The sequence below is a fragment of the Gorilla gorilla genome, chromosome 23 (genome assembly GCF_029281585.2).
Source record: "Gorilla gorilla gorilla isolate KB3781 chromosome 23, NHGRI_mGorGor1-v2.1_pri, whole genome shotgun sequence".
NCBI lineage: Eukaryota > Metazoa > Chordata > Mammalia > Primates > Hominidae > Gorilla > Gorilla gorilla.
The window spans coordinates 27539044-27681313 of NC_086018.1; the positions used below are offsets into that span (position 1 = coordinate 27539044).

Below are 142270 nucleotides of genomic sequence, written 5' to 3' on the forward strand. Positions count from 1 at the left end.
GCCTGTAATCCCAGCTACTTGGGAGGCTGAGGCAGGAGAATTGTTTGAACCCGGGAGGCAGAGGTTGCAGTGAGCCAAGATTGCACTCCAGCCTGGACGACAAGAGTGAAACTCTGTCTCAAAAAAAAAAAAAAAAAAAAAAAAAAAGGTCTTAAAAAGACCAACAAAATTGACAAACCTTTAGCTAGACTGACTAAGATAAAAGAAGAAAAGACTCAAATTACTAAAATCAAGAATAAAAGAGAAGGCATTAATGCCAACCTTACAGAAATAAAAGGAATTATAAGGCAATACTGTGAACAACCATATGTCCACTAATTCAATAATTTAGATTAAATGCATAAATTCCTAGAAATATAAAAACTACTGAAACTGACTCAAGAAAAATGAGAAAATCTGGCCAAGTGGGGTGGCTCACACCTGTAATCCCAGAACTTTGGGAGGCCAAGGCAGGTGGATCACAAGGTCAGGAGATCAAGACCAGCCTGGCCAACATGGTGAAACCCCGTCTCTACTAAAAATACAAAAATTAGCCAGGCATGGTGGCACGTGCCTGTAATCCCAACTACTTGGGAGGCTGAGGCAGAAGAATCGCTTGAACCCAGGAGGCGGAGGTTGCAGTGAGCCAAGGTCACTCCATTACACTCCAGCCTGGACAACAAGAGCGAAACTGTCTCAAAAAAAAAAAAAAAAAAAAAAAATTCAGTCTGGGCGCAGTGGCTCATGCCTGTAATCCCAGCACTTTGGGAGGCCAAGGCGGGCGGATCACAAGGTCAAGACCATCCTGGCCAACATGGGGAAACCCCATCTCTACTAAAAATACAAAAATTAGCTGGGTGTGGTGGCACGCGCCTATAATCCCAGCTACTCGGGGGGCTGAGGCAGGAGAATCGCTTGAACCCAGGAGACGGAGGTTGCAGTGAGCCGAGTTTGTGCCACTGCAAAATCCAGCCTGGTGACAGTGGGAGACTCCATCTCAAAATAAATAAATAAATAAATAAAATAAATAAATAGCAAGCAAAAATTAGCCAGGCATGGTGGGGCGAGTACTTCTAGTCCCAGTTACTTGGGAGGCTGAAGCAGGAGAATCGCTTGAACCTGGGAGGCAGAGGTTGCAGTGAGCCAAGACTGCACCACTGCACTCCAGCTTGGGCGACAGAGTGAGACTCTGTCTCAAAAAAAAAAAAAAAAAAAAAAAAATCGGCTGGGCACAGTGGCTCACGCCTGTAATCCCAGCACTTTGGGAGGCTGAGGCAGGTGGATCATGAGGTCAGGAGATCGAGACCATCCTGGCTAACACGGTGAAACTCTGTCTCTATTGAAAATACAAAAAATTAGCCGGGCATGGTGGCGGGCGCCTGTAGTCCCAGCTACTCAGGAGGCTGAGGCAGGAGAATGGAGTGAACCCGGGAGGCAGAGCGTGCAGTGAGCTGAGATAGCGCCACTGAGTCCAGCCTGGGTGAAAGAGCGAGAATCCGTCTCAAAAAAAAAAAAGGAAAGAAAATCAATTAATGTAGTACACTACCTTGCCTTAAAGAATGAAGGGGAGCTGGGCACGATGGCTCACACCTGTATTTCCAGGTACATGGGAGGCTGAGGTGGGAGAATTGCTTGAGCCCTGGAGTTGAAGGCTGCAGTGAGCTTTGATTGCACCACTGCACTCCAGCCTGGGTGACAGAGCAAAACCCTGTATCTAAAACAAAAAACACAAAACCAATGGTGAAAAGCTGAAAGCTTTTCCCCTAAGATCAGGAACAAGACAGAGATGCCCACTTTCACAGTTGTATTCAACACAGTACTGGCAGTCCTAGCCAGAAAAATTAGGCAAGAAAAAGAAAAGGCATCCAAATTGGAAAGGAAGAAATAGAACAATCTCTATTTGCAGATGACATTATCACATATATAGAAAATCCCAAATAATCCACAGTAAACCCTTTTATTTATTTATTTATTTAGAGACCAAGGTCTCACTTTGTCCCCAAGACTGGAGTGCACCTGTGTGATCATAGCTCACTGTAGCTTCCAACTTCTGGGCTCATGTGATCCTCCTGCCTTTGCCTTCTGAGTAGCTGGGACTACAATTATGCGCCACCACACCTGGCTAATTTTTAAATCTTATTTTTGTATAGACAGGGCTTCACTATATTGCCCAGACTGTCAGAAAAGTTTTTTTTAATTACTAGAGTTAATAAATGAATTCAGTAAAGCAGCAGGGGACAAAGTCAACACACAAAGAACAATTGTATGTCTACTCACCAACAATGAACAATCAGAAAAAGAAATTAAGAAAATAATTCTATTTATAATAGTATCAAAAATAATAAAATACCTAGGGATAAATTTAACCAAGGAGGCAAAAGACTTATACACTAAGTTTCATTTAAATAGGACAGTGAATGTAAAAGTGTGATTAGCACAGGGCCTGACCCAAAATAGATGCTTAATGCCTATTCTCATCAGAGACACTGCTGAACGCCATAGAAAGGACAGAGTCAGCTACACCGACAGGGACAAAGTTCCTTTGGAAGTCTGGCAGCCCTGCTCCTTCCTAGGGATAGAGTTTTGCTTAGCTTTGCGGAGTGATCAGCAAGAACACCCTTAAGTTTATGAAAAGAGTCTGTGGAGTTATTTGCAGAGAAAATAGTAAGGGGTAAGCTAGGAAGAAAATAAGGGAGAAACTAGAAGATACCAATAAATCAGGAATGTGGATGGCAGCTTTAAAAAGGCAAGGAACAGGCCTGACATGGTGGGTTCACGCCTGTAATCCTAGCACTTTGGGAGGCCGAGGTGGGAAGATTGCTTGAGGCCAGGAGTTCAAGACTAGCCTGGGCAACATAGCGAGACCTTGTCTCTACAAAAGAAAAAAAAATGTTTTAAAAAAATTGTAAAGGGAAAAAAAAAAAAAGGCAAGGAACACAGGCTGAGTCCCAGGTACAAGAGAGTGACAGATGGGCTGCGGTCTGCGATATGCCCCAGAGTATAATCTGCCAAAAGTCCGTGGACAATTCCAGCTGAGGAGGAAGCTTCTAGGTCCTCCCAAGCCAGTCCCTTTCCCCCTAATCTGCCCACCCTTGGCATGAATGGCTAAGTAGCTCACAGGGGAGGGATTAACCTGGGCTTCTCGCTTGTTTTAAAATCCTCCTTAAAGCCAAGGGATTCTTTTGTTCAGTCTGCTTCTCTGGAAAGGGAAAATCTCTTCTGGAGGGTGACAGGCTCTGATATCCCCTGTCTAAGAAGCAAAGCCTCTTCCCAGCCCTCACAAGCCCTCTTTGAAATCTTGTCCCGGCTTCTGGAGATGAGCTTTTGTGCTGAGTCAGTTTGGCTGCCTTCCAGCCAAGAACAGAGAAGTGCAGGCTGCAATGCAGGGGCCATTAAACTATTTTTAACTATTTTTAGGCTCTATTTCAATCTTATTCAGCACAGGCGGTGAGACACAAGGCCTGAAGGTGGACAGACCAGGGGGATGCCGCCTGGGACAAAGTCCCAGGCAAGTAGGTCAGGGAAAAGACAAGGAGATCTCGCTATATGGAGAGAAAGAAATACTTAGCTAGGCGCGGTGGCTCACGCCTGTAATCCCAGCACTTTGGGAGGCCGAAGCGGGCAGATCACGAGGTCAGGAGATTGAGACCATCCTGGTTAACATGGTGAAACCCCATCTCTACTAAAAGTATAAAAAATTAGCATGGTGGTGGGTGCCTATAATCCCAGCTACTCAGAAGGCTGAGGCAGGAGAATTGTGTGAACCCGGGAGGTGGAGGTTGCAGTGAGCCGAGATCATGCCACTGCATTCCAGCCTGGACAACAGAGCGAGACTCCGTCTCAAAAAAAAAAAAAAAAAAAAAAAGCACCCAGATGCTCATGCTGCTACCCAAGTGCAGAAGACAGAAGAAAGAGAGCTGCCCAGAGAATTTGGCCCTGTAGAGTCATCGAGAAAAATGAAGAAAGGGAAGGGAAGGGAAGGGAAGAAAGTACAGTGCCTTCCATAAAGAGACCAGGGCAGCCTATACCCGGGGATCCTTGTTAAAAATACACTTCCTGGCTGGGCGTGGTGGCACGCACCTGTAATCCCAGCACTTTGGGAGGCCAAGGTGGGTGGATCACCTGAGGTCAGGAGTTTGAGACCAGCCTGGCCAACACGGTGAAACCCTGTCTCTACTAAAAATACAAAGTTAGCCGCACACTTATAATCCCAGCTCTTGGGAGGCTAAGGCAGGAGAATCACTTGAACCGAGGAGGTGGAGGTTGCAGTGAGCTGAGATAACGCCCTTGCACTCTAGCCTGGGCGACAGAGCAAGGCTCAAAAAATAAAAATAAAAAAATACACTTCCTTGGTGCATCTCAGGTCAATTGAGTCAGAATATTTGGAATGGGACTTGGGTGTCTGTGTTTCTAATCAGGTGCCAGGATGGGTGACTCCCACACAGGCTGAAGTTCGAGGACCTCTGAGCTAGAGAGTACCTGCCTTTGGAATTCAAAGGACTGATGTGGACTGAGGGTAGTGGTGGTGATTTAACAGTCACCAAAGGTACCATTCTCTTCTCCTTGCTATGCTCAGGTTTCTTTTCTTTTTCCGAATGGGGACTCACTATATTACACAGGCTGGTCTTGAACTCCTGGGCTCAAGCAATCCTCCTGCCTCAGCCTTCTGAATGGCTTGGATTATAGGCATGAGCCACCACGCCCAGCAAGGATCAGGTTTTCATCCGTAAAATGAACGGCCCTGCTAGGGGTAGGAATTTATTACTTAGCTCTTCCTCTGAAAATCCTTATCCCTGGGATACTCAGTGGTCGGCAGAGAGACCTGGAGGAATAGCTTTTATACTGGAGGTCTGCATTATCCATGGAAAATCAGTAAAGTCCACTTAGGGGGAATATGCTTATGATGGGAACCAAGCTTAACAGCATGTTGTGGGGGGATAAAGTTTCATCAGGACAATCACAAAAAATAAAATGTGTTTCCTCTTGGAGTTAGCAAACTATATCTGCAACTATGTAATAATTCTCAAATATTTTTACATTTCTACATCTTTTTTTTTTTTTCCAAGACGGAGTCTTGCTCTGTTGTCCAGGCTGGAGTGCAGTGGCACCATCTCGGCTCAGTGCAACCTCCGCCTCGGGGATTCAAGCAATTCTCCTGCCTCAGCCTCCCGAGTGGCTGGGATCACAGGCGCGCACCACCATGCCCAGCTAATTTTTGTATTTTTAGTAGAGACGGGGTTTCACCATGTTGGCCAGGCTGGTCTTGAACTCCTGATCTCAGGTGATCCACCCACCAGCCTCCCAAAGTGCTGATATTAAAGGCGTGAGCCACTGTGCCCAGCCCATCTTATTTTTTAAAATGAAGAATGGAGTACTGATGGTGGGGTCAAGATACACTTTTTGACAAAACTGTCCAAGAATAGTCTATGCCATCCTTTACTTTGACTTGCAGGAGTATTACAAAGGAGGTAATTTTATGAACATTTTAAAGGTTGCTACCTATCTTCCCAAGACTCCTCTTAATCAAATAATTATATTTTGAGGCACTTTTGTCATTACCTTAAAGACTCTACTCAGGCCGGGTGTGGTGGCTTATGCCTATAATCCTAGCACTTTGGGAGGCCGAGGTGGTAGGATCATTTGAGCCCAGGAGTTTGAGACCAGCCTGGGAAAAATAGTGGGATCCCGCCTCTACAAAAAATTTAAAAATTAGCCAGAAATAGTGGCACACGCCTGTGGTCCCAGCTACTTGGGAGGCTGAGGCAGAAGGATCACTTGAACCCAGGAGAGGTTGAGGCGGCAGTGAGCTGTGTTCGTGCCACTGCACTCCAGCCTGGACAACAGAGCAAGACCCTGTCTCAATAAAAAAAAAAAAATTCTCCTCAAATGTTACTTGGTCTCACTCTATCATTGTCTCACTGTCCTGTATCTCTGTATGTGATTGATTCTCCAACACCACTCTCGCCATCTCCATGAAATCCTGTAAGACTTAGAATTACTCTCTGTGAAGTACAGTTGATCTCTGAACAACAGTTTGGACTCTGTGGGTCTATTATATGCAGATTTCTTTTTTTAAAATTTTTTAGAGATAGGGTCTCGCATTGTTTCCCAGGCTGGAGTACAGTACAGGCACAATGAATAGCTCACTGCTACCTTGAACTCCTGGACTCCAGTCATCCGCCCACCTCAGCCTTCTGAGTAACTGGGACTATTGGTGCATACCACCACACCTGGCTGATTTTTAAATTTTTTGTAGATACAGGGTCTCTCACTACGTTGCCCAGGCTGGACCTGAACTCCTGGCCTCAAGGGATCCTCCCGCCTTAGCTTCCCAAAGTACTAGGATTACAGTCACGAGTCCCTGCACAGATTTTGTTCAATAAAAATAACAGTGGTGCCTGCCTCCCCCTCCACCTCCCCCACTTTTTCTGCCTCTGCCATCCCTGAGACACCAAGACCAACCCCTCCTCTTCCTTAGACTATTCAACCCTGAGACAGTATGTGAAGACCTTTATGGTGATCCACTTCTACTTAATAGTAGATATATATTTTCTTCCTTATGGCTTTCTTATTTATTTATTTTTGAGACGGAGTCTCACTCTCGCCCAAGCCAGAGCGCAAGAGCGTGATCTTGGCTTACTGCAACCTCTGCCTCTTGGGTTCAAGTAATTCTGCCTCAGCCTCCTGAGTAACTGGGACTACAGGCATGCGCCACCACGCTTGGCTAATTTCCATGTTTTTAGTAGAGACAGGGTTTCACCATGTCGGCCAGGCTGGTCTCAAACTCCTGACCTCAAGTGATCCACCCGTCTTGGCCTCCCAAAGTGCTGGGATTACAGATGTGAGCCACTGCACTCAGGCCCCCTTGTGACTTTCCTTATAACATTTTCTTTTCTCTAGTTTACTGTATTGTAAGAATACAGTGTATAAGATACAAAATATATACTGAAAATATGTACTGACTATGTTAGCAGTAAGTAACTACTAATAGCGTACTACTGGTCAACAGCAGGCTATTAGTTAAGTTTTTAGGGAGTCAAAAGTTATACACGGATTTTTCAACTGTGCAGGACAGGGGGTGTTGGTGCCCCTAACCCCTGAGTTGTTCAAGGATCAACTGAGTTTGTCTTCTGTTTACACTGCACTGTCAGACATTTGTAACATCCAACGATCAGAGACAACTTGTCCATCGGCAACCCTGACAGGACTAATGGGAAGAGCGGGTGGGGAGGGAAGAGTTTTGCTTTTTGTGCTCTGCTGCCTTTGGCTTCTCCTACCACCTCTTAACAGCAGGAACTTGGGATAATAAATACAAGATCATGAGGACCTCACCCCCCAAAGCACAAATAGGGTGTGCGTAGACAAGAGGTGAGCATCTCTCTGCAGAATTGGAATCTTTTTCCATTCTGCTTTTATTGGCTGCTGAGAAAAAGTCTCTCTACAAATGCTTTTTCACACTGTGTCACAGCTCCCACCTGCCCTTCCAGACTGCAAAGCCACCTCGCCAGGAACCACAGACAAAGGCCACTGGTCAGGTGACGCTTTTTAATTGGCTGGTGTCTTTGGAGAATATCAAGAGTCACATGTGGGCCAGAGCAGAAAGCAGAAGCCCAGTGCTCAGGGTGAGGCCTTGGGGGAAACAACGGTCTGCGCGGGAGGTCAGCGATGGCTGAAGAATCCCTGAGGATGGTTGTATTTAAATGGCTTCATCCTGCTGGGACCCCTAGAGAAACAGGAGAACGGAGTTGTTAATAACACACCTTCTAAGCTGATAAAATAAATTATGGTTCATTCACACAAGGGAAAAAGAAGAGGCAGAGTTACATGACACAGAATGTTGTTGAGAAAAGCATACAGCAGAACAACATATAAGGTGCGATACTATTTTTGTAAAAATGTCTTTTTGTGCTTGCAAATGAGTGAACACAAACTTGGAAAGGCCCTCACTGACAGTGGCACTTCGGGGACATAGCTTTGGGCACCCTCACTTTTTAGGATTGTTCCTTTTTTTATTTTTTGAGACGGAGTCTCTGTGTTGCCCAGGCTGGAGTGCAGTGGTGCGATCTCGGCTCACTGCAACCCCTGCTTCCCGGGTTCAAAGGATTTTTGTACCTCAGCCTCCCAAGTAGCTGGGATTACAGGCATGCACCACCACGCCCGGGTTTAGGTTGAGGTTTAGTTTAGGTTTTGCCATGTTGGCCAGGCTGGTGGAACTCCTGGCCTCAGGTCTCTTGCTGCCCATGCCAGCACTCTGCATCCTGGCCAGAGAGCCTTGCCTCTCACATCTACCGGCCATAGAGTTAACTGGATCTGAGTCACTGAAGGAGCACCTTCCCAGAATGCTGACAGAGGAGCTCAGCCTGGAGACACAACAAAGCCCTTCAAGAATGGGGTCCTTTGGCCGGGAGGTGGAGGTTGCAGTGAGCCGAGATTGTGCTACTACACTCCAGCCTGGGCGACAGAGTGAGACTCCGTCTCAAAAAAAAAAAAAAAAAAAAAGAAAAAAGAAAAAGAAATGGGTCCTTTGGGAACCACTGGAGAAGAGGAAATCAATGCTGGCCATGTGAGAGTTCCCACCCTGGCAATGTGCTAGAGTGGGCTGGGCAGGTGAGAAGAGTGGAGGTCTCACACAAGCCCTCTAGGGAGAGCAAGTCCTAGAAGGTGCCAGCATCTGGCCACCAGCTCCACCTCCCAGCAGCCACTCAGAGCTGAAACTGGTTATTATGAGGTAACATAATGAACCAGGCCAGTGGAGGTGTCAGATGAGGTGAAAGGATGCTGGGACTGCTTCTAGGGGCTGGAACTGGCTGTCTGAGAACAAGGTGAGGGAGAGGTAAGGCACTGCTTAGACTGACAGGGAACAGAGAACAAGGTGAGGGAGAGGTAAGGCACTGTGTAGACTGACAGGGAACAAGGGGGGATGTTCTGATTAGAAACAGATTATCACTCTTCTTCCTTCCCAAACACTGCTCCCCACCAACCTCATGCAGAAGGGAAGGGATGCCTGAGCAGTGAAATCTGCAGTTTTGAAACTGACTCTTAAAAGAACATGAGTTAGAGGCTGAAAGGGAAATAAAGGACCCAAAATGAAAGAGAAAGGAAAAGTAGCTGGAAGCGCCATGAGCCCAGACACTCTTGAGTACCAAGCTGTCAGGAACTGCTGGCATTTTCCGAGTCCCAGTCCTGTGCCAGGACTTTATATGAATTACTTCTGCTTCATCATGAGCTAGAAGGTATTACTTTCACCACTTCTGTCTTTAGAAAATAGGGGTCAGGCACAATGGCTCATGCCTGTAATCCCAGCACTTTGGGAGGCTGAGACAAGCTGATCACTTGAGCCTAGGAGTTTGAGACCAGCCTGGCTAATATGGTGAAACCCCATCTCTACAAAAAAATTTAAAAATTAGTTGCGTGTGGCGATGCATGTCTGTGGTCCCAGCTACTAGGGAGGCTGAGGCGGAAGGATTGTTTGAGCCCCAGAGGTCAAGACTGCAAGGCTACAGTGGGCTATGATCATGCTGCTGCACTCCAGTCTGGGCAAGAGAGTAAGACCGTGTCTCAAAGAACAGGAAACAAAAAAAAAAAGCTGGAGGAGGGCTCAGAGCTAAGCAGAACTGACTCTTCTAAGGTCAGCAGCAAAATAGAGATCTGCACTCCTATCTGTCTTACTTTGAAGCTGGTTCCTTCTGTGCCACCTGACTGCCTAAGCTGTGATTCTCACTGACAGGACAGTACCCTAGAAAGACCACAGCAGACTCCCTGGGGACAGGCGAGGATGCACACAGTTTAAAAAGCTTATTTGGACAGTAAAAAGCAAACAAACTCTATTGTTTTCCACAGAAAGTATAGAAAATAAAGTTCAGCCAAATCCTCTTGGCTCAGACCTGGCACTAACACCTTCAGGAGGTGTTAGTGAAAAACAGGTGGACCAGAGTGATAGGCATCGGCTGCAGGGGAAGTTTTGGGAAGGAAGAAGCAAGCTCTCCCCAGAAAATCTGGCTCTGATCTCTGTCCCACATCACCGTGAGAAGTCACCAGAGCCCCAACCCTCTCCTCACCTGAAGAGCCGCAGACACATCTTCTCCTGGGGAAATTCCTTGGGCCCCTCCACACTGTCGTCATGGCTCTCGGTCTCCAGGTAAACATCCAGCAGCACACACAGCCGCTGCAGCTGGTTGGTCAACAGCTGGTGGCTGGGCCAAGGGCCACACAGCTCCTTGTAGCACACATTGACTTCGCCCTCCATGGCCTGTGTGATAGGAAAGCCAGCATCTCAGCACTACCTTCCTGCATGTGGGGGACCACACTGGCCAGGCTTCCGTCCCTGGATGGGCCCAAGCGCTGATGCCTCTGTAGGGGCTAGGCCAGGGGCTAGGCCATCAGATCAAGCTAGACTGGCTTGTCCTCAGGCCCCCTCATCAAGACAATGAGGTCTTCCTGATTCTGACCCATAGCTTTCCCTGCCTCATATGCCCACAGCCAGGAAAACAGAGGTGTGCAGGGAAGCAGTCTCAAAATTAAGACCTAAGTCAGAAGATGTTGGTTAAAAATGTGTTCCATGGCATGTTTGATTTAGTAGCAGGAATGCTGATTAACAGCTGCAATGCTGATTAACAACTGCAGTGATGTCATTCCTCATGTCATTCCAGTGCTTCTGTAATGCTTCAGAGCTTATTCACATTTTTTATAGGAGCCCAAGCCAATAACCTTTCAAGGTAGGTATTTCTCCTTACTCTCTAAGTGGGGAAACCTGTGGACCCCAAGGTAGGCAAGTAGGTCTGGGCTCTTTCCTCTATTACACCACACAAGCTCCAGCAAATTCTGCAAATCCTGGCACAACCTTCTGTTTTGGGAATTAAGGCAGTGCCCAAGTCCTCAGCTGCAGTGGGTTCTGCCACGGCCACCTCCCCCGGGAGCTCTGCCTGCTCCTCCTGTCATCCCCAGCTGGGTCTTACCCGAATGTTGTCATCGTTGCTGTTGGTTTTCTCCCCTTTCCAGTTCAAACAGAGCTGGAAAATAGGTGGGATGGAGGAGTAGCCAGGGTTCAACACCACAGCGGCCTGCAGTTTGGCTGGGAAGAGAGGAGAGAGGGGAAATGCTCAGTTCTAAGACTCAGCTTGCCAGCCATGGCAGCCTCCCCACTGCACCCCTGAGGCTAGCTCAGATGTCTCCTATTAATCTGAATGCTGCAGAGTATATTCTGGTACCAACTGTTCCAGAATGTCCTAAGTGGAATTGCCAGCTTGCAGAATGTGAGGTCCTATAATTGGTCTCTCCAAGGACTTTGACATATTTACTGTGCCACAAAGCTGCGGACTCCCCAGAGTCTGGTCCACCTTGGCTCTCTCCATGAGTTCTATTTGCTACTTTGATAGAAGTGTAATTGTCATTTCTTTATTTGCCAGCAAGCTAAGGTTTTCTCCATGTGAAAGCTTACTAATTTTTCAACAATACTGTGTATCAACTGTCACATCAAATATATTTTCTCTATTTTCTTCATTTGATTTTTACATACTTTGTTACATAAAATTCTGTATACTAGCCAACATGTAGAGAGTCCTTACTGTATCCCAGGCACTGTGCTAAACCCTCTAGACACATTTTATTTCATCCTAACAATAATTCTATGAGTTAGGTACTATTATCCTCATCCTCATTTTACACATAAAGAAACAGGCTCTGACAGAAACTTCCCTACCATCAAATAGTTGGAAGGTAGCAGTGCTGAGTTTAACCAGAACTGGCTGATATCAAAGCTGTGTTCATAATCATTAAACAAAATATTTGTGTTTTTGAACATACTCATTTATTCTCTGGTGAAAGCCTTTGCCTTTTTCAACAGGAAGACGTTTATCTTCTCAAGTGGGATAGGTATGCCCTTCCTTTTTAGTTATTTTTAGGGGGGAGACTTTAACTCTCTGACCACTAGTTATTCAAATAACAGAGGAGAGGAGAGGAGAGGTTAACACAATTCTTCCCTAAAAGTCAGAACATTAATTAAAAAGTTGTGGCTGGCGCAGTGGCTCACGCCTGTAATCCCAGCACTTTGGGAGGCCGAGGTGGGCGGATCACGAGATCAGGAGATCGAGACCATCCTGGCTAACACAGTGAAACCCCGTCTCTACTAAAAATACAAAAAATTAGCTGGGCGTGGTGATGGGCGACTGTAGTCCCAGCTACCAGCTACTCAGGAGGCTGAGGCAGGAGAATCGCTTGAATCCAGGAGGTGGAGCTTGCAGTGAGCAGAGATCGTGCCACTGCACTCCAGCCTGGGTGACAGAGCAAGACTCCGTCTCAAAAAAAAAAAAAAAAAAAGTTGCTTTACCTCCCCCTGTCCCCAAAAAAGAGTGTTCTGGACTGGGCATGGGGGGTCACGTCTATAATCCCAGCACTTTGGGAGGCAGAAGTGGGTGGATCACTTGAGGTCAGGACCAGCCCAGCCAACATAGTGAAATCTCATCTCTAGTAAAAATACAAAAATTAGCTAGGCCTAGTGGGACATGCTTGTAATCCCAGCTGCTTAGGAGGCCAAGACGGGAGGGTCACTTGAACCTGGTACGGTGGAGGTTGCAGTGAGCTGAGATCATGCCACTGTACTCCAGCCTATGCAACAAAGCAAGACTCCGTCTCAAAATAAATAAAAAGTGCTTTCTGGCCAGGCGTCGTGGCTCACGCCTGTAATCCCAGCACAATGGCAGGCTGAGGCAGAAGGATGGTTTGAAGCCAGAAGTTTAAGACCAGCCTGGTCAACATAGCAAGTCCTCATCCCTATAAAGAATTAAATAAATAAAAAATAAAAATAAAATAAAAAGTATTTTCTTTCTCTGCTGCTGTATTGCTTCTGTCCTAATAATCAGCATACATTTCTGGATTTATCTCTGTTCATCAATTTTTTTTTTTTTTTGAGACAGAGTCTCACTCTTGTTACCAAGGCTGGAGTGCAATGGCCCAATCTCAGCTCACTGCAACCTCCGCCTCCCAAGTTCAAGCGATTCTCCTGCCTCAGCCTCCCAAGTAGCTGGAATTACAGGCATGCGCCACCATGCCCAGCTAATTTTTGTATTTTTAGTAGAGACGGGTTTTCACCATCTTGGCCAGGCTGGTCTTGAACTCCTGACCTCGCGATCCACCCGCCTCCACCTAAAAGTGCTGGGATTACAGGCGTGAGCCACCACGCCCAGGCTGTTCACCAATTTTTAAATTCACACTACAGAAAGTTTCCAAATGGATCTGTTGTAAAATGACTGAAGAATTTTTTTTTTTTTTTTTTTTGAGATGGAGTCTCGCACTGTCACCCAGGCTGGAGTGCAGTGGCGCCATCTCAGCTCACTGCAAGCTCCGCCTCCTGGGTTCACGCCATTCTCCTGCCTCACCCTCCCGAGTAGCTGGGACTACAGGCGCCCGCCACCAGGCCCGGCTAATTTTTTGTATTTTTAGTAGAGATGGGGTTTCACCATGTTAGCCAGAATGGTCTCCATCTCCTGACCTCGTGATCCGCCCGCCTCGGCTTCCCAAAGTGCTGGGATTACACACCTGAGCCACCGCACCCGGCCATGACTGAAGAATTATATTTGCAATTGTTGCCCACTTATTCATCTAAATTTTGCTTTTCAATTTCACAATGCACTCAAATGAAAAAATATACATATATATTTTTTGAGACAGAGTCTTGCTCTGTCGCCCAGGCTGGAGTGCAGTGGCTCGATCTTGGCTCACTGCAAGCTCGAACCTTCCGGGTTCGAGCAATTCTCCTGCCTCAGACTCCCAAGTAGCTGAGATTACAGGTGCCCACCACCAACCCTGGCTAACTTTTATATTTTTAGTAGAGACAGGGTTTGCTATGTTGGCCAGGCTGGTCTTGAACTCCTGACCTCAAGTGATCCTCCCACCTCAGCCTCCCAAAGTGCTGGGATTACAGGCATGGGCCACTGTGCCCAGCCCATAAAGTACTTTTAAATTAAGGTACATATATTGTTTTTTGTTGTTGTTTTTTTTGAGATAGAGTCTTGCTCTGTCGCCCAGGCTGGAGTGCAGTGGCATGATCTCGGCTCATTGTAACCTCCACCTCCTGGGTTCAAGCGATTCTCCTGACTCAGCCTCCGGAGTAGCTGGGACTACAGGCGCATGCCACCATGCCCAGCCAATTTTTGTATTTTTAGTAGAGACAGGGTTTCACTATGTTGGCCAGGCTGGTCTCGAACTCCTGACCTCAGGTGATCTGCCCACCTCAGCCTCCCAGAATGCTGGGATTATAGGCATGAGCCACTGCGCCCGGCTGTATATTGTTTTTTAAAAACATGATGCTATTGTACACTTAGACTATACTGCAAACATAACTTTTATACATACTGGGAAACCAAAAAATTTGTGTCACCTACTTTATTGCAAAGTCTGCTTTACTGTGGTAGTCTGCAACTGAACCTGCAATATCTCTGAGGTATGCCTGTACTTTATGTTGTTTAGGGATGAGATAAAAGGAAGACCGGGTGTGGTGGTTCATGCCTGCAATCCCAGCACTTTGGGAGGCCGAGTTGGGAGGATCACTTAAACCTAGGAGTTCGAGACTGGCCTGGGCAACAAAGCAAGACCTTATCTCTACAAAAAAAAAAAAAAAAAAAAATTAGCCAAGCATGGTGATGCACATTTGTAGCCCCAGCTACTCAAGAGGCTGAGGTAGGGGAATGACTTGAGCCCAGGCAGTTGAGGCTGCAGTGAGCCATGACTGAGCCACCGTACTCCAGTCTAGGCAACAGAGCAAGACCCTGTCTCAAAAAATAAGTTAAATTAAATTTTGAAAGGGGAGAGGCCAGGCATGATGGCTCATGCCTACAATCCCAGCACTTTGGAAGAAAGGCCAGGAGTTTGAGACCAGGCTTGGCAACATAGTAAGAACCTGCCTCTACAAAAAAACAAAAACAAAAACAAAAAATCTTAGCCGAGCATGGTAGCATACCTGTAGTCGCAGCTACTCAGGGAGCTAAGGTGGAAGAAGGATTGCTTGAGTCCAGGAGTTTAAGATTGCAGTGAGCTATGATCGTGCCACTGCACTCCAGCCTGGGCGACAAAGCAAGACCTTATCTCTACTGAAAAAAAAAAAAAAAAAAGTGTGGCGGGGAAAGGATGGAAAGCAAATGCATAAAATCCAAATAGTGGTCACTTATTAGGAGAAAGGGAATAAAGTGGGATAGGGAGGCCTCAACTGTATCTGAAATATTCAGTTTCTTCAGAATTTTTTTTTTAAAAGACATGAAGAATAGAAAGAGAAGAAAGTGGGGTAGTGAGGACAGAAACTCTGATACCAAAAAGTTCAGCCTTTCCTTACAGTTCTGGAACTGTCTTAGAACTACAGACAACTTCCTCAGCTCAGCACCAAGTCTTGGGGGTGTCAGATCCCACGGGCAGTGCCAGGCTTGCTGCGGCTTGGGTGGGACAACAGCACAACAGCCCAAACACAACATCCCAGGACTTCAGCAGGGAGCCCTGGCAGAGTCAGATGCCAGAAGAGGTGTGAAGAATCAGAGCTTTCAATGCCTCTAAAGTGAGTGCAGGGACTGCAGAAGAGGGAGGGAGGCCCTGTGGCCCTGCCCTTTACAACCTGAGGGTGACACCTCAGCCCTGTTATGAAGAGGGAGGAGGAGGAGATGTCCGGTACTAGAAAGCAGTGAAGGAAGGAGGAAAGAGCTCAGGCTCAGCACTCAGACTGGGCTTGCAACTAAGCCTGAATTTCCTCCCATGTAAAATAGAAATGAAAGCACCACCCCTAGGACTGCAGTGAGGGTTCAGTGATACACAGCGTGTGTGTGACTGTGTTGCAGAATGAGTCCTTGCTGAACAGGCTCTCACGATCATTATTGTCTGTTAAGTCCTTGCAGCAGGACTCCAGGATCTTCTGCTTTGGGCAGCCCCCGAGAGTGTTTGATTCTTGGCAGCACCCTTTGTCTAGAACCCCTGTAATCAGCAGAGCAATTACCTGTGCCCCTTTCGATGAGCGCCATGTAGTAGAGATTGGTGTCCCCAGCCAGTCCCGCATCCACAATGTCTTTGGTGAAGTGCAGCTCCTAGAAGAGGTACCACAGACAAGAAGTGAACTGCTGACTCCTCTGGTTAAATCCCCTGCCCTTCCAGTGAGGTGGCAGGAGCTGAAAGGTGACATGGTCCTGCAATCCTCGGGACAGTAAGGGTAACTTGTCACTCCTTCACCTACCATGTAATCCTCATGGGCAATTGTCACCCATTTCACCAGGCGAGAGACAACCTTGGCAGGGAAGAGGTACTGGCAATCACTGGTAACTGGCACAATGCCGTGTTCTAAAAGAGAACAAGACAGGTGACGTCACAGGTAGAAATCAGGTGCCACAGATGGGTAACTAGCATCCTCCTGGGGCTCTCTGAAGGGCTCAGATGGCCCGGCCAGCTATCCTGGTACACCTGGTACTCAGTAAGTACCCAGGTCAACACGTGCCAGGAATGCAAGCATGTCAACCTGACCTTCACCCAGTGCTATGTGCTTGTGGCCAGATCCAGTGCTAGCACTTATGGTGCTTTCTCTTTAATGCAAATGATAGCCTGCCAAAGAAAAACCCTTACAGTCAGAACTAGGGAGGGTGCCCCTGCAGCAGTGACTGTTAATTAGATCAAATAGCATAGAGGCCTGTGTTTTCATAGCTGACCTTGATGGAGGAAACAACTGAAGTGTTGTGTGTCAGGGAGAAGAGCCAGATAACTGCTCCAGGGTAAATTCCTGCTGGCATTTCAATAAGCAAATATGCCAACACAGTAAGTACTGTCCAGAATGACAAGCTCCCTACCTTGGGACAAAACAAACTCAGCAGTGCTGATAGGGAGCACGGCCCGATGGACAAACATCAGTGCTCTGGAGAGATCGGCAGCCATGTGGAGTCTAAGAACTGGTGGGGAGTGGTCTCCAGATGTGTCCTGGAAACCCAATGCCTTTCCTGACAGAGACTCTTTTTTATTTTTCACTTTTTATTTTGAGATGCCCAGGCTGGAATACAGTGATGCGATCTCAGCTCACTGCAACCTCCGCCTCTCAGGTTCAAGCAATTCTCCTGCTTCAGCCTCCTGAGTAGCTGGGAATACAGGTGCACACCACCATGCCCAGCTAATTTTTGTATTTTTAGTAGAGAAGGAGTTTCACCATGTTGGCAGGCTGGTCTTGAACTCCTGACCTCAAGTGATCTGTCTGCCTTGGCCTCCCAAAGTGCTGTGATTACAGGCAAGAGCCACTGCGCCTGTCCCAGAGACTCTTTTAGATCAGAAAAATCTTGACCCCATCCCCCTGCCACATGGTAAGCATTTGACAACCACTTACTGAGTGAATAAACTAAAAGAAGCCCCCAAATGCCACCACCTAAGTCAGTGGCTCATCATTATCACTTGGGAGCTTAGAAGAAAACATAGGCTCAGCCTCACCCTGGGGAACACGAGGTCAGTAGGCCTTGGGGAAGGGATATGCGAGTTGCTCCCTGGATAGCTATATTCAAAAAGCTGACTGTGAGCCACAGAGCCAGGGGCAGGGGTTCACTGTGCTCAGTTCTTCCCCCAGCACTATGCTCAGTGCCTGGCATGAATCAGGATCTCATTAAATATGTGTCGAATGCACATCAAAATCTGCAATGCATGACCTAGGATGAGCTGCCCCTGACCAGTCCACAAACTTGTGCCACCCAATGGCTCTGGGCCTCCTCTGTGAGGCAGGACAGCACTGATGGCTCTAAGGGGGAGCTTAGTCCTCTGCCCGGACAGGCCTGGAGCTCTCCCCAGTGGCTCTGCCAAGATGCCCACTCCGTAAAGCCAGGAATCCAGGTCTTGTATTTGTCATCAGGATTCAAGTTTTGAGTGAAAGGCTAAGTTGTTGTTGTCCGTGTGTTGTCTGAGTCACTCTTAAACCACTGCCCCATCGTCAGCTTACCTAGGGACGCAAACTGTTTGTGGAGGGCCAGGCGGGACTGCACCCTGGTCTTCAGAAGTTTCATGGTGGTCTCCATGTGGCTGGCGCTCAGCGAGTGGTCAGCAATCACTGTTTGCTGTGAGTGACAATGAGACACATACATGTGTGCTCCCCCATCCCTTCCTCCAGGCACCATCTCTCTCCTGGGACCTGCCTGTCTGCGGCACCCTGGATTATCCATGCCCCAAGATGGGTACCCTTTAGACATGGCAAGGTTTATCTGCTATGACAGGCCAGATGCTGAGTCCTGGCAGAAACAACACAATATGCTGCGTTCTTGAGAAGCTGTGTCCAACTCCTGAGGAAAGGCAGCCTTCTGTTAAGGGGCCAGGCCCCCTGGATTTCTGCTCATGCCTCATATTTGCACTTGCACACAAGAACAAGGGCAGCAGAGCCTGCAGACATGAGTCCCAGAGCAAGGACTCAAGTTGCCTGGGTCTAAAAGGCTACTAGGCTCAGGGAAAATGCAAAAGGTACGTAAACTCTTGTAAGTCTAAGACATTTTAGTGTCCTGAGTGGATAGAAGACAGGTCACAGCCCTGAGGGGACACATTCTGCCAGTTCAAAACTCCAAAGGCTACGACAGGCCTTTTTTTTTTTTTTTTGAGACGGAGTTTTGCTCTTGTTGCCCAGGCTGGAGTGCAGTGGCATGATCTCAGCTCACCGCAACTTCTGCCTCCCTGGTTCAAGTGATTCTCCTGCCTCAGCCTCCTGAATAGCTGGGATTATAGGAACGTGCCACCACACCCAGCTAATTTTTTGTATTTTTAGTAGAGATGGGGTTTCATCATGTTGGCCAGGCTGGTCTCGAACTCCCGACTTCAGGTGATCCGCCTGCCTCAGCCTCCCAAAGTACAAGGATTATAGGCATGAGCCACCGCACCTGGCCTGGCCTTTCTAGAGTCTATACAGGAAGAGAGGAGGTAAGCTCCTCAGCCAACTAGATGGAATCAGTGTACAGACCTGGGGCTGCTCTTTGGGGAAGTGGAGGCCACCCAGCTTCTGCACCCACAAATAGGGGTGACCTAGCTCAAGTACATAGTCGCTCAAAGTCAGGATGCTGCAGAAAAGAAGATAAATAAAATTGTGCTGTAAGTCATATCTGCTGCGGTCCCAGGATACAGCCTCCTCCCACCCTCCCATGCCCCACAAACCATCCAGTCCTGCAGGTCTGGCCATGTTCACAGCCAGGCTGCTGGCAAAGCCCTTCAACTTTGTCAGTTCCCTACTGTGAATTTCATCTCTCTCACATTCACTTTCCTCTTTTTCCTTTTCTTCTTGCAGCCTTCAACTTATAAGCAAATATCAAATACAAAGGCAGTGTACTAATGTCTTTATTGGTCTACCAATTTAGAAAATCTTTTAAAAATTAATCCTCGGATAATTAAAATGTCAAACATTTTTATTGTATCACGTATTATTACGCTTCCAGAGGGGTTTTTTTGTTTTTCTTTTTGTTTTTGTTTTGAGACAGGGTCTGGCTCTGTTGCCCCCAGGCTGGAGTACAGCGGCATGACCATGGCTCACTGCAGCCTCAATCTCCTGGGCTCATGCAATTCTCCCACCTCAACCTCCCCAGTAGCTGGGACTACAAATGCCCACCACCATGCCTGGCTAATTTTTGTATTTCTTGTAGAGACAGGGTTTTGCCATGTTGCCCAGGCTGGTATCGAACTCCTGAGCTCAAGGAATCCACCTGCTTTGGCCTTCCAAAGTGCTGGGATTACAGGCGTGAGCCACCACACCCAGCATGTTTCCGAGTTTTGATCCTTCCACCCTTTTTGTGATCTCCCTTTGCCTTGTAAGCAAGAAAGAACAAACATTTCCTTCTACCCTGTGGTCTTTCCTATCCTCTGGGTCACCTCTGGCCCTAACAGGTCTCCAGCATTTAGCTTGAGCCACCAGAGAAACTCAGAAGTAGAGAGCTCGGAGAGGAGGAAACTGCTGACTCACCCAACTTTATCAAACTGATACTGATTGGCTGGATTCGGAGTTTTCTTTCCATGATCCCCAGGATACAAGCAACTCAGGACTGAGTCAGGAGACAGCAAGTCACTAGAAAAGGAAAAACAGTAAGCAGTGAGAATGCAGCCAACATCTTTCTTCAACATAGGCTTGGGCATTTGGGGATGGTAATGCCACGTCTCACTGATGACCAATGCCATCATTTATTGAAGGCTTTCTGTGGGCCAAACCCTTTATATGCTTGAGGTCATTGCATCCTTACAACCCTATGAGGGAGGATTATCATTTCCATTTTATAGAGGAAAAACTCAAGGCTTTAAAAGATATGGCTTATTCAAGATCACACTGCTAGTAAGTGCTAGAGGTGGCTTTATATTGTCTGATCAAACAGACTAGTACTCTTAATCATTAATTTTTAAAAAACTCATCCCTTCAAGATTTATATGGTGCCTAAGGCCTTACCTCAGGGGAGCAAAGTCCCATGACACCAGCAGTAGAAATAATTTCAATTTTCATAAAAGCAGAACAGACTCCTTTCTGCTACAGAGAGAACAAGTGTATAGCTTTGGTGCTATGTCTATCTCACTTTGACCAAATCTTATGCTAATCACAGAAAAAGGCCCCCTGTATGTTCCCAGAAAAACATACAATCACATACACTGGAGACCCACAGCTATAAGCGGAGAGAAATAGTGACACCACTGCCACCCACCTGGAATGGTTCGGGCACAGTTTGTCATTAAATGTGACAAGCAAACAAGAGAGAATGTGGGAGGGTAATGTAGTAATTTTATCACAAAGGATGACAAGGCCCATTCTTTCCCTGAACCAAAGGGGGTTCTCCTTCATCTTTCCATGGATAACGTCAGGAGCAACTTGGGCAGCACGTGCCAATCCTGCGTTTTGGCCCCAGCATGCCTTCAGGAACTCCATGCTAGGACAGTGGAGGCTTCCAGCTCTTCCCTACTCTGTCTCACTGAGTATCCCTGTTCCCCAAGGTCTTTGCCCCCTTCACCACCTCAAATGGAGAACTGACTACCAAACAAATAAAACATTTCAGGCCAGGCACGGTGGCTCACGCCTGTAATCCCAGCACTTTGAGAGGCCGAAACGGGTGGATCATGAGGTCAGGAGATCGAGACCATCCTGGCTAACACGGTGAAACCCCGTCTCTGCTAAAAATACAAAAAAAAAAAAAAAAAATTAGCCAGGCATGGTGGCGGGCGCCTATAGTCCCAGCTACTCGGGAGGCTGAGGCAGGAGAATGGTGTGAACCCGGGAGGCGGAGCTGGCTATAAGCCAAGATTGCACCACTGCACTCTAGCCTGGGTGACAGAGCGAGACTCTGTCTCAAAAAAATAAATAAAATAAAATAAAATAAAATAAAACTTTTCAGTCTTTTAGCAAGTGTTTAGGGACTATTACTAATAGATTGATTCAATCTATTAGTAAATAAATAAAACAGAACTAAAACTGCCCATGATGAAGGTTATTAATTGACAAAACCTGATGAAGGAATCAAACCTTCTTGGCAAAATTTATATCTGCAACATATGGTTAAGACAACTGAACTTGGTAAAAATGATGAACATAAAAGGAAAGGCTATTTATAGTCATAAAAATATAACACCAAAACAAAAAAACTTCTCAACCAGTCAAATCTTTGTTATAAAATTTTGATAAAAAATGAGGGATTAAAAAAAATTAGTGGCCGGGCGTGGTGGCTCAAGCCTGTAATCCCAGCACTTTGGGAGGCCGAGGCGGGCAGATCATGAGGTCAAGAGATCGAGACCATCCTGGCCAAAATGGTGAAACCCCGTCTCTACTGAAAATACAAAAATTAGCCCAGCATGGTGGCATGCGCCTGTAGTCCCAGCTACTCGGGAGGCTGAGGCAGGAGAACTGCATGAACCCAGGAGGCGGAGGTTGCAGTGAGCTGAGATCGTACCACTGCACTCCAGCCTGGGCGACAGAGCGAGACTCCGTCTCAAGAAAAAAAAAACAAAAAACCAAACCATTAACTCTTAAGACTAGCCTGGCCAACATGGCAAAACCCCATCTCCACTAAAAATACAAAAATCAGCCAGGCGTGGTGGCGCATGCCTGTAATCCCAGCTACTCGAGAGGCTGAGGCAGGAGAATCACTTGAACCAGGGAGGTGGAGGTTGCAGTGAGTCGAGATCTCACCACTGCACTCCAGCCTGGGCGACACAGAGAGACTCCTTCTCAAAATAAATAAATAAATAAATAAAAATAAAATAAAATAAAATAAAAACATTAACTCTGTCAGGGAGGATTTTTAAAAATTCTCTAATGAATTAATGGATCTAGGCAACAGTCGTCAAGACAGTAACATCACAAAAATAAAGAGAGCCTGTGCCTCTTGATGGAAGTATTCAACAACAGCCATGATACAGTCCTGCCCTCTACCCACCCCACCACCACAAAAAAATTTCGAAAACGTAATCTGATCAAGTCTCTAAGCCAACTCCCTGTTCACAAGAACACACAGGTAGAAAGACGAACACGTTTAACGATACCACAGGGACGCAGTCCTCAAAATCCAGACTAGGTAGAACCTACAGAGCAAACGACCCATTTTCTCCAACAAATAAAAAGACGGTGGAAACCCAAGACAATGAATCTTAGGAGAAAATAAAAAAGATGGCAGGACCTTCTGATAAGACACTTGAGAGAAGCTTTGCTCATTGGCAATGTATGGGCCTTATAGTGATCCAGACTCAAAACACAAAACTATTAAAAAAAAAATTGTTTGTCTGAAAACTCTCTCCCCCAAAAAATATATGAAAAAAATCAGGGAAATTAGAATGATAGTACGAGATTCAAGAATTAGTGTGAGAATATACCCTTTATGTTTTAATAGATAAATCAATAAAACTGTATGCCAGGTTGGTGTCTTCATGTGGCCAAAGGCAGCCTGTATTTGAGCAAAGCCTTCTGGGCTGGGAGCCCAGAGTCTCGGGCTTTAGGTCCAGTGCTGTGATAATTGGTTGTATGCTCCCTGGACCTCAGTTTCTCTATTTGTAAAAGGAGGATGAGCTAGACAACACCTGAAGGCCTAAAAGACCTAATCCCGGTTTCACAGTGGCATCTCCTTTTATGTCTCCTCCCTGTTTGGGGGTCAGGGCCCACCTGGCTATGACAGCAGTGGTACACAGGTCTTGCTGACTTCGAATCATAATTCTCCGCTCTCTACCTGTGACCTTGAGGCTACCCCTTAACTGTCCAGAGCCTCAGTTAACTCACCTCGTAGAGCTACTGTGAAAGTTACAAGAGTCAGTGATTATAAATCAGCTGTCCTTTACCAAGTGCTTCCTCTATGCTAAGCACTTGACCTGACTCTTCACAAGCACCCTGGGAGGGGATATTACAATTAACAACCACACAGCGAGGAAACAGATTCTGAGGCCAGATATACAGCTTAGTGAAGAGCTGGAGTTGAGCATGCAATAAAGCCAGGCTGCAGCCCTGTTATTAGCATGTAGGGCACCTGAGAAATGAACAAGCAGAATGTTCATGATGAGCTCTACCACGATCCGGGGGCCCTGGAACTCCTCATTGAACTGAGAGCCCTGGACAGTGTAACTGGGTGCTCAGAATCAAGCCCTGGGCTCCCTCTGCTGGGGTCAGATGGGAACGGGGGCAATTTCATCCAGAGCACCCCTGGGGGTGTCCAACAACACTCTCAGGCACAGCAGCCAAAGCTGCTATGGCCTGAAGGGGATGTGGACTCTAAGGGCAGTCTAAAACCCAAGAGACATCAGCATCATGGAGAACTGGAAGGGGTGGAAAGAGCCCTGCTCCACCAGGCACCAGAGCTGTACCTCCCTAAGCCTCAGTGGTCTTTCTACAGCTGACAGTGGGACTAGGTCAGGGCAGTGCTCTTGTGAATGGAAGCTATTTCACCCTCAGCCCCGCATGACCCTTCTTCCCGCCCATGTTTGCAGAAGAAGAATGCCATGATTGGGCCGGGTACGGTGACTCATGCCTGGAATTCCAGCACTGTGAGAGGCAGAGACAGGAGGAGTGCTTGAGGCCAGGAGTTCAAGACCACCCTGGGCAACACAGCAAGACCCCGTTTCTATAAAATAAAAATAGAAAGTCAGCCAGGCATGGTGGCGTGCACCTGTAGTCCTAGTTACTCAGGAGGCTGAGGTAGGAGGATCACTACAGCCCAGAAGTTTGAGGCCACAGTGAGCTATGATCATGCCATGGTCCTCCAGTCTGCGCAACATAGTGAGACTGTGTATCAACAAAAATAGAAATTAAAAAAAGAACACTGTAGTCAGGGCCTTCCTGGGGATGCGATGATGGCAGTCATTACTGTGCCTCTGCTCACTCTTCTCAAAACTTTCACAGGGACCCACCACAGTCCTCCCACCACCCAGATAAGGACGTGGGCTTGGGCTGAGCTGGGGAGCAAAAATCCCAGCACCTTGGGATAGAAAGAGAAAAGGGAAAGAGTGGCCTGAATTTGGCAACCTAATAATGTCTGCCAAATCTCATTTTATATTCACACACTTTCCACTGGTAGCAAAAAGCTGGTGCTCTGCCCCACCTACTCAATTTGCAAATATGCTGTTGTCACTTTTATCATCTGCTGTGTAGTAAGAGGACTTCACAAATTAAAGTCAGAGAGTGCTTTCTAAATACCAGCGATGTGCCAGGACTTCTGGTCCATCTGGATACAAGACAAGTCAACACAGCTGTAGCCCTCTCCAGAGCCAGAGGGAGGAACCCAGAGCAGCCCCACAGTGAGGCTCTCATCACCTCCCCATCCCGCACGTCACTGCCCAGAGCGCCTGCTCAATACCCTGCACTGATGGGGGTGATCAGCTCCATGGCAGTTGTCACTTTGGCTTTTACTGTCATGATGTTGAGGTTCATGAGGTAGTAGAAAGTCAGGTGAAGCACACTGTCATCTGGAGGGGAGGAAGATGAGAGAATTTATGAGTCAAAACACTCAGAGCAGAGTCAACAGAGTCATAGGGGGTAGTAAGGGAGGGGGGGTCAAGTGTTGAAAAACTAACTACTAGGTATTATGCCCACTACCTGGGTGATGGGATCATTCATACCCCAAACCTCAGGACCACGCAAAATAGTGTAACAAATCGGCACATGTATCCCCAGAATCGAAAATAAAAGTTGAAATTATAACAAAAAAAGAAAAACAGAATCATAGAAAAATTCAAAGAGACTTTTACAATCATTTACTATAAAAACAAAATCGGCCAGGCGCGGTGGCTCACACCTGTAATCCCAGCACTCTGGGAGGCCGAGGTGGGCAGATCATGAGGTCAGGAGATCGAGACCATCCTGGCTAACACAGTGAAACCCTGTCTCTACTAAAAATACAACAAATCAGTCGGGCGTGGTGGCGGGCACCTGTAGTCCCAGCTACTTGGGAGGCTGAGGCAGGAGAATGGTGTGAACCCAGGAGGTGGACCTTGCAGTGAGCAGAGATCACGCCACTGCACTCCAGCCTGGGCGACAGAGCGAGACTCCGTCTCAAGAAAAAAAAAAAATCACAACAGTAATATAATGAACAAAAAGAAGCAAGGAGAGCATCTACAAATTCTTTGCTACTCTTCCCACCAAGAGGTAGGGCTTAATTTCTCTGCCCTTGAGAGTGGGCTGGACTTAGTGACTGCTTCTAACAAATACAAGACGGAAAGGGAACCAAGCGATCAAGGTCAATATCAGCAGAAATAATACAGTGGCATCAGGTACTCCTGATATGACATGATAGCGACGACCTCATCTATGCTATTCTCCCCCCCAAATCCATAATCTCAGTCTAATCAAGGTCATGAAACACAAGGAAAGACTGAGACACTCACTGCCTAGAGCAGACTAAGGAGCATGGCAACTAAATGCACTTTGAGACCCTGGCTTGGATCTTGGGACAGAAAAAGGACATTAATTGAAAAAGGAAGAAACTAAAAAAATTCTGTCATTTTGTTAAAAGTATTGGGCCAATGAAATTAAGAGTGGTGTGGATCGCTGTTAATCATACCATCTTTAATTAAGATGTAACTTTAAGGGAAGCTGAATGAAGAGTATATAGGAACTCATGTTATTTTGGCAAGTCTTCTACGAGCCTAAAATTATCTCAAAGCCAGCCATGGTGGTGCACGCTTCCAGTCCTAGCTACTTAGGAGGCTGAGGCAGGAGGATCGTTTGAGCCCAGGGGTTCAAGACCAGCCTGGGCAACATGACAAAACCCCATCTCTACAAAAAATACAGAAATTAACTGGCATGATGGCACATGCCTGTAGCCCCCGCTACTTGGGAGGCTGAGGTGGGAAGATCGATTGAGCCCAGGAGGTTGAAGTTGCAGTGAGCCGTGATCATGCCACTGTACTCCAGCCTGGATGACGAGAGTGAGACCCTATCTCTAAAAACAAACAAACAACCAGCAAAAAGAAAACCATTGTGTAGAGCCTATTTCCATTTGTGTAAAAAATAAAGTGGGAAGCAGATAAATATACATTTGTATAAAAGCTTCTAGGTGCAAAGAATCTTTCTAAAAAATACATAAGAAGTCTGTAATAATGGTTGCCCTTGGAGGTGAGACCTAGGACTGGTATATAGGAACCTGTGGTGAGAGGGAAACTTAAATTTTACTGTTAGCTCTTCTACGGCTAGAACATTCTATTATATGGTACTTTTTCATACAAACCAACTTCAAAACATATACTCTGCAGAATACAAAGTTCTACTTACATTTATTAAACATGTTGGTCTTACTAAAAACCTGTATACTTTTGCAACTTGTTCTAGATATTTGACTTGCCAGATTCAGAAAGAGGTATAGTTTTCTCAAGCTTCTGCCTTATCTGACTGGAGTTTTGTTGCTATGTTGTTACGGTTATGATTTAACAAAAAGAAACAAAGTCCATGCAAAACAATAAGGAAAGACAAAGCAATATGAAATGGGAATCCTTTGTTGGGCAAATGGGTGTTTGACTCCCGGACCCTCTGCACCTGCAGCTGGGTGAACTCTTAGGTGCTACAGATCCCTTAAACAAGCTGAGTGCAACCAGACCTTTGCATTTCAGGTCGAGCATGACAGACAGTGGGTGCCTCTTCAGCATCTCCTTGCGTTTGTCGTCCAACTGAACCCCCAGTGTGGGTCTCCGGCGTTTCTGGACAAAGGAAAGTGCCAAGCTGATGAGCATCAGTCATAGCAACCTCCCCTTCCCTCTCCCAACCAGCCAGGCCTCAGCCCTACTGCCTGGCACCTGCTGCTTCAGCTAGCTGGGTTGTCAGACTCCCCTCCCAGCAGCACCTTCTTTCAAACCTCTTCTGCTTCTAGGGAGGACGGCACCTGCAAACAAGCATGCCCCAGTGCATGCAGCTGCTTGATGCCCCCACAAGAGGAAATGGTTCTCACCGTAGTCTGCTCCTCCTCGGCATCCGAGTCACTCTCGTCATCTGCAGCCACAGAGAGAAGGCAGCTAGAGGTGAGGGGGCTCCAAATGCTCCCTAAAGCACTCCAACCCACATGGCATAAAGGGGCCCTGACTCTGTCTTTTGTAAATAAGTTTCTCTGTAATAAATAATAAATTAACTTGCTGCTTCTTATTCAGTATAGAAAACATGGTGATGAAAAAAGAAAAAAGAAGAATGACATATAACTCATTTTTTTCAAAGGGCTTTTTGATGTCATTTAGATGGAACACAAGCCCCTCCTTGTGATGGTGGTGGTGGCTGTGGTAATAATAGTAACACAAATAATAATAATAGTAGTAGAAGCATGCATAACTTGAGGGGGTACTATGTGCTGAGAATTATGCTAAAGGCCGTATGTGCATTACCTTATTTAATCCACATAACAATCCTACATGAGGTGTTACTATCTGTTTTCACAAAGGAATAAACTGAGGCTCTGAAATATTAAATACCTTCCTCGGGGTCAGTCAGCTAGTGAGTGGCAGGGCTGAAATCCACGGGCCGCACCTTGTGACTCCGGGAAGTGAGCTCTCTTTCCTGTCTACTCCAGGGTGCTAAGACATTCAAGTCAAGCTTCCTGCTACACAGAACTAGTCCAGCTAATTCTCCAAAGACCAGGACTGCCCTTGGATGGTGTGACCTGGTGTCCCTGGGGGACGAATCCCAACCACCACATTACCTTGGGAGTCCTCTGGAGGTTTGAACAGAGCCTTGGCTTCATCCACACTGCCTTCGATTGCCACAGATAACGTCTTATCTGGGGGGCAAGAAGAAGTCTGGTAGGAAAGCTGCTGAGGAAAGGTGCTAAGCAGCGTGAGTAGGCCAGCTCTGGGGCTGCATTTCTCCCACCTCTGCCCAGCTCCTTGCTGACTAAGGGTGGGAGGGCAAAAGTCCTTGCTCCAGATGAAGGGAAACAAGGTGGGACACTTAAGCTTTTTTTTCCGTCATTTACTGAGAACAGAGAACTTAAGTACAAACTCCTAAACCAGCATCACCTGAAACTAGCAGTGACTACCTCTCTTTTTTGGTGCACACCAAAGCACAGAAATTCAAACTGAGGGCCTAAAGCCACATGGAACTCCTCTGCCAATTGTCTTAGAGGTTCTCACCCAGAAATCCACACCTGTCCACATCCCAGAAACAATGACTCTCACCTAAGTGCTTATTCTCTATTCTACACTATACTAAGCACATGGCTGCCATTGTCTCACTTAACTGGGAGGCAGTAGGACAGTGAATAGGAACTTGGATCTTGCAGTCCAGTTCCAGACCTGAGTCCCTGCCTAACCAATTCTCAAACACATGACCTGGAAAGTTATGTCACTGTCTGAGCCTCAGTTTATGTATCTATGAAAAGGGGACTTGAAAGATAGTAGCTGCCGGGTGCAGTGGCTCACACCTGTAATCTCAGCACTTTGGGAGGCCGAGGCAGGTGGATCACCTGAGGTCAGGAGTTCAGAGACCAGCCTGGCCAACATGGCAGAATCCCGTCTATACTAAAAATACAAAAATTAGCTGTGTGTGGTGGCATGTGCCTGTAACCCCATCTATTTGGGAGGCTGAGACAGGAGAATTGCTTGAATCCAGGAGGTGGAGGTTACTGTGAACCAAGATCATGCTACTGCACTGCAGCTTGGGCAACAGAGTGAGACTCTGTCTCAAAAAAAAAGAAAAAAGAAAAATAGTAGCTGCCCCATTAGTGGTGGGGACTGAATGAGCTGATGCTTGTAATTTTAATTATAAAATTATTAAAGATTAATTTTTAGGCTGGGTGTGGTGGCTCATGTCTGGTTGGGAGGCCAAGGCGAGTGGATCACCTGAGGTCAGGAGTTCGAGACCAGCCTGGCCAACATGGTGAAACTCTGTCTCTACTAAATATATAAAAATTAGCCAGGCACAGTGGTGGGCGCCTGTAATCCCAGCTACTTGGGAGGCTGAGGAAGGGAGAATTGCTTGAACCTGGGAAGCAGAGGTTGCAGTGAGCCAAGATCATGCCACTGCACTCCAGCCTGGGCAACAGAGCCAGACTCCATCTCAAAAAAAAAATTTTTTTTAATCCTCACAACAACCCTACAGGAGTAATACATTATAGCCATTTATAGATGAGAAACTTAAGGCTCAGAGAAGCTAGACATCACAGCCATAAGGCTGATAAACCAGGATTCAAGACCAGGTCTGTTCAACTTAAGCTTGGCCTCTCCAGCACATGAGCTAACAGCCTGTTGCATACACCAGGTGTGACACCTCATTGAGTGATGTCTTGGCACCCCCTCTGAGGGTCTAGCATTGTGAGGTCAGACAGGCCACCACCGTCCAACTCCATTCTTAAGGGTACATATGGTCCCAAGAACCTGAAACGGTTTGCCTAGCCACACTAAGGAGGGATGGCAAACTTCCCCCAAGTGGCTGACCACTGCCTTATCTATGGCAACCCTATGTGAATCACCACCCTTCACCCCAAGCAACTAGTTGCTCCCATCAAGCACTGGCAAACAACAGACTATTTTTTTCAGCCATTTAATATTAGCATTCTACAAGGACATCAGAATGGAACAGGCCGATTTTAAACATAAAAGAAAAGAAAATTACTCACCCTGTCTAGGGGGCTGGGAGGATTTCATATGAGCTGATGATGGAAACAGGAGGGAGAACAAAGGGGAGGGGAGGACCAGAAGGACGAGGAAGACACAAGAAGAGACAGTAATGTGTTGGTGCCCAAGGTGGGAGGAGAAGCAAGCACTGGTGCAGTATATATGTCTGTCTGATGCGGTGGGGTGGGGTGGGGGAGAAAATTTAGGTGCTGGGTGAAAGCTGCATTAGGGCAAAAGGCAGAGTCTCCAAAATTTTCTCAAAACCCTAGCAGAGTCACAGGCTGCCCTCAAGCTTAATGAGGACATATCATCTAACCTGGAAATTCACAACAAAGACATGCAGCCTGATTCAAGGCATGGTGAAAGCCTGGGACAGCTGGCTGAGACCTGTATTCACCAGGCACCCCCACCCTGAAGCAGAGCAAGAGGCACTGATCTAACTGCCAAGCGTGCCTTGATGGGGTGAGCACCTGGGAGCCCAGACAGGCTGCCTGGGTTCTGCACCCAAGAGCTGTCCAGCCAGGCTCACGAATGACTCAAAGCCACCCATTGTGAAATACCCATCAGGTTAATCCAGCCTTAGGCCAGCTGGTCAGAGCAGCCATGCTGGGCAATGCAGAGGGAAGAAAACTTCTGTCACCTGAGGGCTTCGGGCAGGACTGAGAAATATCCTGAGCAGGTACTGCTTCCAACTGATTCATTCGACCACAGCTGCTGCTCCCATAGCCCCTTGTCCTCACCCAGGCCCCATACTCACCACAGGCCTGCCCATACGCAGTGGCCTGAACAAAGAGGACATAGAGGGGAGGCGGCAGGTGTCTGGCTGTCTCATACTGCTTGTGAGCCTGGTCGAATGGCATAAACAGGTACTCCTGCACCGGAAGGGAAGCCTGCACACAAGAGACAGATTTTTGTTCTTCCTTTTTTAGCCAGTCCACACAGGAAAAAGTGGCTACTTAGTGACCGTAAATCATTATTTATAAAAGTGATACATGATAAACTAATAGAACTAATAGGTGGATAAAAGCTCAACGTAAACAAAATTATATTTCTTTATACTAGCAACAAACAGTAAGGAAATAAAATTGTTTTATTTTACCTACTGTCAGGGCACCCTGGCTCATGCCCATAGTCCCAGCACTTTGGGAGGCTGAGGCAGGAGGATCACTTGAGGCCAGGAGTTCAAAAGCAGCCTGGGTAACTTAGCGAGATGCCATTTCCACAAAAAATAAAAATCAATTAAAAAAAAGAAATTATAAAACATCAAATAAGAATAAACAGGCCGGGCATAGTGGCTCACGCCTGTAATCCCAGCACTTTGGGAGGCTGAGGCAGGCGGATCACCTGAGGTTGGGAGATTGAGACCAGCCTCACAGACATAGAGAACCCTGTCTCTACTAAAAAAAATACAAAATTAGCTGGGCATGGTGGCATATGCCTGTAATCCCAGCTACTCGGGAGGCTGAGGCAGGAGCATCACTTGAACCCGGGAAGTGGAGGTTGCAGTGAGCCGAGATCATGCCATTGCACTCCAGCCTGGGCAACAAGAGCAAAACTCTGTCTCAAAAAACAAACAAACAAAAAATAATAAATAAGCAGGCTGGGTGCAGTGGCTCATGCCTGTAATCCCAGCACTTTGGGAGGCCACGGCAGGTGGATCACCTGAGGTCAGGAGTTTGAGACCAGACTGGCCAACATGGTGAAACCCAATCTCTGCTATAAATACAAAAATTGGCCAAGTGTGGGGGCATGCACCTGTAATCCCAGCTACTCCAGAGGCTGAGGCAGAAGAATTGCTTGAACCTGGGAGATGGAGGTTGCAGTGAGCCAAGACTTTACCACTGCACTCCAGCCTGGGCAACAGAGCAAGACCCTGCCTCAAAATAAAATAAAATAAAATAAAATAAAATAAAATAAAATAAACAAATGAAAGGCATATAAGCCTCTACACAAAAACCTGAGAAATGAAAAGTCTAAAATAAGTGGATACATGTGAATGTCAATGGCCTGGAAGACTCAAATATTGTCCAGGTAACAATTTATTCTAAAGTGGTCTGCAGATTCAATGCAATCCCTGTCAAAATCCCAGCAGGTAAAAACAGACAACCTGATTCTGAAAGTTGTATGTAAATGCAAAGGGCCAAGAATAACCAAGACAATCCTGAAGAAATAGGTTGGAACTGTGCATCGAGACTTCTGATAAAGCCACAGTAAATAAGGTGGTGTGATACTGTGCAAGGATGGACACAGAGATTATACACATATCAACATGTACAAAGACATTTGATTTGTGACAAAAGTGGCACTACAGAGCAGTGGAAAGAGAATGTCTTCAATAAATGGTCAGCTAAATACTTATGTGGAAAGAAAAAATGAATTTTTACCCTTAACTAACACTATATACAAAATCACTTCCAGGATGACAACAGATTTAAATAGAAAGATTTCTTAAACAAGACACAAAAAAAGTACTAACCATAAAGGAAAAGAATAATTAGTAAAATTAGGAACATGCCCTCATTAAAAGATACCATTAGCAAAGTGAAAAGGCAGGAGGTTACAGAACGGGAAAGACCTGGGAAAAAACTCATCTCCAGGCAATCCAACAGAAAACAGGCAAAAGACTTGCCTAGGCCCATCACAAGAGGTTATCCAAAAGGCAAAACGTGCTGTGTTCAACATCACTAGTCCTCAGGGAAATAAAAATTAAAACTATAATGAGATACCCTCCAGAGTAGCCAAAATTAAGGAGACTGACAGTATAAAGTGTTGACAAGGATGTAAAACAATTAGAACTTGCATATGGTGCTGGTGGGAATTTCTGTAAATCGGTACAACCAGTTTAGAAAACTGTTTCAGTGTCTACAAAAGCTAAATATATGTATAACATACTGTATGACCTAGAATTTCATTCCTGGGTATATATTCAACAGACAGATGTACACATGTATGCCAAAACACATGTATAAGAATGCTCATAGCAGCATTATTGAAATGGCCCTGAACTGGAAACAACCAATTACTAAACATCAATGAAAACAAACTCTTGTACTCACAATAGCACAGATGAATCTTAGAAACATACTGCTGAACAAAAGAAGCCAGACATAGGAGTATATACTATGATTCTCTTTGTATAGAGTTCAAAAACAGGCAAAACTAACCTATGATGTTAAGATGTCAAGATTATGGTTACTGGGGTGTGAGGGAAGATAGGGACTGGGAAGGGGAATAAAGGAGCTTCCAGGAAATTGTTAATGTTCTTTCTCTGGGATTTTGGGTGCTGGTTATACAGATGTGTTTGCTTAGTGAATATTCATTGAGCCATACACTTGCGAGTTATATGCTTTTCTGTATAAAAAACTCTGTTTTAAAGTAATATATGGTACATTGTTTTTAAAAGTTGTATTCAAGACCTTAGGCAATGAATTCAGGTTTTGTTTCAGAGATTTTGTGTGCTTTTCTTCTGTTTTTTTTTTCTTTTTTTTCTTGACTTGGGAAAGATTGAACTAGATCGCCTCGAGTTTCAAGTTTGCAGATTCTGCACAGTGCATGAGGACCAATTGTACAATATATAAAGTAAAATAAAAAGCATTTTAGGCTGGGCGTGGTGGCTCACGCCTGTAATCCCAGCACTTTGGGAGACCAAGGCGGGCAGATCACAAGGTCAGGAGATCGAGACCATCCTGGCTAACACGGTGAAACCCCGTCTCTACTAAAAATACAAAACAAAAAATTAGCTGGGCATGGTGGCAGGCGCTTGTAGTTCCAGCTACTCAGGAGGCTGAGGCAGGAGAATGGCGTGAACCCAGGAGGCAGAGCTTGCAGTGAGCCGAGATTGCGCCACTGCACTCCAGCCTGGGCGACAGAGCGAGACTCTGTCTCAGAAAAAGAAAAAAAAAAAAAAACCATTTTAGGCCGGGTGTGGGGGCTCATGCCTATAATCCCAGTACTTTGCCGAGGCAGGCAGATCACCTGAGGTTAGGAGTTCAAGACTAGCCTGGCCAACATGGTGAAACCCCATCTCTACTAAAAATACAAAAATTAGCCAGGTGTGGTGGCGGGTGCCTGTAAACCCAGCTACTCAGGAGGCAGAGCAGGAGAATCACTTGAACCTGGGACGCAGAGGTTGCAGTGAGCCGAGATGGTGCCACTCCACTACAGCCTGTGCGACAGAGCAACTCTGTCTCCAAAAAAAAAAAAAAAAAAAAAAAAGGCATTTTAAAGTCATGGGGGGCAGTGGCAAAGGTGGGTAAGGAAAAGCAAAAAAAAAAAAGTGGTATTCAAGTTTGTAAAACAAAAGCTCCCAGTTCCCAGTCCTCAAAGTAGCTGCTAATGGTCTGCTATGAATATAGACTTTTCCAAGCATATACCCAACTCCTACTTGTATATATCCCTACAGATACTTTGTAAACCAAGGTATAGAAATGAGTCCATACTATATGTTCTACAACTTGCATTTCTTATCTAATATGACAGATCTTCTTTCGTATTTCAGTTATTCTGTCAGTGGTTCAAATATCAGTGGTTTGATTCCATACTTTCATCACAGCTCTAAGGCTGTACCATACAAGAATTTATTTAACCTGTACCCTATTTCAGGACATTTAGAAAATTTCCAGGTAACAAGAGAAAATTTAACCATGCAGAGGCTTTGGTTAAGTACAACCAAAACTTTTAATTTCTGCTCTATCACCCAGGCTGGAGCGATCCTCCTGCCTCAGCCTTCCAAGTAGCTGGGACGACAGGCACATGCCACCATGCCCAGTTAATTTTTTTTTGTAGAGGCGGGGTCTCCCGATATTGCCCAGGCTGGTCTCAAACTCCTGGGCTCAAGTGATCCTCCCCCCTCAGCCACCCGAAGTGCTAGGATTACAGGCATGAAGCACCACAAGCAGTCAACAACTCTCCTTCTACGCTTAGAGTTGAAGAAAGGAAATATAGATCTTGCCAAATCCTAAGAAAAAAAGCAAATTTATCTCTAGGATCCTTTTACAAAGTTCTTTCATATTAGCCATCTACCTTGCTTCATAAAATTATAAGGATTTAGACCAAATCTGGCTTCGCAAAGCAAATAAAAAGTGGATCACCTATACAGAAAGACATTATGTTTTACAGGTGAAGTGTTGACTCTTCCTCATGAGTAAAGTTTTTTTCAGAGTGAGAAGATCTGCTGAGCAGTCTGACCCTGAAGCATGGTTGGGGGATCAAACAGACATCCACAGGAAGCAAGTTTAGATGCCTGGAGATTGTGAGGCTGGTGGGGGCCATGCAGGGGGTAAACTAAATTTACACAGTCTGAGAAAGTATGTTACCCAGAGAAGGCTCTTGATGAAAACACCCAGGTCAATGTGTGTATATATTCCTGAGGCCAGCACTTCTTCCTCCCAGACACAAGCTTATCACACCAACTGGGTAGGGATGCAGACAAGGCCATCCTTATACTATACTCTAATTTAGGGTAATAGACCTGGCAAAGCCCAAAGGGTGACATGGCTTCTGGCAGCGCCTGGTCAGTGGTGAAGGCAAAGCAAAAGGCCAGCGGGCCCCACCTGCATGATGCTGTTGAGGCGGGGCTGGAGGCTGCTCAGGTACTCCTTCTTCACCTCAATCTCCTTGAGAATCTTCTCCTTGTTAGATAGGCACTCTCGGTACTTCTCTGCCAGCCTGTTGGGGGAGGAAAGAGCATTGTCACCTGATATACCCCAGTGATACCTCAACATGCTTGTTCACTGTCAGACTCCACCTAATAGTAGCAGCCATGATTAACTGCCAATGTTTATCCAGCACTCAATGTGTGCCAGGTACTTTGGTGAGCTCTTTAAAAGCATAATTACATTTAATCCTTATAAAGACCCTGGAAGACAGGGACTTTTCTTATCCCCAAAGGAGGAAACCAAGGCTCAGGCAAGTAGATAACTTGCCCAAGGGCATCCAGCTAAGAACAAACACTGCGCTAGGCTTTGGATCCATGTCTCTTGCTCTCCAGAGGCTCTGTCTGCTGTGTAACCACTAGGGAATACACATGCCATCTTCTGCTCCATTTCTTGCTTGAGAGGTAAGACCTAAAACTTTCACAAACATGGACTTAGCAGCTATATAACCCAAAAGAGGCCCATGGACTGGCCTGGTTAGCACAGGGTGGGAACAGATTCTGGACCAGTGCCACAAGAATGCAGCACTGATGGCTGAGTCAGTGCCCAGCACAATCAGTGGACTGGACAGCGGAGTGACAGGTCAGCCCCATCTGCTAAGACACTGACGCAAATTTCCTCAGAACCAGACTCGGCCGGGAATGGTGGCTCATGCCTGTAATTCCAGCACTTTGGGAGGCCCAGGCAGGCGGATCACCTGAGGTCAAGAGTTCGAGACCAGCCTGGCCAACATGGTGAAACCCTGCTTCAACTAAAAATACAAAAATTAGCTGGGCGTGGTGGCACACGCCTGTAGTCCCAGCTACTCAGGAGGCTGAGGCAGGAGAATTGGTTGAACCAGGGAGGTGGAGGTTGCAGCAAGCCGAGATCACGCCATTGCATTCCAGCCTGGGCGACAAGAGTGAAACTCCGTGTCAAAAAAATAAATAAATAAATAGATAAATAAATAAATAAACCTCTTTATTCGTATAGAAAAGTTTATACCTAAAGTGTGACTTGAAGCATTATTTATTTATTTATTTTTTGAGACAGAGTCTCATTCTGTCGCCCAGGCTAGAGTGCAGTGGCGCAATCTCGGCTCACTGCAACCTCTGCCTCCCGGCTTCACGCCATTCTCCTGCCTCAGCCTCCTGAGTAGCTGGGACTACAGGCACCCGCCACCATGCTCGGCTAATCTTTTATATTTTTAGTAGAGACGGGGTTTCACCATGTTAGCCAGGATGGTCTTGATCTCCTGACCTTGTGATCCGCCTGCCTCGGCCTCCCAAAGTGCTGGGATTACAGACGTGAGCCACCTCGCCTGGCTGAAGCATTATTTATGACAGCAAAAAATGGAAACAACCTAAAATCCAACAGGGGAATAATTTTGTGCATTTTTCTATACACTAGAATATACACTAGAATGTTGCACAACCTCCTGAAATAGTGTTTACAAAGCTTTATGCCATAGGCATACACTTATAGATAAGGGGAAAGGCAAATACAAAATTAGATTTATGGTACAAAAGCTAAGGTCTTCGGCATTAAAATTTCAAGGAGAGACCAGGCATGGTAACTCACACCTGTAATCCCAGCACTTTGGGAGGCCAAGGTGGGAGGATCACTTGAAGCCAGGAATTCAAGACCAGCCTGGGTAACAGAGTGAGACCCCTGCTCTACAAAAATAAAAACATTAGCCAGGCATGGTGGCAGGCACCCATAGTCCTGGCTACTTGGGAGGCTGAGGCGGAAGGATCGCTTGAGCCCAGGAGGTCAAGGCTGAAGTGAGTCATGATAGTGCCACAGCACTCCATCCTGAGCAATAGAGTGAAACGCCATCTCTTTGAAAAAAAAAAAAAGGACCAGGCACAGTGGCTCACGTCTGTAATCCCAGCACTTTGGGAAGCCAAGGCAGGCAGATCACTTGAGGTCAGGAGTTTGAGATCAGCCTAGCCAACATGGTGAAACCCCATCTCTACAAAAAATACAAATAATAGATGGGCGTGGTGGTGCACACCTACCACCCAGCTACTCGGGAGGCTGAGGACTGAGAATCACTTGAACCTGGGAGGCAGAGGTTGCAGTGAACTGAGATCACACCACCGCACTCCAGCCTGGGAGACAGAGTGAGACTCCATCTCAAAAAAAAAAAACAAAAAAAACCCTTAAGCAATTATAACCCCAACCCCATCCATGATGAGGTTGGTGAAGTTTAAACTATCCAGTGTGATTTAATCATAAAATGGGATTTGGTCTTAGAAACTATTCTAAGAGCTGCACAGTGTTTTGCTGCCTTATCCTGGGTCATGACAAAGCACTGACACTTTGTGGTTAAAAGGTCAGGAAGGAGGAAATGCTACCTTTTCCGCTGCTCCAGCTCCCAGTCCAGACGTGCCAGTGTTTGCTGGTGAGGGTCTCCCATGGTGACTTCGGCCTTGCTGATATCTGGTGGAGCCTCCTTATAAAACTCCTCTAAACTGACCAGATCAATTTCTTCATGCTTTGACCTACAGACAAAAACATGACATCAAGCTGCTGTTCTCAGGAAACTAAACTGTAGTTTAAGCAGGCCCAAAGTTATCCCCAACATATGCCTGCTTAGTCCTGGTCTACAGGATCCTGGAATCCAGTCTTCTCCACAAATGCTCATTAGCAGATGTTTCAGTGTGAAGAAAGGTAGTTGGTGACATGCCATAGGATCCTTATCCATGCTGTCCAACCTTTTTACCCATGAATTAAAGACTCGGAAGGGATTCTTATCAAATTTACAAATGTCTCCAAGCTGAGTAGGAGAACTACTAGCTAAAAAGTCAAATAAAAACACTACAGCCTGGGCCTAGGCTGTAGGGTTGAAAGCAAGACATAATTTAACAGGAATAAATATAAGGGTCTGCACTTCAGTTCAAGACATTAGCCGCATAAGAATAGAATGAGGAAGATCCAGCATGCGAGAACTGGATGGAAAAAGATCTAGAGGCTTAAACCGTTGCATGCATAGTGATTTATATGTATAAAAGAAAAGAAATTCTGCCAGGCACGGTGGCTCACCCCTGTAATCCCAGCACCTTCGGAGGCCAAGGCAGGTGGATTACCTAAGGTCAGGAGTTCGAGACCAGCCTTATCAACAAGGTGAAACCCCGTCTCTACTAAAAATTAGCTGGGCGTGGTGACGCATGCCTGTAATCCCAGCTACTTGGGAGGCTGAGGCAGGAGAATCGCTTGAACCCAGGAGGCAGAGGTTGCGGTGAGCCAAGATTGCGCCGTTGCACTCCAGCCTGGGAGACAGAGCGAGACTCCATCTCAAAAAAATCCAATCCTCTTTGCTGTATTAACATAGTTGACTGCTCAGGTTATGGTCAGATGACAGTAATAATAACGGCAGCTATCATATATTAATAAGCACCCACTATATGTCATCCTCACCTCATTTAAGCCTCACAACAACTCTAAGAGGTGGGGAGTTTTAATCTCCATTTTTTGACTGAGATGGAGGCTTCTATCAGTAAGCAGCTTGCCCAAGGTCCACAGCTATGGAGTGGCCAAGCTGGGATTTGAACCCAGGCTGTGTAACTTCAAGGCCTATGCTCCTTCCATGTGGCCGTCTGCCTCCCAACAGGCGCAAGTTCCACTGTATTCTGGGTTTGTCAGTTTCCATTTGGGTGATGATTACAGACCAGTACATCACATTATTTTGTTTTTGATACCTTTTTAATTTGGAAATAGTTCAAGACTCAAAGAAGTTTCAAAAATAATACTTAGAATGTATTTCCTCCATGTACCCTTCACCCAATGATACTATCTTATCTAACCACATTATACATTGTCAAAACCAGGAACTGACACTGGTACAATATTATTAACTCAAGTACAGACCTGATGCAGATTTCACCTCTATTCATATTTAACTATTATTATGTGACGATTTTGTGGAACAGATAAAGATGCCTCTCAAAAATCAGCATCAGGGCTGGGCACAGTGGCTCATGCCTGTAATTCTAGCACTTTGGGAGGTCAACGGGTGGATCATCTGAGGTCAGGAGTTTGAGACCAGCCTGGCCAACATGGTGAAACCCCGTCTTTACTAAAAACACGAAAATTAGCTGGGTGTGGTGGCTCATGCATGCAATCGCTTGAACCAGGGAGGCAGAGGTTGCAATGAGCCAAGATCACGCCACCACACTCCAGCCTGGGCAACAGAGCGAGACTTTGTCTTTAAAAAAAAAAAGAAAAGAAAAGAAAGGAAAAAAATCAGCATCAGGCCAGGCGTGGTGGCTTACACCTTTAATCTTAGCCTTTTGGGAGGCCAAGGCAGGTGGATCATTTGCAACCAGGAGTTTGAGACTAGCCCAGCATGGCAAAACCCTATCACTACTAAAAATACAAAAAATTAGCCAGGCATGGTGGCGCATGCCAATAGTCCCAGCTACTCAGGAGGCTGAAATGGGAGGATCATCTGAGCCAAGTCAAGTCAAGGCTGCAGTGAGCCGGGATTGTGCCACTGCAGCAGCCTGGGTGACAGGAGTGAGACCCTGTCTCAAAAAAAAAAAAAAAAAAGACAAAAAACAAAACAATCAATCAGCATCATGATTATTAAAAATATTCTGGACCCACCGGGTGCGGTGGCTCATGCCTGTAATCCCAGCACTTTGGGAGGCTGAGGCGGGCGGATCATAAGATCAGGAGATCGAGACCATCCTGGCTAACACGGTGAAACCCTGTCTCTACTAAAAACACGAAATATTAGCCAGGTGTGGTGGCAAGCGCCTGTAGTCCCAGCTACTCGGGAGGCTGAGGCAGGAGAATGGCGTGAACCCGGGAGGCGGAGCTTGCAGTGAGCCGAGATCACGCCACTGCACTCCAGCCTGGGTGACAGAGCAAGACTCCATCTCAAAAAAAAAAAAAAAAAAAAAAAATATATATATATATATATATATACACACACATATCTATATATACACACACATATATATATATACACGCACATATATATATATACACACACACACACACACATATATATATATATATATATATATCCTGGACCCAATGTCTAATAGGCCCCCTGCATGTGTCAAGTTTGTTACAGATAAAAGCTGCTTTCAGTTTGCATAAACAGGTCTGATCAAGTGAGAACACTTCCCCTTCTCTTCCTGTTTACTCCTTCCTCCTTCTCATCTCTCAGCTTGGTTTTGAGGAAGGACACTGACAAACTGTAGTTTCTTCACCTGAAGGCAGCTAAGCAGCAAGAAATTCAGGTTCCAAAGAATAAAATCCATTTGCAAAAATGAACTGCTGGGACTACAGAAAGGAAAACGGCCAAAAGGTTAAAAGAATGTGACTGGAAGTGAGTTGCTCCCATACAATATGCCCAGAAATCAAACTGGTAATGTAAAGACCCATGATAGGGAGAGAAATGGCTTTTTACCAAGTGCAGAGCTCAAAACTCAAAAAGGTCAGAGAGACTTCTGAGGTTCTTTATGCAGCCTGAAACCACGGTTTGCAATTCTCCCACATTCACCCTTGCAATTTTCCCTTCTCCCAGATCCTACAGTTTTCTAAGCTCATCAGATTTCTTTTTAAAGAGAGACTTAGGCTGGGAGCGGTGGCTCACGCCTGTAATCCCAGCAGTTTGGGAGGCCGAGGCGGGAGGACCACCTGAGGTCAGGAGTTCGAGACCAGCCTGGCCAACATGGCAAAACCCCGTCTCTACTAAAAATACAAAAATTAGCTGGGTGTGGAGGTGGGCGCCTGCAATCCCAGCTACTCAGAAGGCTGAGGCAGGAGAATTGCTTGAACCCGGGAGGTGGAGGTTGCAGTGAGCTGAGATTGCGCCACTGCACTCCAGCCTGGATGATAGGGCAAGACTCCATCTCAAAAAAAAAAAGAAACAGACTTACAGTGAGCTACATGGGAAAAAGCAGTTACCGAGAGACCACATGTGCCAAAGCCCTGTCCTCCCAAACTCACTTAAACTCCAAACATTTGGTGATCTCCTTCTGTAGGTGCATCACCTCATACAACAGGTTCTGGAGCTGCAGGTGATAAGCATCTACTTTCTGCTTAGCCTGAAAGGAGAATACGATCAGAGGTGAGCAGGGCAAGTCAGGATGGAGCAGAGGAGAGGGTCAGCAAACTAAGAGAAGGTGTAAAGGGAATAAAGAAGGGGATGGGGCTGGGTGCAGTGGCTCACGCCTGTAATCCCAGCACTTTGGGAGGCCGAGGCGAGTGGATCACCTGAGCTCAGGAGTTCAAGACAAGCCTGGCCAACAAGGTGAAACCCCATCTCTACTAAAAAATACAAAAATTAGCCAGGCATGGTGGTGGGAGGTGCCTGTAATCCCAGCTACTTAGGAGGCTGAGGCAGGAGAATCGCTTGAAGCTGGGAGGCGGAGGATGTGGTGAGCTGAGATCGTGCCACTGCACTCTAGCCTGGGGGACAGAACGAGACTCTGTCTCAAAAAAAAAAAAAAAAAAAAAAAGAAGGGGATGGGATGGGGAGGAGAAAGGAGGAAGGTTAAAATTAAACCTTTTAACTACTACCTCGTGGGTCTGATCTCTTCCTTTCTTCAACCTGATGTGGGCTAATCGGTTAAGCTTCTTTAGAGTCATGAAATGCACACAGCTCTGGATCCTCCGTTCTTCTATTTCTATTGCCTGTGGGCAAAGAAAACAGTAAAGCCCACTGACGACAGGGCTAGCTCAGCTTCCTTCAGTCCCTCACCACTGACCCATCCTCATCTGGGGCCAAAAACGGCAGCGGAGGGAACTCAGAATCATGAGAAGGGTCATGAAGAAAATAAGAGGACGATTGTATAAGGAAAATGATTAAGAATCTCCGGCAAAAAAAAGTAATTTCTGCTTGGACTAGAGTAACAGGAATTGAAGATGGAATAAGGGCAGTAAAGGCACAATCTATCTCTACAGATCCTACACAGAGATCCCAGCAATAGTAACATCTTGTCATAAAATTTGACCTCTATAAATAACATTACAGGATAACTTAAATGGAAAATAACTGAATTATAGCCATAAAGCTTGGCTAAAATAGATTGAATGCAATAATTGTAATAAAACTTGTCAGCATAAGCACAAATATGTGAGATTCCTGGGGAAAAAAATGGATTTAAAAAAACTTATCTATCGAGTTTTTAGTCACATTGTTTAACTTCTCTGCCCCTAAAACCTCATTTATTCATTTACTATTAATGATAATTTCATTTTTGGTATCTACAATTTACTTGTACATATCAATCTTTGTATCAAGCAAATGTATAAGTACCATCATTTCTCAACACCTAGCAAAATGCCTGGCACTTAATAAATATTAATTGGATGAATGATCAGATTAGTAGGGAAAAAATTAATTATCCTGTACTTTCATTCCTGTAATTGGTGACTGAATGGTGATAAGAAGTTCCAATAAATTCACAGGTTTTGGGAGCCCTGAGGCTCCAATCACCTGATCATGGCTAGGACAGAAGACCAAGATCAGGAAGGGCCCTGGTAGGTGCAAAAACAGCCTCATCTATGTAAACCCACCAGGTTCACGGCCACCTGGTCCCACTCCTTACCACATCCTTGCCACCCCTGCTCTTCAGGTCTTGGATCTCAGCCATCAGCCTCTGTAGCTCCTGGCAGGTGTACTTGTATAACTCATAGTCTCTGCCAGGGTCCCGCAGATCCACCTCGGCCTCCTCACTGTAGTATTTACCTTCCTGTAGAGGTAAGGATAAAGGCTCTGTGTGCATGGGGTAAAAGTCTCCCTGTTGGGATCAGGGACACTTGGCTGACATCTCCTTTTAGATAAAAACAGTAACAATGAAGCCTCAGTCAGGTCTCTAAAAGATCTGGTCCTTAAATTAAATGCTTTTCTTCTCTTCCAAATAGAAACCTCTTTTGCTTTCTGATTGCAGAGTAATGCATGCCTGGTATCAAAGATTCAGAATATACAGAGGAGTATCAAAAAGAAAATGGAAAAATTGCCTATAATTTCGCCTCTCAGTCCGAAACTGAGTGAAGATTGTGGATAAATAAACATTTTATTTGTAAACAAAACGGGATCATACTGTCCGTGCTGTTAAGTGCAACTTCCCATCTGCATTAGTCCATTTTCACGCTGCCAATAAAGACACACCTGAAACTGGGAACAAAAAGAGGTTTAATTGGACTTACAGTCCCACATAGCTGGGGAGGCCTCAGAATCATGGCGAGAGGTGAAAGGCACTTCTTATGTGGCGGCGGCAAGAGAAAAATGAGGAGGAAGCAAAAGCAGAAACCCCTTATAAACCCATCAGATGTCGTGAGACTTATTCACTATCATGAGAATAGCACGGGAAAGACTGGCCCCCATGATTCAATTACCTCCCTCTGGGTCCCTCCCACAACATGTGGCAATTCTGGGAAATACAATTCAAGTTGAGATTTAAATCCCAAACCATCATTCCGCCCCTGGCCCCTCCGAATCTCATGTCCTCACATTTCAAAACCAATCATGCCTTCCCAACAGTCGCCCAAAGTCTTAACTCATTTCAGCATTAACCCAAAAGTCCATAGTCCAAAATCTCATCTGAGACAAGGCAAGCCCCTTCCGCCTATGAGCCTGTAAAATCAAAAGCAAGCTAGTTACTTCCTAGATACAATGGGGGTAAATATAGTCATTCCAAATGGGAGAAATTGGCCAAAACAAAGGCGTTACACGGCCCATGCAAGACCAAAATCCAGTAGGGCAGTGAAATTTTAAAGCTCCAAAATGATCTCTTTTGACTCCGGGTCTCACATCGAGGTCAAGCTGATGCAAAAGGTGGCTTCCCATGGTCTTGAGCAGCTCCACCCCTGTGGCTTTGCAGGATACAGTCTCCCTCCCTCCTGGCTGCTTTCATGGGCTGGCATTGCGTGTCTGCGGCTTTTTCAGGTGCATGGTGCAAGCCGTTCGTGGATCTACCATTCTAGGGTCTGAAGGGACGGTGGCCCTCTTCTCACAGCTCTACTAGGCAGTGCCTCAGTAGGGACTGTGTGGGGGCTCTGACCCCACATTTCCCTTCCACACTGCCCTAGCAGAGGTTCTCCATGAGCGCGCCAGCAGCAAACTTTTGCCTGGGCATCCAGGTGTTTCCGTACATCTTCTGAAATCCAGGTGGAGGTTCCCAAACCTCAATTCTTGACTTCTGTGTACCCACAGGCTTAACACCACTTGGAAGCTGCCAAAGCTTGGGGCTTTCACCCTCTGAGCCACAGGCCAAGCTCTAGATTGGCCCCTTTCAGCCATGCCTGGACTGGCTGGGACACAGGGCACCAAGTCTCTAGGCTGCATACAGCACAGGGACCCTGGGCCTGGCCCAAAAAACCACTTTTTCCTCCTGGACCTCCGGGCCTGTGAGGGAAGGGGCTGCCGAGAGGTCTCTGACATGGCCTGGAGACACTTTCCCCATGGTGTTAATCCCCCATGGGGATTAACATTAAGCTCCTTGCTACTTATGCAAATTTCTGCAACCAACTTGAATTTCTCTGCAAAAAAAGGGTTTTTCTTTTCTTTCCTTTTTTTATTTTTTATTTTTATTTTTTGAGACAGAGTCTTGGTCTTGTCGCCCAGGCTGGAGTACAGTGGCATGATCTCAGTTCACTGCAACCTCTGCCTCCCAGGTTCAGGCAATTCTCCTGCTTCAGGCTCGTGGGTAGCTGGGATTACAGGCACCTGCCACCAGGCCCGGCTAATCTCTGTATTTTTAGTAGAGATGGGGTTTCACCATGTTGCCCAGGCTGGTCTCAAACTTCTGACCTCAAGTGATCCACCCACCTCGGCCTCCCAAAGTGCTGGGATTACAAGCATGAGCCACCGTGCCCAGCCGGGTTTTTCTTTTCTACTGTGTCATCAGGCTACAAATTTTCCAAACTTTTATGCTCTGTTTTCCTTTTAAAATGGAATGCTTTTAACAGTACCCAAGTCACTTCTTTTTTTTTTTTGAGACAAGGTCTTGCTCTTGTTGCTCAGGCTGGAGTGCAATGGCACAATCTCAGCTCACTGCAACTTCTGCCTCCCGGGTTCAAGCGATTCTCCTGCCTCAGCCTCCCAAGTAGCTGGGATTACAGGGGCCCACCACCATGTCTGGCTAATTTTTATTTTATTTTTAGTAGAGATGGGGTTTCGCCATGTTGGCCAGGCTGGTCTCAAACTCCTGACCTCAAGTGGTTCGCCTGCCTCGGCCTCCCAAAGTGCTAGGATTATAGGCGTGAGCCCCTGAGCATGGCCCCGTCACCTTTTGAATGGTTTGCTACTTAGAAATTTCCTCCACCAGATACCCTAAATCCTCTCTCTCAAGTTCAAAGTTCCACAAATCTCTAAGGCAGGGGCAAATGTCTTCAGTCTCTTTGCTAAAACACAAGAGTCACCTTTGCTGCAGTTTCCAATAAGTTCCTCATCTCCATCTGAGACCACCTCAGGCTGGACCTTATTGTTCATATCATTATCAACTTTTTTTTTTTTTTCTTTGAGATGGAGTCTCACTCTGTCGTCCAGGCTGGAGTGCAGTGGCATGATCGCGGCTCACTGCAACCTCTGCCTCCTGGGTTCAAGCAATTCTCTGCCTCAGCCTCCCGAGTAGCTGGGATTACAGGCAACCGCCACCACGCCTGGCTAATTTGTTCGTATGTTTAGTAGAGACAGGGTTTCACCATCTTAGCCAGGCTGGTCTTGAACTCCTGACCTCGTGATCCACCTGCCTCAGACTCCCAAAGTGCTGGGATTACAGGCGTGAGCCACCATGTCCGGCCCATTATCAGCATTTTTGTCAAAGCCATTCAACAAGTATCTGGGAGGTTCCAAACTTTCCCACATTTTCCTGTCTTCTTCCAAGCCCTCCAAACTGTTCCAACCTCTGCCTGTTACCCAGTGCCAAAGTCGCTTCCACATTTTCAGGTATCTTTTCAGCAACCCCCCACTCTACTGGTATGAATTTACTGGATTAGTTCATTTTCACGCTGCTGATAAAGACATACCTGAAATTGGGAACAAAAAGAGGTTTAATTGGACTTAACAGTTCCACATGGCTGGTGAGGCCTCAGAAACACGGCAGGAGGTGAAAGGCACTTTTTACATGGCGGCAGCAAAAGAAAAATGAGGAGGAAGCAAAAGCAGAAACCCCTGATGAGCGCATCAGATCTCATGAGGCTTATTCACTATAATAAGAACAGCATGGGAAAGACCGGCCCCCATGATTCAATTACCTCCTCGTAGGTCCCTCCCACAACACATGGCAATTCTGGGAGATACAATTCAAGTTGAGATTTGGGTGGGGACACGGCCAAACCATATGACCATCCCAGTAAATACAGATCTCAATCAAAATGGCTGTATGATAGTCTCCTATAGAGAGGAATTCCAGCTGGGTGCGGGGTGGCTCACACCTATAATCCCAATACCTTGGGAGGCCAAGGCAGGTAGATCACTTAAGCTCAGGAGTTTGAGACCAACCTGGGTAACGTGGCAAAACCTCATATCTACAAAAAATACAAAATTAGCTGGGCATGGTGGCGTGCAGCTGTGGTCCCAGCTACTTGGGAGACTGAGGTGGGAGGATCGCTTGAGCCCAGGAAATGCAGTCTGCAGTGAGCAGAAATCGTGCCACTGTACTCCGACGTGAGCGACACAGTGACACCCTGTCTCAAAAAAATTTTTTTTTAAATAGCTAAGTCACAAATGAAGTTGACAGATTCAAGGACAGAGAAACAGACAAAAAGAAGAAAAGAACCTGACGATCACATGAGCTCTCAGGCCACAAAAGAGGTTCTGTGGGCACATGGTTCTGGTATTGTCTCAGCAGCACACCGAGGGATTCCTGAAGCTCCAGTGCCATGCTGCAGATGGACTACCTTCTTCTGACCATCAGGAAAACTGGAGACACATATCATACTGGAATACATTCTCTGGGCAGGTACTAATCATGTCTAATACAGGCTTGTTGGTTTTGGAGATGCTGCAGCTAAACCAGATGTGGACACTCAGCTTTAGTGAAGAAACAGGAATGCCAGTCACCTGGTCAAGTGGAAGCCACCAAAAAGTTGTACCTGGTAGATGAGACCCCGAGCTGCTGCAAACACACAGCCAGGTGCTTGGCCATGAGATGTAATTTCTCAGCAGCATGGCAACCCTGACTGATCTCACCTGCTCGGTGTCAGATCGATTCCGCTTTCCTTCAGCTGGGGCTCCATCGCTTCGGATCACTTTGGGCTTCCGTTTTTTGCTCGATTCTGATGACATGGTTGTTCCTTGATGTCAGGAGGAAACAGCTGAGACCTGTTAAGAGGAGAAAGTTTTTGAGATTCTTCTGGAGTCATAACACTGAAGTCGAACTAGCAGTTCTGGCCACTTACAGACTTGGTAACTCAAGGAAAGTCACTTAACCCCTCAAAGCCTCAATTTAACCCTCTGTAATACAACAGGGAAGCATCCCTCAGCCTGTCCAAAACAAACTCCACCTTCTCTTTTAAAAAGGCATCACCACCCACTCCCACTGACCTCGGAATCATCTACTTCAACCTCTCCCTTCCCTGCCTCCACCCACATCCTGCTCCACACTCTCCATAGAGGAGACCTGTATTGAAGTGTTCACCCAGCTATCCAGGCACCATGTGTGTCTCCATCTCAACACCCTAGGCCAGGCCCTCCACATTCCTCTCCAGGACTACTCTAACAGTCTTGCCCAACAATACTGTCTAAATTCTCTTTCTTAAAAAAGACCAACCTAATTAATGCCTCTCCTGTTTCAAAACCTTTGCTGGCTCTTCATAATGCACTGAATATCCATATTCCCTGACCTGTCATAAAGACCCTTGATGGTTTGTCCCCAACCCACCTTCCCAACTTCATTTCTTGCATTCCTATTCCTACTGACCTTCCCACTGTCCCCAACCTCTGCTCCTAGCTGCAACTGCACCCTGCAATCCCAGTTCCCCAAACACTCCACGTCTTTTCCCCTGCTTGCAAAGATCTTCCTTTTCCTCCCTATATCCTTCAAGACTAAGCAATGCTCATCTGCTCTAGGAAGCCTGTCAGGTCTCCCCAAAGCCCTCTTTTGGCTACTTTGGGTACACTATTAGGGAATTTATCTCTATGAATCGTTTACCTGTCTTCCCACCTAGATTGTGAGCTCTACCCTCTTCCCCCTGAGCCTGGCACAGTGCTCCATAAATTAGTATCCAAACTCCTCGGTCTGGCATTTAAACACACTCCCAATACTACTGTGATCACTGTGTGCTGGGCCTTGATCTAACTACTTTATGGGTATGTTCTCATTTGCTCCTTATAACAAACTTTTCAGCTAAGAACTACCACCATTTCACAGATGACAAAACTGAGGCTCGCAAGGGGAATTACTTGCAAGTAATTGCGAGTCACATGACTAGTACGCCAAAATCCAGATCTATCCAATCAATGCCATACTGGTGCTCTTAACTACACTTTTATGCCTCCTAGTCCTGCCAGCCTCTCATCTAGTGATGCCATTGACTCCCAGGTTGATCCTAGAATTTAAAGTATAAAACCTACATTTCATGGGGCTCTACAGTCACAAAGCATCCTCCCTTGTTGCCTCACCACAGCCTCCTGAGGTGGGCAGCAGTGTCCCCTTTACCCTAATCCCTCTTGCTCTGTCACCCAAGCTGGAGTCCAGTGGCACAATCATCACTCACTGAAGCTTCCACATCTCCGACTTGAGGGAGCCAATAGTTTGTCACAGTAAAAGTCAGAGAGCCCTGAACTGGAATCTCCATTCTACTCTTTCATGGCTACGAGTCCCCGGACGAGTCACTTCACTTTTCTCTGGGTCTGATTCCTCACAAATCAAATGAGAGTAACAGTCCCTACCACAGGGGTTGTTGTGGGCTTTAACACAGGAGGCATTCCACTGGGGAAGGTGATGAAGATGACCTGGGATTGTGGCTTCAGATGATGCATAGGTGATCTTAAATAATGCTGAACACCTAAGGAGAAAGTTAATCCCTTTTCAATTCTTATTTTGAAACTTCTGATTGCTTCAAGGAGAACATCTCAGTTCCCTAGTTTGTCTTTAACATCTATGAATGCCAATGTTCCTTTGTAACAAAAGAACTCTATCCCACAGCCTTAAACAACAAAATCTAGCCAGACTTTGTTAACAATGATCTAGTTGCATTATATTAACTATATTAATTTTTACCTTCTACGTAAAACAAGTGAAAGCAGCTTTCCATTTCTGGTGGAGAGATTTCAAGTTTTCTCTCAAAGTAAATTTGAGTTTAAAAAGTGACTTGGCTGGGCGCAGTGGCTCAGGCCTGTAATCCCAGCACTTTGGGAGGCTGAGGCGGGTGGATCACCTGAGGTCAGGAGTTTGAGACCAGCCTGGCCAACATGGTGAAACCCCGTCTGTACCACAAATACAAAAATTAGCCGGGAGTGGAGGCGGGCGCCTGTAATCTCAGCTACTCAGGAGGCTGAGGTAGGAGAATCACTTGAACCCAGGGAGCAGAGGTTGCAATGAGCCGAGATCGCGGCCACTTCACTCCAGCCTGGGCAACAGAGCGAGATTCAGTCTCAACAACAAAAAAAGTGACTGGGCCCAACACCATGGCTCACACCTGTAATCCCAACACTTTGGGAAACCAAGGCAAGCAGAGGTGAGAGAATTGCTTGAGCCCAGGCGTTCAAGACCAGAGTGGGCAACAGAGCGAGACCCCATCTTTAGAAAACATTTTAAAATTAGCCTAGTATGGTGGCGCACACCTGTGGTCCCAAGCTACTCTGGAGGCTAGGGTGGGAGGATGGCTTGAGCCCAGAAGTTCCAGGCTGCAGTGAGCTATGATCGCGCCACTGCACTCAGTCTTGACAACAGAGATCCCGTTGCAAAAAAAAAATTTGGACTGGATTAAAAATTTTTACTAAACCCCTCCCCCTCCCCCTCCCCCTCTCTCTCCATGGCCTCCCTCTGATGCCGAGCGGAAGCTGGACTGTACTGCGGCTATCTCGGCTCACTGCAACCTCCCTGCCTGATTCTCCTGCCTCAGCCTGCCGAGTGCCTGGGATTGCATGCGCGCGCCGCCACGCCTGACTGGTTTTCTTATTTTTTGGTGCAGACGGGGTTTCGCTGTGTTGGTCAGGCTGGTCTCCAGCTCCTGACCGCGAGTGATCTGCCAGCCTCGGCCTGCCGAGGTGCCGGGATTGCAGATGGAGTCTCGTTCACTCAGTGCTCAATGTTACCCAGGCTGGAGTGCAGTGGCGTGATCTCGGCTCGCAACAACCTCCACCTCCCAGCCACCTGCCTTGGCCTCCCAAAGTGCCGAGATTGCAGCCTCTGCCCGGCCGCCACCCCGTCTGGGAAGTGAAGAGCATCTCTGCCCGGCTGCCCATCGTCTGGGATGTGAGGAGCCCCTCTGCCTGGCTGCCCAGTCTGGGAAGTGAGGAGCGCCTCTTTCCGGCCACCATACCGTCTAGGAAGTGAGGAGCATCTCTGCCCGGCCGCCCATCGTCCGAGATGTGGGGAGCGCCTCTGCCCCGCCGCCCCGTCTGGGATGTGAGGAGCGCCTCTGCCCGGCCGCGACCCCGTCTGGGAGGTGAGGAGCGTCTCTGCCCGGCCGCCCCGTCTGAGAGGTGAGGAGCCCCTCCACCCGGCAGCCGCCCCATCTGGGAGGTGGGAGGCAGCCCCCGCCCGGCCAGCCGCCCCGTCCGGGAGGGAGGTGGGGGGCAGCCCCCGCCCGGCCAGCTGCCCCGTCGGGGGCGGGGGGGGTGCCTCCGCCCGGCCGCCCCTTCTGGGAGGTGAGGAGCCCCTCTGCCCGGCCGCCACCCCGTCTGGGAGGTGTACCCAACAGCTCATTGAGAACAGGCCATGATGACGATGGCGGTTTTGTCTAGTAGAGAGGGGGGAAATGTGGGGAAAAGATAGAGAAATCGGATTGTTGCTGTGTCTGTGTGGAGAGAGGTGAACATGGGAGACTCCATTTTGTTCTGTACTGAGAGAAATTTTTCTGCCTTGGGATGCTATTGGTCTATAGCCTTACCCCCAACCCCGTGCTCTCTGAAACATGTGCTGTGTCCACTCAGGGTTAAATGGATTAAGGGCGGTGCAAGATGTGCTTTGTTAAACAGATGCCTGAAGGCAGCATGCTCGTTAAGAGTCATCACCACTCCCTAATCTCAACTACCCAGGGAGACAAACACTGCGGAAGGCTGCAGGGTCCTCTGCCTAGGAAAACCAGAGATCCTTGTTCACTTGTTTATCTGCTGACCTTCCCTCCACTATTTTCCTATGACCCTGCCAAATCCCCCTCTGCGAGAAACACCCAAGAATGATCAATAAATACTAAAACAAACAAACAAACAAACAAATTTTTAGTAAACGGTAGTACAGGTGGTAAGTTGATCTGGCAAAGCCTACAAAGACCGGACCTGAAAGGCTTAAGTGTGGGAAATCCTGACTTTGGCAACAGAGTAGAGTGCCTGCCACACCGAAGAGCACAATATTTGTGAGCTGTTACCATCACCACCACCCCCACCCCCATCAGGCTACATTACCACGATCAAGAAGCTCCAACGTGAAGCCTGAGGATGCTGCAGCGAACACTTCGGATGAGGTAACAGCGCAGCGCCCAGAGGCCGGGGACCGCGGGTAGTGAGGGAGGAGAAGCCGGGTCAGACCCCAGCCCAGGGGCGCCCTTTGGGCGATCAGCACCTCAGTCCCGGAGCGCCCAGCCCCGCCCCATCTCCCAGCCCCACTGCCCTTGTCCCCTCCTCACCTCACAGCTCCAAGAACCTGGCACCGGGAGTAAGCCACTGCCGGAGGCGGAGCAAAGGTTGCCCGCGCACCATAGAGAAGCGGAAGTAAGGAAGGGGCGGCCGACCGGAAGCGAGGCGTGGAGGCCGGAAGCTCAGCGCGGAGGCCCCCGAGGGAGGTGGTGGCGTGGTGAGACTGTAAAGACAAAGACACGTTTCTCGTTCATTGTGCCCAGGGCCTAAGATAGTGTCCAGCAGCTAGTGGGCGCTCCACCGAGTAGTTGAATTAATGTTGTGTTATGTCCAAGATAACACGAAAGAACCTGGTAGCGCGGCCGGGAAGATTTCGGCGCTAGAGGATTTGCCTGCATAACCTTACTTCTTAATTATTATTTTTACCATAATATGCCACACCAGTGAAGGCAAGAAGTCAGGGAGGGCATTAACCTCATTTTACACTTGGCTTTTTGAGGAGTGCATCACCAGTTTCTCCATTTTAGGCCTGACTTGCCCAGGACAGGGTCACAACTCTAACGCAGTATTTGAAAGCTTCTAATGCAGTATTTGAAAGCTTCAGGTATTTCCTACCCCTGGCATGAACTGTACAAACAAGGCCCAGGATTTTTTCGTGTAAATCCTACTTATCTGGAGCTAGTAACACGTGTCCTGAATCCCTGGTTGTAGGGGGCCAGTTCCTTCTCCTTCCCAGGAGCAAGGAGGAAAATACTGGCTCTTTTTTATTTTTATTTTTATTTTTTTTTTGAGACAGAGTTTTGCTCTCTCACCCAGGCTGAAGCGCAGTGGCGCAATCCCCGCTCACTGCAAACTCCGACTCCAGGGTTTAAAGGATTCTCCTGCCTCAGCCTCCCAAGTAGCTGGGATTACAGGCATGCACCACCGTGCCCAGCTAATTTTTGTATTTTTAGTAGAGACAGGGTTTCACCATGTTGCCCAGGCTGGTCTTGAACTCCTGACCTCACTCAAGTGATCTGCCCACCTCGGACTTCCAAAATGCTGGGATTACAGGCGTGAGCCACCGCACCCAGCCAGTACTGACTATTGAGAATCGCTCAAGAACACAGTACCCTCCAGGAGGGTAGATCTGCCATGTGGGACTAAGCCCACCAGCTCTACTGTGCCCTGCCTCAGGCACCTGCTAAAGTTCCTTGCAGATGAAGAAAAGACACTGATTTATAGTAAATATTTAATTGGTTCCATCAGCAATTCCAGCACAAGTTTTCCTGGATGGTAGGCAGAATCAAGCTACCCAAGGGTTCATGATGAGGTATGGGGGTCACTGAGGAGACCCCCAGAGTCACTGACCCCCCCCCCCCCGCCTCCACACACCAGGTGGCCCTGCAGAATGAGGGCTGGGCTGATAGAATGTCAATTAGGGGAGACAGGATACAGGGTGAGGGAACAGGCTCTAGCTTGTATATTTGCCTGCAGGAAGGAGGGAGGGCAGGAGAGACTCTGCATAGAAGGACTGGAACTACACATTTAAGTTTTCAACCCCAATATGCAGGGGGAAACAGCCAAGCCACTCTCCATCTGTCTAGTATTAGGAACCTCTCTTCAAGTGGTCTTTTGTCATCTCTGTTCTTCTTCCCAATTCTGTATTCCAGATTCCAGATTCTACAGTTGAAACCCAAGTTCTGAATTCTAAGTTCTACCTTCCGAGTTCCTGTTATGTGTCTGTCTCCTGCCCCTAAATCTTTCCTGGCTCCCATCCCTTTCCCCAGCCCCTCTGGGCAGAATGTCTGAACCTCCTCCTGACCGTGGTGACGAGGTTTATTTTTGTTTTTGTTGTTGTTTTTGTTTTGGCAGTTCCAGGCTTTTCTCCAGCAGGAGGGACTTGGCTCAGACTGTCCAGCAAGTGGGTGGCCCAGTGGAAACCAGGGAATTCCTGAGGGCCTGGCCCGGCCTCCTCTCTTCCCACCCCACCTCTAGCCACTGGACATACTACCGTTTGTGCAACTAAGCTAAACAGAGGATTTCCAAGGGTGATAACTGGGGACTGGTGGCCTTGAGATGAGGAATTTTAGAAGATATATGAAGGCCTGAAAGATCACTATCTTTCATTCAGGGAAATCAGAAACTACTTCTAGCAAGGGGAAGGAGGCAGGCAGGGAAAGTAGAAAGGGCCTGGGCAGAGCTGTAAGCCTCAGAACTTGTCAGCCTTCAGTTCCCCCTTGTCTGAACTGAGCACTGCCCCTCAGAGTCCTCCCAGAGCCAAGACAAAACCAAGACAGCAGGACCAGGAGTGCCACTGTCTGTTGGGGTTGCCTGAGGGAGAAGGGGAAGGAGGTGGAGGTGTAGGCAGTATCACTGCAGAGGCGAGATCTTCAAGGGGATCATGATCCTAGACTCCATGTGTCGCACCAGGGGGACTGCGGAGAGAGAAGGCAGAGGTCACACAGGGGGCTCAAGCAAGCCAACAACCTCCCCTGGCCCCACCCACACATGCTGGCCTTTGAGTGGGCAGGAGGAGGCCCCAGATGCTGCGACAGGAATGTCCCATTGCCCTCGTGGAAGGGCCCATGAAGAGCACCAGATCCCTCAAATTATGGGATAAGACAGGACTTTGGTGATGATGAGAATAACATTTTCTTAAATTTTAATAGTTATCTGTTGGCCAGGCATGGTGGCTCGTGCCTATAATCCCAGCACTTAGGGAGGCCAAGACAGGCGGATCACCTGAGGTCAGGAGTTCGAGACCAGCCTGACCAACATGGAGAAACCCTCTCTCTACTAAAAATACAAAATTAGCCGGGCATAGTGGCACATGCTTGTAATCCCAGCTACTAGGGAGGCTGAGGCAGGAGAATCGCTTGAACCCGGGAGTCAGAGGTTGCCGTGAGCCGAGATCAGGCCATTGCACTCCAGCCTGGGCAACAAGAGCAAAACCCCATCTCAAAAAAAAAGAGAAGAAAAACACTGATTTAGACCAACTGCCTCGTTTTACAGATAGAGAGGGTGCAGCCTAGAGAAGGTCAGCTCAAGGTCATCCAGGAGGTTAGACTCTTTCCTCCAGCTCAGAGCTTTTCAAACTTTAATGTGCATACAAATCACTTGGCAGTTCTTGTTAATGTGCAGATTCTGATTTGGTAGGTTGCAGGAAGCCTGCGATTTGTTATTCTTGTTTGTTTGTTTCTTTGTTTGAGATGGAATTTCACTCTTGTTGCCCACGCTGGAGTGCAATGGCACTATCTCGGCTCACTGCAACCTCCGCCTTCCGGTTTCAAGCGATTCTCCTGCCTCAGCCTCCTGAGTAGCTGGGATTACAGGCATGTGCCACTATGCCTGGCTAATTTTGTATTTTTAGTAGAGACAGGGTTTCTCCATGTTGGTCAGGCTGGTCTTGAACTCCTGACCTCAGGTGATCTGCCCACCTCAGCCTCCCAAAGTGCTGGGATGACAGGCATGAGCCACTGCGCCCAGCCAAGATTTGTCATTCTTAACAAGCTCCCAGGGGATGCCAATACTGTCAGTTGGGACCACACTTGATTTTTTTTGTTTTTTGTTTTTTTTGAGACAGGGTCTCACCCTGTCTTCCAGGCTGGAGTGCAGTGGCAGGTTCTCGGCTCAGTGCAACCTCCGCCTCCTGGGTTCAAGTGATTCTTGTGCCTCAGCCTCCCGAGTAGCTGGGATTACAGGCTTGAGTTACCACGCCTGGCTAATTTTTTTTATTTTTAGTAGAGACGAGGTTTCACCATGTTGCCCAGACTGGTCTCCAACTCCTGGCCTCAATTGATCCACACACCTCAACTTCACATAGTGCTGGGATTACAGGTGTAAGCCACTGTGCTCGTCTTGTTTTTTATTATTTTTATTTTTTATTTTTGACATAGGGTCTCACTGTTCCCTAGGCTGGAGTGCAATGGCACAATCATGGCTCCCTGCAGCCTCAAACTCCTGGGATCAAGTGATCCTCCCTCCTCAGCCTTCCAAGTAGCTGGGACTACAGGTGGGAAACACCACTTCCTGCTAATTTTTAAAAAATGTTTTGTAGAGATGGGGTCTCCCTATGTTGCCCAGGCTGGTCTTAAACTACTGACCTCAAGTGATCCTCTTGCCTTGGCCTCCCAAAGTACTAGGATTTCAGTTGTGAGACACCATACCCAGCTGGGACCACACTGAATAGCAAGGCTCCTGCTAACTCCTTCAGCAGACACATTCTCCCTCATGCCACCTGGTAAGTGATCACTGTAAGCTTCTCAATGGCAAGGACAGGCTCTTGTTCATTTATGTGCCCCTCAACCACCTACCTACCACAGTTCCCGGCACACAGTGAGGGCTTAATTAACACCCACTGACTCTAGGTGGTTTCAGGTTCCTAGCAAAGTGGCAAACACCTTGAGCAAAAAACTTGTTCAAGGCTGGGCACAGTAGCTCATGCCTATGATCCCAGCACTGTGGAAGGCTGAGGTGGGAGGACTGCTTGAGCCCAGGAGTTTGAGACCCGCCTGGGTAACATAGTAAGACTGCATCTCTACAAAAACAAAAACCTTATTCAAAAACATTTCCTGCATGCTTCCTTTGTGACAGACACTGGAGAAAGCACTTTTCATAAATGAGTTTGTGGGCCGGATGTGGTGGCTTATGCCTGTAATCACAGCACTTTGGGAGGCTGAGGCAGGCGGATCACCTGAGGTCAGGAGTTCGAGACCAGCTTGGCCAACATGATAAAACCCCGTCTCTACTAAAAATACAAAATTAGCTGGACATGGTGACACACGCCTGTAATCCCAGCTACTCGGGAGGCTGAGGCAGGAGAATGGCTTGAACCTGGGAGGTGGAGGTTACAGTGAGCCAAGATCATGCCACTGCACTCCACCCTGGGTGACAGAGTGAGACTGTGTCTCAAAAATAAATAAAATAAAATAAAATATAAAATAATAAAATAGTTTGTAGAATCTTCCGTTATAGCCCTCTGACAGAAGCACTATCTTACAGACGAGGGAACAGCCTCAGCGAGGTAAAGAACCATGCCCAAGGTCACAATGGGCGTTCGCTAATCCACATCTCCTAGGCAGAGGCGTGGCCCTGGCTATGTTATCATCCCTTAGAGTACTCACCTAGGCCTGCTGGTATCCTATGGAGTGTGCCACTTGGATAGAAACCCATTAACTCATTGTCTTAAAAGTGAGTTCCCCATCACTGGAGGTAATCAAGAAAGACTAGATCTCCTTGCAGAGAGGATTCCATCCTCAGACAGGGTTCTCAGCAGAAGACCTCCAAAGGCTTCACTCACCTGTATAGTAGACATTTTCATCCCAGCCTCTCTTCCTCCAGGCAGCGTTTCGAGTCTCCTCCCGAGACTGCAGGTCTTTATAGGCTGTGAGAAAGGCACAGGCTCATTCCTCAGGCACAGAGGACTGGATCCCTTACCCAGCACAGGGCCCTCTTCCCACTGTCCCCTAAACCCTGCACTGCTGTCTCCTCCTCCCTAGATGCCTCCCTCAGACTGTTAGCAAACACTGTCTGCTTTAATAATCCATCCAATCAGTACATATGTTAATATTGCCTACATTTATATTTCTAGTCGCAAACACTCCCAAGGGCTCCAGACTCCTCTATCCATCTACTGCCTACTTGACATCTCTACTTTGGTGTGTCAGCATTTTTAGTGTAACACTTCCGGCTGGGTGCGGTGGCTCATGCCTATAATCCCAGCACTCTGGGAGGCCGAGGCTGGTGGACTGCTTGAGGCCAGGAGTTCGAGGCCAGTCTGGCCAACATAGCGAAACTCTGTCTGTACTAAAAATACAAAAATTAGTTGGGCATGGTACTGCATGCCTGTAATCCCAGCTACTCAGGAGCGTGAGGCACGAGAATCACTTGAACTCAGGAGGCGGAGGTTGCAGCACTCTTAACAAAGCAGACAGCAGCCAGAGAAATCATACTAGAACAAAAATCAGGTCATGTCACTGCTGTTTGAAACAAATAGTCTCTCATTGCATTTACAATAAATCCCAACTCATTCCCCCTCTCCTGTTCCATCTCCCCACATTCTTCCCTACTCACTCCACACTGGCCTCCTTGCCACACCTCAAAACCCCGAAGGCTTTTCCCCACCACGGGGCCTTTGCATGTGCTGCTCTGTCTACTTGGAATGCTTTTGCCTAGCAATTCACAGCTGGCTCCTTCTCATCCTTTAGCTCTCAGCTTACATTTTACCCCTGAGCTTACATTTTACTCCCTCAGAGAGGCATTATTTGTCTGCCTAGACCAATGTAGATCCCCTATGTTTTTCACCATCATCTCTCCCTGCCTTTTTTTTTTTCTTCGTTTTTTTGAGACGGAGTCTCGCTCTGTTGCCAGGCTGGAGTGCAATGGCGTGATCTCAGCTCACTGCAACCTCCACCTCCCGGGTTCAAGTGATTCTTCTGCCTCAGCCTCCCGAGTATCTGGGACTACAGGCATGTGCCACCACGCCCAGCTAATTTTTGTATTTTTAGTAGAGATGGGGTTTCACCATATTGGCCAGGATGGTCTCGATCTCTTGACCTTGTGATCTGCCCACCTCGGCCTCCCAAAGTGTTGTGATTATACGCTTGAGCCACCGCTCCCAGACTCCTTGCCTATTTTCTATAAATATTATTTGTAATCTGAAATTGATCTTTTTGTGACTTTACATCTAAGATAGTGTCTCCTGCTAGAACATTAAGTTCTATGAGGACACTAATACAACCCCATTGGCTACAGAGAGTGATGACAGAGAAAGAGAACTAACAAAAGGCTCCTGGAAGGTCCTCAACCTACCCCAGAGATGGTGCACCACGTAGAGCTCTCCTATCTGTGAGAAGAAGCCACCCACTGCCTCCTGGTTCTCCTGCCGGTACTTGATGGCCCGAGCCCTGGAGAAGTCAGAATAATATGGGGCAGAAGCCAGGGCTGGTGCAGAGGGTACTGAGGCTGATTCCTTGGCCACACTTCACAGGAGGGGCCTAGGTGGAACCCACGGTCCTCCGGGATGCTGAGAGAAAGGACTGATGGCGGGGTGTTCTACCAACGGAGGGGTCACAACCTTCTAGGAGATCCTCACCTCCTGGTTGGATCCTTCTCCCAGATCCGTGAGGGGCAGAGGGTAAAGAGTTCCCTGTGATATGGCCCTGGAAAAGGTGGCCCACCAGGGGCCTTGGTGGGGCAGGTGAGCAGGGTACGCCCCCCCCCAACCCCAGTCTTGGTGCTGCCACTTACCAGTTGTTCCCCCACTCGATCATGGTTCCTGGCTGAAAGAGAACCAAAGGGATGACGGGAATGAGCCCCCACCTCAGATTCATAGCATCACAGCTTGGCAAGGAAGGGAAACTGCCCTGTCTCCCCACCTCCCAAGCTCCAGCGGCCATTTGGCCTCATTCGCAGGCCCTGACACACACCTGGTGTGCATGTTTGCACTCGTGTACACAACTCTGCTCTGAGCCCACAGGGAGGGAGAAACCAGAAGCCCCAGTCTAGGTGTTGGGGCAGCTGCAAAGCAGCACTGCAGCAGGGAAATTGGGGGGCAGGAGGGGGTCTGTTGGAGGGAGGCACCTTGAGCTTGTATGTCCTCAGCTCATAGATGTTGGGACCCATTCTGGGCTGTGGCTCATTCCAGAAGCTGAACTCGAGGAGCAACTGGTTTCTCCTGGACAGCAGCATCTGGCTCCGCTCCCTTCGGAACTCCAGGTACTCCTGTGGGCATGGTGGTAAAGGCATGGCTACCAGGAAGTGCGCTCCATCCTGACAGTGTGCCTCATGGGGTAGCAGAGGAGTCCCCAGCACAGGGCTGGGCTGCATCCCACATCCAGAGAGGTGTGCTGAGTGGACACTAACATACCTTATTGTTTTTGAGCTTGTTCATGCAGTCCATGAGGGCTGGGTAGCCACCTGAGAATCGCCACAGGTGCACTGTTGGGGGTGAGAGGTATAGGTCAGTGAGCTGCTGGGACCCCCAGCAGATGACCTCCCCAAGGTTGGCTAAGTGGTGGGGATGGGGGAGGCGGGTGGCCTGGTTCCCTGTAGCAGCAAGACTCTCTGAGTTCCCTCTGCCTTGGTGGAAGACCATGCTGGGGAGGGGATGACCCTAGACACAAGTCTAGGAGACCTGGATTTGAGCTCCAGCTCTGCCCAGCAGCCTTGGACTGCTCTAGGCCTCAATGTTCTCATCTTGAAAATGGGAATAATGCTCCCACCCCACTTTCCTTAAATAGCAACAAGAAGATCAGATGTGTCCTGTACCCTGGAAGCAGTGGCATGCATAAGGAAGACCACCAGGCCTTGGAGGGGCAGCTGAACAAAAGGACAGGGGAGAACTGATGGGCTGATATGGAACATTCCAAGACAGTGAATTGAAAAAAGGAACCAAGGAACAGAAGAGGATATGTGGTATGCTACCTCATGTGTTGAGGTGGCAAGGACATCCAGAGATGCTAATTTATGCATCACCTCTTAATGGCGACTTAAGAGATTGACAGTAGACTGGGCGCAGTGGCTCACACCTGTAATCCCAGCATTTTGGGGGACCAAGGCGGGTGGAGACCAGCCTGACCAACATGTAAAAACCCCATCTCTACTAAAAATACAAAATTAGCCAGATGTGGTGGCGCATGCCTGTAATCCCAGCTACTTGGGAGGCTGAGGCAGGAGAATCACTTGAACCTGGGAGGCGGAGGTGGCGGTGAGCCAAGATCGTGCCATTGCACTCCAACCTGGGCAACAAGAGCGAAACTCCGTCTCAAAAAAAAAGAGATTGACAGTAGATGCCCCTGGGACACAGAATGGAGGCCTGTGGGGCCTCGGGCAGGAGGGAAGCTTACTTTGCATGGAAAACTCTTTGTACTCTTAGAATTTATAAAAATCCTGGGCTGGGCATGGTGGCTCACGCCTGTAATCCCAGCACTTTGGGAGGCTGAGGAAGGTGGATCACGAGGTCAGGAGATCGAGATCATCCTGGCTAACACAGTGAAACCCCCGTCTCTACTAAAAATACAAAAAATTAGCCAGGCGTGGTGGCGGGCGCCTATAGTCCCAGCTACTCGGGAGGCTGAGGCAGGAGAATGGCATGAACCCAGGGGGCAGAGCTTGCAGTGAGCCGAGATCGTGCCACTGCACTCCAGCCTGGACGACAGAGTGAGACTCCATCTCAAAAAAAAAAAAAAAAAAAAATTAGTTGGGTGTGGTGGCACATGCCTATAATCCCAGTTACTCGGGAGGCTGAGGCAGGAGAATCGCTTGAACCCAGGAGGTAGAGGTTACAGTGAGTCAAGATTGCGCCAGTGTACTCCAGCCTGGGTGGCAGAGTGAGACTCTGTCTCAAGTAAATAAATAATCAACTTTGGGAGGCTGAGGCGGGTGGATCACCTGAAGTCGGAAATTCGAGACCAGCCTCACCAACATGGCGAAACCCCATCTCTACTAAAACAAAAATTAGCTGGGCGTGGTGATGCACATCTGTAATCCTAGCTACTCAGGAGGCTGAGGCAAGAGAAGCGCTTCAACCTGGGATGCAAAGGTTGTGGTGAGCTGAGATCGCACCACTGCACTCCAGCCTGGGCAAAAGAGCAAGACTCTGTCTCAAAAAATAAATAAATAAAAATAAATAAAAATCATATTATCCGCACTGAGTTGAACAATGTCCCCTCAAAATTTATGCCCACCCAAAACCTCAGAATGTGACCTTATTTGGAAATAGGTCTCTGTGGGTATAATCGACCTAAGATGAGATTATACTAGGTGAGCCCTGAGTCCAGTGACTGGTGTCCTTATCAGAAGTGGGAGATCTGGACACAGGAGAACACTATGTGAAGACAGAGACACACAGAGAGAACAGCATGTGACGAGGGAGGCAGAGATTAGAATGACAAGTCTACAAGCCAAGGAACACTAAGTTTCCAGCAATCCCCAGAAACTGGAAGAGGCAAGGAAGGGTTCTCCCCTAAGGCCTTAGGAGGAAGGACAGCCCTGTCAACACCTTGATTTGTGACTTCCGGCCTCCAGAACTGTGACAGGATAAACCTCTGTTATTTTAAGCCACCCAGTTTGTGATATGCTGGCCACCCCAGGAAACTAATCTAATTCCTAGTAACAAAGAAACCTAATTAATTGTGGAGGAGAAGAAAGGAACAGTTTTGCCATCCTGGGAGCATGGCTGGGCCCATCAGCGGAGGAAGGTCCCCAGGGGATCACACAAGCAAGCTAGAGCTAAGGGCAGCTGGCTGCCAGCAGTCTAGAAACTCAGACTCTGTAACTTCCCATCCCCATCTCCAGCCTGACCTTCACCTGTTTTTTGACTCCATCTGTGCCTTGATTTTCCCATCTGCGCCTTGATTTTCCCATCTGCAAAATGGCCTGACCCTATGGTTTAAAGGTCTTTTTCCCAAAGGAAATGGCAAAAGTACTGTATGGATGGAAATCTACCAAAACCAGGAATGACCTGTGGAAAATGGATTAACGGAGAAAAGTTACAAGGACAGCATCATTGGCAAGAGGAAGGAATTTTCTTTATTTTTCTGTCACCCAGGCTGGAGTGCGGTGGCGTGATCTCAGCTCACTGCAACATCCACCTCCTGGGTTTAAGGGACTGTCCTGCCTATGCCTCCCAAGTAGCTGGGATTACAGGCGCATGCCACCACGCCCAGCTAATTTTTGTATTTTTAGTAGAGACAGGGTTTCACCTTGTTAACCAGGCTGGTCTTGAACTCCTGACCTCAGGTGATGCACCCGCCTCAGCCTCCCAAAGTGCTGGGATACAGGCGTGAGCCACCGCGCCCAGCCAGGAAGAAGGAATTGTCTAACAATTGTGGTGCTCCCCATAGGAGATGGATCAATGGTTCTTACAAGTTTATTAAAATGTAGATTCCTGAACCTTACTCCCAGCGTACAGCTCAACATGATTCAGCTATGTGAGGGACTGAACTTCAAGGTACAAAAAATGTAGGGTATGCTTTAAAAAGTCAGGATCAGCCAGGCGCAGTGGCTCAGGCCTGTAATCCCAACACTCTGGGAGGCTGAGGCAGGAGAGGAGCACTTGAGCTCATGAGTTTGAGATCAGCCTGGGCAACATAGCAAGACCTCATCTCTACAAAACAAACAAACAAAAACAAAACAACTAGCCCAGGCATGGTGGTGTATGTCTGTGGTCCCAGCTACTCGAGAAGTTGAGGTGAGAGGATCGCCTGAGCCTAGGAGTTCAAGGTTACAGTGAGCTATGATCATGCCACTGCACTCCAAACTGGGTGACAGAGCGAGACCCTGTCCCAAACAGAAAAATAAAAAATAAGAAGAAGAAAAAGGCCAGGGGCAGTGGCTCACGCCTGTAATCCCAGCACTTTGGGAGGCCGAGGCAGGTGGATCAACTGTGATCAGGAGTTCGAGACCAGCCTGGCCAAGATGGTGAAACTCCATCTCTACTAAAAATACAAAAACTAGCCAGGCATGGTGGTTCATGCTTGTAGTCCCAGCTACTCGGGAGGCTGAGGCAAGAGAACTTGCTTGAATCCGGGAGGCGGAGGTTGCAGTGAGCTGAGATCACGCCACTGCACTCCAGCCTCGGCAACAGAGTGAGACTCGGTCTCAAAAAAGAAAAAAAAGAAAAAGTCAGGATCCCATCCCTCAGAGTTCATTTCACAACTAGCAAATGCTTAAGAGAATTCAAGGAATACTGCTGGAGCTGATCAAGTCAAGCTTAAAATGGGAAAGCTGTAGTGGCTGAAACTGAAGGCAATTTGCTTTTCTCTTATTCCCTTAGCCACATATCAGTGTCTAGCCAGGTACAATGGCATACGCCTATAGTCCCAGCTACTCAGGAGGATTGCCCGAGCCCAGAAATTCAACTCCAGCCTGGGCAATATAGTGAGACCCTGTTTCTAAATGGAAATAATAAAAATAAAACATAAATAATATGTTAATGTCTGTTACGGAAACCAAATAATTGATTAAGGAGATACACCTATCTATCTGCAGGTCACAGATTATTTTCAAAGACACGATTATCAGGACTGTCAAAGGATGAAATAGATTGGCTTACAAGTGAACTCTTCATGGCTAGGAGTGTTCAAGGGAAGTTCAGAGGACCATCTGTTATGGCTGTGCTATGCAGACAGTCTAAACCAGTACTGTCCAAAAGTACTTTCTGCATGAGCCTGTGTGTGTATGAGTGAGCATTTGAAATGTAGCTAGTATGACTAAGAAACTGAATTTTTTCTTTTTTAAAATCTTTTCTTCTTTTTTTTTTTAATATGTATTTTCTTTATAGAAGCAAAGTCTCACTATGTTGCCCAGGCTGGTTTCAAACTCCTGGCCTCAAGTGTTCCTCCCACCTCAGCCTCCTAATCTGCTGGGATTATAAGCATAAGCCACCATACTCAGTCCTGAATTTTTTCTTTTTTAGAGACAGGGTCTCACTGTGTTGCCCAGGCTGGAGTGCAGTGGCTATTCATAGGTGTGATGGTATTCAATCACGGCCTCGAACTCCTGGGCTCAAGCAATCCTCCCAACTCAGCCTCCCAAGTAGCTAGGACTACAGGTGAGCACCTTGGCACACAGCTTGAACTTTAAATTTTATGTAATTTTAACTAATATAAATTTCAATAGCTACATGTGAGACCAGGGCGCAGTGGCTCACACCTGTAATCTCAGTAATCCAGGAGGCCAAGGCTGACGGATTGCTTGAGTCCAGGAGTTCAAGACCAGCCTGGGCAACATAGTGAAACCCTGTCTCTACTAAAAATATAAAAAATTAGCTGGCTGTGGTGGCGCACACCTGTAGTTCCAGCTACTCGGGAGGCTGAGGTGAGAGAATCATCTGAGCCCGGGAGGTCAAGGGTGCAGTGAGCTGTGATTGCACCACTGCAGTCCAGCCTGGGAAACCAGAGTGAGACGCTGTCTCAAAAAAATAAATAAATCGGCCAGGCGCAGTGGCTGATGCCTGTAATCCCAACACTTTGGGAGGCTCAGGCGGGAGGATCATGAGGTCAGGAGTTCGAGACCAGCCTGACCAACATGGTGAAACCCTGTTTCTACTAAAAATACAAAAATTAGCCAAGTGCAGTGGCACACGCCTGTAACCTCAGCTACTCAGGAGGCTGAGGCAGGAGAATCAATTGAACCCAGGAGGCAGAGGTTGCAGTGAGCCAAGATTGCACCACTGTACCCCAGCCTGGGTGACAATACAGAGCGAGGCTCCATCTCAAAAAAAAAAAAAATAAATAACTACATGTGGTTAGTGGCTATCATTTTGGACAGTGCGGGTCTGAATTTGAGGTCCCTTTGAGTGGCTGAGATGCTGTGAGTCAGCCAAATTCATGTGTGGGTTCTTATAGCTGGTGCCAACTTTGATGTGTCTATTAGGCTGGGATGGGGCATGCTAGGGGTGCCCCTGGGACTGTAAGACACCAGCTCAGACAAGAAGAACTCCTATTTATTCCACAAATATGTGCTGCATATTGGGGATTCACCCATATATGGAGACAGACAACTAAACAGGCAGCTATAGGGGTACATGATCAGGGTGTGAGGAGGTAATTACTGAGGCCTGGAGAGCTAAGGAAGGTGTCTGACCCAGCCCGGGTGGAGGAAATCTCGGCAGCCTTCCAGGAGGAGGTGACATCTATGCCAAAATAAAAAAGTGAATAGTCCAGGCACTGTGGCTCATGCCTGTACTCCCAGCACTTTGGGAGGCCAAAGTGGAAGGATCGCTTGAGCCCGGGAGTTTGAGACCGCCCTGGGTAACATAGGGAGATCCCGTCTCTACAAAAAATTTAAAATAAATTAGTTGGGCATTGTGGCATGCACCTGTGGTCCCAGCTACTCAGGAGGCTGAGGTAGGAGGATTGCTTAAGCTCAGGAGGTTAAGGCTGTGTGAGCTGTGATCACACCACTGCACTCCCCACTGGGCAACAAGACCTGGTTTCAAAAATAAATAAATAAATGAAAATTTGAAAATGAATAAAACTGAAAGGCCAGGCACGGTGGCTCATGTCTGCAATCCTAGCACTTTGGGAGGCCGAGGAGGTAGGATCATTTGAGTTCAGGAATTTGAGACCAGCCTGGGCAACATGGAGAAACCCCGTCTCTACCAAAAAACACAAAAATTAGCTGAGCATGGTGGAGCGCACCTATAGTCCCAGCTACTCAGGAAGCTGAGGTGGGAGTACTGCTTGAGCCTGGGAAATTAAGGCTCGAGTGAGCCAAGATTATGCCACTGCACTCCAGCCTGTGTGACAGAGCAAGACCCTGTCTCAAAAAAAAAAAAAAAAAGCCCGGGAGTGGTGGCTCACTCCTGTAATCCCAGCACTTTGGGAGGCCGAGGCAGGTGGATCACCTGAGGTCAGAAGTTCGAGACCAGCCTGACCAACATGTGAAACCCCATCTCTACTAAAGATACAAAATTAGCCAGGCGTGGTGGCACAGGCCAGTAATCCCAGCTACTCGGGAAGCTGAGGCAGGAGAATCTCTTCAACTCAGGAGGTGGAGGTTGCAGTCAGCCAAGACTGTGCCACTATCTGCCAGCCTGGGTGACACAGCGAGACCCTGTCTCAAAAAAGAAAAAAGAAAAAAAAAATGGCCAGGTGCGGTGGCTCACACCTGTAATCCCAGCACTTTGGGAGGCTGAGGCAGGTGGATCACCTGAGATCAGGAGTTCAAGACCAGCCTGACCAACATGGTGAAATCCCGTCTCTACTAAAAATACCAAATTAGCTGGGCGTGGTGGCACATGCCTGTAATCCCAGCTACTCAGGAGGCTGAGACAAAAGAATTGCTTAAACTGGGGAGGCGGAGGTTGCAGTGAGCCGAGATTGCACTACTGCACTCCAGCCGGGGGCAACAAGAGTGAAACTCAGTCTCGGAAAAAAAAAAAGAATAAAAGACAGTGATCCAGGTAAAGCAGGCAAACAAGAAATAATGCTTAAGGCAGAAGAAAGAGAATGAGCAGTAGTCTGGAACTAAAGAGTGAAACTGTCAATCTGAGGAACTGAGTCCTGGGTGGGACAGCACAGCGAGGCATGGAGGATTTGGTGCCATGAGGCTGGGGGCAGGGCCCGGAAGGAGTCACAGGCTTCACGGGTCACCTTGAGGGCACAGGGGAGCCAGGACAGGTATTTGAGCAGGGGAGTGAGGTGATGAGGTTTTAGTAAGAGCCCCACCAGGTGCTGTTGTGGAGAGGGAGTGGAGAACAGCCAGGTGTGAAAGGTGCTGGAGGCCAGGGCTGGGCAGTGGCAATGGCACTAGGGAGGTGAGCGCCTTACCTGCCTGGTCCTGCTCCCCATACCACGTGTTCCAGTTGCCCACGAGTGAGCATGGGTAGTCCTCATCCAGGTGAAGCTTGGGCAGCACAGCCTCCCTGTGGGGGAGGTGCAGAGAGGGGCAGGGTTCACATAGCCACCAGGGCCTCTGAGATAAGGGTTCAAACTCAGTTCAAATAGACCCTGGGGCTGGGCCTCAGACTCTCCATCTCTAAAATGCAGAAGCTAGGCAAGAGGCCCTCAGGACTTCCGACACTGAAATTTACATCCTGGCTGGGCACAGTGGCTCACACCTGTAATCCCAACACTGGGAGGCTGAGGCAGGAGGATTGCTTGAGCCCAGTAGTTTGAGACCAGCCTGGGCAGCAAAGTGAGATCCCATCTCTCTTTTTTGTGTGTGAGACAGAGTTTTGCTCCTGTTGCCCAGGCTGGAGTGCAATGGCGCAATCTCGGCTCACTGGAACCTCCGCCTCCTGGAGACCATCTCTTAAAAAAAAAAAAAAGAAAGAAAATGGGGCCAAACGCAGTGGCACATGCCTGTAATCCCAGCACTCGGAGGCCGAGGCAGGTGGATCACCTGAGGTCAGGAGTTTGCGACCAGCCGGACTAACATGGTGAAACCCTGTCTCTACTAAATACAAAAAAATTAGCCATGCTTAGCGGTGCATGCCTGTAATCCGAGCTACTTGGGAGGCTGAGACAGGAGAATCGCTTGTACCTGGGAGGCAGAGGTTGCAGTGAGCCGAGATCGCGCCATTGCACTCCAGCCTGGGCAACGAGAGCAAAACTCCATCTCAAAAAAAAGGAAAGAGAGAAAGAAAGAAAGAAAGAAAAAGGCAGAAATAAAAGAAATCTACATCTCCTGGATTTCTACAGAAAAGAACAGGGTGGAGGATGTTCTGCAAATTTGCTGAAAGTGTGTTCCCCACCCAGGCAGGGGATGGGATGTATGGATGCAGGGTGCTCACGTAAGGCTGTTGTAGGCATCCAGGTATTCAGGCTTTACATTGTGAACTGCAACAGAGGACAGAGAACAAGAAGTGAGGTAGGGTGTGTACACAGGGAAGAACTTGGGGTGAGGGGAGCCCATCAAGGCCAGGGGTCCCAGGACAGCTGAGGACATTCCAGACCCTCCCATCTCCTTCCTGGAGCCTCACAGGCCCCCAGAGCCCCTGAAAGGGCAGAAATTGGTCAGCTCAGCAGCCACTCACACTGGATCTTATAGAGGTTGCTGGTTTCCTTCTTGGACAGCAGGGTGGAGTGGGCATCCTTCCGGGGATCCACTTTGTGAACAAAGAGGGAGCGGAACCAGCTGCCTTCATTGTCCTTGGAATAGAAACTGCAGGACAGAGTTGAGGGGGACGTGCGCAGGTTGGGGGAGCCCCAGCAATTCCATCCACTTGGATGTCCTGCTCCCCTAGACCAGTGACCCACATTTCTGGGAACAGGGCCACGGAGTCCTGTGGCAGCTCCAGACTGTGAAATGCTATTGGAGCCAGCTCCTTTCTACAGATATTCCAGCTGCCCAGTTGGCTTCTTGAAGCTTTGCAGAGCCTCAGGACGCCAGGAGAGGCAGCCCCACCTCCCACTTCTCTCTCTAGCCTCCCTGCCTCCACTTCATCCCCCTTCCAAGAGGTCCTCTACTTGGGTCATATAACTCCAGCCTCTCGCCAAGAGGATCAACCCCAAATCCACCTTGCATCATGCCCAAAGCCCTTGACAACCCAACCTAACTTGTCAGCCTCCCCTCCTGCCCCCTCACCTGTACACCTCACTCTCCAGGTGTGCTCTTCCCTGAACACACCAGGATCTGCTACTCTGTGTTTTCTGTACAAGTTCTGTCCCCTCTAACGAGAAGACTGCTCTCACCGTCCTCCCCAGCACTCTCACAGTGCACTTGGCCCATGTCCCCACCCTGACCCCACACATGGAAAGCCAAATACAAATAAGCTTTGTCCTTGAGGAGCTCATAGTCCACTAGGAGAAATGGGCCTTGGGACACAATTATAGGAGGGGTCTCTGGAAGAGCCTAGGTGAACTAGCCTTAACTCTGCTTCTGGCAACCTGGGCAGACTCTCTACAGAGGAGGAGATGAGCTGGTCAGTCCCCAGGACTGGTTTGGCAGATAGAGGGAGTAAAAGGCACTGCAAAGCAAGATGCATTCACTCATCCAGCCAACACCTGCTCTGCCCATCGCCATAGGATACTGTGAGAATGAATGAATGAATGAATGATCAATGAATATGATTATGTGCTTTGCCCATGAGCATTGTGGTTAAGGGCAGTGGAGGGTCTGCTGCCAGCTCCTACTGGACCAGAACTGCACTCCCATCCTAAACACATATCCAAGGTCCCAGCAGGAGGCAGGGGTGCTTATTTTGAGACTACCAATCTTCCTGCTCCACAGCCTTGGTGCAGCTTGCAGCCAGGCCTGAAAAGGAAGTCTCCCGATGGAGACAATTCCTAGCCAGGGAGCCTGGCAAGAGGGATCCCTGAGTGGCAACAAGCCTTATCCCTTTTTTCTTTTTTCTCTTTTGTTTTTTCCAAGTGAGGTCACAGGAAGCCCTATCCTTTCTTTTCTTTTTTTTTTGAGACAGAGTCTCGCTCTTGTTGCTCAGGCTGGAGTGCAGTGGTGCGATCTTGGCTCACTGCAACCTCGGCCGCCCGGGTTCAAGCAATTTTCCTGCCTCAGCCTCCTGAGTAGCTGAGATTACAGGCGCGTACCACCACATCCAGGTAATTTTCCTATTTCTACAATACAAATACCCAGCTGCCCTATCCCTTTTTAAGACTTTTATGTGGTTAGACAAATGTCTTAGGCTGGGTGTGATGGCTCACGCCTGCAATCCCAGCACTTTGGGAGGCCAAGGCAGGCAGATCACCTGAGGTCAGGAGTTCGAGACCAGCCTGCCCAACATGGCGAAACCCTGTCTCTACTAAAAATACAAAAATCAGCTAGGCGTGGTGGTGTGCACCTGTAATCCCAGCTACTCAGGAGCATGAGGCAGGAGAATTGCTTGAACCTGAGAGGCAGAGGTTGCAGTGAGCCAAGATCGCACCATCACACTCCTGCCTGGGCAACAGAGCGAGAATCCATCTCAAAAAAAAAAAAAGGACAAATGTCTTGCAAATAAAAAATCAATCAATTTTTTCCAAAATATGGAGCAGCCATTGGGACGGATAAAATCAGCTGGGCACAATGGCTAAATGCCTGTAATCCCAGTACTTTGGGAGGCTGAGGTCAGAGGATCACTTGAGCCCAGGAGTTCAAGATCAGCCTGGGCAACAAAATGAGACTCCATCTCTACAAAAAAAAAATAATAAATATGACTGGCTTATGCCTGTAATCCCAGCACTTTGGGAGGCTGAGGCAGGAGGATTGCTTGAGGCCATGAGACAAGCCTGGGGAAACTTGTGAGACCGTGTCTCTACAAAAAATAAAATTAGCTGGGCATGACAGTATGTGCCTGTAGTCGCACTACTTGGGAGGCTGAGGTGGTAGGATCACTTGAGCCTGGGAGGTTGAGGCTGCAGTGAGCCAAGATCTTGCCACTGTACTCCAGCTTGGGCAACAGAGTGAGACTCTATCTCAAAAAAATAAAATAAAATAAAAATACAATAATTAGCCGGGTGTGGTGACACATGCCTGTAGTCTCAGCCACTTGAGAGACTTAGGAGGACTGCATGAAGCCCAGGAAATCAAGGCTACAATGAATTATGATCAGGCCAATGCACTCCAGCCTGGGTGACAGAGACCATGTCTCAAAAAAAAAAAAATTTTTTTTTTTTAAATAATCTTAAAGTGGTGATATGTTTGTTTGGTTTTGTTCATTTGTTTGTATTTGAGATGGAGTCTTGCTCTGTCGCCAGGCTGGAGTAAAGTGGTATGATCTCCACTCACTGCAACCTCCACCTCCCGGGTTCAAGTGATTCTCCTGCCTCAGCCTCCCAAGTAGCTGGGACTACAGACGTGTGCCACCACGCCCAGCTAATTTTTGTTATTTTTAGTAGAGACAGGGTTTCACTATGTTGGCCAGGACGGTCTCGATCTCTCGACCTCATGATCCACCTGCCTCGGCCTCTCAAAGTGCTAGGATTACAAGCATGAGCCACCGCGCCGGGCCAAAATGGTGATATGTTTGTATAAGCATAAAAATGAGAAATGGGCCAGGCATGGTGGCTCACGCCTGTAATTCCAGCACTTTGGGAGGCCGAGGCAGGCGGATCACTTGAGCTCAGGAGTCTGAAGCCCTGTCTCTGCAATAAATAAAAAAATTGCTGGGTACAGTGGCTCACACCTGTAATCCCAACACTTTAGGAGGCCAAGGCAGGTGGATTACCTGAGGTCGGGAGTTTGAGACCAGCCTGACCAACATGGAGAAACCCCATCTCTACTAAAAATACAAAATTAGCCAGGCGTGGTGGTGCATGCCTGTAATCCCAGCTACTCAGAAGGCTGGGGCAGAAGAATTGCTTGAACCCAGGAGGTGGAGGTTGTAGTAAGCCGAGATCAGGCCATTGCACTCCAGCCTGGGCAACAAGAGTAAAACTCTGTCTCAAAAAAAAAAAAAAAATTAGCCAGGTATGGTCAAGTGTGCCTGTAGTCCTAGCTACTCAGGAGGCTGAGGTGAGAAGATTGCTTGAACCCAGGAGGCAGAAGTTGTAGTGAGCTGAGATCGGGCCACTACACTCCAGCCTGGGCAGCAAGAGTGAAACTCTTTCTCAAAAAAAAAAAAAAAAAAAAAAAAAAATTAGCCAGGTGTGGTCGAGTGTTGAGTGCGCCTGTAGTCCCAGCTACTCAGGAGGCTGAGGTGGGAAGATCGCTTGAACCCAGGAGGCGGAGGTTGCAGCGAGCTGAGATCGGGCCACTGTACTCCAGCCTGGGCAACAGAGCAGACCCTGTCTCAAAAAACAAAACAAAACAAAACAAAACAAAAAAAGAGGCTGGGCATGGTGGCTCATGCCTGTAATCCTAGCATTTTGGGAGGCTGAGGCGGGCAGATTGCTGGAGCTCAGGAGTTCACGACTAGCCTGGGCAACATGGCAAAACCCCATTTCCACTAAAAAAAGATACAAAATATTAGCCAGGAGTGGTGATGTGTGCCTGTAGTCCCAGCTACTCGAGAGACTGAGGCAGAACTGCTTGAATCCAGGAGGCGGAGGCTGCAGTGAGCCAAGATCACGCCACTGCACGCCAGCCTGGATGACAGAGTGAGACTCCATCTTCACAAAAAAAAAAAAAAAAAAAAAAAAGAAAGAAAGAAAGAAAGAAAAAAAAAAGAAATTACTTGTCCCAAACTGTTAATACTGCTTACCTGGGAAAGAGGAATAGGAGATGGCTAAATTTTTCTTTATTCATTGTAATTTTTTATAAAGATTTTAAAGTGTGTTAAGCATTTCTGAATTCATGGACTCTCTCGATCATTGTACATGCATCTGCTTCATTAGCAAAAAGACAATTATCAGCCTGGCGTGGTGGCTCATGCCTGTAATCCCAGCACTTTGGGAGGCCGAGGCGGGTGGATTGCCTGAGGTCAGGAGTTTGAGGCTAGCCTGGCCAACATGGTGAAACTCAGTCTCTACTAAAAATACAAAAATTAGCTGGGCATGGTGGCGCAATCCTGTAATCCCAGCTACTCGGGAGGCTGAGGCAGGAGAATCACTTGAACCCGGGAGGCGGAGGTTGCAGTGAGCCCAGATCGTGCCATTGCACTCCAGCCTCGGCTACAAGAGCGAAACTCTGTCTCAAAAAAAAAAAAAAAAAAAAAAAAGACAATTATCATTAGATAGGTAGTGCGGTCTGTGAAGTTTTTGGACCAGAATAAGGGAGGCTGTAAGCCAGGGATCTGTGATGTACTTTTCAGTTGCAGGATCTCACTGATTCTATGCAATGATCTTATAGTATTGGTACTATTAGTATTCCCATTCTCGCGAGGATAAAATGGAAAGAAGCCCAGAGAGTTTAAGGGACTTGCCCAAGGCCGCACAGAAAATCAGAGGGCAGAGTTAAGAACCCAGCGCTCCTTCCTTGAAAGCCAACCCCCACCTCAGGTTGGGCACTGAGGGACCTGACCTTTGGTTTTAATGTAGAGGGGCTGCTTCCCCTGGAGGGAGATGGGCAGTGAGGAGAGCAGCTCCTACTATTTATCAACCAAGACCTTTGCTCTAGAAAGGACTAGACTGAGTAATTTATTAACACCAGCACTGACCAAGATAAATATCAGTCAAGTAGCCAGCCCTGAAGAGAGAGATTAGGGGCTGGAACGCTGGAAACTTCAGGAGCTCTGATGGGCTCTCGTCTCTTCCCACTACTCTAATCCTTCCTGCCTGTGGGCCTCAGTTTCCCCATCTGTCAAATGAGCAGGGTGGTGGAGCCCATCCCTAAAGCTGTTTTCTACAGGTAAAATCCAAGAAGGAGCTTGTCAAAGATCTCAGAGGAGGGTTTGAACTCCAAGCCAGCATCCCCAAGGGTACATTTGCAAGAGTACAAATGTCACTTTCTCAGTGAAATTACAATGTTCTCCTACCCTTGACCTCCCCAAGCCCTCTCATCCTGCTCTCCATCTTGTTCCAGAGCACGTTCTAAAACACTATACTAGGATGAGCCCAGTGGCTCATGCCTATAATCCCAGCACTTTGGGAGGCTGACGCAGGAGGGAAGGATTGCTTGAACCCAGGAGTTGTTTTTTTTTTTGTTTTGTTTGAGATAGAGTCTCAGTCTGTCGTCCAGGCTGTAGTGCAGTGGCGTGATCTGGGCTCACTGCAACCTCCGCCTCCCAGGTTCAAGCAATTCTCCAGCCTCAGCCTCTCAAGTAGCTGGGACTACAGGCATGTGCCACCACATCCAGCTAATTTTTTATTTTTAGTAGAGATGGGTTTTCACCGTGTTAGCCAGGCTGGTCTCGAACTCTTGACCTCAAGTGATCCTCCTGCCTCAGCCTCCCAAAGTGCTGGGATTACAGGCATGAGCTACCACACTTGGCCCTTTTTTTTTTTTTTTTGTATTTTTTTTGAGATGGAGTTTCACTCTGTTTCCCAGGCTGGAGTGCAGTGGCGCAATCTCAGCTCACTGCAACCTCCACCTCCTGGGTTCAAGCGATTCTCTCGCCTCAGCCTCCCGAGTAGCTGGGACTACAGGTGCGTGCTACCACACCCGGCTAATTTTTGTATGTTTTAGTAGAGACGGGGTTTCACCATGTTGGTCAGGCTGGCTCGAACTCCTGACCTCAAGTGATCCGCCTGACTTGGCCTCCCAAAGTGATGGGATTACAGGCGTGATCCACCATGCCCGGCCGAACCCAGGAGTTTGAGACCAGCCTGGGAAACACAGCAAGACCTCATCTCTACTAAAAATTAAAAAAAAAAAAACCACTATACTTTTTGGCTTATTATGTGCTTTGTTTATTGTCAGTCTCTAAACTGGAGGCAGCCCTAGCGGGGCAGAATCCTTGTCTGTTCTGTTGTATCCCTGCTGTATCCCCTATGCTTGGAGCAGTGCTGGGCACATGGTGAGAATGCAGTCCAAGTTTGAGAAATGAATGAAAGAGGAGCTAAGACATTCTTGCATGAAAATGATGAAAGCTGGAAAGTATGAAACGAAAGAAATGGTAGACCTTAGGCTGGGCGTGGTGGCTCACGCCTGTAATCCCAGCACTTTGGGAAGCCGAGGTGGGTGGATCATGAGGTTCAAGACCAGCCTGGCCAAGATGGTGAAACCCCATCTCTACTAAAAATACAAAAAATTAGCTGGGTGCGGTGGCAGGCGCCTGTAATCCCAGCTACTTGGGAGGCTGAGGCAGGAGAATTGCTTGAACTCAGAGGGCAGAGGTTGCAGTGAGCCGAAATCGCGCCACTGCACTCCAGCCTGGGTGACAGAATGAGACTCCATCTCAAAAAAAAAAAAAAAAAAAAAGTAGACCTTGACCCAGAGTGACTTCACTCAGGGATCAGGGGTCCTTTCCATCCTTAAAACCAACAGCAGAACTAGTGCTTATGAGCACAAGCTCTGGACAAACCCAGGTTTTGATCCTAGCTCAGCTTCATCTTTCTTTTTTCTTCTATTTTTTTTTCTTCTTTTTTCGAGACAGGGTCTCACTCTGTCACCCAGGCTGGAGTGCAGTGACACAATCATGGCTCACTGCATCCTCTATCTCCCAGACTCAAATGATCCTCCCACTTCAGCCTCCCAAGTAGCTGAGACCACAGGTGCGCACCACCACGTCTGGCTAATTTTTGTTGTTGTTTGAGATGGAGTCTTACTCTGTTGCCCAGGCTGGAGTGCAATGGCACGATCTCGGCTCACTGCAACCTCCACCTCCCAGGTTCAAGGGATTCTCCTGCCTCAGCCTCTGGAGTAGTTGGGACTATAGACATGTGTCACCATGCCTGGCTAATTTTTTTTTTTTCTTGAGACGAAGTCTTGCTCTTGTTCCCCAGGCTGGAGTGCAATGGTACGATCTCAGCTCATTGCAACCTCCGCCCCCCCGGGTTCAAGTGATTCTCCTGTCTCAGTCTCCCAAGTAGCTGGGATTACAGGCATCTGCCATCATGCCCAGCTAATTTTTCTATTTTTAGTAGAGACAGGGTTTCACCACGTTGCCCAGGTCGAACTCCTGACCTCAGGTGATCTGCCCGCCTCGGCCTCCCAAAGTGCTGGGATTACAGGTGTGAGCCAACGCACCCGGCATGTTTTTTGTTGTTGTTTTGTTTTGTTTTGTTTTTTTGATACGGAGTCTCCCTCTGTTGCCCAGGCTGGAGTGCAGTGGCGCGATCTTGGCTCACTGCAACCTCCGGCTCCCCAGTTCAAGCGATTCTCCTACCTCAGCCTCCAGAATAGCTGGGAATACAGGAACACACCACCATGCCTAATTTTTTTTTTTTTTTGAGACAGAGTCTTGCTCTATCACCCAGGCTGGAGTGCACTGGTGCGATCTTAGCTCACTGCAACCTCCACCTCCCTGGTTTAAGCGATTCTCCTGCCTCAGCCCCCAGAGTAGCTGGGATTACAGGCGCACACCACCATGCCCAGCTAATTTTTGTATTTTTAATAAAGACGGGGTTTCACCATGTTGGCCAGGCTGGTCTTGAATACCTGACCTCATGATCCGCCTGCCTGGGCCTCCCAAAGTGCTAGGATTACAGGTGGGAGTCACCAGGCCTGGCCTGGCTAATTTTTGTGTTTTTAGTAGAGATGGGGTTTCACCATGTTGGCCAGGCTGGTCTTGAACTCCTGGCCTCAGGTGATCCACCCGCCTCAGCCTCCTAAAGTGCTGGGATTACAGGCATGACCCACGGTGCCTGGCCAAATTTTTGTATTTTTTATAGAGACAGGATCTCGCTATGTTGCCCAGGCTGGTCTCAAACTCCTCGGTTCAAGCGATCCTCCCACCTTGGCCTACCAAAGTGTTGGGATTACAGGCGTGAGCCATGGTGCCTGGCCCAGGTCCATCTGATTTCAAAGCCCACACTCCATCCCCACCCCAGCAGCCTCATTGCCCCCAAACCTCACAGGCCAGAAGGGCTGCTGCTGGCCCTACTAGTGACTCTGGAGAGATATGGGGCAGCCTAAGGGGCAGCAGGACAGAGTGTTCTCAGGTATCCAATGTGGAATTAAGGTATAAGTAACTGCAAGACAGTCCTTGAGGGACTTGATAAACATTAATTCAAGTGTCTTCACAGCAATCCTGCCGAAAACACCAACATCCCCACTTTACAGAAAAGGAAACTGAGGCTGACGGAGGTTCAGCAACTCATCCAGGGTCACTGAGTAAGTGAGGGGCAGCAGGCTGACTCTGAGACCCATGCTCCTTTTACAGCCTCTGGGTGTTTGCCACACAAATGGTTTTACCACCAATCCATTCTGTCCCTTCCCCAATCTTGATATTTTCATCTGGAAAACAAAGGGCTCATAAAAGATGATCTTCCCAGAGCCCTTTGAGCCTCAACATTATGTGGGTCACATGCAGAAATTGCTTGAAACATAGGCTAGGGGTTAAGGAGCAACACTTGCTGCATGTTCGTCAAGTGCTAGACACTTCACAACCACGGAATCTTTTTTTTTTTAGACGGAGTCTCGCTCTGTCACCCAGGTTGGAGTGCAGTAGCGTGATCTCGGCTCACTGCAGCCTCTGTCTCCCGGGTTCAATTGATTCTCCTGCCTCAGCTTCCTAGTAGCTGGGATTACAGGGGTGAGCCATCACACCCAGCTAATTGTATTTTTAGTAGAGACACGTCTTCACCAACATGGTGAAATTTTCGTACTTTTTTTTTTTTTTTTTTTTTGAGACAGAGTCTCACTCTTGTCGCCCAGGCTGGAGTGCAGTGGCATGATCTCGGCTCGCTGCAAGCTCCGCCTCCTGGGTTCACGCCATTCTCCTGCCTCAGCCTCCTGAGTAGCTGGGACTACAGGCGCCTGCCACCGCGCCCGGCTAATTTTTTGTATTTTTAGTAGACGGGGTTTCACCGTGTTAGCCAGGATGGTCTCGATCTCCTGACCTCGTGATCCACCGCCTCGGCCTCCCAAAGTGCTGGGATTACAGGCGTGAGCCACCGCGCCCGGTCATTTTTGTACTTTTTATAGAGACAGGATCTCGCCGTGTTGCCAGGCTGGTCTTGAACTGCTGACCTCAAGTGATCCGCCTGCCTCGGCCTCCCAAAGTGCTGGGATTACAGGCGTGAGCCACCATACCCGACCAACCACAGCATCTTTAATCCTCAACAACCCTATGAGATACATCCTGATTACTCCCATTTTACAGATGAGGAACCCAAGGCTTAAAGAGTCCTGAGGTCACCCCACCTACAAAGTCTGAGTTAGATCTGTTAGTGCCAGGCAAACTCTAGGCTTTTCCCACGGTGTCAGCTTTATCCCTAATTATTGGGCAGTCTAGGTGGGGCGCTTATGCCACTCCTCTTTCCCAGCTGTCCAAAAGCCCCACTGCTCTGTGCTGTAACATCTCATGGCAGGCGCTATCAGAACTTTGCAGCTTCATTCCTGGGCTGCAGGGCAGGAGGGATGGTTGCTTCCTTTTCACAGGTTGGGGGAGGGGGAACAGGTGGCCTCACTTCTTTGGTAAATATTCCTTGACCATACACAGTCCTGAGCCCTCTGAGGGTGGGAGGCTGGGGAAACAGAGAAAAATGAGATCATGGTCTAGTGAGAGAGACAGACAAGCACCAAGTCATAACTGTGCAGGGTCATATATGCAGAGATGGGGGAAGTACAGGGCTGTGGGGACCAAGGAGCGAGGGGCTGCCCAGGGCCAGTCAGGGAGGCCAAGCCCTAGCTCAGCCCAGAGCAGGGCCCAAACAAAAGCCCAGGCTGAGAGCACATGGCCCAGCCAGACTCCCACTCCCAGGAGGCCACCAGTTGGGTGCAAAGTGCATGGCGCATTGGCAGACCTGGGTCCCAGACCTGGTGCTGCCACGGCACAGCAGGGAGGGTGACCTTGGACAACTCCCATTCCCTCTCAGGTCCGTTTCCCCACCTGTACAGTTCGAGGTGGAGGAACAAAGGGTCTGTGCAGCCATGGCCCCTGGGGATCCCCCACTGCTCCCCTGCCATCATCTCTTTCCCACAGAACTTCCCGACGGAGGAGCTGACTACCAGAAGCCCCCAGTGGGTGTTAAATCACAAGCTACGCCTGGGAACGGGCCACTCCTCTTGTCTTCTGCCCTCTCCCACTCTCCAGGGCCCAGTACCTGCCCTTCTCACCATCTTTCATCAGGTCCCCATCACAGCCCGGTCCCAACCAGGACAAAGACCCTACCCATCCCTTTCTCACCTCCCCCATTCTTTGCCCAGACCCCTCCCTAGGCCTTGATCCTGCCCCGCCTCTAACCCCCAGATTCCAAGCGAGGAGTCTCAGCCCCTCCCCCCGACCCAGTCCCTGGCCCCCGCGCCTGCACCCCACCCCGCGCGCGTCTATCCCTGCCTGGCCGGGCTCTCACCGCGCCGCAGCTGCAGCCGCAACGTCCCCAGCGCGAGGCCCCGGGCCCCCCAGCAGCCGCCGCGCCGCCACAAAGATGCTGCACAGCCGCGGAGCCATGTTGGAGCCGCAAAGGTTGCAGGAAGGCCCCGCCCTCAAGCCCTGGCGGCGGAGGCGGGGCGCGAATAAACTCCACCCCTCCGGCTCGCCCGCCCCCTCCACTCACCCGGTCAGGTGGGCGTTTCCTGTGGGCGTCTCCAACTCCGCAGGTGCTGGACGGAAGTCAGGGTCCTAATCCTCTGCGCGCTCTGCGACCTTGGCAAGCCCTTTTCCCACTCTGGGCCTCAGGATCCACCTCGGTAAAATGGGAGCGTGGAACAATAATACCAAGGGTTCTTTTTTTTTTTTTTTTTTTTTTGAGACGGAGTCTCGCTCTGTCGCCCAGGCTGGAGCGCAGTGGCGCGATCTCGGCCCACTGCAATCTCCGCCTCCTGGGTTCACGCCATTCTCCTGCCTCAGCCTCCCGAGTAGCTGGAACTACAGGCGTCTGCCACCACGCCCAGCTAATTTTTTGTATTTTTAGTAGAAACGGGGTTTCACCGTGTTAGCCAGGATGGTCTCGATCTTCTGACCTCGTGATCTGCCTGCCTCGTGCTCCCAAAGTGCTGGGATTACAGGCGTGAGCCACCATGCCCAGCCTACCAAGGGTTCTTAACAAGGCTGTCCGGGATGTGCAGCAGAGGGTCAGTGTAACCACCCCATGGGTTCATTTTGCCCGTTTCCCAGACAGCGGATTTATCAAGACAGAGGAATTGCAGTAAGAGTTTAATTCATGCAGAGCCGGCTGAATGGGAGACCGGAGTTTTATTATTACTCAAATCAGTCTCCCTGAAAATTCGGAGACTGGGTTTTGTTAAGGATAATTTGGTGGGTAGGGGCCAGAGAGTGGAGAGTGCTGATTGGTCAGGTCGGAGATGCAATCATAGGGAGTGGAAGCCGTCCTCTTGTGCTGAGTGGATCTCTGGGTGGGGGGCCACAAAACCGGATGATCCGGTTTCTTAATCTGTGTATCGCCAGCGGATCCATTGAGTGCAGGATCGGAAAAATATCTTGAGCACCAATCTTAGGTTTTACAGTAGTGATGTTATCCCTAGGAGCAACTGGGGAGGTTTAGAATCTGTGGCCACTACCTGCATGACTCCTAAACCGTAATTTCTAATCTCGTGGCTAATTTGTTAGTCTTACAAAAGCAGTCTGGTCCCCAGGCAAGAAAGGGGTTTATTTTGGGAGAGGGCTGTTATCTTTGTTTCAAAGTTAAATTATAAATTTGCTGCCGGGCATGGTGGCTCATGCCTGTAATCCCAGCATTTTGGGAGGCAAAGGCGGGTGGATCAGGAGTTTAGGTCAAGAGTTCAAGACCAGCCTGGCCAACAGGGTGAAACCCCGTCTCTACTAAAAATACAAAAACATTAGCCAGGCATGGTGGCGGGCACCTGTAATCCCAGTTACTCGGGAGGCTGAGGCAGGAGAATCTCTTGAATCCTGGAGGCAGAGGTTGCAGTGAGCCGAGATCGCGCCACTGCACTCCAGCCTGGGCAACAAGAGCGAAACTCGGTCTCAAAAAACAAACAAACAAAAAGACTAAGTTTGGCCTATGCCCAGGAATGAACATGGACAGTTTGGGGGTTAGAAGCAAAATGGAGTCGGTTAGGTCAGATCACTTTCACTGTCATAATTTTCTCACTGTTAAAATTTCTGCAAAGGGGTTGCATCAGTAAGCCCCCTGAAATTGTATACGTTATGTGCTCCTGTGTGGTGCATTCTCTGGGGAAAGGCATTCACATGCCAGGTTTATCACCATCAAAGAAACAAACTGCCTTACAAGTGAAGACAGGGGCAAGGCTGTCAGCTGCAGACACTTTATCTCCACCATCTCCTTGCCCCTTTTCATCCCCCTTTGACTTCTCTGCCTGAAAATCCTGGGGCCTCTTTCTGCCCTGCCCAGCTCTTTTGCCCGCCCTCTAAACTAATCCCTTCTCAGCCCACAATCCCCCAGATCACAGACATTGGCAGGGGTGGAGAGCCTGCAGACCCCACAGGGGGCAGGGGATTTATCCACTTCCAAAGGGGCAGGGACAGCTCCCCAAAAGAATGTCCACCCACTGACTAGTGGTTGCCTCCTGTTATGCTTGGCATGGGGGAGTGGAGGCCAGGCCATGATTGCACCACTGCGCTCCAGCCTGGGCAACAGAGCAAGACCCAGTCTCTATAAAAAAAAAATAATAATTTTAAGATTAGGACCACGTGTGGTGGCTCATGCCTGTAATCCCAGCACTTTGGGAGGCCAAGGCAGGAGGATCTATGAAAATTCAAAAAATTAGCTGAGCATGGTAGCACACACCTGTAGTCCCAGCTACTCAGGAGGCTGAGGCAGGAAAATCACTTGAGGTAGGAGGTCCAGGCTGTAGTGAGTTATGATTTTTTAATTAAATAAATAAATCAGGCTGGGTGCGGTGGCTCATGCCAGTAAACCCAGCACTTTGGGAAGCCAAGGTGGGTGGGTCACCTGAGGTCAGGAGTTCAAGACCAGCCTGGCCAACATGGTGAAACCCCATCTCTACTAAAAATACAAAAATTAGGCCGGGCGCAGTGGCTCATGCCTGTAATCCCAGCACTTTGGGAGGCCAAGGCAGGGGAATCACCTGAGGTCAGGGGTTCGAGACCAGCCTGATCAATATGATGAAACCCCATCTCTACTAAAAATATAAAAATTAGCCGGATGTGGTGGCATGTGCCTGCAATCCCAGCTAATCGGGAGGCTGAGGCAGGAGAATCACTTGAACCCAGGAGGCAGAGGTTTTAGTGAGCCAAGATCGCGCCATTGCACTCCAGCCTGGGAAACAAGAGCGAAACTCCGTCTCAACAAAACAAACAAATAAATAAAATAAAAAATAAAAATACAAAAATTAGCCGGGCATGGCATGGTGACGCACACCTGTAACCCCAGCTACTCCGGAGACTGAGTCAGGAACATGGCTTAAACCCGGGAGGCAGAGGTTGCAGTGAGCCAAGATCGCACCACTGCACTCCAGCCTGGGTGATAGAGAGAGATTCCGTCTCAAAAAAAAAAAAAATCAAAGTCAGTATGATCTCAGCAGAGTCCCCAGTCAAAGCCACTCAGGAAAAACCCAGGTGGGTTGATGGAAGCACAGCAAATGGTGTCCTGTGGTGGGAGCAGCTCTTTCCTTAGGAACCCAGTGTGGCAGACTGACTGTGGAGTGGTGGAAGTGACCACCTCCGCCAGCCTGACTTTGGACCTGAGCTTCAAAGGATGAGTAGGAGTCTGCCAGGAAAGAGGGAAGGACCAGTAGAAACTCAGAGGAGGCAATGTGTACTCAGTATGTGAAGGGGCTGCCAGAGGCCAGGCGCGGTGGCTCACGCCTGTAATCCCAGCACTTTGGGAGGCCGAGGCAGGTGGATCAATTGAGGCCAAGAGTTTGAGACCAGTCTGGCCAACATGGCAAAATCCGATCTCTATTAAAAATACAAAAAGTTAGCCAGTCATGGTAGCACACACCTGTGGTCCCAGCTACTCCGGAGGCTGAAGTATGAGAATGGCTTGATCCCAGGAGGCAGAGGTTGCAGTGAGTGGAGATTGTGCCACTGCACTCCAGCCTGGGTGACAGCAATACTCTGTCTCAAAAAAAAAAAAAAATGAGGGGTGTGTGTTGAGGGCTCTTCCAGGAAGAAAGCACAGTTGAATATAATGAATGGGTGGAGATTATGTGATGGCAGCCTCTCATTCAGTACAGGAATAATTTTGTTTCTTTTTTTTTTTTTTTTTTTTTGAGACAGGGTCTCACTCTGTCACCCAGGCTGGAGTGCAATGGCGTGATCTCAGCTCACTGCAATCTCCACCTCCTAGGCTCAAGCGATTATCCTGCCTTAGCCTCCCGCGTAGCTGGGATTACAGGCTTGCATTACCACATCCAGCTAATTTTTGTATTTTTAGTAGAGATGGGGTTTCACCACATTGGCCAGGCCGGTCTTGAACTCCTGACCTCAAATGATCCACCCACCTCAGCCTCCCAAAGTGCTGGAATTACAAGTGTGAGCCACCGCATCTGGCTGGAATAATTTTCTAACAATGGAATGGGCTGCCTTGGTGACATGTCATTGAATTGTGTCAACAGAGGCCAAGTAGCAGCACGTTGGCTATGTGGTAGAGGGCATTTGGCAGTCAGGCCACAGCAAGCTGGACCCAAGGACAGGGAGGAGCCGGCCTTGCTGGTTTAGGGTGAGAGGCTCTCACCAAAGCCTTGGCATTCCTGGCTGCCTCACTGCCTCCCAGGTGAGGAGAATGAGGGAGGACTGACCTGCAGCCTCCTCCTGTGGGTCTTAGCATTTCCAAGAAGGGTTTTCCATCTCTGTCCAGCCAGATAGGGCAAGAGGGTGAAAAAAGGTGGTGTGGGAGCATGCTTCCACCCCTGCCTGGCAGAGATGGGATATGGGCCTCCCTCCCCATCCCACATGAACCACAGTGTGGCCGCTAACTAGAAGGGCAACCTCAAGGCCGCTACTCCCACCTCAGCTAGGGCGACCACATATCCCAGTTTATCCTGGACTTTATCAGTTTTAGCACTGAAAGTCCTCCATCCCAGAAAACCCCTCAGTCCTGGACAAGCCAGAACCTTTGGTCACCCCAATTACGGCCCTAGTTCTCTCCCCAGGAGATATACCCACTCCATCCCAGAATCTTTTCCTTGCTTAACTAAATCTATTTACCCTCCTTTTTTTTTTTTTTTTTTTTTTGAGATGGAGTCTCGCTCTGTTGCCCAGGCTGGAGTGCAGTGGCGCAATCTCGGCTCACTGCAAGCTCCGCCTCCCAGGTTCAGGCCATTCTCCTACCTCAGCCTCCCGTGTAGCTGGGACTACAGGTGCCCACCACCACACCCGGCTAATTTTTTTTTTTGTATTTTTAGTAGAGACGGGGTTTCACCGTGTTAGCCAGGATGGTCTCGATCTCCTGACCTCGTGATCCGCCCGCCTTGGCCTCCCAAGGTGCTGGGATTACAGGCGTGAGCCACCACGCCTGGTCCTATTTACCCTCCTTGAAAGGGAGCTGGGGTCTGGGCAAGGTAGCTCACGCCTGTAATCCCAGCACTTTGGGAGGCCGAGGTGGGTGGATCACCTGAGGTCAGGAGTTCAAGGCCAGCCTGGCCAATGTGGTGAAACCTCATCTCTACCAAAAATACAAAAATTAGCCGGGTGTGGTGGCAGGTGCCTGTGGTCCCAGCTACTCGGGAGGCTGAGGCAGGATAATCAGTTGAACCTAGGAGGTGGAGGTTGCAATGAGCCAAGATCATGCCACTACACTCCAGCCTGGGCAACACAGCGAGACTCCATGTCAAAAAAACAAAACAAAACAAAAAAACAAAAGAAAGAAAGAAAGACAGAAAGGAAAGGAAAAGGAAAAGGAAAGGAGGAAAGAGAGCAGGGATGGGGTCCAAGCTCAGTGGCTCACACATGTAATCGCAGCACACTGGGAGGCCCAGGCAGGAGGATTACTTGAGGCCAGGATTTCAAGACCAACCTGGGCAACATAGTGAGACCCTTGTCTCTACTAAAAATTTTTAAAAATGAACTGGGCATGGTAATGTGTGCCTGTAGTCCCAGCTATTCAGGAGGCTGAGGTGGGAGGACTGCTTGAGCCCAGGAGTTGGAGGCTGCAGTGAGCTATGGTCATGCCACTGCACTCCAGCCTGAACAACAGAACAAGACGTTCACTCTAAAAGAAAAGGGGTATGCCGGGCACGGTGGCTCACGCCTGTAATTCCAGCACTTTGGGAGGCCAAGGCGGGCAGATCACCTGAGGTCAGGAGTTCGAGACTAGCCTGACCAATGTGGAGAAACCCCGTCTCTACTAAAACCACAAAATTAGCTAGGCGTGGTGGCACATGCCTGTAATCCCAGCTACTCGAGAAGCTGAGGCAGGAGAATCGCTTGAACCTGGGAGGCAGAGGTTGTGGTGAGCCAAGAGTGCGCTATTGCACTCCAGCCTGGGCAACAAGAGCAAAACTCCATCTCAAAAAAAAAAAAAAAGAAAAAGAAAAAAAAAAGAGTGAGGGTGGAACTGGGCTCTCTTTGTGGCACTCAGTGACATACAATGCTGGTTAACTGAGCACCTGATGTGAACTGTCCTTACCCACAGACCATTCATTCTGTGTAGCAAACCAGTTGCTGTATTCTGGTCAGCAAACCAGTTAGGATAAAATTCCACCAATAGGCCGAGTGGGATAGCTCATGCCTGTAATCCCACTTTGGGAGGCTGAGGTGGGCAGATAGCTTTGAGCTCAGGAGTTCGAGACCAACCTGGGCAACATGACAGAACCCCATCTCTACAAAAAATGCAAACATTAACTGGGTGTGGTGGTGCACACCTGTAGTCCCAGCAATTCAGGAGGCTGAGGTGGGAGGATGGCTTGAATCCAGGAGGCGGAGGTTGCAGTAAGCCAATATCATATCACTGCACTCCAGCCTGGGTGACAGAGTCAGACCCTGTCTCCAAAAAAAAAAATTCCACCAGTAAAAATGTGGCTGAGCACAGTAGCTCACACCTATAATCCCAGCACTTTGGGAAGCTGAGGCAGGAGGATCACTTGAGGCCAGAGTTCAAGACCAGCCTGGGTAACATAGGAAGACCCCATCTCTACAAAAATAATTTTAAAATATTAGCTGGTGGTGTGTGCCTGCAGTCCCAGCTACTCGGGAGGCTGAGGCCAGAGTATTGCCTAAGCCCGAGAAGTCAAGGCTTCAGTGAGCCATGATCATGCCATGCCACTCCAGCCTGGGCAACAGAGGGAGATCTTGTCTTAAAAAAAAAAAAAAAGAAAAAAGAAAAATTCCACAAATAGAGATTTAGACAATTTCCAATTACTATGGAATAAATTACCCCAAATCTTAGCAGCTTGAAACAATCAGCATTTATGATCTCACACAGTTCCTGAGGGTCAGGAATTCTGGAGTGGGTGGTTAGCTGGGGCGGTTCCTTCTCTGGGGGTCTCACAAGGCTGTAATCAAGATATTGGCTTGGGTTAATAGTCATCTGAAGACTTGACCAAGGCTGGAGAATCCCCTTCCAAGGTGAGTCATTCACATGCCTGGCAAGTTAGCGCTGGTAGTTGGCAGGAGACCTCAGTTCCTTGCTACATGGGCTTCTCCAGAGGGCTGCTTGAGTGTCTTCACCACATGGCGGCTGGCTGGCTTCCCCCAGAGAGAGTGATCCAGTAAGGTGAAACCTTCAAGGACTTTTGTGATCTGACCTTGGAAGTCACACTGTCGTTTCTGTACATCCCATTGCTTGGACATGCAGCCCTCCTCTGCAGGAGTCAGGGTCTTGTTCTGTTGCCCAGGCTGGAGTGCAGTGGCACAATCATAGCTCACTGAAGTCTCCAACTCCTGGGCTCAAGCAGTCCCCCTGACTCAGCCTCCTGAGTCACTAGGACTGCAGGCATGCGCCATCCATGCTCAGAATATAAATATCAATACGTGAGCGGGGCTGCATGTCTAACCAATGGGTGTAAATATCAACATGCGAGTCATGTGGGACATCCTGGAGGCTGGCTAGCACAATTAGCTTTTGTACTAGGCCCAACTTAATTATTAGGGTTGGACTCAGTTCTTCAAGCTGTCTTCTACAAGGCCTCCCCAGAGTCCCCACTGTCCTCTGTCCTAGGATCTCTCTCTCTCTGAAGTTCCTTTCTGCCCACCACTATGTCTGTGACATCTTTTTCTCCTGAACATGTCTCCCACCCACCCCTCCTCTCCCTGCAGAGAGCCGACCCCTCCTCTCCTGCCCTCTTCCCTTCCCAAAGCTGCCCTCATGGAATCCACCTTCATAACTCTTTGCCGAAGTCTGTTATCCAACCTGCAAAACGAAATGAGAGGAGCCAGGGACAAAGACAGTTGGGCAGAGCCAGGCAGAGAAGAACAGGCAGGTTCATAAGTGTAAAATATTGACAAACCTGCCATCATCCATTCCCTCGGACAAATAGATTGTCACCAAATGGGCTGCAGACGAGCAAAGAGACAAATTACCCAGCTGTGGCAGTGTCACCTGCTCCTTATTAATGGGCTTTTATGCTCAGACCCAACTGCTGTCTGAGAACTGTATCCTTCAGTTCCTATGGGACCCCAAACAGGAGGGAAAGGGACAAGAAAGCTTTTATGTCTCACCTTGGGCAAGAGCCACAGAGCTAAGTCCCAGCCTTTCTGGACTATGCATCATATACAGATATGAATCATGTGCCTTTGACAGAGTGCCACATAAAAACATTAACAGGCCAGGCGAGGTGGCTCACGCCTGTAATCCCAGCACTTTGGGAGGCTGAGGCAGGTGGATCACTTGAGGTCAGCAGTTCAAGACCAGCCTGACTAACATGGTGGAACTCCATCTCTACTAAAAATACAAAAATTAGCCAGGTGTGGTGGTGTGCGCCCATAATCCCAGCTACTCAGGAGGCTGAGGCAGGAGAATCGCTTGAACCCAGGAGGCAGAGGTTGCAGTGAGCCGAGATCGTGCCACTGTACTCCAGCCTGGGCAACAGAGCGAGACTCTGACTCAAAAAAAAAGAACAAAAAGTGCTACTCCGCGTATAGATTATAAATAATACAAATGCTAGGGGAAAAAATTAACCTGTTAAGTATAGAACAATTTCAAAGCTGGTGGAGTGGATTATAAACTGTGTTTATGCTATTGCCACAAGGTGGCGCCACTTTAGCAAGGAAGCAAATGCCCACATCCTGTCATTACTGAGCAAATCACACGGTTGTTGACGTGCTTGGGACACTAGCAATTGTTTTTTGTGCTATTATTTGGCCAGACACTGTTATTATAAACCACTTAAAAAGGCTATAACAAGACTGGGCGCGGTGGCTCATGCCTGTAATCCCAGCACTTTGGGAGGCCAAGGTCAGGAGTTCGAGACCAGCCTGGCCAACATGGTGAAACCTGGTCTCTACTAAAAATACAAAAATTAGCTGGGTGTGGTGGCACATGCCTGGAATCCTAGCTACTCAGGAGGCTGAGGCAGGAGAATTGCTTGAACCCAGGAGATGGAGGTTGCAATGAGCTGAGATTGCGCCACTGCACTCCAGCCTGGGTGACAGAGCAAGACTCTATCTCAGAAAAAACAAAAACAAACAAATAAGAAAAAGGATATAACAACATCATTCAGGCATTCCTGAAGGAGAGGGGCTAGTGCTGAAAAGCATGTCCTCCAATCAACACCTTTGGAGTGGCTATTGGACATGATGAGACACCATGAAGAAGACCAAACCACCTCCATGACAGGTGGTGCTGTTAATTTAGGAGACTGCCCGCAGGTACAGATAATGCTGCAAAGATACAAAGCAGGATCAAAAGCAAAAATGTGGTCAGATGGTTGTGCAGATTTATGAGTTATGTGAGTGCATTTCATCTCCTACTCATATTCTTGGAACACAAAGTTTTGAATCATGTTAAGTTTACAGCATGGCATCCTTCTTGTAAAATATGACATTTAAATGAGGGAGGTTGGCCAGGCGTGGTGGCTCATGCCTATGATCCCAACACTTTGGGAGGCTGAGGCGGGTGGATCACCTGAGGTTAGGAGTTTGAGACCAGCCTGGACAACGTGGTGAAACCCGGTCTCTACTAAAAATACAAATATTACCCAGGCTTGGTGGCCCATGCTTGTAATCCCCAGCTACTTGGGAGGCTGAGGCAGGAGAAGCACTTGAACCTGGGAGGTGGAGGTTGCAGCGAGCCGAGATGGTGCCACTGCACTCCAGCCTGGGTGACAGAGCTAGACTCTGTCTCAAAAAAAAAACAAACAAATAAATATGACATTCCTGGTCCTCCCCAGCATAAATATGGCCACTTGAGTCCACTCCTGCAAGCAGGGAGCTATGGGTTGAATTGTGTTTCCTCAAAAAGAGATGTTGAAGTCCTAACCCCTAGTACCTCGGAATGTGACCTTATTTGGAAATAGGGTCTTGAAAGAAGTAATAAAATTAAAATTAGGTCATTAGGGTGAGCCCTAATCCAGTATGACTAATGTCCTTGTGAACAGGGGACATTTAGACTGTGTGCAGTGGCTCACACCTGTAATCTTAGCTCTGTAGGAGGCCGAGGTGGGCAGATCATTTGAACCCAAGAGTTCAAGACCAGCCTGGGCAACATGGCAAAACTCTTATCTCTACAAAAATGCAAAAATTGCCGGGCGTGGTGGCTCATGCCTATAATCCCAGCACTTTGGGAGGCCAAGGCAGAAGGATCACCTGAGGCTGGGAGTTCGAGACCAGCCTGACCAACGTGGAAAAACCCCATCTCTACTAAAAATACAAAATTAGCCAGGCATGGTGGCGCATGCCTGTAATCCCAGCTACTCGGGAGGCTGAGGCAGAAGAATCGCTTGAACCCAGAAGGCAGGTTGCAGTGAGCTGAGATCGTGCCACTGCACTCCAGTCTGAGCAACAAGAGCGAAACTCCGTCTCAAGAAAAAAAAAAAAAAGAGCATTCAGTAACAATTCAATAAATTTGTGCTTTTAGAATGGATTTACTATTTGAAATTCCATTTCTTTTTTTCTTTTTTTTTTTTTTGAGATGGAGTCTCGCTCTGTTGCCCAGGCTGGAGTGCGATGGCGCGGTCTCGGCTCACTGCAACCTCTGCCTCGCGGGTTCAAACGATTCTCCTGCCTCAGCCTCCTGAGTAGCTGAGATTACAGGCATGTGCCACCATGCCTGGCCTCCATTTCTTTTTTAAAATTATTTTTATTTCTTTTGGGTGGGCAGGGTAGCTCATGCCTGTAATCCCAGCACTTTGGGAGGTGGAGGCAGGCAGATCACTTGAGGTCAGGAGTTTGAGACCAGCCTGGCCAACATGGTGAAATCCGGTGTCTACTAAAAATACAAAATTAGCCAGGCGTGGTGGTGCACGCTTGTAGTCCCAGCTACTTGGGAGGCTGAGGCAGGAGAATCACTTCAAACCAGGAGGCAGAGGTTGCAGCAAGCCGAGATCATGCCACTGCACTCCAGCCTGGGTGACAAAATGAGACTCCATCTCAAAAAAATAAAATAATTATTATTTTTTTTCGAGACAAGGTCTCACTCCCATTGCCCAGGCTGAAGTGTAGTGGTGCAATCTCAGCTCACTGCAGCCTGGACTTCTTGGGCTCAAGCGATCCTCCCACGTCAGCCTTCAGAGTAGCTGGGACTGCAGGCTCGCACCACCATGTCCAGCTAATTTTGTTGTTGTTGTTGTTGTTGTTTTTGTGACGGAGTCTCGCTCTGTCGCCCAGGCTGGAGTGCAGTGGCGCGATCTCGGCTCACTGCAGGCTCTGCCCCCCGGGGTTTATGCCATTCTCCTGCCTCAGCCTCCCGAGTAGCTGGGACTACAGGCGCCCGCCACCTCGCCCGGCTAATTTTTTGTATTTTTAGTAGAGACGGGGTTTCACCGTGTTAGCCAGGATGGTCTCGATCTCCCGACCTCGTGATCCACCCGCCTCGGCCTCCCAAAGTGCTGGGATTACAGGCGTGAGCCACCGCGCCCGGCTGTTGTTGTTGTTGAGATGGAGTTTCGCTCTTATTGCCCAGGCTGGAGTGCAATAGCGCAACCTCAGCCTCCCAGGTACAAGCGATTCAGCCTCCCAAGTAGCTCAGATTACAGGCATGTGCCACCACACCTGGCTAATTTTTTTGTATTTAGTAAAGACAGGGTTTCACCATGTTGGTCAGGATTCACCTGACCTCAGGTAATCCACCCGGCTCAGCCTCCCAAAGTGCTGGGATTACAGGTGTGTGCCACTGTGTCTGGCCTAATTTTTTATATTTTTAGTAGAGACGGGGTTTTGCCATATTGCCCAGGCTCGTCTCAAACTGCTGGGCTCAAGTAATCCTCCCTCCTTGGCCTCCCAAAGTGCTGGGATTACAGGGGAGCCACTGTGCCTTGCCCCCATTTCTTATTCTCTCCTTTTAAGTGATGATGAAATGAAGGCCAGGAAATGGTAAAAATCTTTTTGAGGTAACACAGCACCTTGGACATAGGAGGTGCTTGATAAATTTTTTTTTTTTTTTTTTAGACGGAGTTTCACTCGTTGCCCAGGCTGGAGTGCAATGGTGTCATCTTGGCTCACTGCAACCTCTGCCTCCCAGGTTCAAGAGATTTTCCTGCCTCAGCCTCCCTAGTAGCTGGGATTACAGGCACATGCCACCGCGCCCGGCTAATTTTGTGTTTTTAGTAGAGACTGGGTTTCTCAACGTTGGTCAGGCTGGTCTTGAACTCCCGACCTGAGGTGATCCACCCCAGTCTCCCAAAATGCTGGGATTACAGGCATGAGCCACCGCGCCTGGCCGATAAATATTAATTACGGTTTACGAGGGATTTTAAACTTGTCATAGCATTTATTATTACAGTATTACCATTTTTACAAACGGGGTAACTGAAGCTCAGAGAAGTTAAATTGCCCAAGGTCACAGAGAAGTAGAAATTCTACCTCAGGCCTGTCTGCCTCCACCATCAACTGACATCCTAGAGAAATTCAAATCTCTGCAATCTGGCCTGAAGAGAACAGAGGACAGGAGGAGTACTACTTATTTCCAAAAGTGTTCTAGGTCCAGATAGGAGTTATTACCTGCAGCCTGCTTTCATTCAGCTTCAGTACCCCAGTGTGGTGCCTTGGCTGAGCCTCTGACCATGCAAGGTCACCTGGGTCAGGTGATGTTTAATGAGTCGGGTTACCTCACTGAGCCTCAGGCTGCAAGATAGGCAAGGACCTCTTAGTTTGCTTATTGCTATCTCTGCTGGTGCAGCTTACAAAAATGCATCTAGAACATCAGTCCAATTCTAAGCAAATGTAAGACAAACCAACGAGACAGACCTTTGAGAAATATATTCTATCAATACTTTTTTTTTTTTTTTTGAGATGGAATTTCGCTCTGTCACCCAGGCTGGAGTGCAGTTGCACGATGTTGACTCACTGCAACCTCCTCCTCTGGGGTTCAAGAGATTCTCCTGCCTCAGCGTCCCAAGTAGCTGGAATTACAGGCGTCCACCACCACACTCAGCTAATTTTTTGTATTGTCAGTACAGACAGGGTTTCACCACATTGGCCAGGCTAGTGTCGAACTCCTGACCTCAGGTGATCCACCTGCCTCAGCCCCCCAGAGTGCTGGGATTACAGGCATGAGCCACTGCCCCCAGCCCATACATACTCTTTAAAAAGTGTCAAGGCTGGCCGGACACGGTGACTCATGCCTGTAATCCCAACACTTTGGGAGGCCGAGGCAGGTGGATCAATTGAGCCCAGGAGTTCAAGACCACATTGAGCAACATGGCAAAACCCTTCTCTACTGAAAATACAAAAATTAGCCGGGTGTGGTGGCACACTCCTGTAGTCCCAGCTACAAGGGAGGGCTGAGGCACAAGAATCCTTGAATCCAGGGAGGTGGAGCTGGCAGTGAGTAGCTGAGACTACATCCAAGCACCACCATGCCCAGCTAATTTTTTATATTTTTAGTAGAGATGAGGTTTTGTCACATTGGCAAGGCTCTTCATCAACTCCTGAGTTCAGGCAATCCACCCGCCTTGACCTCCCAAAGTGTTAAGAGTTACAGGCATGAGCCACACACCAGGCCTCAATGTTAATTTCTTGATTTTGATCATTGTATTACGATTAACTAAAATGTTAACGTTAGAGGATGCTAAGTGAAGGATATAGAGAAACTCTACTATTTTTGCAGGTTTTAAGTCCAATATTAGGTCAAAATAAAAAGCTTATAAATTATACACATTAAAAAATACTTTGTTGGTGGGGCGCGGTAGCTCACGCCTGTAATCCCAGCACTTTGGGAGGCCGAAGCAGGCGGATCACTTGAGGTCAGGAGTTCGAGACTAGCCTGGCCAACATGGTGAAATCCTGTCTCTACTAAAAATACAAAAATTAGCCATGCGTGGTGGCAGGCACCTGTAATCCCAGCTACTCTGGAGGCTGAGACAGAATTGCTTGAACTCGGGAGGCGGAGGTTGCAGTGAGCCGAGATAGCGCTGCTGCACTCCAGCCTGGGCGACAGAGCAAGACTCCATCTCAAAAAACAAATTTGTTATGTAAGGTCTTGTCCCAAGAAGAATAAACAATAACAAAACCTTAAATAAGAGATCTATAACTGTGTAAAAAGAAATACAGCTAGTGCAACAATTAAATAGTAAGTGGGTAGGGAAAAATTCACTGTAAAGTAAGCAAGAGCAGCAAGAATAAAATAAAGCCAAAAATAAGGCAAGGTCAAGTACAATTGCCAGAGGCAGACATACAATTTGGCTCTGAGCTTCTTACCAGCAGGAAGGAAACTTGATTACTTGAGTTACAATATGTGTAAGAGAAAAAAACTTAAAATTTACATCCATACATAAAGTCCTGTACATTTCTTAGAAAACTATATTATAAAATATTTAGTGACGGGTGAGGATAATATTAATGAACGAAAAATTAACAAATGGCCAGGCGTGGTGGCTCACGCCTGTAATCCCAGCACTTTGGGAGGCCGAGGTGGGTGAATCACAAGGTCCTGAGTTCAAGACCAACCAGGCCAAGATGGTGAAACCCCGTCTCTATTAAAACACACAAATTAGCCGGGCGTGGTGGCGGGCACCTATAATCTCAGCTACTCGGGAGGCTGAGGCAGAGAACTGCTTGAACCCAGGAGGAGGAGGTTGCAGTGAGCCAAGATTGCACCACTGCACTCCAGCCGAGACTCCGTCTCAAAAAAAATAAAATTAACAAATCATAAAACAATAAGTAGTATGCGATAGCAGTGGGTCAGTGGATTATGCGAGTTAAAATTTTTTTCTTTTTTTTTTTTTTTGAGACGGAATCTCGCTCTGTCGCCCAGGCTGGAGTGCAGTGGCGTGATCTCAGCTCACTGCAACTTCTGCTTTCTGGGTTCAAGCGATTCTCCTGCCTCAGCCACCCTAGTAGCTGGGACTGTAAGGACGCACCACTGTGCTCAGCTAACTTTTGTATTTTTTTTAAGACACAGGTTTTCACCATGTTGGTCAGGCTGCTCTCAAACTCCCGATCTGGTGATCCACCCGCCTCGGCCTCCCAAAGTACTGGCATTACAGGAGTGAGCCACTGCGCTCAGCCCCAGCAATTGTTTTTCTTGGTGGGGCGAGGTGAGCTGGGTGACTCATACCTGTAACCCCAGCACTTTCGAATGCCGAGCTAGGAGGATCGCTTGAGGCCAGGAGTTTGAGACCAGCCTGGGCAACATAGCAAGATCCTTGTCTCTACAAAAAATTTTTTAAAAATTAGCATGGCATGGTGGTGCCTTTAGCCCCCGCTAATTGGGAGGCTGAGATGCAAGGATCTCTTGACCCTAGGACCTGAAAGCTGCAATCAGTTATGATCGTGTCACAGCAGCGCTCCAGCTTGGGTGACAGAGTGAGTTCCCATTTCTTTACCAAAAAATGTTTTTCTTTCTGGCTGTTTTCTATTGCTGTGCAATAAATTGCTATACGTTTAGTGGCTTAAAATAACATACAGGCCAAGCACAGTGGCTCGCATCTGTAATTCCAGCACTTTGGGAGGCTGAGACAGAAAAATGGCTTGAACCCAGGAGACCAGCCTGGGCAACATCACAAAACTGTCTTTACCAAAAAAAAAAAAAAAAAAAAATTAACGTTGCGTGACGGTGCATGCCTGTAGTCCTGTGTCCGGGATTGGTGGGTTCTTGGTCTCACTGACTTCAAGAATGAAGCCGCCGACCCTCATGTTGAGTGTTATAGTTCTTAAAGGCGACGTGTCCAAACTTTGTTCCTTCTAATGTTCGGATGTGTTCCCTGTTTCTTCCTTCTGGTGGGTTCATGGTCACCGGCTCAGAAGTGAAACTGCACACTTCCGCAGTGACTGTTACAGCTCTTAAGGCGGCGCTTCTGGAGTTGTTCCTCTCTCCCGGTGGGTTCGTAGTCTCGCTCGCTCCAAAACTGAAGCTACAGACCTTTGCAGAGTACTATAGCTCATAAAAGCACGGTGGACCCAAACAAGAAGCAAACGAACAAAGATCCCACAACATACAAAACAAGCTGCACACATTATCACTGCTAGCACCGGCAACCAGCTTTTATTCTTATCTGGCCCCACCCACATCCTGCTGATTGGTCCACTTTACAGACAGCCGATTGGTCTGTTTTACTGAGAGCTGATTGGTCCGTTTTGACAGGGTGCTGATTGGTGCGTTTACAATCCCTGAGCTAGACACGAAAGTTCTCCACCTCCCCACTAGATTAGCTAGATACAGAGTGTCTATTGGTGTATTTACAAACCCTGAGCTAGACATAGAGGGCTGATTGGTGCATTTACAAACCTTGAGCTAGATACAGAGTGCCGATTTGTGCATTCCCTTAGCTAGACATAAAGATTCTCCAAGTCCCCACCAGACTAGCTAGATACAGAGTATGGAGTGGTGCATTCACAAACCCTGAGCTGGACACAGAGTGCTGATTGGTGTGCTTACAAACCTTGAGCTAGATACAGAGTGCTGATTGGTGTATTTACAATCCCTTGGCTAGACATAAAGGTTCTCTAAGTCCCCACCAAACTCAGGAGCCCAGCTGGCTTCGCCCAGTGGATTCTGCACCGTGGCCGCAGATGGAGCTGCCTGCCAGTCCCCCGCCGTGCGCCCGCACTCCTCAGCCGTTGGGCGGTCGATGGGACTGGGCGCCCTGGAGCAGGGAGCGGCGCTCGTCAGGGAGGCTCGGGCTGCACAGGAGACCACGGCGGTGGCAGAGAGGTTCAGGCATGGTGGGCTGCAGGTCCCAAGCCCTTCCCCGCGGAGAGGCAGCTAAGACCGGCGAGAAATCGAGCACAGCAGCTGCTGGCCCAGGTGCTAAGCCTCTCACTGCCCGGGGCTTGCCGGCGGGCTGGCCGCTCCGAGTGCGGGGCCCGCCGAGCCCACGCCCACCCGGAATTCGCGCTGGCCCGCAAGCGCCGCGCGCAGCCCCGGTTCCTGCCCGTGCCTCTCCCTCTACATCTCCCCGCAAGCTGAGGGAGCCGGCTCCGGCCTTGGCCAGCCCAGAAAGGGGCTCCCACAGTGCAGCGGCGGGCTGAAGGGCTCCTCAAGCGCGGCCAGAGTGGGCGCCAAGGCCGAGGAGGCACCGAGAGCGAGCGAGGGCTGCGAGGGCTGCCAGCATGCCCTCACCTCTCAGTCCCAGCTACTCGGGAGGCTGAGGCAGAGGGATCACTTGATCCAGTGGCGGTCTAGGCTGAGCCATGATCTTGCCACTGCACTGCAGCCTGGGCGACAGAGCTAGATCTTGTCTCAAAAACAAACAAAAATCTCTGCTCTAGAGCACAGTTTCTTTATCTTGGCACTATTGACACTTTGACCTGGATAATTCTTTGTTGTGGGGAGTTGTCCTGTGCATTGTGGAATGTTGAACGCCATCATTGGCTTTTACCCTTAGAGGCCAGGAACATCCCCCAGTTGTGACAACCAAAAAAGTCTCCAGACATTGCCAAATGTCCCCTGTAGGGCAGGGACCACTATCTGAGAACCACTGATCTGGAAGAGCAAAGTGTAAATCAGGAGAGAGATGGATGAAACCACTCCCAGATGCAAATTGCAGCTCTACCAATCATGGCTGTGGGTAAATTACCTCTTTTCAGCCTTATTCAGTTTCCTCAGATATAAACTGAGGATATTACACCTACCAAATGTGGTTTTGAAAAAGGTCAAAATAGTCTGGACGCGGTGGCTCATGTCTGTAATCCCAGCACTTCGGGAAGCTGAGGCGGCTGGATCACCTGAGGTCAGGAGTTCCAGACCAGCCTGGGCAATATGGTGAAACCCTGTCTCTACTAAAATACAAAAAATTATCTGGGCGTGGTGGCGCACCTGTAGTCCTACCTACTCGGGAGGCTGAGGCAGGAGAAGTGCTTGGGCCCCAGAGGCAGAGGTTGCAGTGAGCCGAGATCATGCCACTGCACCATAGCTTGGGCTACAGTGCAAGACTCCATGTCAAAAAAAAAAAAAAAGATCAAGATAAATAAAGCATGCAAAGCACTTTGCAGAGTGCTGTATTTGGTAAGCATTTAAAATATGGTAGCTACTAATATTGTCCAGACCATAGTTGACACCATAAGTATTTCTTTATGACCGTCACTCATTCATTCATCAGATATTTATTAACTGGGGTCTGTGTGCCAGATCATAATGAGCTCTATCTGAATTCCCCCTCAGACCCTTATCTGGTGCATATAATTATCATCTGTGTTTATTTATTTATTATTATTTTTTGTTCTGAGATGGATTTTCACTCTTGTTGGCCAGGCTAGAGTGCAATGACGCGATCTCGGCTCACTGCAACCTCTGCTTCCTGGGTTTAAGAGATTCTCTTGCCTCAGCCTCCCGACTAGCTGGGATTACAGGCACCCAAGCACCAAGCCCGGCTAAGTTTTTGTATTTTTAGTAGAGACGGGGGTTTCACCATGTTGTCCAGGCTGGTCTTGAACTCCTGACCTCAGGTGATCCACCCACCTGGGCCTCCCAAATTGCTGGGATTACAAGTGTGAGCCACTGCGCCTGGCCGTATTTATTCTTTATGAATGGCATTTTTTGGGGAGCTGGGGGTCTCACTCTGTCACCCAGGCTGGTGTGCAATAACACCATCATGGCTCATGTGGACTCCAACTCCTGGTCTGGTGTGACCATCCGGCTTCAGCCCCACTGAGTAGCTGAGACTGCAGGCACACTCCACCACACAGGCTAATTTTTTTTTCTTTTTTTTTTTTTTGAGATGAAGTCTTGTTCTGTCACCTAGGCTGGAGTGCAATGGCACGATCTCAGCTCACTGCAACCTCTGCCTCCTGGGTTCAAGCGATTTTCCTCTCTCAGCCTCTGGAGTAGCTGGGATTACAGGCGTGCGCCACCACGCCCGGCTAATTTTTTTTGTATTTTTGTAGAGACGGGGTTTCACCATGTTGGCCAGGCTAGCCTTGAACTCCTGATCTCAAGTGATCCACCCGCCTCCACCTCCCAAAGTGCTGGGATTACAGGTGTGAGCCACCGCACCTGGCGCACACTGGCTAAATTTTTACTTTTTTTTGTAGAGATGGGGTCTTACTATGCTGCCCAGGATGGTCTCGAACTCCTGGCCTCATGTGATCCTCCAACCTTGGTCTTCCAAAGTGCTGTGATTACAGGTGTAAGCCACTGTGTCCAGCCTGTGAATGGCACTTTTAATACCAGCATAATATTGTATCACATCGATTTTTATTCCTGGCCCTGACCTCCCTTCTGGGATTCAAACCCATATGTCCAGCTGGATGTCCTCCCAGGAACATTAAATTTGGCATTTGGGGCCAATTAGCCCAGTGCCTAGCACCTGGTAAGTCTTTTCATAAAAATGAGCTATTACCAATCATCAGTGTCGCTTTTTAGTCCCTGCTAGCTGATCCACCTCCTTTTGCTACTCCTCACTGGGTTCCCAGTGTCACGCATTTTCTTTTTCCTTTTTTTTTTTTTTTTTTTTTGAGACGGAGTCTCGCACTCTCGCCCAGGCTGGAGTGCAGTGGCGCCATCTCGGCTCACTGCAAGCTCCGCCTCCCGGGTTCACGCCATTCTCCTGCCTCAGCCTCCCGAGTAGCTGGGACTACAGGCGCCCGCCACCACGCCCGGCTAATCTTTTGTATTTTTAGTAGAGACAGGGTTTCACCGTGTTAGCCAGGATGGTCTCGATCTCCTGACCTTGTGATCTGCCTGCCTCCCAAAGTGCTGGGATTACAGGCGTGAGCCACTGCGCCCGGCCCGGTGTCACGTATTTTTATCAGCAGCGATTTGTTGTCCCTGTGGGGAGCCCAGAAAACCCAGCCCGGTTCTCCCACCTGCGGGGAAGAAATGAAGCAATGATAATGAAGACACTCCCATGCCAAGCCCATACTGCCCTGAACAATCAGTTTTGGTGGGGAGAATTTGCTAGCAGAAGGCAGGACATAAAGTCCCCACAGCAGCCTCACTGGGTGTGGCAGCAAATCATTCCTGAGGCCTGGCCGGTGCTACTAGGCACAGCAGGGGTCTGTGCAGAAGAACTAGATTTATTCCATTAATATACCGTTACAGCAACAATGTCTGCTGAGTACTCCGGAACTGTAATTCACATTTCCTGAGGCTGTAGTAGGGAGAATTTGGAAGCAGGGCAGCACAGTGCTAACCAGCAGGCTCTGGGTGGGACAGACCTGGGTTTGAGTCCTAGCTTTGCCTTTCACTATCTGCATTATAGTCAGCGAGTGGCTCTGTCATATCTCTCAGTATCTTCACCTGTGGAGTGGGGGGGTGATGCTAATGTTAACTAACATTTATGGGGTGATTATTGTTGTTAAAACTCAGTAGACCGGGCGCGGTGGCTCACGCCTGTAATCCCAGCACTTTGGGAGGCCAAGGTGGGCACATCACCTGAGGTCAGAAGTTTGAGACCAGCCTGGCTAACATGGTGAAACCCCGTCCCTACTAAAAATACAAAAATTAGCCGGGCGTGGTGGCGGGCGCCTGTAATCCCAACTACTGGGGAGGCTGAGGCAGGAGAATTGCTTGAACCCGGGAGGCGGAGGTTGCAGAGAGCCGAGACTTCCCATTGTACTCCAGCCTGGGCAACAAGAGCGAAACTCTGTCTCAAAACAAAAAACAAACGAAAAAACACAGTAAATTGTCCCTATTTGACTACTAAGAGCTATTTTAAAATAGGATTTATTATCTAAGTACAGAAAGGTGTAATTATCCCCCCTACACCCGTTAGAACCCTTGATGACACTAAATAAATAATACATGAATATGGTTCAAAAATGGGCATCATAGAGTATAAAATAAAGAATGCTTTCATTTTCAACCCAAATTCAGCAATTTCATAGGATGCCAGGCTCAGCTCTAAAGCCTTATATGTATTCAGTGCGCTGAAATTCAACAACCTCACGAGGTAGGTATAACCAATAATAATTCTAGGCGGGGCGTGGTGGCTCACGCCTGTAATCCTATCACTTCGGGAGGCCGAGGCGGGCGGATCACCTGAGGTTCGAGACCAGCCTGACGAACATGGAGAAACCCCGTCTCTACTAAAAATACAAAATTAGCCGGGCGTGGTGACGCATACCTGTAATCTCAGCTACTCGGGAGGCTGACGCCGGAAAATCGCTTGAACCCGGGAGGCGGAGGTTGCAGTGAGCCGAGATCGCGCCACTGCACTCCAGCCTGGGCAACAAGAGCGAAACTCCGTCCCGATAATAATAATAATAATAATAATAATAATAATAATAATAATAATAATTCAAAAGGGAAGCAGAGGGATCTGGCGGAAAAGTGCCAGCAAACCTAACAGGCCTCCACAAGTGTCTTGAAAGTTTCATAGGGGTCGGTATATGTGATTAACTGCCAAAGAAGAATATTCGCCGTGTGTCCGAAACGCAGTCCCCTGGGGCGCCACACTCGGAGCCTACGTGAACCGAAAGAGTCCCTCCCTGGGCCAACGAAGGACCCAATTCCCGCGCCCCGGATCCAGCCTCTACGTGGTTTCCCGGGTAAGGCCAGCAGAGGTCCGCCGCCTCAACCAGTCTTGTTAGAGTAGGCACAAAAGCATTTGGAGTGACTGCCACTGTAGCCACTCAACGCCGAGCCCAGGCCTGCTTTTTTTGCAGTTAGAGTGAAACTTTCCATTGGTGGAGTCACCCCAAAGGAGGCGGGACGGAGCGGGAAAGTCCTGCCTACCTTGGCCTTCCCAGCCAATCGCAGCATCTATGCGTCAGCCTCCGGTTCGGTTGCGCTGCGCGTAGTGGTCTGGGCGACCTGAGGGCGGGGCCGGGAGCACGCCCCGGGCTGTGGGGAGGGTACGCTTCCCGCGGGCGCGCGGAGTGAGGACGGTGACAGCCACGCGCGCGCGTACGCGCCCGATGCAGCGCGGCCCCGTGACCCTAGTCGGCCGCTGAGAGGAGCGCGGAGTCTGGGCCGCTGCCGTCTAGGGTTCCCGTCCCGAGGCGTCCCCGGCATCTCCGGCCCGAATCCCGGAGTGCCGGGTCGCGCCTGCACCGAAGGTCCCGGCTCCTGCGCCCTCCCTGCAGCCGTCAGGGCCCGCCCCCCAACTCCCCTTTCCGCCCGGGCAGGGTCCTCGCGGCCCATGCTGGCCGCTGGGGACCCGCGCGGCCCAGACCGTTCCCGGGCCGGCCAGCCGGCCACCATGGTGGCCCTGAGGCCTGTGCAGCAACTCCAGGGGGGCTAAAGGGCTCAGAGTGCAGGCCGTAGGGCGCGAGGGTCCCGGGCCTGAGCCCCGCGCCATGGCCGGGGCCATCGCTTCCCGCATGAGCTTCAGCTCTCTCAAGAGGAAGCAACCCAAGACGTTCACCGTGAGGATCGTCACCATGGACGCCGAGATGGAGTTCAATTGCGAGGTAACCGGCCGGCAGCCCCGACTGCTGCGGTGACAGTCGAGGTGGAAGCTCGAGTGGTTCTCTTTATATCATCTTATGGGTGTTGCTAGAGACGGGCAGAACCGGAAGGGCCAACTAGGCCCAAAATCTCATGTTAAAGATGATTGCTGCTTTTTTTCATAGGACTTTGGGTTTTGGCATTTCCTGAAGGTTATTTTCATTCATTGTTATTGGAAGAAGCTGGATGCTCCTCTGACAGAAAATTCAGGATTTCAGTGTCAGGCTTAAGTTAGGCTTACGCTTAAACGCTTGAAAGTTTATTCTTTCATTAGGTAATATTGTTATGTACCCAGGTATTAGAAGTTGCGTCTTGTTTATTGGAAAGCCAATACTTGTTTCCCTTTTCTAAAGCTTGCATATTCTGGAAAAAAAACCCTTTGAAGAAGGATATAACATCTCATACTTACTTTCCACATAGTTTCCAACATGATGATAACAGCTATCAATTGTTCAGTATTTTCAAAGTGCCAGACATTTGCACATTTAATCCTCAGAACAAACCCATTTATCTAGTAAATGGCAAGGTGGGGTTTTGAACCAAGCTCACAGCCCGTACAGTACTGCTTCTCAAGTAATTTAAGTTCTTGCTGCTAAAAGTGTGGTTTGTGGATCAGCAGCATTGGCAGCAGTAAGCAAGGGTTGGCATGCTTTTTCTGTACAGGACCACATAGTAAATATTTTCAACTTTGTAGACTAGAGAATCTCTGTTGGAGTTATTCAACTCTTCAACTCTACCATTGTAACACAAAAGCAGCCTTAGATAAGATCAGCTTCCAGCATGACAGCTTAAGGAACCCATTCCTCTGTAAAACTGGTGAAAATTCTTTTTTGTTTTGTTTCGTTTTGAGACAGAATCTCACTCTGTCACCGAGGCTGGCATGCAGTAGTGTGATCATGGCTTACTGCAACCCTGACCAACCTCCCTGGCTCAATCAGTCCTCCTGCCTCAGCCTCTCGAGTAGCTGGGACCACAGGCGTGTGCCACCACACCTGGCTAATTTTTTTTTTTTTTTTTTTTTGAGTCTCGCTCTGTCACCCAGAGTGCACCGGGCTAGAGTGCAATGGCGCGATCTTGGCTCACTGCCACCTCCACCTCCCAGGTTCAAGTGATTCTCCTGCTTCAGCCTTCCAGGTAGCTGGGATTACAGGCGTGCGCCACCTCGTCTGGCTAATTTTTCTATTTTCAGTAGAGACAGGGTTTCACCATATTGGGCAGGCTGATCTCGAACTCCTGACCTCGTGACCAGCCGACCTGGGCCTCCCAAAGTGGTGGGAAAGTGGTGCGATTACAGGTGTGAGCCACCGCGCCCAGCCTCACCTAGCTAATTTTTGTAAAGACAGGGTTTTGCCATGTTGCCCAGGCTGATCTTGAACTCCTGAGCTCAAGCAATCCACTCGCCTTGGCCTCCCAAAGTGATGGGATTGCAGATGCAGCCACCACGCCTGGCCCAAAAATTCTTTTTTAAAATCAACTATTTAAACCCTCCGGCAATGGTCCTGAGGGCAAACAACAAATGAAGAAACACCTATTCAAGAAAATCTACAAATTCGGTAAGAAAGATGAGAGGGTATGGTATTTGAACCAAGATCATTCCCTCCTTACCCACTCCTAGCTTAGTGAGGTGGAGCTTCTACTCCAGACTATTGCAAACTGTAATACCGGGCACTGCTCCCCCAGCTCCCAATCAAATGCTTTCTTCCCAGGAAAAGCAGGACATCAGCATTTCTCATCCTACCTAGAGCTACTTGTTGCTGAGGTTAAAACCTGTGTGAGTGCAATTGAAAGTTGGAGCTCCCTTTTTTTTTTCTTTTGAGACGGAGTTTTGCTCTTGTTGCTCAAACTGGAGTGCAATGGTGTGATCTCGCCTCACCACAGCCTCTGCTTCCCGGGTTCAAGTGATTCTCCCGCATCAGCCTCCCAAGTAGCTGGGATTGCAGGCTTGCGCCACCATGTCTGGCTAATTTTGTATTTTTAGTAGAGACAGGGTTTCTCCATATTGGTCAGGCTGGTCTGGAACTCCCTACCTCAGGTGATCCACCTGCCTCGGCCTCCCAAAGTGTTGGGATTATAGGCGTGAGCCACTGTGCCCAGTGAAAAGTTGGAGCTTCCTTCCTCCACCTAGTCCCTACTTGTGGAACAGGACTGTACCTTGGACATGACATACTGAAATTACTGGTGCCCCAATTGCTCATCCCCCAGTTCTTGCAGGCTGAGCCTCAGGTTATTGCGGTCCCCTGCCTCCTTCCACCAAGTGCTCAGTTCCTAGAGTGAGGGTATTTCTCAGAGAGAAGCTTTGCAGGGTCCTTCCCCACAGCTCCAGAGCCTTGGCTCTGGGATTTTGCCTCAGGAGAGAAGCAGGCCCTAAAACAGATAGCTCCTAATCTCTTTCCAATGGCAGTGACTTCATTTGCAACACAGTGTGGAGAAATTCATGCCTAAGGGCAATCTGGAGATGTGAAGGTTTTGGTAAGAGGCAACTGGGAGATCTGCGGATTTAATGGAGATGCAGCCTAGACTGTAGGCCTCCTGGTTTGCTGGAAAGAATTGGGGAATAAGACAGCTGGAAGAAGCCCTTCTAGGATCAGAAGAAGTATCAAACATTGACCGCAGCATGGTGGCTCACGCCTGTAATCCCAGCACTTTGGGAGGCTGAGGCAGGCAGATCATCTGAGGTCAGGAGTTTGAGACCAGCTTGACCAATATGGTGAACCCCGTCTCTACTAAAAACACAAAAATTAGCTGGGCATGGGGGCATACACTTGTAATCCCAGCTACTTGGGAGGCTGAAGCAGGAAAATCACGTGAACCGGGAGGTGGAAGTTGCAGTGAGCCAAGATCACGCCACCGCCCTCCAGCCTGGGTGACAGAGTGAAGCTCTGTCCTGTCACAAAACAAAACATTGACCACAGACCTCTGAGGTGGTGGATGTCCCTCCTGTCCTGGTTGTATCATTATACATTGTATATTAGTGTATCGAAATACTACAGGTACCCCCAACATGTGTACAACTATTATGAATCAATAAAAAACAATTTGAAAAGTAAGGTATGTGGCGGAGGTGGAAAAAAATGCTTTCCTCCAAACAGCCACAATTTGATTGTATCAGTTTGTAGAGTAAGAGCAAGTTATGCCTCAGTGTGTTGTTGAAAATAATAGAACAATATGCCACAATTAGTGGAGCTTCATAGCTGGGTGTGGTCAAGGAGAGAATAGAAGAGAACCCTACCAAAACCACTGTCATCCCAGGGTGACTGTGAGCATACCCAAAGCTGCACCTCCCTGAAGAGCAATATCATAGGCCTTAACACTTTTCAGGGGAAATGGATTTCACTCAGATAATCCAGCCAGTCTCTAAACAAATAAATAACAATTGGCCCTGGAGAGGGGGTACCAATCCCCAGAGTTGCTACAGTATATTATCTAAAATGTCCAGTTTCCAACAAGAAATTGTGAGACATACAAAGAAACAGGAAAATATGACACATACACTGGAAAAAAGCTGGCAACAGAAACTGCCTGTGAGACAAGGGGCCAAATTAATGAAAAAGGCTTCAAACTAGCCTATATATATATATTCACAGTACTAAAGGAAAAATATGATGACAAAGAACTAAAGGATGGTATGACACTATTGCATCAATTAAAGAATATCCATAAAGATATAGAAATTATAAAAAAAGAATCAAATGAAAATTCCGGAGTTGAAAGTACTATAACAGCTGGGCGCGGTGGCTCACACCTGTAATGCCAGCACTTTGGGAGGCTGAGGCGGGCGGATCACCTGAGGTCGGGAGTTCGAGACCAGCCTGACCAACATGGTGAAACCCCGTCTCTGCTAAAAATACAAAAATTAGCCAGGCGTGGTGGCCGGCACCTGTAGTCCCAGCTACGCGGGAGGCTGAGGCAGGAGAATTCCTTGAACCTGGGAGGCGGAGGTTGCAGTGAGCTGAGATCGTGCCACTGCACTCCAGCCTGGGCAACAGAGCAAGACTCTGTCTCAAAAAAAAAAAAAAAAAGTACAATAACAAATTTAAAAATTAACTAGAGGGACTCAGGACTCAATAACAGATTTGAACTGGGTGAAGAAATAATTAGTTAATTTTTTTTTTCTTTTTGAGACAGAGTCTCGCTCTGTTGCCTAGGCTGGAGTGCAGTGGTGCAATCTCGGCTCACTGCAACCTCTGCCTCCCTGGTTCAAGCGATTTTCCTGCCTCAGCCACCGCATAGTGGCTTTGGGAGTACTTTGGGAGGCTGAGGTGGGTGGATCACCTGAGGTCAGGAGTTCAAGACCAGCCTGGCCAACATGGTGAAACCCCATCTCTACAAAAATACAAAAATTTAGTCGGGCATGATGGCGGGTGCCTGTAACCCCAGCTACTCGGGAGGTTGAGGCAGGAGAACTGCTTGAACCCGGGAGGCGGAGGTTGCAGTGAGCAGAGATCGTGCCACTGCCCTCCAACCTGGGTGACAGAGCGAGACTCCATCCCTGCCCTGAAAAAAAAAAAAAAAGATGTGAAACACATACAAAAAAAAGTAAAATGACAGTTGAATGCCAAGTAATTAGATAACTTCAATAAAATGGACAAACTCCTAGAAAGACATAAACCACCAAAATTGACCCAAGAAGAGACACCATCTGAATAGACCTATAACAAGTAAAGATGTTAAATTAGTAATTGAGGGGACTCGTGGGGTAACTTGCCCTTGGGAACCAGTAGTATGGCATCGGGCTGCAAGATTGGCCTGTCCATCCTCAATGCTACCTGGCCAATTTAGGGGCCCAGTGCCTCTGGATGCTAGACTCTGGGGTCGATTATCTCCACCGGGATGTAATGGACGAACATGCATGTGATGGTGTCCAAGCCAGAACTGTGGGTAAAGCCAATGGCTATAAGAGGAGCCAATCAGTACATCTTTCATCTCGAGGAAACTGAGAACCCAGGGGCTTTGATTAAAGACATTCAAGAGAATGGGATGAAGGTTGGCCTTGCCATAAAACCAGGAACCTCAGTTCAGTATTTGGCACCATGGGCTAATCAACTAGGTATGACCTTGGTTATGACAGTGGAACCAGGGTTTGGAGGGCATAAATTCTTGGAAGATATGATGTTAAAGGTTCACTGGTTGAGGATCCAGTTCCCATCTTTGGCTATAGAGGGCGCTGGTGGAATAGATCCTGACACTGTCCATAGGTGTGCAGAGGCAGAAGCTAACATGATTGTGTCTGGCAGTGCTATTGTGAGGAGTGAAGACCCTAGATGTGTGATCAGCCTGTTAAGAAACGTTTGCTCAGAAGCTGCTCAGAAAGATTCTCTTGATTGATGAAACCTTAAGGAGCCCAATGTTTGTTTATGAAATCTCCTTTTTACTGGAAAACAGGAATATTGACTACCAAATCATAGTGCAATTGAAGCCATTCTGCGTTTTTGAGCAGTTATTCGTTTCAGTGATTATAATTGATTGTGCAGAGTATTCTAAGAAGTTAGAAATTGGTGTGTATAACTACATTTTCAGTGATGCAATTTAATGATTAGTGAGTGAGATACTGTTTTTATTGAGAGCCTTGATTTTTATAAAGAGTAAAAATATGGCTGCATTAAGGGTACAAACAGAAAAGTGTCTTAATGTCTAAGGGGGGCATATTAGCTACACTATGAAAACAATTTTTTTCTGTATTTCTGAAAAGAATTTTGTTGTTTCTCAGTTGTTTTCCAAAAGCAAAGGAAGTCTTCATGTTTTTTTCTATTTCATGTTATGTGTGATTTGTTTATATGCTTGGTAATATGAGTCTAATGGAATTTAAAAATATAAGTTTGGGTAGGATAGTATACCCTTAAAAAATAAATAAATAAATAGAGAGAGAGAGAGAGACCTGGGCACAGTGGCTGTTGCCTGTAATCTCAGCACTTTGGGAGGTCAAGGCAGGAGGATCCTTTGAGGCCAGGAGCTTGAGACCAACCTGGGCAACATAGAGAGACCCCAACTCTAAAATATACATACTATATCTAAACTCAGCTAGGCGTGGTGGTGTGAGCCTGGAGTCCCAGCTACTCAGGAGGTTAAGGTGTGAGGATCACTTGATCCCAGGAGGTTGAGGAGGCAGTGAGCTATGATTGTGCCACAGTGCTTCAGCCAGGGTGAGAGAGTGAGACCCTGTCTCTTAAAAAAAAGAAAAGAGGCTGGGTGCAGTGGCTCATGCCTGTAATCCCAGCACTTTGGGAAGCCGAGGTGGGCAGATCACGAGGTCAGGAGTTCAAGACCAGCCTGTCTAATATGGTGAAACCCCATCTCTACTAAAAATACAAAAATTAGCCGAGCATGGTGGCGTGCGCCTGTAGTCCCAGCTACTCGAGAGGCTGAGGCAGGAGAATCGCTTGAACCTGGGAAGTTGGAGGTTGCAGTGAGCTGAGATCGCGCCACTGCACTCCAGCCTGGGTGACAAAGTGAGACTCCATCTCAAAAAAAAAAAAAAAAAGAAGAAAGCAAAGCAAAGCAAAGCAAAGCCCAGGCCTGTACCTACTAGAGGTCCTGATAGCTTCACCACTGAATTCTATCAAACATTTCAAGAAAAATTAATACAGTTCTTCACAAAGTCTTCAAAAATGAAAAAGAGGAGAAAATACTTACAAACGAATTTTATGAGACTGGTATTACCCTGTTGCCAAAAACCAGGAAAAGACATTACAAGAAAAGAAAACCATAGACAAATATATCTTACAAATGTGGAAGCAAAAATCCTCAATAAAAATACTAGCAAACTGAATCCAGTAACATATAAAAATAATTATATACCATAAACAAGCAGAATTTATTCCAGGAGTGCCAGGTTGGTTTAACATCCAAAAATGAATTAGTGTAAATAATGTAATGCATTATATCAATAGAATAAAAAACAAAAATCACCTTGTCATCTCAGTAGACACAGAAAAAGCATTTGACAAAATTCAGCATGTTTTTCATGATAAAAACACTAAATAAACTAAGAAGAGAAGAGCAGTTCCTCAACCTGATACACAGCAGTTATGAAAAACCCACAGCTAACTTCATAACAGTGAGACTGAGGCCGGGCACGGTGGCTCACGCCTGTAATCCTAACACTTTAGGAGGCCAAGGTTGGAGGGATCACTTGAGGTCAGGAGTTCAAGAACAGCCTGGCCAACATGGTGAAACCCTGTCTCTACTACAAATACAAAAAAAAATTAGCCAGGTGTGGTGGTGCATACCTATAATTGTAGCTACTTGGGAGGCTGAGGTGGGAGGATTGCTTGAACCTGGGAGGCAGAGGTTGCAGTGAGCTGAGATAGCACTACTGCACACAATAGGCTGGGCGACAGAGCTCAAAACAAACAAACAAACAAACAAAAAATAGTGAAAGACTGTATGCTTATCCTTAAGATTAGGAAAAAGAGAGATAAGTCTACTTTCACTACTGCTATTCAGCATTGTGCTGGAGGTTCTAGCGAGGGCAATTAGGCAAGAAAATGCAATAAAATACATCTATGTTGGAAGGGAACAAGTAAGATCATCTCTGCAGATGACATGATCTTGCATATAGACCCTGAGGAATCCACTACCAAAGTATTGGAACTAATAAATTATTAGTTTAGTAAGGTTATAGGATACAAGATCATTACACAAAACTCAGTTGTAAATGTATCCACTTGGAATGAACAATCTGAAAAGGAAATTAAGAAAATTCCATTTACAATAACCTAAAAAATAAAAATACTTATAACAAAAGAGATATCTTTTTTTTCCATCCTCTGACAGTTGAGTAAAAGAAAGTATAAAACTTATACTCTAAAAGCTGTAAAACATTTTTGGTTTTGTTTTTTAAATTAATTTTTTTTTTTTTTTGAAATGGAGTCTCACTCTGTCGTCCAGGCTGGAATGCGGTGGTGCGATCTCGGCTCACTGCAACCTCTGCCTCCCAGGTTAAAGCGATTCTCCTGCCTCAGCCTCCTGAGTAGCTGGGACTATAGGTACATGCAACCACACCCAGCTAATTTTTTGTATTTTTTTAGTAGAGACAGGGTTTCACCATGTTAGCCAGGATGGTCTCGATCTCCTGACCTCGTGATCCACCTGCCTCGGCCTCCCAAAGTGCTGGGATTACAGGCGTGAGCCACCGCGCTGGCCTTAATTAATTAATTAATTAATTTTTTTGAGATGGAATGTTGCTTTGTTGCCCAGGCTGGAGCATAGTGGTATGATCTCGGCTCACTGCAGCCTCTGAGTCCTAGGTTCAAAAGATTCTCCTGCCTCAGCCTCCGGAGTAGCTGGAACTACAGGTGTGCACCACCATGCCTGGCTAATTTTTGTATTTTTAGTATAGAGGGGGTTTCACCATGTTGGCCAGGCTGGTCTCGAACTCCTGACCTCAGGTGATCCACCCGCCTCAGCCTCCCAAAGTCCTGGGATTACAGGCGTGAGCTAGTGCTCCCGGCCTGGCCTTTAAAAATATTTAATTAATTGATTTTTTTTTTTTCTCGGACTTGCACTGAAGTGAGAATAAGTGCAGTGGTGCAATCATATCTCAGTGCAGCCTAGACCTTCCAGGCTTAAGTGATCCTCCTATATCAGCCTCCCAAGCAGCTCAGACCACAGGCATGCGCGATCATCCCTAGCTTTTTTTTTTTTTTTTTGAGACGGAGTCTTGCTTTGTCGCCCAGGCTGGAGTGCAGTGGCGTGATCTCTGCTCACTGCAAGTTCCACCTCCCGGGTTCACGCCATTCTCCTGCCTCAGCCTCCCGAGTAGCTGGGACTACAGGCGCCCACTACCACGCCCGGCTAATTTTTTTTTGTATTTTTAGTAGAGACGGGGTTTCACCGTGTTAGCCAGGATGGTCTCGATCTCCTGACCTCGTGATCCGCCCGCCTCGGCCTCCCAAAGTGCTGGGATTACAGGCGTGAGCCACCGCGCCCGGCCTTTTTTTTTTTTTCTTAAATTTCTTGTAGAGACAGAGTCTCCCTGTGTTACCCAGGCTGGTCTTGAACCTGACGTCAAGCAATCCTCCCATGTTGGCCCCTCAAAGTGCTGAGATTACAGGTGTGAGCCACCGTGCCTGGCCTGTAAAACATTTTTAAAAGAAAAAAGATATAAATAAATAAATAGAAAATAGCTCTTGTTCATGGATCATAAGACATAACGTTGTCAAGTTGGCAGTATTTTGGAAATTGATCTACACGTTCGACATAATCCCTGTCAGAATCCCAGTTTATTTCATTGTAGAAATTGACAAGTCTCCAGGCGTGGTGGGTCATGCCTGTAATCCCAGCACTTTGGGAGGCCAAGGCAGGTGGATCACCTGAGGTCAGGAGTTCAAGACCAGCCTGGTCAACATGGAGAAACCCCGTCTCTACTAAAACTACAAAATTAGCCGGGTGTGGTGGCGCATACCTGTAATCCCAGGTACTCTGGAGGCTGAGGCAGGGAATCGCTTGAACCTGGGAGGCGGAGCTTGTGGTGAGCTGCGATCACGCGCCACTGCACTCCGGCTTGGGCAACAAGAGCGAAACTCCATCTCAAAAAAAAAAAAAAAGAAATTGACAAGTCAATTCATAAATTCCTATGGAATCGCAAGGGACCCACAATAGCTAAATCTTGAAAAAGAACAAAGCAGAAAGACTCACGCTTTGTGATTTCAAGACATACTATAAAACAACTAATCAAGACAACGTCACCAGGCACCGTGGCTCATGCCTATAATCCCAACACTTTGGGAGGCCAAAGCAGGCAGATCACTTGAGGACAGGAGTTCGAGACCAGCCTGGGCAACATGGCGAAATCTTGTCTCTACCAAAAATACAAAAATTAACCGGGCGTGGGGGTGCACACTTGTAGTCCAAGCTTCTTGGGAGGGCTGAGGCACAAGAATCCCTTGAACCCAGGAGATGGAGGTTGCAGTGAGTCGAGATCGTGCTATTGCACTCCAGCCTGGGGGACAGAGCGAGATTCCATTTCAAAAAAAAAAAAAAAAAAAGACAGGGTGGTACTGGTATAAGGATAAATGTATAGATCAGCGGGATAGAATTGAGAGTCCAGAAATAAACCCAGTGGAATAGAGTTGACAGTTCATGGTCACCTGATTCTTGACAAGGGTGCCAAGACCATTCAGTGGGGGAGAACTGTCTTGTCTTGTCTTGTCTTGTCTTGTCTTGCTACATGCCACAGACTGTGAGAAGGAATAGTCCTTTCTTTTCTTTTTTCTTCTTCTTTTTTTTTTTTTTTGAGATGGAGTCTCGCTCTGTCATCTAGGCTGGAGTGCAGTGGTGCAATCTTGGCTCACTGCAGCCTCCGCCTCCTGGGTTCAAGTGATTTTCCTGCCTCAGCCTCCTGAGTACCTGGACTACAGGTGCCTGTCACAACGCCCGGCTAATTTTTGTATTTTTAGTAGAGATAGGGTTCCACTATGTTGGCCAGGCTAGTCTCGAACTCCTGACCTCGTGATCCGCCTGCCTCAGCCTCCCAAAGTGCTGGGATTACAGGTGTGAGCCACCGCACCTGGCTGGAATAGTCCTTTCAACAAATGGAGCTGAGACAACTGGATAGCCACATGCAAAAAAAAAAAAAGAAATTAAACCCTTACCTCACACTATATACAAAAATTAACTCATGGCTGGGCACGGTGGGTCACACCTGTAATCCCAGCACTTTGGGAGGCCAAGGCAGGTGGATCATGAGGTCAGGAGTTCAAGACGAGCCTGGCCAACATGGTGAAACCCCATCTCTACTAAAAATACAAAAAGTAGGCCGGGTGCGGTGGCTCAATGCCTGTAATCCCAGCACTTCGGGAGGCCGAGGTGGGTGGATCACGAGGTCAGGAGATCAAGACCATCCTGGCTAACATGGTGAAACCCTGTCTGTACTAAAAATACAAAAACAAAATTAGCTGGGCGTGGTGGCGGGCGCCTGTAGTCCCAGTTACTTAGGAGGCTGAGGCAGGAGAATGGCGTGAATCCAGGAGGTGGAGCTTGCAGTGAGCAGAGATTGCACTACTGCACTCCGGCCTGGGCGACAGAGGGAGACTCCGTCTAAAAAAAAAAAAAAAAAAAAAAAAAATTAGCTGGGCGTGGTGGCGGGCACCTGTAATCACAGCTACTTGGGCGGCTGAGGCAGGAGAATCGCTTGAACCCAGGGGTGAGCTGAGATCACGCCATTGCACTCTAGCCTGGGTGACAGGGTGAGTCTCCGTCCCCCACCCAAAAAAAAGCTTAAAATGGATCAAAGGGCCAGTTGAGGTGGCTCACACCAGTAATCTGAGCACTTCAGGATGTTGAGGTGGATGGATCACTTGAGGCCAGGAGTTTGAGACCAGTCTGGCCAACATGGTGAAACCCTGTCTATATTAAAAATACAAAAATTAGGCTGGGTGTGGTGGCTCATGCCTGTAATCCTAGCACTTTGGGAGGCTGAGGCAGGTGGACTGCTTGAGGCCAGGAGTTCAAGACTACCTTGGCCAACATAGCAAAACCCCGTCTCTACTAAAAATACAAAAATTAGCCAGCCGTGGTGGCATGCTCTTGTAGTGCCATCTACTCTGGAGGCTGAGACATGAGAATCACTTGAACTTGGGAGGTGGAGGTTGCAGTGAGCTGAGATGGTGCTACTGCACTCCAACCTGGGCAACAAAGCAAGACTCTGTCTGGAAAAAACAAAAACAAAAACAAAAAACAAATGTGGAGAAATGTGAACCCTTTTACACTGCCGGTAAGACCGTAAAATGGTGCAGCCAGTTTGAAAAGCAAACTAGTTAGCCAGGCATGGTGGGTCATACATGTAATTCCTGCACTTTGGGAGACCAAGGTGGGAGGATCACTTGAAGCCAGAATTTTGAGACCAGCCTGGGCAACAAAGTGAGACCTTTTCTCTACAAAAAATTTAAAAATTAGCCAGGCGTGGTGGCTTGCACCTGTAGTCTTAGTTACTTGGGAGGTTGAGGTGGGAGGATCACTTGAGCCTGGGAGAGGCTATAGTGAGGCATGACTGCACCACTGCACCTCCAGCCTGGTAATCAAAGCAAGACCCTGTCTCAAAAAAAGGAAGACAATTAGCTGGGTGTGGTAGCGTTCCTCTGTAGTCACAGCTACTTGAGAGGCCAAGGTGGTAGGATTCCTTGAGCCCAGAATTTTGAGGTTGCAGTTAGCTGTGATTGTGGTGCTATACTCCAGGCTGGGCGACAGAGTGAGACCCAGTCTCAAAAAAGATAAAAAGAAAAACATGGTGGCAGTTCCTCAAACAGTTAAACACAGAGTTACCATATAACCCCACAATTCAACTTACAGATGTCTTCTCAAGAGAAATGAAAACATAGGTTTACAAGAAAAACTTATATGTCAATGTTTATAGTAGTATTATTCATAATAGCCAGAAGGTAGAAACAGTTCAAATATACATCAGCTGATGAATGGATAAACAAAATGTGGTCTATCCTTACTATGGAATTACTTGGCAATAAAATATAATGAAGTACCAGCACGTGCTTCAACATGGATGGACCTTGAAAACACTATGCTAAGTGAAAGAAACCAGCCGCAAAAGAACACATATGATTCCATTCATATTCAAATCTAGAATAGGCATATCTACAGAGACAAATTAGATCAGTGGTTGTTCAGGGCTGGCAAAAATGGGTGGGGTAGAGGGTGTGATAGCTGAAATATACAAGGTTTTATTTATGAAGTGATGAAAATACTCTAAAACTGACTGGTGATGGTTGTACACACTGAATATACTAAAAACTACTGAATTATACACTTTAAATGGGTGAATTTTAGGGTATATGAATTATATATCAAGATGTTTAAAAAAAAACCTTAGGCAAAATGTAAACAATGGGCATGACTGTGTTCCAAGAAAACTCTATGGACACAGAAATTTGAATTTCACATAATTTTCACAAGAAAATAAACATTAAAAAATGTAACAGGCTGGGCACTGTGGCTCACGCATGTAATCCCAGCACTTTGGGAGGCCGAGGCGGACAGATGACGAGGTCAGGAGTTTCATACTAGCCTGGCCAATATGTAAAACCCTGCCTCTACTGAAAATAGAAAAATTAGCTGGGCGTGATGGCACACGCCTGTAATCCCAGCTACTCGGGAGGCTGAGGCAGGAGAATGACTTGAACCTGGAAGGCGGAGGTTGTGGTGAGCTGAGATCACGCCGTTGCACTCCAGCCTGGGCAACAAGAGTGAAACTCCGTCTCAAGAAAAAAAAAAAAAAAAAGTAAAAATCATTCTTAGTTCTCAGGCCACACAAAAATAGGTGGTGGGTTGGATTTGTCCTGTGGGCCATAGTTTGCTGATCTCTGATCTAAGCTACTATTTGATAGATGTTAGATGTTGTGAGAGGGTAAGAGAGACTAGCCTATAAGGAAAGGGATTTTAGTTTTTTGGGGTTTTTTTTTGAGACGGAGTCTCGCTCTGTCGCCCGGGTTGGAAAGCAATGGTGTGATCTCAGCTCACTGCAACCTCTGTCACCCAGGCTCAAGCAATTCTTCTGCCTCAGCCTCCCAAGTAGCTGGGATTACAGGCACGTGCCACCATGCCTGGCTAATTTTTGTAATTTTAGTAGAGACGGGTTTTCACCATGTTGGCCAGGCTGATCTTGAACTCCTGATTTCAGGTGATCTGCCCTCCTTGGTCTCCCAAAGTGCTGGGATTACAGGTGTGAACCACTGTGTCCATCCAGGAAAGGGATTTTGTATGACATTTTTCAGCCGCAATTTTGCTAGGAAAAGCTCTTTTTTCTTCATTAAGTAGATTCCAGACCCAAAGATGTTGGACAATATTATCAGCTAGAGCAAGGTTTTTCAACCCTGGCACTATTGACATTTTGGCTGGATGATTCTTTGTTGTGGGGAGCTGTCTTGTATGTTCTAGGATGTTTAGCAGGATCTCTGGCCTCTACCTACTAGATGCCGGTAGCATTCCCCCACCCCATCCCAGTTGTTGTGACAACCAAAAATGTCTTCAGACATTGTCAAGTGTCCCTGGGGTAGGGAGGACACCCTCCAATCTCCTCTTTCTCCCTACCCAACCTCCATGACCACATTGAGAACCACTGATCTATAGAAAAGGATAATAGTAGTGACATTCAGAGAGGCAGGATGGTATAGTGCAAAGCTTGCCAAACTTTAATTTTACATAAATGACCTGGGGAATCTTGGAAAAATGTAGGTTCTGATTCATTAGTTCTGGGATGGAACTGAGAATTTTGTATTAATAACAAACTCTCAGGTGATGATACCTGTGCCACCGGCCCAAGGACCACACTTTGAGTAGTAGAGCAGTAGTAGAAAGTGCATCGGCTTTGAAAGAAGACAGACCTGGGCTTGAATTCTAGCTAAAATACTTCTACTTTGGACAAGATACATAACTCTCTGGACCTTATTTTCTCATTGGTAAAATGAGACTAATAATGCTGACCCTGCAGAGTTCTTATAAGGATTCATGGAATGCATAGTCCCTGGCACAAAGGAAGATATAGGAGGGACTATAATTGGCCTAAAGTAGGAGGCTCTGGTTACCATGGGCACTGCCCTGTTGTGATTTATCAAGCCATTACACCTCACTGAACCTCAGATTTCCAGTGGAAAAACCTGTTTGTAAAGCATGTTCACATATGCTGTTGAAAGTAATCATAGTTTGATTTATGATGATAGGGCTCAGGTAAGTGATTAGTTTTATTCTCCTGCCTGCTTTTTATGTTGTCCATTAATGAGCAAGGTGCTGATGCAAGGAGATGGCAGATGCATTTTGAAAAAAAAAGGAGAGAGAGAGTACTTGTAGAATTCTTGACTTTATTGAGGTCAAATGTAGGTGGCTTTTCAAGAAGGACTCAATTTCAGAACCGGTGGCAGTTAACATATGAGTCATGTTACCTTATGCTAATAAGTTCAGACTTTTTTTCTTTTTATTGCAGAGATAGGGGGAAAAATCTCCTGCACTACTTGCTGCATTGCACAATTGGCTGGATGCTTTGGAAGATTTTTCCACTTGAAAGATTTGTTGTTTGTCATTTTTGAGAAAGTGGGTGCTGAGTGTAATTTGCCAGGAGGCTAAACGGCTATGTTATTTCTTATCTAGGCTGGAATTTTACTCTAATAATTCAATCTATCAGTAAGAAAAGCCAAATAGGAAGTTGTAAGAGATCCTAATACTATCTTATATTGAAAACAAAGCCTCCTTCTCCTGTTGTTTGGCATTCTAAATGTTTTCACATACCTAAGTGGGATTATGATTGTATTAAATACCAACATTGCAGATCACTCCAGCATACAAGTGGATGTAAGTTGTCCATAACAGAAGGAACTTTCTAAAGGGGAAGACAGATAGAACAATTCTGGCATTTTCAGTAAAATCTTAAATCCTAGGCTCCCTAGGACCAGGCAAACCATCCCCTTCAAGGATGTAAACCCTGGAGGGCAGTGTAGTTGTACAGGGTAATAGTTCTATACTCTATATTAGTGCAACAAGAAACTTCTATTCCTGTTTCAGAAGTAAGACTGTTATCTACCTTTTTTTTTGAGATGGAGTTTCACTCTTGTTGCCCGGACTGGAGTGCACGATCTCAGCTCACCAAAACCTCTGCCTCCTGGGTTCAAGTGATTCTCCAGCCTCAGCCTCCCGAATAGCTGGGAATACAGGCATGTGCCAACACGCCCTGCTAATTTTTATATTTTTAGTAAAGATGGGGTTTCTCCATGTTGGTCATGCTGGTCTTGAACTCCTGACCTCAGGTGATCCACCTGCCTTGGCCTCCCAAAGTGCTGGGATTACAGGCATGAGCCACTACGCCTGGCCTGTTATCTACCTTTTTACCGCTGTGCTCTCCCATGGGTTTTGTTTGTTTGTTTGTTTGTTTGTTTGTTTTGAGATGGAGTCTCGCTCTGTCGCCCAGGCTGGAGTGCAGTGGCATGATCTCAGCTCACTTCAACCTCTGTCTCCTGGGTTCAAGCAATTCTCCTGCCTCAACCTCCTGAGTAGCTGGAATTACAGGCGCCTGCCATCACGCCAGGCTAATTTTTGTATTTTTAGTGGAGACGGGGTCTTACCATGTTGGTCAGGCTGGTCTTGAACTCCTGACCTCATGATCTGCCTGGCTTGGCCTCCCAAAGTGCTGGGATTACAGGCATGAGCCACCGTGCCCGGCCTCTCCCATGGGTTTTAAGTAGTGCCTATGGATGGCATGGGTGCCACTACTCAGCTCTAGGACAGGCAGGGGTGAGTGATGAGTGCGTGCGTGCTGATGAAGGGGTGCGAAGAAGGAAGTAGGACAGATGCTGGCTAGTGCTGCCCTCCACTGGACCCCATTCTGCCTTTGTGTGGGACAAAGGGCTAGGGACTAGCACTTACTTTGTGCTAGGTACCATGCTAAATGCTTTAAATGCACACTACCTCATTTGATATAATAGGGACTCATTTATTCATTCAAGAGATATTATAAAATAGGCTGGGCACAGTGGCTGACACCTGTAATCCCAGTGGGAGGCCGAGGCGGCCAGATCACTTGAGGCCAGGAGTGCGAGACCAGTCTGGGCACATGGTGAAATCCTGTCTCTACTAAAAACACAAAAATTAGCCAGGCGTGGTAGTGGGCGCCTGTAGTCCCAGCTACTCCGGAGGTTGAGGCAGGAGAATTGCTTGAACCTGGGAGGTGAGGGTTGCAGTGAGCTGAGATCGCGTCACTGCACTCCAGCCTGGGCGACAAGAGCAAGACTCTGTCTCAAAAAAAAGACAATAATTAGGCGTGGTTGTGCGCACCTGTAGTCCTAGCTACTTGGTAGGCTGAGACAAGAGGATCACTTGAGCCCAGGAGTTCGAGGCTGCAGTGAGCTATGTTCGTACCACTGCATGAAGCCTGGGTGACAGAGTGAGACTCTGTCTCTTTTATTTATTTGTTTTTTAAAAAATACAGACAGGGTTGGCCGGGCATGGTGGCTCATTCCTGTAATCCCAGCACTTTGGGAGGCTGAGGCAGGTGGATCCCTGAGGTCAGGAGTTCAAGACCAGCCTGGCCAACATGGGAAAAACCCGTCTCTACTAAAAACAGAAAAATTAGCCGGGGGCAATGGCATGTGCCTATAATTCCAGCTACTTGGGAGGCTGAGGCAGGATAATTGCCTGAGGTGGAAGTTGCCTGAGATTGAGCCACTGCACTCCAGCCTGGACGACAGGGAGAGACTCCGACTCCAAAAAAAAAAAAAAAATAGAGATGGGGGTCTCCCTACATTGGTTGCTCAGGCTGGTCTCAAACTCCTGGGCTCAAGGGATCCTCCTGCCTCAGCCTCCCAAAGTGCTAGGATTATAGGTGTGAACCACCACACGCAGCTCTGATTTACTGGGTGCCCACGTTGACCAGGCAGGGAACACCTCCTAGCAGTGATCAACGACTACTTTGGACCTAGGTTCCGTAATTGGCTTCATATTTAAGTGGGGAAACAGAGGCTCAGACAGGATACGTAGCATGCTTAAAGGCTTAGTGCAGCCACTATCTATTCTGAAAGAGGCAGAATAGGACAGGGACAGGTAGGTAGTGAGAGAATAGGGAGAATAGATGGGCACACCCTTTAACTTAATATCGACCAGTAAAGCCTGCAGTTGCTTATTTGAACCTCACATTGAGGCTGACGTGTAAGTTGAGCAAATCTTAGCTCAAGCTTCAGTTTCCTTGTTGGGGCCGCTGAGGCAGCATAGCCTAGAGATTACAAGCATAGACTTCAGAGTTTGATTCCTGGCTCTGCCTCTAACCAGCTTTGCAACCTTAAAGCTCCTTAACCCCCTCACATGCCTCTGTTCCCTATCTGTAAAATGGTGAATGTAATTAATTCTTCCTGCATAGTGTTACAAGAATTAAATTTGAGTAATTACTGGTAAAGTACGTAGAATAGTACCTAACACAAGATAAGTGCTATATATAATGGTTGTTACCTAAAGAAATAACAGCCTGGGCAACATGGCGAAACCCTATCTCTACAAAAAATACAAAAATTAGCCGGTTGTGGTGGTGTGCACCTGTGGTCCTAGCGTCTCGGGAGGCTGAGGTGGGAGGATCACATGAGCCTGGGAAGTCGAGGTTGCCATAAGCTTCCTGATTGCACCACTGCACTCCAGCCTGGGTGACAGAGTGAGTGAGACCTTGTCTCAAAAAATAAATAAATAAAATAAATTAAAAAAATAAAAAGGAAATAAGTTCAGTGCCTGTCGTTAGCTTGCTCCCTTTCTCAGCCTCTCCTCCACTTCCTCATGCACCCTCTTGCTCTGAGCCTATTGTCCTGGTCCCTCCTTCACACTGCCACACCTTTGCATAGGCTGTTCTCTTTGCCTGGAATGCCATTCTCACTTGTTGCTTGGCAGAACTGAACTCATTCTCCTTCTAGGCTCTGCTCAAGGGTTTCCTGTTCTTTGTGTCCAAAGTCACCACATAGCTTCTAAGTGATGGGACTGAGATTTGAAGCCAGGTCATCTGTCTTTCAGGCCAGCCCTCTTTCCACTACCCTATACTACCCAAATAGGAAGCGTAAAAGAGAAGTAGGAGAGAAAAAGTTAGAAACCTGGAGAGAACTTAGGTATTTGGTAAACAGGAAAAAGAAAGTGGAAAGAAGAGATCCTTTGAAGGACTTCCTCAACTTAACAACTATTTGCCTATGGCATTATTTTATTGCATTTGGTGTATGATACTATCTCAAAAGCATTTTGTAAACTTGCCAGTGGCTTACATTTTTGCCGGATGAATGACATGACTAACGATCCGTGCTACATTACCTCAGTGTCTAGTTTGTCATTTTGAATCAAGTGGACATTTTCTGTAAGTGAATCATTTTCACTTGCTCATGATATAATGAGAATTCCTTACCTTTGGCTTAAAATGAGGCTTATGTTATAATAGTTAAGCATGGTCTAGTTGCATATTTAACATAGTCAGAATGCTCCTGCCTGTATTCAGCCTGGTGTCTTATAATATTTGGTATGCCCACCTAGATAGCAATTGGTAATATCTTTATTCTGAGACTCTTTCATGTATGGATTTTGAAAAGTTAGTTAACTGTTCAGACGACATTGTTTCTTTGACTTTTAAAATCCACTTCCCTCTCACTGACAGTTCAGTTTTGGAAGAGCCTGTATTTTTTTTTTTTTTTTTGAGACAGAGTCTCGCTCTATCGCCCAGGCTGGAGTGCAGTGGTGTGATCTCTGCTCACTGCAACCTCCACCTCCCGGGTTCAAGCAATTCTCTTGCCTCAGCCTCCTGAGTAGCTGGGATTATGGGTGTGCACCACCACACCTGGCTAATTTTTGTATTTTTAGTAGAGACGAAGTTCCACCATGTTGGCCAGGACGGTCTCGGTCTCCTGACCTTGTGATCAGCCTGCCTCGGCCTCCCAAAGTGCTGGGATTACAGGCGTGAACCACCGTGCCCAGCCTTTTTTTTTTTTTTTTTTTTCGAGATGGGGTCTCACTCAGACTGGAGTGCAGTGGTGCTATCACAGCTCACTACAGACTTGACCTGCTGGGCTCAAGTGATTCTCCTGCCTAAGCCTCCCAAGTAGCTGGGACTACAGGCACATGCCACCAATACCTGGCTAATTTTTTTGAAGAAATGGGATCCCGCTATGTTGCCTAGGCTGGTCTGGAACTTCTGGGCTCAAGCGATCCTTCCGCCTCAGCCTCTCAAAGTGCTGGGATTACAGGCATGAGCCAACATGCCCAGCTAGAGATGTGTGTGAATTGGTAGCTTCAAGCTAGATATTGGAGGCTCATGAAGCCCAGGTTAAAGAGGCTTGTATTCATCAGATGTGATGAAGAGCTTTGAAGTTTTTACTAGAAGTGTGATTTAAAGTGGTTGGCATGCAAAATGATTTGGAATGTTTGGGGTTTGGGGTGGGGAGAGAGAGGTTGGAAATAGGAAACAATTAGAAGGCAAATGCTTTGGGCAAGGTATCACATTGAAACCTGAACAGCAGTGGGACTTGCTGGGGGTTGGGACAAAACTAGGCAGATGTAAGCATCTAGTGAATCTAGAGATTAGGGTGTTCCGTGACCAAGAATGAGCAGAAGACCTGCTAGGCTCAAGATTCAGGAGATTCTCAGGTCCAAAGCCAGTCCTCAGTCTCCGAAGTCAGTCAGGCAGAAGGGAATTTGGATCAAGCTGGCCAGAGTTGAGCTCAGGAAGTCAGTGCACTTTCTCTTGTCTGGTTCGTGCATCGTTTTACTTGTGTAAAATCATCGAGATCCCTAAACCGATGTCTGAACACCAGGCTTCTAGGCAGAGCTCCACCGTGTGACCTTGGGCGCATCACTTATTTCCCCCAGGCCTCAGTTCTTCTGAAAGATGAGGGGAAGAATTCACTTTCAAAGGCCCTCAGCTTTAGCGTCTTATTTTAGGTGATCTGGGCGGAAGAGTCTCACTGTGCTCCTCTCCCTTTCATATTTCCTGCTTTGGTAGGAAGTCATCTCAAGACTTGAGTGTATAGGCATGAGGAAGTCTGCTAGAGGACAGGAAGAATATTGCTTAAAGAATAAGAGCTACAGCCCTGATGGAAGGGGTAAATTGGCCTGGGAAAAGCCCTGCCTCTGCTACCTGCTTCCCAAGTGACCTTGAACTTAACTCTTTAAACCTCAGTTGCTGCATCTATAAAATGAGAATAATAGTATCTTTTTTATAGGGTTTTTTTGTTTTGTTTGTTTGTTTTGAGACGGAATCTCCCTCTGTTGCCTAGGCTGGAGTGCAGTGGCACGATCTCGGCTCACTGCAACCTTTGCCTCCCGGGTTCAAGCGATTCTCGTGCCTCAGCCTCCTGAGTAGCTGGGATTATAGGAGTGCACCACCACGCCTAGCTAATTTTTGTATTTTTAGTAGAGATGGGGTTTTGCCATGTTGGCTAGGCTGGCCTGGAACTCCTAACCTCAAGTGATTCTCCTGCCTTGGCCTCCCTAAGTGCTAGGATTACAGGTGTGAGCCAACGTGCCTGGCCAGGGTTGTTTTGAGACATGAATGAGGTGGACCTTTACAGGCACTTGGTTCAGGGCCTGACCCGTAGTGAGCATTTGATAAATGTTACCTATCTATGTTGTCATGGGCTGGGAGTGTGGGAACAGGAAGTGTCTCATGCCAGAAGCACTGTGAATTTTCTCCTTTAATCATTGCCTTCATTTTCTTTGAACCTTATTCAGATTATCCATGCCTTTGTAATTATAGACCCTCTAAACTATAATTAGTCCAGATAAAATGAACTCACCTTATGCCATGTTCTTGTTGAAGGGTCCTCTTTCTTTCTTTCTTTCTTTCTTTCTTCCTTTCTTTCTTTTTTCTTTCTTTCTCTTTTCTTGCTCTATTGCCAGGCTGGAGTGCAGTGGTGAGATCTCGGCTCACTGCAACCTCCGCCTCTGCCTCCCAGGTTTAAGCGATTCTCCTGCCTCAGCCTTCCGAGAAGCTGGGACTACAGGCGTGCGCCACCAAGCCCAGCTAATTTTTGTATTTTTAGGAGAGACGGGGTTTCACCATGTTGGCCAGGATGGTCTCGATCTCTTGACCTCGTGATCCACGCGCCTCGGCCTCCCAAAGTGTTGGGATTACAGGCACGAGCCATTGCACCCGGCCAGATCTTCTTTTTTGTAACATGCTAAGTAATACAATCTCTATTTAGCTTGATGTCCACGGTGATAGCAGGATTCTTTTCGGATTTCTGCCATAGTTAATTATTCTGCATTCTTTTGTCCCTAGTGTGTCATATTGAAATTTTTCTTTTTTCTTTGTTTTTGATGACTTCTCCAGTTATTCATGCTAGTTTTGCATTCCTGTCCAAGAACATTTTTGCTGCTTGTTTATTTTTAATTTCATAAACTAAAGCGTTTGAGGTTTTAAAAACCCAGAATTGAGTTTTCTCAGAGCTGCTAATCTTTCTAGCCAGCTGGTGACGAGGCTTCTCAATTCTTGTTACAGGATGATGTGTTCTGTCCTCCTGTCTGTGCTTTGTCTAATTTAGATTCTAAATCCACATGTTTTAGGACATTTTTAGCGCGTCAAAATTTATTACCAAAGTAGTGCTGACTTCAGGGAAAAATTTTTAATGAAATCTTTAGTCACTCATGTTGACACAAGGTGCTTGTCCTAGTGCAGGAATCTGTGTGGCACCACTAGGTGGTGCCAGACTGCATCATTTTTAAAGACAGCCTTTTCTCTTCCAACTCTTTTGCCACTGTTCTCTTTTTTGCTTCTTTGCCAAATTTGGACCGAGCTTTGAAAACTTCATATAAACTTTCTCTTAGTGAGTTATGTTGCTTATAGCTTTTCCCTCCACCTTGCCTGTTTTAGTCTTCTTGTTTCAATAGTTTTGATAGTTTGCCATTCAGATAAAACTGAAGCCCAGAGTAATTACTAAATGTATCTCGACTGATCTGTGGTTTTAAATTCACCAACAGTGCATCTCCCTACTTGCTTAATCATATTGATTTTGAGATTAAATCAGTCTCATAAATATGTTAGTCTTCAGCCCACAGTAGTTCTCATCCATCTGCAGACTTTTTTTTTTTTTCTTTTGAGATGGAGTCTAACTCTGTCACCAGGCTGGAGTACAGTGGCGCCATCTCAGCTCATGGCAATCTCTGCCTCCTGGGTTCAAGCGATTCTCTTGCCTCAGCCTCCCGAGTAGCTGGGACTACAGGTGCTTGCCACCACGCCCAGCTAATTTTTGTATTTTTAGTAGAGACAGGGTTTCACCATGTTGGCCAGGATGGTCTCGATCTCTTGATCTCGTGATCCACCCGCTTCGGTCTCCCAAAGTGCTGGGATTACATGTGCGAGCCACCACGCCCGGCCCCATCTGCAGATATTTTTACCAGTCCTATCCACTCATGCCTGTACCTTCTAATGTTATTAAAGTCAGTTTTATTATCATTGATGACCATGAAACTTAATTAAAAGGTCAAGCTAGAAACAGAGAATATTCAAAATTTCTTTCCAGGCAAACGTCTGGGTTCAATAGAAGCTAGTTCACGTGAATGGATCATGCTCTAGCTCTGTTGTGCTGGAGCTTTTTTGAAGGAATGCATTGTTACATACTAACCACAATTTTTACATTGTCCAGGGCAGGAGTAACGTAACCAGTTGGTTGATACTTAGTCAGGCGTTGTGTTTCGTAATCTGCTAGTTGTACCTGATGTTTAGGCATTTGAAATTTAACCTTGTGCCTTATTTGTGCTGAATTTACTATTGTTTCCTATTTGTAGTGCTCTGCAAAATTATTCTCAGTATATCACACATTTGTAATCATTGCCAATCACTGAATATCAATAACATGCTAGGTGATAAGAACTTCTGTTTTTCAGCAGCATTATCATTCCCAATTTTACTACATCAGAGAGTTCATAATTATACAGTCAACTCATGATTATTAGGAGTAAGGAACGTAATAGCAGACCCTGAATGAGGGAAAAGAATGTGAAACCACACATAAACTAAAGGTGAAGTCATTTACATCCCTGAAAATGATTTTAAGATACAGAATGAGATGTTAAAGGATCAAAAGAAAATTATCATAGCAATGAAAAAGTGCTACATGGTTTATACGAAGTCATGTCAAGCTCATAGACTCAGAGAGTGGTGTTAATCCTGAAGACCACTTGATGATTATAGAAGCCGAGACCCAAAGAGGTTAAGCAACTTACCCAGCACAGCGGGTTTGGGTGTTTTATAGCTGTTTGACTATATGAGCTATGATTGCTCTCATGCTGTGAGCTAAATTCCAAAGATATTGTCGTGTTTGCTTTTGTGGGGACTGTATTGCTTTCAAAGCATGATGGTTGTATTGTTTCTTTTTGCTTTGTCATCTGTCAGTCAACTTTGAAGCGAATCTTCTTTGTTTACAGCACAGTAAAATATGGTGATTGCATGGCTCATAAGAGATTTACAAATGAAGAAACTGAGGCCCGGTTGAGCTGCATGGCACACCCAAGTCATAGACTTGTGTGTGGTTGAGGCAGAGAATCTAGGATACAGACCTCCCTGCTGGGTTCCTCCCGCTCCCATAACTGCTCTGCACTTCAGCGGGAAAGATGCCAGAAACTGCAAGCATAGGGCCTTTTTTTCCCCTAAAAAACTGTAATTCATTTGGTTTTGAAAGACTTACCAGAGTTTAAAAGCTCCATTTTGTGGCTTCCCAAGGTGCTGTGATTTGTTTCTTACTAGTCTCCTTTGTTCTGTGGAAAATTTTCTTCTTTGGTTCTTTGAGATTTAGATTTCCTTGCCAAGGTATTTTTAGAGAGAGGAAATCGGTATGTGTCACCAAAGGGGTAAAATATATACCTTAAGGCCTAATTATGCAATTACATTTTTAATAATGAGTGTCATAAATTCTTGCTTCATTGCAATCATTACTTGGAAGACTCTTCTGCTCAGAAGCCTCATCTAGTTATCATGATTATCATCAACATCGTCAACCAACCACAAGCATCAAGCATTTATGGAGTATCCACAGATTATGCAGCACTTGCCAGGGTTCTGGGAGACTTAATCTGTGTGTGTGTGTGTGTGTGTGTGTGTGTGTGTGTGTACACCCTTGCCTTCAAGGAGTTTGTGATCTGCAGAACTGGAGGAAAGACAGAAAACTTGGGGAAAGACAAGTACCTCATTTTTCAATACGTGTAAAGCCCATACTGATTCATGTATGTGGCACTGGGGGACATGGACAGCAGGGAGACAAAGGGATGGATCTTAGAAAGGTCTAGTTACAAATAAATGGAAGCACATAAGTTTGCTGACATGGGAGGACATAGGCTGGGTTGTAATAAGATAGGGTAATTGGTTGAAGGAGGGAGGAAGAAATTGGTGAAGAGTTGAAGGCAATAATTAAATAGATTTGGCATAATAACAGAGATGACTGGAGAACTGGGAGAAGAAAATTACTTGCTGTAGTTGATTATGGCAGAAACTGACAGGGCAAGAGATTACAGTTGGGATTTTTTGCAAAGAGGAGCTTTCAAGTCTGTGACATCTTTTTTTTTTTTTTTTTTTTTTTTTTTTTTGAGATAGTCTTGCTCTGTCACCCTAGCTGGAGTGCAGTGGCGTGATCTTGGTTTACTGCAACCTCTGCCTCCCAAGTTCAAGCGATTCTCCTGCCTCAGCTTCCCAAGTAGCTGGGACTACAGGTATGCGCCACCACGCCCAACTAGTTTTTGTATTTTTAGTAGAGACGGGGTTTCACCATGTTGGCCAGGCTGGTCTCGAACTCCTGACCTCAGGTGGTCCACCTGCCTCGGCCTCCCAAAGTGCTGGAGTTACAGGCATGAGCCACTGCGCCTGGCCTCCAAGTTTGTGAGATCTTGCCCAGATGTAAATGAAGGATGTGGGGTTCAGGATTGGTACAGCAGAGGAAAGAAGTCTCTCTCTCTCCCCACTCCCCTCTTTTTGCTGTGATCTATTTTTTTCCCCACACTTTTCACAGGTGTTGTCCTGTGATCTATTTCTATTTGGAGGATCTCTTTTCCCCTCATGTTGAGAATAATGGCTGAGGTGTGGTGTATCCTTTAACTTTGAAAGGAAACGGCATGATGGTTTTGCGGTTTAATCATGAGACACAAGAACAGCTTTTGTTGTGTGGTGATACCATACCCTGAATTGAGAGTATCAGTGTTAGACATATATTACTGCACTTTTTTATCTTCTTCGCTTAATCAAAATAGATTTTAATGGAATTTATTATTCACTTACTGCACAGTAAAATTACTTTTATAACTTTCCATTGTGTTTTTCTTGTAAATTGAGGTATTTCGCCTCTATTTTTCAAAACAGACAAAAGTTGTATTCAGGTTAGGTTTGGATCTGGTATATTAGCATCTTAAATTCTCAAGTCTCCTATAAACCTGTTCTCTTAGGCCAGCTATGACTGCAGAAGTCGGTTATAGATAAACATTGAGAGGGGAGATCACATCATCCTTTGTTTTCCATTTCTGAAATAACGGCAGACACGTGGCACATGACCTGAGCCTGGGGCGGCGCCATTCCTTTTGTTGCTCTATCTGTATGGGAGCTAACCTTTTGACAATTTTTATGGCAAATGCTAGGGCAGCTTGTGAGCTAATTAGAAGAAGCTGATAAGTGAATGCTGAGTTCGTCGATTCTCTTTCATTTTCTGCAGAGGAGACAGCTAGTCAAACGGCATTCTTCGTGTGGCTGATAATTTAGCCCACCAGACCCCTATGAAAGGGAATATTGCTTCTCTCTTAGCTTTTTCCACATTTTAGTATTCTCTTTAAAGCCAACATTTCTCCATAGGTTCTAATACCTAGGCATTTCATATATAGTAGCCAAATTCAGTTCACTTTCTTCAAGAAAGTTGTCCTTTTCAAACTGTGGCCTTTTCCTGTCATGGGTCTGGTTTCTTACTCACCCTGCACTGTTGTATCAGCAGGTACCAGGATTTGATTGCTGATGACTGTATGTCCCAAAGAAAACAGTGGGAGAAATGCAGCTGTCAAAGCAAAAAACAAATAGCAGTTTTAAGGTTGAGTCTCAACCTGGCCAGTTGCAAGATGGCTGTTCAGTAGATGTTATTCCTAATGCTTCCCTGGTTAATAGAACTCAATCAGTCCTGCAGGTTATTGGTGCTGGTTGCTTCCTATAACAGAAAAGTACTGCATTCCAGCTACGTTCCTGCTGTGGAACATAAGTGCTTAGTGCTATTTACTTAAAACATTCTAGGTTGATAAATTACAAGCACTTCACTCTGGGTAAAGCTCATAAATCCAGCTCCTACAAAAAAAAATAGCAAGCTGATAGCACTTAGTCCTGTTTATAAAGTTCATACACATCTATCCATGATATAGGCACAAGTATATATCTATGAAATAGCACTGCAGCCTGTTAAAGTAATGGGGGAGCACAGCCACAAAGGCGAGAAGCATCCGACTTCCAGACTCCTCCTATTAGTCTCTATGCCTGAAGGGCACCTTGAGGAGGAGGTCTGTGGAAGGGAGCTTCCAGGCATTGGAGTCCACATTTGTGCTCCTTTCTGTCTTTCTTCTTCCCGCAAGTCACCTTTCTCATGCCCTCCACCTCTCTCTTTCCTTCTGCAAAATGAGCATCTGCCTCTTAGCCTCCCTCTTATTCACTAGGCTGAGATGAGGCAGGGAACCGTGGTGGATCCAGAGCAGTTTGAACACTTTGGCTGCGTGGAAAGCGATGGGGTTAAATGAGCATTTAATCAGAACCAGGAGCTGTTCTTTTGGCAACCTGTTGAGGAAAAATGATAAACCCTAACAAAAAGGCCCTGAAGTGGCACGAGTGCAGGGCCTGAAAGCCTTACGTGCCATCAGTTATCCAAAAAGAACATTTTTTAACCAGAAAATAAACATGAGACTCATCCCACCAGTCCTAGGTTCTTGGAGCCCCACAGGTATTGTTGCAGGATGCATCACTGCTTCGAATCAGTGACTGAACAACCCAGTTCCTAATCAGCGTGGAGAGTCAGAATTGTCACACGCACTGGGCTGAAGCTGCATATTCAGTACTGCATTGAACATTCAGTACTGCAGATAGGATAATTATGCTGTTTGTCAGATACTAGAAAAGTGCAAAGAACATTCCTTCACTTTGCAACAGCTTGGACCCAAGTGGCAGACCTGCTGTTCCCTCAGGCTGGCGTGACCTCCCTATTGTCAGCCCCTTCACCACAGCTCAACTACCCCCCTGGCTTTCAAGATACAGCTCAAACAGCATCTCTCCTCCGGAAAGACCTTACTCCCGGAGACCCAGGCCCGAGTTGTGTTGCCACTGTACCCTGTTCTGTTAGCACTTACCAGGTTGCATTTTTGTGATCCATTTACCTGTCTTCCCTGTCAGACATGAACAGGGACAGTGTCTTGTCCTCAATTCATCATTTATCTCCTGTTTTGAGCACAATGACCAGGACGTAGTGGATGCTCAATAAAGGTTTGTCAAATGACTGATAGTATGGTTAGCTCAGTGAGAATTGATGGTGCCCTTTGTGATCTGTCATCCATCATCCTTGGTGTGAAGCAGGGCTGGGAGGCTTTAAACAGTGCCACTTGAGAATCTAAGGAGAGGTGGCAGAGTTACAATTAACAATAACTACCCCTTACTGAGTATTTATTTGCTATGGGCCAAGCACTCTCTTAGGGTTTTTAAATGTATCAATGCACTTAATCCTTAGATCAATCTGCTAAGACGAGTTCTGTTTATTATCCCCTTTGCAAAGCACAAGGAAGTTCAGTCACTTGCCCAAGGTCACACAGTGACAGTGCAGAGATTCATACCAATGGAGATAACCATCACTTATCTATATTCCTTTTAGACTAGTTCCTGGAAAGATTAAGCCCTCATGTCCTGAGGCATCCATCTTAGGTAACAATTTAACTTCTCTCTTGTTTCTAGAATGGTATTAGCGTGTTCCCTACTTGGGAGAATGGAGAAAATGGTCACCAGATAACTTTCTGTGTTTTTTGGTTCAGATGAGAGAGGTAGAGTTAGTTGACAAAGAATTGATTTTATGTATTTATTTTTATTATTATTTTTTTTTGTTCTTGATTTTAGATGGTAGTTTCGGTCCTTTTGGAAACATGGCATTATCCTCCAGCCAGACTGAACTATCCTACTCCCATTTCCTGTAAGGACGACTGACCTCTTTTTTGCCTCTACACTTGTGCATATGCTATTCCCTCTGCCTGGAACATACTTATCTGCTTGCTCCTCTTTCCCCAAGCCCAGTCTTCACTTGGTTCCTCTTTTCTACCATGAGCCAGTTTAGATGTCGTTTCCCTACCCGCCCAGGATAGGAGGTTCCCACAGCCCCTGGGTGTCCCTGTTGTGGCACTCACAAGTGTTATAGTGCTGAAAGCCCACTCCTGGGGTTTTTATGTGTGCGATGAAGGAGGTGATTATCTGTTCCCAGCTAGTTCATATCCTAGTCCTCTGAGTGTAGAGACTTGTTTCTTGTTCCCCATTTGTCCCCTGCACCTTGGGCGGTGCTTGGACACAATGTGTGTGTTCACATTGTGGAAGAAGTGGGTGAGCGGGAGTTAACTGGCTTTAAGTCTTTGAGTTTTGGGTTTTTGAAGTAGTCAAGTCCGTCCACAGTCCGTCCTGTGGACAGCCATTGTTTGCCATGTCTTGTATATACACACTTGCCTGGGCACTGTGGGGAGCAGAAAGAGGACTAATACTGCCCTTGTGCTGAGGCACCTACAGTCTCGGGAGATGTTCAGAGGACAGTGAGTCACTTCACAGCATCAGCATGGTATAGTGGATGAGTGATGACACTGAATATGAGCTTGGTCATATTCTGGCAAGTTGGCTGACACCTGGAAGTCCCGTCCACACCCCAAGACCTCTTTTCCCAGGGTGTCCTGAGAACCACCCAGAGCAACTGTGACCAATGGCGCTTGTTTTTAAAGAAGTAGAAACCCAAATTAGGAAGACTGAGCAAACCTCATGCATTTGGGGAAGGGCTTGTTGGAAAGTGGAACCTGATGTAGGTAACAACATGTTGAGGTTAGATTTAACCAAACAGAAAGACTTCTTAATTGCTTAAAGACAAAATTTTATTTTATAAGTGGAATTAGGGCTTTAAATCAAATATGTTTGAACGTCTTTACTTGGTTTCCTCAGGCACCTTCACACATCTTGTCTAAAACTTAATTGCTGGTCTATCCCTGCCAGATTTGCTGCTTCTCCTTGATTCCATCTCTCCTTTAGTGGAACCACCTGGTACTCAAGCCAGACACAGAGGTGTCCCTCTTAATTCTGTCTCCTCTGGTCCTGTTCAGGCACCTTTTCTGTGACTCTGCCTCTTTTCAGTTTCTCAGGCTGCCTTCTCTCTCTTCTACTGCCTTCCTTATGTCAGGGGTTGGCCTACTTTCTGGCCTTCTTGATCCAGGGCTTCTTTTGTTCAACTCATACTCCACCCTGTTGTCAGAGCCCACCCAGAATGCAGATTGGAGCCTGTGACTCCTCTGCCCAAGGGCCTTCAAAGACTTTGCGGCTTTTGGCTGAAGTTGAGCCACCTGGTCCCAAATGGAGCCCCGTTCCTGCCATGCCACCTCCTGTCTGTCTAAGCTTTACAAGATGACTTGCAGTTTCCTGTAGAAAGCATGACTTAAAAAAAGACTTATTTCCTTCTCTCCTGCATCTAACTCTCACTTGCTCTTTAAAGCCTTCTCTGACCTAGGTCTTGCCTGTTTCTCCTGCAGAACACTGCTTCCGCCATTTTGTAGCATCAGTGTCTAACATTGGTTGGCATGTAGGGTGTGCTCTATAATCCTTGTTGAAAGAATAAGTGGGAGGTAACAGAGGCTTAATTCACATTGAGCTGTAAACGAGCAATATCTGACTCTTCTGAGAATGGATTTTGTTTCAGACACTAGTTACTTACTGGAAAAGGTGTCTGGGGAGTGCTGGACAGCAAGAACAAAGGGACCCCACAGAACAGGAAAAGAGGCACTCTAGGGTCTGCGGTTTGCCTATGTCAGATCACCATGAAAAAGGCCAGTGTATGCTTTGGCAGCTGGCAAAGAATCCTGTGACTCAGTTTCCTTATTTGCACAAAAAGGGTATGAGTCTACATTAGGTAATTACTCATGCTCATTTCCAACTCTTGACAGTCTACGATCCTTTGTGTCAAAGTTAAAAATCTAAATAGGGCATTCTGAATTGGTGTCAGAGTTGATGCACTTCTCCTCACTGTATTACAAGTGCCAAGGGGACAAATACATTGTCTTTTTGCATTCAACAAAGACAGTTTTGCATTTTAAAAACAAAGTAGAAGGGAATACAGGAAAACTGCATTAATACAATTTTATGCTGGAGAATTTAAACTCCCAAGTCAGGAAATTCACTCATCATTCCCGTGGCAGCTTTTGTTTCTCTGCACTGCACACCCCACTTACAGACAGCCCCTTCTTGCCAAAGCCCAGCCCAGCCATGACCATGAGTTATGGCAGATTGGGAATCATTACCTTGATCTTCTCAACTCTTGGGTGTTTACCTTTTCCAAGTTAATGCCTGTTCTTTAATGTTACATTATCTTGTAGCAAGGTAGTCATTTATAATTTATATACTAGAGCTGCCTTAAAATAGAGACAAGAGGATAATCAGCATCCTGAAGCTTCTAGTTTTCCAAAATAACATTTCTTCAGTGAAGTCTGCCTGTAGGAATTAAAACTTTTGGTGAATTAAAAAGCCTTTTGTCCTATTGTCAGACTGGGAAATGGATGTGCCCATTACTCAGCCTTAAAAACGAGGAAGGAGATCATCTGTTAAAAATAAAACTCATAATTTTCTTTTATTCTTCTCAAAATAATCCCTAAAGACCTCAATCTTTATAGTGTTCCAGTGGCCCCACTATAGTCAGAGAGGAGACAGGGCAGAAGTTGAAGGACAGATAGGAGAAACGGCCCTGCTAAAAGATAAAAGCCAGTATGCATCTCAGCTACTTGTCTGCTGTGGTCCTGATATTCTTCCATCTAGGTTACTGCTTTGCTTGACTTTGACTGCAAACACAGAGAAGGGATGGGCTTTCCTGTTGAGTACCTGTTAGAGAACCCACTGTTCATTCATATGTGTTAAAAATAAAAAGCCTACTTGAAAACTCCCCTGTAGAATCAGGTTTTAGCAAAAACCAATCAGGTATCAGAGGTCTAACTTATTTTTCCCTTCTTGGTTTTACAGCAAGTCTCTAAACCCTAAGATTTTTTGTTTGTTTGTTTGAGATGGAGTCTTGCTTTGTCGCCGGGCTGGAGTGCAGTGGCATGATCTCGGCTCACTGCAACCTCCGCCTGCCGGTTTCTAGTGATTCCCCTGCCTCAGCCTCCTGAGTAGCTGGGACTACAGGCATGCGCTACCACACCTGGCTAATTTTTTAGTATTTTACTAGAGACAGGGTTTCACCATGTTGGCCAGGATGGTCTCGATCTCCTGACCTCATGATTTGCCTGCCTCAGCCTCCCAAAGTGCTGGGATTACAGGTGTGAACCACCGCGCCTGGCTGCCTAAGAATTTTTTTCATTCCTTTTCATTATACATCTTCAGTGTGCCAAGACTTTGAGTGGAGATTTCTAATGAGGGCAGGAAGGGACGGATGCTTCTGCAATTGAGTGGTCTCATTTTTCCCATGTCTGTCGAAAGATTACTCTTTTATGACCACCATTTCTGTGATGCATCTCATATGATCCTAATGCACTCGAGTTTGTATTTGAATGTCCATCTGATATTTAGGGGTGGTTGGGGCAAGGAGGGGGCAAGCAGCAACTAAGCGGTTGTATGGGAACATCCTGGTGGTTTAACTTGAAAGCCACTAGGTGGCAACATTTACTAAGTTGCCAGCCATTCTCTTCCCTTAAGACATTGAACTTGCTTTTCCACATAGCAGATGGAATAGCTGAGAAAAGAGATTAGTAGCCATTGCTTCAGGTTCTTTTGAAAGTGAGGCTATAGGATAAACACACTACAGTATATTGATATCTATTCGTCACCTGGGTTTAGATACCAGGAGTTTGAATTTGCTCTGGGTGACTGGGTGAGTAGCTTCCCCTTTGGCCTCAGTTAGGCATCCTTGACAGGACAGACCTGTGATTGGACTGTCTGGTCTCTCATGGTTCTTTTTCTCCATGATTTATGATTTTGATTATGATTTCTTTATATTAAAAAAAAACTGGTAGTAAAACCAGTCTTATTTAAAGGAATACTAGCCTTTTATCAAAGGGCAAAGTAATGATTTAAAAAAAAAAATCAACAACAAAATTTCAAGGGAATGAATGTCCCTAGAAGCTAGCCATCTCCCCGAGTTAACTCAAGAGGCCAGACTCTCCTAAATGAGGATGCTTATTTACCAGCTTTCCTAAATTAGCAGCTTTGGGGATGTTAAAATCCGTAAGGAACTGTCCAAGGGATGTATTGTGTATGCTTTGCAGTGATTAAGCCATTAAGCTCTAATTGGTATTTTCCCAGTCATGGGTTTGTAAAGGAAGCTTTCAAATTATTTAGGAATTCAGCCCTCATCAGCTGTCTTAGTGTCATCCCCACGTTTTGGAACCTGAGAGTGGAGAGTGCAGAGAAAAGGTTTTATTAATGATTTTTGCTCACAGTGTCCTTCCCCATTGGTTTGTTATTGCAGATGAAGTGGAAAGGGAAGGACCTCTTTGATTTGGTGTGCCGGACTCTGGGGCTCCGAGAAACCTGGTTCTTTGGACTGCAGTACACAATCAAGGACACAGTGGCCTGGCTCAAAATGGACAAGAAGGTTGGGCTAGAACTCAATGAAACTGGTGGGGCTGACGTGTGCTTTCCAGTTTTTCCCTGAGCAGGCGCCTAGCTCATCACTGGGGCGCTGTAGCTGTATAGTAGAGAAGGGGGCACATTCCTGAATTAAGTCATGCAGAAAGCAGGACCTACAGATGCTACCAGTTTCCTGCTCCTCACAGGCTCTCCTGGGCAAGCAGAAGTTACCAGGATTAGACTGCTGCGGGCCCTGGCTTCTTTACCCATTGTTACCAGCCTGATTGCTTCTGGCTTTATGCCTTTCAGTTTATGAATAAAAACTTTATGAATAAAAATTACTGTTATCTTCATATACTTAAAAATAACCAATTTGTGTCTTTTAGAGAGTATTGGGGCTTGTGTTCTTTAGGGAATTTTTTTAAGTCTTTTTGAGAAACACCATAGTCTGACATGAAGTAATCATTAATATGATCTAAGGAATAGAGAGTGCCTGGTCCCCAGGGTGAAAGAATGTCCATTTTGTCCTCAGGATTCTGTGGGGCTTCTGACACATGGCCAAGAAAGCTGGGCTCCTGGCAATTTTAATGTGGCTTGGAAATGAATATTGCCTAAAGGAACTGCCCTCTGCATGGGTTCATATGTTCACACAAGGATACACTTGCTTACTGACCTGCCTACCTAGCCATGAAAGGCAGGCGGGGAGCAGGACCATATGGTTTTGTCAGTAACTCCTAAAAGACACCTGAACTTCAAAGTAAGTCAATGTCTAATTCTTACCCCAAATGATGCCCCCTCCAGTTGCCTACCTGAGCATAATAAATAATGAAAGCTTCCTATTTTTTTTTTTTTTTTTTTTTTTACCAGTTTGACTCAAAGCTTAAGTGTTCGAATTGTGTTCACATATGTACACAGTAATCTAAATAATCACATGGGAATCCCTGCTGGTTGTAAGTTCAATGGTAATTCCCAATGATCATGAGCGTCTAAGTGCCGCTGGGGGCCACTGTCAGTGAGGGTGTTGTAGACCAGATTTTGAATCTCCTTGGCATTGCCATCTAGAATTTGGGTAGGAGCATGGAGAGTTATGTGTCAAAGACAGCAAAACTTTTTGTATGTTTTTCATGGTTCTTAGCAAAGTGAATTTTACTGATAGCTGAGTGTAGGCCAAATGGATATTAGACTGGGGGCATCAGGAGCCATGGAACTTGCTGCTCAAGGGAAATACATCATGACACATGTTAATGGAGCCTTGTAGCCTGTCACATGGCGTGTTTATGTCTTGAAATTCACTCTGGAGAGCAGATGGTTCAAGCTTTACAGGGGTGAATGGAATTGTTAGAAGATTTAAAGGCAGTGGTTTACAGACTGTGCTTCAAGTATTTTGTGGGGCATCTCTGGAGGTTCCTTGAAACAAAGGGTTGCCATGATGGACACATTTTATTCTGTTGCTCAGTTAATGTTTAGATGACTTCATAATGATCTAGTTCATCATCTCTAAGCTGTATTTTTTTTTTTTTTTAAGACAGAGTTTTGCTCTTGTTGCCCAGGCTGGAGTGCAATGACACAGTCTCGGCTCACTGCAACCTCCACCTCCCGGGTTCAAGAGATTCTCCTGCCTCAGCCTCCTGAGCAGCTGGAATTACAGGTGTCCACCACCATACCTGGCTAATTTTTTGTATTTTTAGTAGAGATGGGGTTTCATCATGTTGGCCAGGCTGGTCTTGAACTCCTGACCTCAGGTGATCCACCCGCTGCGGCCTCCCAGCATGCTGGGATTATAGGGGTGAGCCACTGCGCCCGGCCCTCTAAGCCGTATTCTATCACGGACCTAAATATTGGCAGTAGGCATCAAGAAAAAAGAAATAAAGGAAGATTCCACTACTTCAGATAATTAAAAAACCTTCCACCTACCATAAAGGACAGTGTCCAAGACTGCTGAGTGATACATTTCTAGTTTTTAACTATTCTGTGGCCCTGAGAACATTTATGCCTTAATCCTAGCTCTGCTCACTTCTTGGGGCTATTGATTAATTTGTTTCAGAAACACCATAGGAAGTGAATATTACCTCTTGCTATAGGTGACTTTGTGAATGCTTCAAACTGTAGAATCACAACTTTCAGGAAATGTGATAAATTTAGTGGGAAAAAAATTTAATGCACACCTTGCAAAGGCTTCTTTGAGGGTAGCACAGGAGGAAGAAGTGCCAATATAGTGTGTTTGTCTTTTGCTCTGCAATTCTGCAGGTACTGGATCATGATGTTTCAAAGGAAGAACCAGTCACCTTTCACTTCTTGGCCAAATTTTATCCTGAGAATGCTGAAGAGGAGCTGGTTCAGGAGATCACACAACATTTATTCTTCTTACAGGTACATCAGTCAAGGCTACCCCCCAATTATGAGAGAACTTGCCCAGGAGTGGTTGCAGAGTTGGCCTCAGAGTTGATCACAAACACCTTTGTATTGCAAAAATATTCTACCTCTGGAAGGTCAGCCCCTTTGGTTCTGTAATGGAAAAAAGGCTTCAGAACAGAACTATACTTGAGTGATGAAAATTGGTGTCAGATGAAATTGCGAAGGTGTGATGGTGAAGAATGGATACAAGTAGCTACCTAACTTAAAACCTCCTTGAAAATGGGTCCTATTTTCTTCTAGCTAACTTAAAAGTACTCAATAGTTTCAAAGGAAGGCTAAAGAGAGAGTCTTATAAAGCAGTAGTTCTTCCAAAAGTTTAAAATCTGCTCTCATTAAGAGAGGACTGGCCGGGCGTGGTGGCTCACGTCTGTAATCCCAGCACTTTAGGAGGCCGAGGCAGGCAGATCACAAGGTCAGTAGATCGAGACCATCTGGCTAACATGGTGAAACCCCATCTCTACTAAATATACAAAAATTAGCCGGGTGTGGTGGCAGGTGCCTGTAGTCCCAGCTACTCTGGAGGCTGAGGCAGGAGAATCACTTGAACCCGGAAGATGGAGGCTGCAGTGAGCCGAGATCGCGCCACTGCACTCCAGCTTGGGCAACAGAGTGAGGTTCCGTCTCAAAAAAAAAAAGGACTTCAGCCGGGCGCGTTGGCTCACCCCTGTAATCCCAGCACTTTGGGAGGCTGAGGCGGGTGGATCACGAGGTCAGGAGTTCAAGACCAGCCTGACCAACATGGTGAAACCTCATCTCTACTAAAAATATAAAAATTAGCCAGGCATGGTGACGCATGCCTGTAATCCCAGCTACTCAGGAGGCTGAGGCAGGAGAATCACTTGAACCCGGGAGGCGGAGGTTGCAGTGAGCCAAAATTGAGCCACTTCACTCTAGCCTGGGTGACAGAGTGAGACTCTGTCTAAAAAAAAAAAAAAAAAAGGAGAGGACTTCAGAGCTCTAGTGACACTTGGTTTGTCCCCCATATGTGGTACTTCAGACATCATGCTTCATGCTATGCTGTGTCTCTAATTGTCCTATTTCTTCCTTAATTCCTCATTAGATTGTAAGCCCCTTAAAGGCAAGCCTCATTAAGTGCACAGTAGGCATTCCATAAATAATTGTCCCACCGAATTGAAGAAATTAAGAAATTCATAATTACAGGTTGACCATCCAGAGGCACAGGGAGGGGAACTGGTCTGAGGATGAAAACCTTATCAGTTTCACTTATGTTCTTACTGCAGGTCAGAGTGGCTCCCCAGTTTCATGGCCAGTTGCAGTGATTGGCACTGGGGCTATTTGTGTGCTCAAAGGTTTCAGTAATGTAAAAGATGGCAGTAGGGGCGTTAATTACAAGATTTCCCAGAGATAGATGCGTAGTCTGTCACATAGCCCTCCTGTAATTAATTTCAGCCTCAGTATATTGTGGTTGGCAAATATTAAGTTAAATATAATAAAACCCCCTAAATTCTTTTTTAAAAAGGTCTGGGGGGCGTGTGTATGTGTGTGTGTGTGTGTGTGTGTGTGCGCGCGCAAAAGAGGTGACAAATTTATTTCTGATGTTTGCAGATCAAAGGGACACTCTTAGGCTGGGCGTGGTGGCTCATGCCTGTAATCCCAGCAATTTGGGAGGCCAAGGCGGGTGGATCACCTGAGGTCAGGAATTTGAGACCACCCTGACCAACATGGAGAAACCCCGTCCCTACTAAAAATACAAAATTAGCTGGGCATGGTGGCACATGCCTGTAATCCCAGCTACTCGGGAGACTGAGGCAGGGGAATCACTTGAACCCGGGAGGTGGAGGTTGCAGTGAGCCGAGATTGCGCCATTGCACTCCAGCCTGGGCAACCAGAGCGAAACTCCTTCTCAAAAAAAAAGGGATGCTCTTGCAGTTTTTCTATAGCGTTGCTTTTTTCCTCCTGTCTTTGGAAATGAAACCAAGGGATTAGAAAGTTGCACTGCTTCAGAAACATCTCAGGTTTCATTTTCTCTCTAAGAATGTAAAATCACTTTTAAAACCTAAGAAGAATTTTTCTGTTTGAACGAAAGCACGTAACAATCTCCTAGGTCCCAGAATGTCCTAATGTTATAGAAATGGCTTTCTTGTAAGCACTTGGAAGCACTGCCTGTCTCTTGTGTGACTGACTTGATTTTCCCCATAGTGAAATGTTAAGGCATTTTTATGACTGAGCAAGGCAAAATTTACTGCTTTTATGAATCCGGTGACTGTTGACATCTGTGAGAGGAGAGCTGGCTTTCCTGCTGTGTTTATTTCAGTGTCCCCCTGCCACGTCATTGCAGTTGTCTTGCTTCTGTGTCTGGAACATCCCAAGTTGCACCATTCTAAGAAAATTAAGTGCAGTGAAATATGTTAATTCAACATTATGGCTTAAGAATTATATTTCCTGGACCTCACGTGTACTTAAAAGTTGAATCGATCAAATTTTATTACTTCCTTTTCCCTTAGAGCAGCACGTTGAGAGTGATGGTTTTTTTCTGCAATCATAACTCAGTGGCCTTGGTGACTTTTGTCTTGTGTTAATACTTAAAAGTAGATCCATTTCCTCTGGGGCCATGCATATTCAAAGGGGCTGAGGCTGTAGTCACCCCCAGAGCTGCTCTTGACACTTCTTGAGTTCATAGCGCTCTGTCACACAGCCTCTGTTGTAACTACAGAGACCGTTTTTACTCTTCAGCATTGATCATGAAGAGAAGAGATAAGGGGTTTTTATGCATAGCCGTCATACCAGTAACTTCTGTGACTGAACTCTCCACCTGTCTGCATCAGTAAAAAAACATTGTACCCTTTGTCGGAAAATTATTAACAGGCTGCTCTGGCAGCCCTCATTAGAACGCCGTGAGGCCATCTGTTGTGATCAGCCTACACACCTCACTTCCACGCACAGAGTATCATGTCTCCCTTGTTGCTCCTTTCAGGTAAAGAAGCAGATTTTAGATGAAAAGATCTACTGCCCTCCTGAGGCTTCTGTGCTTCTGGCTTCTTATGCCGTCCAGGCCAAGGTAGGCTCAAAGAAGAAAAATGTATTTTTCCTGGGCATTAATTTGGGTCATGGGATCACTCCTATCTTCTCTTTCTTTGGGTTTTCTGTACTTCAGAGAGACTTGCCCCAGAAAGTGAGATGTTATGGGACTTGTGGACTTGAAGAACCACTGTCACTGTTCCAGTGTTTGTATAATCTTGTGTGTGTATGTGTGTGTGTGTGTATGTGTGTGTGTGGTGTGCAGAAATTATAAGTATCATTCTAATGAATTAGAATTCATTCTAAGTGAATTCATTCAGAAAGATGAATTTTCTGTGTAATCTCATTATGTACATGTGGTTTATGACATTTACTGGAAAAACCTTTTTTCTTTTTTTTTTTTAAACCATAAACTCAACCATGTGGTACAACCTTTCTATTAGCCAGGAAAAATGAATTTATGGTCTCCAAGTTTAGCCAAACATGGCCTTTAGGTCAGAAAGGCCCAGGTCCTCACTCCAAACTCATTTGCGAACAAGCTGCCTTGTGTGTGGACACTACACTACACCTTCAGAGAATGCCCTGCTTCATCTGCCCCTGATTGACATGCTAGCTGTTCTTGTGGCTAAGCACTGCAGGTGCTGTGGCCCACCAAGCCCAGTTGAGCTGTCTGGTTAGCTGAAAATCGTTCACTTCCGTTAAATCACTATAGACCTTTTTTTTTTTTACAAGACCGATGAGAGGGTCAGCCTTGGAGTTTCATGTCCCTCAGATTTTTCACTTCAGTCATATATCACCTTCTCTTGGTTCCCCTGATCCCTGCCTTTCACCAGAGCACAAGATGTCCCCAGAATTGGGGCTCCTTGATTACTTGTGTGATTTTATTTTATTTATGTTTTATTTGTATTTTTATAGAGATGAGGTCTCACTATGTTGCCCAGGCTGGTCTTGACCTCCTGAGCTCAAGTGATCCTTCCACCTTGGCCTCCCAAAGTGCTGGGATTACAGGTCTGAGTCACCATGCCTGGTCTTACTTGTGTGATTTTAAAACATAATCTTTTCACTTATTTTTCTTTTTAATTAAAGGTGTTCATGAAGCCATTTCCCTTAAGGTTAGAAAAAATAATAAAATACTCTTAGCTCACTTTTTGGGGTAGATTAATGCAATTTCAGATCAAAGCCAGGAAGTAACTGTCATTTGTGGGGGAAAAAGGCTATACATGCTGGTCAGACCAATAGAGGCACCAAAGTCAATTTAATCATTTGATGGCTCATGTAATATTTGCTGAGTATTCATCAGGCCCAGGGTGGGGAGAGAGCGTGAGAGTTGTTGACCATCTCATAGTTGCAGGCACTAAAGCAAGTATCTGCCCTCAGTGATTTGCCCAAGATAATTCAGATAATCTTGGGCAAAGCTAAGAGCAGAAGGGTAGAATTCATGGCTTTGAGATTGCATTTTGTGCCTCCAATATTCTACTTTCCTGAAAAATGAGTAATTGAGAAAACAGAAAATGGGCCCTCATTCAACTAAAACATATGCTTCCTTTTATGCTTTGACCAAGAATATTAGTAAGAGGAAAAATGTGTCCTTTCAATCAGTATCACCCCGACAGTGATGAAGCAGTCATTGGCACTTTGATTA

At 47.1% G+C, this 142270-nt stretch overlaps 3 protein-coding genes and 1 pseudogene across 38 annotated transcripts in view; 2 read left to right on the forward strand and 2 right to left on the reverse strand.

Annotated features, from left to right (window-relative positions):
- Positions 1 to 7510: 7510 nt before the first annotated feature.
- Positions 7511 to 53434, reverse strand: THOC5 (THO complex subunit 5). Of its 29 annotated transcripts, none has more exons than XM_063704636.1 (25): positions 52374 to 53434; positions 52153 to 52188; positions 51443 to 51488; positions 51069 to 51187; positions 49474 to 49589; positions 47773 to 47904; positions 43187 to 43330; positions 42156 to 42269; positions 41583 to 41680; positions 37976 to 38122; positions 35535 to 35649; positions 30740 to 30872; positions 29985 to 30017; positions 28071 to 28148; positions 27333 to 27373; positions 26985 to 27084; positions 24750 to 24858; positions 19904 to 20005; positions 18914 to 19010; positions 17912 to 18026; positions 16184 to 16287; positions 15950 to 16037; positions 10935 to 11050; positions 10038 to 10228; positions 7511 to 7702 (listed from the first exon to the last, which is right to left on the reverse strand). In XM_063704636.1, the coding sequence occupies exons 6-25, from the start codon at positions 47866 to 47868 to the stop codon at positions 7639 to 7641; spliced, it is 2085 nt and encodes a 694-aa protein (XP_063560706.1). In that variant the 5' UTR covers positions 47869 to 47904; positions 49474 to 49589; positions 51069 to 51187; positions 51443 to 51488; positions 52153 to 52188; positions 52374 to 53434; the 3' UTR covers positions 7511 to 7638. The 29 variants fall into 29 exon arrangements, with proteins under 29 accessions (XP_063560706.1, XP_063560707.1, XP_063560705.1 ...); XM_063704637.1 differs by having other exon boundaries at positions 52153 to 52200; XM_063704635.1 differs by having other exon boundaries at positions 52153 to 52292.
- Positions 53435 to 53540: 106 nt separating this feature from the next.
- On the reverse strand, positions 53541 to 79679 carry NIPSNAP1 (nipsnap homolog 1). Of its 2 annotated transcripts, XM_063704649.1 has the most exons (11): positions 79527 to 79679; positions 78642 to 78698; positions 68789 to 68916; positions 68546 to 68591; positions 67581 to 67675; positions 60173 to 60243; positions 59887 to 60027; positions 59554 to 59585; positions 59116 to 59210; positions 57605 to 57688; positions 53541 to 54740 (listed from the first exon to the last, which is right to left on the reverse strand). In XM_063704649.1, the coding sequence occupies exons 1-11, from the start codon at positions 79622 to 79624 to the stop codon at positions 54676 to 54678; spliced, it is 912 nt and encodes a 303-aa protein (XP_063560719.1). In that variant the 5' UTR covers positions 79625 to 79679; the 3' UTR covers positions 53541 to 54675. The 2 variants fall into 2 exon arrangements, with proteins under 2 accessions (XP_063560719.1, XP_018873744.2); XM_019018199.4 differs by lacking the exon at positions 78642 to 78698.
- A 21698-nt stretch (positions 79680 to 101377) lies between these two features.
- Positions 101378 to 142270, forward strand: part of NF2 (NF2, moesin-ezrin-radixin like (MERLIN) tumor suppressor) — a 93957-nt gene continuing 53064 nt past the window's right edge. For 3 of the 7 annotated variants that reach the window (XM_019018641.4, XM_019018642.4, XM_063704731.1), the window contains exons 1-4: positions 101829 to 101968; positions 135134 to 135259; positions 137482 to 137604; positions 140585 to 140668. In XM_019018641.4, coding sequence (XP_018874186.1) covers positions 101855 to 101968; positions 135134 to 135259; positions 137482 to 137604; positions 140585 to 140668 — 447 coding nt within the window. In that variant the 5' untranslated portion in view covers positions 101829 to 101854. Of the gene's footprint in view, positions 101969 to 135133; positions 135260 to 137481; positions 137605 to 140584; positions 140669 to 142270 lie in introns of all 7 variants that reach the window. The other 4 variants (XM_019018645.4, XM_019018644.4, XM_019018640.4 and 1 more) reach the window with 3 other exon arrangements.
- LOC129529409 (ribulose-phosphate 3-epimerase-like) lies at positions 106212 to 109757 on the forward strand (annotated as a pseudogene).

Excerpts from the sequence above, each read along its gene's own strand:
- THOC5 (XM_019018196.3), bottom strand. The coding sequence starts at position 47,868 with ATGTCATCAGAATCGAGCAAAAAACGGAAGCCCAAAGTGATCCGAAGC. Across the intron at positions 20,006-24,749 it reads ATCACCCCCATCAGTGCAGG|TGACTTGCTGTCTCCTGACT; the intron begins GTATTGAGCAGG and ends TTCCTTTTCTAG. Across the intron at positions 10,229-10,934 it reads GCAACGATGACAACATTCGG|GCCATGGAGGGCGAAGTCAA; the intron begins GTAAGACCCAGC and ends CCTATCACACAG.
- NIPSNAP1 (XM_063704649.1), bottom strand. The coding sequence starts at position 79,624 with ATGGCTCCGCGGCTGTGCAGCATCTTTGTGGCGGCGCGGCGGCTGCTG. Across the intron at positions 59,211-59,553 it reads ATCGAGTGGGGGAACAACTG|GGCTCGGGCCATCAAGTACC; the intron begins GTAAGTGGCAGC and ends TGACTTCTCCAG. Across the intron at positions 54,741-57,604 it reads TGAAAATGTCTACTATACAG|TCCCCCTGGTGCGACACATG; the intron begins GTGAGTGAAGCC and ends CTCTCTCCGCAG.